This window comes from Trichosurus vulpecula, chromosome 1, assembly GCF_011100635.1.
Source record: "Trichosurus vulpecula isolate mTriVul1 chromosome 1, mTriVul1.pri, whole genome shotgun sequence".
NCBI lineage: Eukaryota > Metazoa > Chordata > Mammalia > Diprotodontia > Phalangeridae > Trichosurus > Trichosurus vulpecula.
The window spans coordinates 44,827,452-44,939,575 of NC_050573.1; the positions used below are offsets into that span (position 1 = coordinate 44,827,452).

General features: G+C 38.3%; 1 protein-coding gene across 1 annotated transcript; it reads left to right on the forward strand.

Moving 5' to 3' along the window:
- Nucleotides 1-38,137: 38,137 nt before the first annotated feature.
- On the forward strand, nucleotides 38,138-96,062 carry LOC118849781 (piwi-like protein 1). The gene is made up of 20 exons (XM_036758752.1): nucleotides 38,138-38,215; nucleotides 38,824-39,187; nucleotides 43,733-43,861; nucleotides 45,864-46,078; nucleotides 47,626-47,747; nucleotides 49,193-49,276; nucleotides 53,846-54,040; nucleotides 54,610-54,718; nucleotides 57,799-57,925; nucleotides 58,164-58,281; nucleotides 59,235-59,346; nucleotides 60,538-60,722; nucleotides 63,406-63,478; nucleotides 72,294-72,494; nucleotides 72,952-73,055; nucleotides 77,591-77,661; nucleotides 77,973-78,135; nucleotides 89,205-89,324; nucleotides 94,993-95,140; nucleotides 95,946-96,062. The coding sequence occupies exons 1-20, from the start codon at nucleotides 38,138-38,140 to the stop codon at nucleotides 96,060-96,062; spliced, it is 2,835 nt and encodes a 944-aa protein (XP_036614647.1).
- The last annotated feature ends 16,062 nt before the right edge of the window (nucleotides 96,063-112,124 follow it).

The following is a 112,124-nucleotide window of genomic DNA, read 5'->3' on the forward strand; positions in this document are numbered from 1 at the left end:
TTCCATACTCCAGATGGAACTTGTTGTCAGGATTTAGAAGACTAGAAGAGTGACAAAGAACAAAAGAATGAGAAGGAACACCTGGAGACCTTGTTGCAGTTGGAGGAAGATCTGTGGATTATCTGTAAATTGATGACATTCTCTAATTTTTCTTCTGGTAAGAACTGTGAGATACAGGAAAAGATTAGAAAATTGCCCAGCTAAATTTGGGGGCTTCATCATAAACTCATATATTTGGAGCTGGAAGGAATCTTGGAGATATCCAGTCCTGTCTCCATTTTGCAGGAGAGGAAACGGGCTCAGGGAAGTTACTTGACTAAAGTCAAAAACGTATTAAGTGGCAGAACTCTGGGATTTGAACCTTGTTTCTCTAACTTTAGGTCCTCTTTGCCCTACACTCAGCATATATATAAAATTCTCAAAGGTATTTGTAGAGGTGGGAAAATAAGCTTATGGGTTAGTTCATTAGATTTTTTCAAATGTCTTTTTTAGGTAATAAGATTATGTTTTCCAAAACTAGCATCTTCCCCTCCTTCATGTGAGTTGGATTTTTTTTAAATGCACACTTCTATCTTCTAAATTTTCTTCAGCCATAGCAAAGCATGAATATGGGCTATGAAGGCATAGAAGGTTTGTGTATACAAATATAACATATATACAGGTCTAGGATTACATCTGAAGGAAACTTATATGATTTGACAATTTTAGGGAATGAGGTCACAGTTATCTTGCGAATTAATTATAATTGCTTAGCAGATGTAGAAATGCTCCTCCCGCAGAGAGAGAAGCACCTTGAGATACATATAATTAGTGTCCCTTGATCAACCTAATCTGGCTGGAGCAGGGCTGCCCCCCTCTTCCCACTCTCTACCCCAATCAAATCCTGCCCCAAAGTACTGGGAATCAAGGTTCCAAGGAAATAAGCTTCAATACCTCTTTTCACAATGGGTGAAGAGTTAGGTAACCAAAATTAAGTGAAAGAGGGGACAGCTAGGTGGTGCAGTGAGTAGAGCACCGGTCCTGGAGTCAGGAGATCCTGAGTTCAAATCCAGCCTCAGACACTTGACACACTTGCTAGCTGTGTGACCCTGGGCAAGTCACTTAAACCCAATTGTCTTACCTTCCCCCCTCCCAAAAAAGAAAGAAAAAAAATTAAGTGAAAGAAGCATCCTTTCTAATGCCCTACATGGACTTGGCATTAATTTGAATTTAAGAAGCTATACAATTGTTTAGGGGTGATAACTTTATCCCCACTCTCTCTGAAGAGTAATAGAGTCCGAATCTAATAGAAATAGAGTGACCAGGTTGTCCCAACCTTGTGCTTAAGTTTGGGTGAGGCTTGGCAGCACATAGAAGCTAAGATACATATCTTGTCTAAGCAAGCCTAACAGTAGGTTTTGGGTCACCTCTTCTGTGTTCTTTCTGCAGTACAGCTGATCAAACATCAGTCCTAAAACTGATGTGCCCTGTCTTAGAGGCTTAAGTCTGTGAGATTGGAGATCTTAGGTCTCTTGGTCAGAGTTGCTGCATCTGAGAAGATACCACTGATGAGGGAAGAAAATCAAACTTTGACCTGACTGACAAGAAGAAATGCCTATGAAGCAGATAGTGAAGAGCCAACGTGAAGTGTTATAATGCCCATTAAGTAATCCCACAGACTTCCTTAGTCAGCAAGCATTAAATGCCTACCAAGTGCCAGGCACTTGACTAGCTGCTGAGGATACCAAGAAAGGCAAAATACAGGAAACAAAATGAAAAAGAACTATGTACAAACAAAACATGTAAAGGATAAATTGAAGATAATCAACAAAGGGAAGGCATTAACATTAAGGGGGTATAAGAAAGAGATTCTTATAGGAGGTGGGGTTTTAGCTGGGATTGAAGGAAGCCAGGAGGCAAAGGAAGGAGGGAATGCCAGGCATGAGGGACAACCGGTGAAAATGCCCTGAGTCAGGAATGGAGTATCTTGTGCAAGGGACATAAAGAAGGCTAGTGCCATAACATGGCAGGTGTGTAGGGATGAACGAGATATAAAAAATCTAAAGCTAAGAATATGAAGGGCTTTGAACAGCAGACGATTTTATATTTGATCCTGGAGGTGATAGGGAACCATTAGGGTTTAATGAATGGAGGAGTGACATGATCAAATTTGCACTGTAGGAAGATTATCTTGATAGCTAAGAGAAGAATAGACTAGAATGGGGACAGATTTGAGGAAGGGAGGTCAGCCAAGAAACTCTCATACTCCAGGTACAAGGTGATGAGGACCTGTACCAGGATGGTGGCAGTGTCAGAGGAGAGAAGATGTCATATACAAGAGATGTTATGAAGTTAAAACTGAAAGGATTTAATTAACAGTTTCAATGTGGAGAATCAGTCAGTGAGGAACTGAAGGAGACACCTAGGTGATTGGCAAGATGGTGTTGCCCTCAGAGGGCAGGTTTTGGAAAAAAATAATGCATTTGGAGACACATTGAATGTTATTAGATGTCTACAGGTCATATAGTTCCAAGATGTACAATAGGCAGTTAGGGATGTTAGTCTGGTGCTAGGAGAGAGATTAGGTTTGGATAACTAGATCTGAGAATCAATCACCAGCATTAAATCCATGAGAGCTGGTGAGATCACCAAGTGAAATCGTATAGACAAAGAAAAAAGACAGCTGGTAGTAAGTTGATGATGGCAGGGTAAGAAGAAGCAACTGAACAAAGTTCATCACTATCACCTCTCCATAATGATCTAGAAAATGCACTGGTTCAAATTCTGATCAGGATAGCTAAGAAAAAGTAACAGTTTGGGGAAACAGGTCTGTAGACACTGGAGACAGGATCTGTTCAGAAGCATCCATTGGGCAGGATCAGGGGAGCACTCCAGGGTTCAGGGAAAGACAGCAGGCCAAGACAGGGCAAAAAGGGATCCCGGGGAATCCCTGAATTAGCATTGGGTACAAGAACAGGTGTTATATGGTAGCTCTATTGCTTATTACCCAGTTTTGGGTCACAGATCTGGGGCAGAGAAGAGCGATCAGGAGTGCAGGCCTTAGTTGTATACTGAGCAAGGAACAAATTCAAGAAACCTAGCTGAGTGGCTTTGATCTCAGGAGCAGAGGGGTGACTCAGTTTATCCTTTAGACCAGCATCTAAGCCTGAAGTGGAATAACCAGTCCTAGACTGAAGAGAAGCCAGCAGTTCATTCATTCTGAACCTTTAGAACCTCTAGGTTGGCTAACAGTGATTAAATCCAGAAGCCTACTTAAACTCTCAGCCACGAGTCAGGAATTTGCAGAGCTCAGAGCAGGAGGGTAGTAAACAGCTCTTCCTGGATTATACCTATCTGGGAGTATTGAAAGCTTATACGCCTCAAAACTGAACTGTAAAAACTACAGAGTGATATAAAAGGACAGAAGCTCTGGCCAGACATTTCCGCAACTCCCAAGAAGTGTACGAAGCCTACTATTAATAAAGTCCAAGGTCAAGAAGTAGGCTGGAAGAATGAGCCAAAAAAAACCCCTACTCACTATCATGACAGGGAAGCCCGACACAAATACAGAAGAGAAGGCTTGAAAACATCGACAAGCAAAACCTCAAAAGAAAAATGCAGCTTGGAATAAGCCCAACAAGAATTCCTAAAAGAATCAGAGTTAAAAGCAAACAAAGATTTTAAGAACCAAATAAGAGCTTGGAAATATATGAAAAAAGAATTAACATCTGGGAAGAAGAGGTGCAAAACCTTATCAAAGAAAACAACTTCTTTAAAATTATAATTAGCCAAGTGAAAAGCTAATGACTCAATGAGACATCAAAAAATAATAAAATAAAGTCAAAAGTCTGGGGAAAAATAGAAAAAAAATGCAACACATCTTCTAGGAGAAAAAAAAACCTGAACTGGAAAATAGATTGCAGAGAGATAATTTAGGAACCATTAGACTATCTGAAAGCCATAAAGAAAAAAGAGCTTGGACAACATATTGCAAGAAATCATAAAAGAAAACCACCCAGTTTTTAGAACCAGAGGGCAAAGTAGAAACTTAAAAATCCACCAGTCATTTCCTGAAATTCCAAAACAAAAACTCCCAGAAATATTATCGTCAAAATTCAGAACTGAAAGGTCAAGGAAAGCAGCCAAAAAGAAAGAATTCAAATATCGAGGAGCCACAGTCAGAATCACACAAGATTTAGCAGCCACAAAGATAAAAAGAATGGAGAGTTGGGAATATTGTATTCTAGAAAGGAAAGCTCTAGATCACCTACTCTGCAAAACAATATAATCCCACAAGAGACAAAACAGACCTTCAAGGAAGTGGAGGACTTCAAGCACTCCTGATGAACAGATCAGAACTGAGTAGAAAATTTGATATACAACACAGGACTCAAGAGAAGCATAAAAAGGTAAACTTGAGAGAGAAATAATAAACTATTTGTAATCTTACACAGGGAGACAATAAAATGTAAGCCCTCAGAACTTTATCATCACCAGAGTCTTGGAGTCTACTTAAAGGGCCTGGGTGTGATTCCATTATGTGTGGATGATCTGAAAGGAAGAATAGAAGGGAAGAGAGAAAAAGGGAAGGGAGAGGAAGAATGGGGGAAATTATTTCACATAAATGGGGTATGCAAAGAGGAGTTTATATAATGGAGGGATTGAGGGGGGGGGAGCAGATGACACTTGATCTTCATTCTCAACAGAACTGGTTAAAGGAGTGATGAATAAACATACACAGAGGTGGGTATCAAAATACATCTTACCCAACAGGCAAATAGGAAGGTAAAGGGCTAAGGGGGGGAAGAGGGAAAGTAGATAAAATGAGGAAGTAGTTAGAAGCAAAATAGACTCTTATAGAGAAGACAAGGGAAAAAAAGAAAAGGAAAAGTGTAAAAATAGGTTGGAAAATAATACACAGTTAGCAATCATAACTGTGAATATGAATAAGATGAACTCACCCATAAAACCAAAGAGGACAGAATGGATGAGAAACTAGAATCCAACAATATGTTGTTTACAAGAAATACACTTGAAACAGGAAGATACACAGAGTTAAAATAAGGGACTAGAGCAGAATCTCTTATACTTCACTTTAAATAAAAAGGTTGGGATAGCAGTCATATCAGACAAAGAAAAGGCAAAAATTAAATCTAATCAAGAGAGGTACATTTGCTAAAAGGCACCACAAGTAATGAATGAATATCAACACTAAATATAAGTACTAAATGACAGAGCATCTAAATTCTTAAAGGACAAATTAAGCGAGTTATAGAAATAGTGGGGAACCTCAATTTACCCCTCTCAGGCCCAAATAAATCTAATGATAAAAATAAACAGTAAGTTAGGAAGATGAATAGAATTTTTTTTCTTTTTTTTAATTTAATATATTTAGTTTTCAGCATTGATTTTCACAAGAGTTTGAATTACAAATTTTCTCCCCATTTCTACCCTCCCCCACACTCCAAGATGGCATATATTCTGGTTGCCCTGTTCCCCAGTTAGCCCTCCCTTCTGTCACCCCACTCCCCTCCCATCCCCTTTTCCCTTCCTTTCTTGTAGGGCAAGATAAATTTCTATGCCCCATTGCCTGTGTATCTTATTTTCTAGTTGCATGCAAAAACTTTTTTTTTGTTTTTGAACATCTGTTTTTAAAACTTTGAGTTCTAAATTCTCTCCCCTCTTCCCTTCCCACCCACCCTCCCTAAGAAGTCAAGCAATTCAACATAGGCCACATGTGTATCATTACGTATAACCCTTCCACAATACTCATGTTGTGAAAGACTAACTATATTTTGCTCCTTCCTAACCTATCCACCTTTATTGAATTTTCTCCCTTGACCCTGTCCCCTTTCCAAAGTGTTTGTTTTTGATTACCTCCACCCCCATCTGCCCTCCCTTCTATCATCCCCCTTTTTTATCTTCTTCCTTCTTCTTTCCTGTGGGGTAAGATACCCAATTGAGTATGTATGGTATTCCCTTCTCAGGTCAAATCTGATGAGAGCAAGATTCACTCATTCCCCCCTCACCTGCCCTCTCCTCTCCTCCCACAGAACTGCTTCCTCTTGCCACCTTTATGCGGGATAATCCACCCCATTCTATCTTTCCCTATCTCCCTCTCTCAATATATTCCTCTCTCATCCCTTAATTTGATTTTATTTCTTTTAGATATCCTCCCTTCATCTTCAACTCACCGTGTGTCTGCGCTCTCTCTCTCTCTCTCTCTCTCTCTCTTTATATATATATATATGTGTGTGTGTGTGTGTATATATATATACATATATATATGTACACACACACACACACATACATATATACATACATACACATTCACTTATACATATATATATATATCCATATTCCCTTCAGCTACCCTAATACTGAGGTCTCATGTATCATACACATCATCTTTCCATGTAGGAATGTAAACAAAACAGTTCAACTTATTAAGTCCCTTATGATTTCTCTTTCTTGTTTACCTTTTCATGCTTCTCTTGATTCTTGTGTTTGAAAGTCAAATTTTCTATTCAGCTCTGGTCTTTTCACTGAGAAAGCTTGAAAGTCCTCTATTTTATTGAAAATCCGTATTTTGCCTTGGAACATGATACTCAGTTTTGCTGGGTAGGTGATTCTTGGTTTTAATCCTAGCTCCATTGACCTCCGGAGTATCATACTCCAAGCCCTTCAGTCCCTTAATGTAGAAGCTGCTAGATCCTGTATTACCCTGATTGTTTTTCCACAATACTCAAATTGTTTCTTTCTGACTGCTTGCAGTATTTTATCTTTGACCTGGCAGCTCTGGAATTTGGCGACAATATTCCTAGGAGTTTTCTTTTTGGGATCTTTTTGAGGAGGCAATCTGTGGATTCTTTCAATTTCTATTTTATCCTTTGGCTCCAGAATATTAGGGCAGTTGTCCTTGATAATTTCTATGATATCTAGGCTCTTTTTTTGATCATGGCTTTTAAATTATCTCTCCTGGATCTATTTTCCAGGTCAGTGGTTTTTCCAATGAGATATTTCATATTGTCTTCCATTTTTTCATTCCTTTGGTTCTGTTTTATAATATCCTGATTTCTCATAAAGTCATTAGCTTCTACTTGCTCCAATCTCATTTTGAAGGTAGTATTTTCTTCAGTGGTCTTTTGGACCTCCTTTTCCATCTGGCTAATTCTGCCTTTCAAGGCATTCTTCTCCTCATTGGCTTTTTGGAGCTCTTTTGCCATTTGAGTTAGTCTACTTTTTAAGGTGTTGTTTTCTTCAGTGTATTTTTCAGTATTTTTTTGGGTCTCCTTTAGCAAGTCATTGACTTGTTTTTCATGGTTTTCTCACACCCTTCTCATTTCTCTTCCCAATTTTTCCTCTACTTCTCTAACTTGCTTTTCCAAATCCTTTTTGAGCTCTTCCATGGCCTGGGACCAGTTCATGTTTTTCTTGGAGGCTTTTGGTGTAGGCTCTTGTACTTTGTTGACTTCTTTAGGCTGTATGTTTTGGTCTTCTTTGTCACCAAAGAAAGAATCCAAAGTCTGAGACTGAATCTGGGTGTGTTTTCGCTGCCTGGCCATATTCCCAACCAACTAACTTGACCCTTGAGTTTTTCAGCGGGGTATGACTGCTTATAGACTAAAGAGTTCTATGTTCCACATTTGGGGGGGATGCACCAGCTCTGCCACACCAGCACTCCTCCTTCCCCAAGAACCCCCAACCCGGACTGGGCTTAGATCTTCAGCAGGCTGTGCAGTCCTGCTCTGATCCGCCACTTAATTCCTCCCACCAGGTGAGCCTGGGGCCGGAAGCAACAGCAGCTGTGGTTGCCCCACCTCCGCTGCCCGGGGGCAGTGGCCGAACCCTCGAACTCCTTCCACTCCCACAGCTTTTCACACTAACCTTCTCTACTGTCTTTGGTGTTTGTGGGTTGAGAAGTCTAGTAGCTGCCACAGCTCACTGATTCAGGGCACTAGAGCCCGCTCTGCCCGGCTCCTGGTCTGGTTGGTTCGAGCCGCTCACAACGGGCTCTGCTCTGCTCTGCTCCCAGCTCTGTGTGGGACAGATCTCACCCAGAGACCATCCAGGCTGTCCTGGGTTGGAGCCCTGCTTCCCTATGCTTTTTGTGGGTTCTGCAGTTCTAGAATTGGTTCAGAGCCATTTTTTATAGGTTTTTGGAGGGACTCAGTAGGGAGTTCACGTTAGTCCCTGCTTTCCAGCTCCATCTTGCCAGGAGAAATAATTTTAAAATTATTGGACTACCTGAAAGCCATGATCAAAAAAAGAGTCTAGACATCATCTTTCAATAAATTATAAAGGAGAACTGCCTTGATATTCTAGAGTCAGAGGGTAAAATAGAAATTGAAAGAATTCACCGATCACCTCCTGAAAAAGATCCCAAAAAGAAAACTCCTAGGAATATTGTCACCAAACTCCAGAGTTCCCAAGTTAAGGAGAAATCATTGCAAGAAGACAGAAAGAAACAATTTGAGTATTGTGGAAACACAATCAGGATAACACAAGATCTAGCAGCTTCTACATTAAGGGACTGAAGGGCTTGGAATGTGATATTCTGGAGGTCAAAGGAGCTAGGATTAAAACCAAGAATCACTTACCTAGCAAAACTGAGTATAATGCTCTAAGGCGAAATATGGATTTTCAATAAGATAGAGGACTTTCAAGCTTTCTTGATGAAAAGACCAGAGCTGAATAGAAAATGTGATTTTCAAATACAAGAATCCAGAGAAGCATGAAAAGGTAAACAGGAAAGAGAAATCATAAGAGACTTACTAAAGTTGAACTGTTTTGTTTACATTCCTACATGTAAAGATAATGTTTCAAATTCATGAGACCTTTTTCAGTATTAGGGTAGTTGAAGAGAACATATATATATATATATATATATATATATATACACATATACATATATACATAAACAGAGGGCACAGGGTGAGTTGAATATGAAGGGATGATATCTAAAAAATTAAATTAAATTAAGGGGTGGGAAAGGAATATAAGGAGAGGCGGAGAAAGGGAGAGATAGAATGGAGTAAATTCTCTCACATAAAAGTGGCAAGAAAAAGCAGTTCTGTTGGAAGGCAAGAGGGGGCAGGTTAGGGGGAATGAGTGAATCTTGCTCTCATCAGATTTGAGTTGAGGAAGGAATAACATACACACTCAATTGGGTTTCTTACCCCACAGGAAAGTAGGGAAAAAGGGGATAAGGAAGGGGGAATGATAGAAGGGAAGGCAGATCGGGGGAAGAGGTAATCAAAAGCAAACACTTTTGAAAAAGGACAGGGTCAAGGGGGAACATTGGATAAAGGGGGACAGGATAGGATGGAAGGAAATATAATTAGTCTTTCACAGCATGATTATTGTGTCAGTGTTTTGCATATTGATACATGTGTGACCTATGTTGAATTGCTTGCCTGCTTAGGGAGGGTGGGTGGGGAGGGAAGAGGGGAAAGAATTTGGAACTCAAAGTTCTAAAAGCAGATGCTCAAAAGAAAGTTGTTTTTGCATGCAACTGGGAAATAAGATATACAGGCAATGGGATATAGAAATCTATCTTGCCCTACAAGAAAGTAAGGGGAAAGGGCATTGGGGGGGAGTGGGGTGACAGAAGGGAGGACTGCCTGGGGAACGGGGCAATCAGAATATATGACATCTTGGAGTGGCAGGGAGGGTAGAAATGGAGAGAAAAGTTGTAACTCAAAATCTTGTGGTAATCAATGTTGAAAACTAAAAATTTTAAATAATAAAATATGAAAAGAAGCAATCATTTCATTAATCATTACGACAACAATGAAACAATATAACATTTGTGGGACATGGTCAAAGCACTACTTAGTGGGAAAATATATCTTTAAATATTTACATTGACAGAAGACAGAAAGAGCAAATCAATGAACTGGGCATGAAACTAATGAAACTAAAAAAACCCTGGAAAACAAAAATTAAAAAAACCCAAATAAACATTAAAATAGAGATCTCAAAATCAAAGCTCCCCTAGCATTGAAGATAAGCTCTTTGTTTGAAGACCCAGTGATCAATAAATTCACCAACATGATGATGGTTTAAACGAGGAAACAAAATACTGGCCAGATACCTGAGGACTGAGCCTCTGGGAATCCTCCAAAGAAAGCAATTTAAAATATGCCACGAAGCCACAGCCAAGAAGTGGGAGGCCATTGCGTACAACCCACACATCATCTTCTACTAGGCCCTACACAACTGTCAGTCTGTCCTTGGCCTGGTCAGCATCCCAGGCTCTCTGACCGACAGACACTGGCAATTCTTGGCTGTGAAATGGATGAATATTTACAAAAATATAAATTACCCAGAATAAAAGAACAGGAAATAGAATACATAAATATCACAGAAAAAGAAAATGCCTACAAATATGCCTATACCTCCCCTATCTTGGGAAAAAAATCTTCAATGGATCCTTCTATCCTCACTAAATATCATCCTGTATCTCTTTTGCTCTTTACATATAAGCTAACCTCCTCGAAAAGGCCATCTCTAATAGGTGCCTCCACTTTCTCTTCTCTTACTTTCTTTTTAATCTTTTCCAACTGGGCTTCCAACCTTATTATTCCACCAAAACTGCTTTCTCCAAAGTTTCTAATGATCTCTTAGCTGTCAAATCCAGTGGTCTTTTATCAGTCCTCATTCTCCTTGTCTTCTCTGCACCCTTTGAAACTGCTGATCACTCTCTCCTCCATGATACTCTCTTCTCTCTAGGTTTTCAGGCAACCACATTTTCCTGGTCTTCCTCCTACCTGTCTGACTACTCCTCTGTCTCCTTTGCTGGATCCTCCCCCAAATCAGGCCCTCTAATCACAGATGTCCCTCAGGATTCTATCATAGGACGTATGCCCTCTCCCTCTATACTAACACTGGATTATTTCATCAACTTCCAAAGATCTGTTTAGCAGCTCTATGCTGATGACCCTCAAATCTATCTTTCCTACCCCAGTCTCTCTGCTGACCTCTAATCTCTCATCTCCAACTGTCTTTCAGACATCTAGAACTGGAAATCTTGTAGACATCTTTAACTCAATACATACAAAATAAAACTCATTATCTTTCTCCCTAAACCTCTCCAACTTATACAATAACAACAATACTATAAGAAGAACAACCTCTGAAAAAGTTAGGAACTCTGAATAATAATAATAATAATAGTTAATATTTATATAGCACCTACCATGTGCCAGGCACTGTACTAAGCACCTTGTAAATATTATTTCATTAGATCCTCACAACTCTTCAGGGTAGGTGCTGTTATTATCCTGATTCTATAATTGAGGAAATTAAAACAAATGGAGTGACTTGCCCAATGTCACACATCTATGAAGTATCTGAGGCTAGACTTGAATCCTTGTCTTCCTGATTACAGGCCCAGTGCTCTATCCACTGTACTATCTACCTACCTATTACCCAATGAACAATCACAGTTCCAAAAGATGAAACATGCTATCCATCTCCAGATAGAAATGATCACTCAGAGTGAAGATCAAAGCATATTTTCTTATACTTTCATATCGTGGGGGAGGGGGAACAGAAATGGCTAATGCAGTAATTTATTTTGCATGGCTACATATTTGTAACAGGTGTTAATTTTCTTGCCTTCTCAAAGGGTGGAAAAGGGGAAGAGGCTGAGAATTTGGAACTCAAAATTAAACAAAATGGAATAAAAATTATAGAAAGGAAAAGAAGTGAACCAGAGCAAAAAGAGCCTTGGGAAACAGCTCGATCAACATCTAGCAAAGAAGATTGAGAATGAGTGGTCAAATAGGAAGAACCAGGATACAGTAAGGACATGAAATCTTAAGAGATAATAGATTATTAATGAGAAGAGGGTGATCAACAACGTCCAAGACAGCAGAAGAGATCAAGAAAGATGAGAGTTGAGAGACAGATCCAAGATGGCAAGGAAAAGCCAGGAATTTGCCTGAGATCTCCCCAGTTTGCCTTGAAATAACATTAAATCAAGCCTCTGAATGAATCCTGGAGAGACAGAACCCACAAAAAGGAGTGAAACGGTTTTCTAGCCCAAAATAACTTAGGAGAATATCAGGAAAGGTCTTTCTCATTTGGGTAAAAGAGCAGCATAGCCCAGTGCAGGTGGTGTCTGGGCAAGCCAGCAGAAGGTTCTTAGCCACAGCACAGATCAGCAACCAAAGCCCCTCAATCCTGGCTTAGCAGGCCAGGAACACAGCAAGCCAGCTCTGAGGCCTCCGGCCACTGTGCAGCAGACAAACTGCCAGCCCTGGAACCCCATCATACAGGTGCAACTACACTGGGCCATCTTAGCACAGTGGACAAGCTGCCAGCCCCAGAAGCCCTGGTGCAGAAAGCCAGTGAAGAGGTCCCTGGCCCTGAGTACAAGAAGCTTAGGAGAGTGGCCCCTGTACCTCAGGAGCAAAGTTCAATTTTAAAAGTCATGAAATAAGCTGGAAAATTAGCAAAAAAAAATCAAAAAGAGCTCTGACTATAGAAAGCTACTATGGCAACAAGTAAGATCAAAACATAAACTCAGAAGGAGACAACAATGTCAAAATGCCAATATATGAAGCCTCAAATAGGAATATAATTGGTCTCAAGCTTAAAAGTTCTCTTGGAAGAGCTCAAAAAGGATTTTAAAAATCAAAGAGGAAGAAGAAAAATTGGGAAAAGAAATGACAGGTATGCAAGAGAATCATGAAAAAAAGAATCAGCAGCTTGGCAAAGGAAGCACAAAAACTGACCAAAGAAAACAAATCCATAAAAAGTAGAATTGGCCAAATGGAAAAAGAGGTACAAAAGCTAACTGGAGAAAGTAGTTCCTTAAAAATTAGAACTGGGCAAGTGGAAGCTAATGACTCTATGAGACATTAAGAATCAGTCAAATAAAATCAATAGAATGAAAAAAATAGAAGAAAATGTAAACTACCTCATTGGAAAAACTGACCTGGAAAACAGATCCAAGAGAGATAATTGTTAGAAGGGGTATAATTGAAGGGGTATACATAGATACCTGAAAGCCAAGAACCTGGACCAGCATCTTTTTAAGAGGTTATCAAGGAAAACTGCCCTGATATACTAGAAGAAGAGGATAAAATAGTCACTGAAAGAATCCACTTATTCCCTCCTGAAAGAGATCCCAAAATGAAAACTCCAAGAAATATTGTAGTCAAATTCCTGAACTATCAGATCAAGGAGAAAATATGCAAGCAGTCAGAAAGAAACAATTCAAATATCAAGAAGCCACAGTCAGGATTACACAGGACTCAGCAGCTTCTACATGAAAGGATTGGAGGGTTTGGAATATGATATTCCTGGAAGGCAAATGAGCTTGGATTACAATGATGAATCAGCAAAACTAAGTATCATCTTTCAGGGGAAAAGATGGGCATTCAATGAAACAGGGAACTTTCAATCATTCCTGATGAAAAAATCAGAGCTTAGCAGAAAATCTGATCTTCAAATACAAGACTCAAGAGAAGCATAAAGAGGTAAACAGGAAAGGAAAAATGCTATACAATAAGGTTAATCTATTTACATCCCTACAAGGGAAGATAATACTTGTAAACTGTTGAGAAATATATCTCTATTAAGGCAGTTAGAAGGGGTATACATAGATAAAGGGTGTGGGTATAAGCTGACTTTGATGTGATGATATAAAAAAATTGAGGGGAGAAAAAAAGAATTGTGCTGGGAGAAAAACAAAGGGGAGGCAGAATACAGTAAATTATACCATATGAAGAAGCACAAAGACCTACTACAGTATGTGGAAAGAAGGAAGGGGGGTGAGCATTATTTGAATCTTACTCTCATTGGATTTGGCTCAAAAAGGGAAGAACACACACTTAGGTGGGTATAGAAATCTATCTTACCCTATAGGGAAGTAGGAGGGAAAGGAGAAAAGAAAAGTGGGGGGTGGCAAGAAGGGAGGGCAGATTGAGGGAGGTAGGGGTCAAAAACAAAAAACTAGCAAGGAGAGACAGGATCAAAGGAAAGAGAGAGAAAAGTATAAACGAGGAAAACGGTATGGAGGTAAATACATAGTTAGTAATCATAACTGTAAATGTGAATAGGATGAACTCTCCCATAAAACAGAAGCAGATAGAACAGTGGATTAGAGTCTTACAATATGTTGTTTACAAGAAGCACATCTGAAGCAGAGACATACACACACAGAGTAAAGGTAAAAAGCTGGAGCAGAATATATTATGCTTCAGCTGAAATAAAAAAAAGAGCAGTGGTAGTGATCCTGATCTCAGATAAAGCGAAAGCAAAAATAGATCTAGTTAAACGAGACAAGGAAGGAAACTAAATTTTGCTACAAGGTACTATAGATAATGAAGTAATATCAATATTAAACATATATGCACCAAGTGGTATAGTATCCAAATTTCTAAAGGAGAAGTTAAATAAATTACAGGAATTTTTACATGTAATTGGGAAAAAAATAAAATATTACATTAGAAGAAAAAATAAATAAGTTACAGGAGTAAATAGACAGTAAAACTATACTAGTGGGGGACCTCAACCTCCCCCTCTCATAACTAGATAAATCTAACCACAAAATAAAAAAAAATCTCCAAGGTTAGATAGATTTACAAATGAATTCTACTATACATTTAAAGAACAATAAAATCTCAATACTATATAAACTATTTTTAAAAACAGGCAAAGAAGGAATTCTACCAAATTCCTTTTATGACACAAATCATACTGATAGGTAAACCGGGAAGAGCCAAAACAGAAAAAGACAATTATAGCCCAATTTCTCTAATGTATATTGACGCAAAAATTTTAAGTAAAATATTAGCAAAAAAGATTACAGCAATTTATCAACAGGATAATGCATTATGATCAGGTGAGATTTATAGCAGGAATGTAGGACTAGTTCAATATTGGGAAAACTCTCAGCATAATTGGCCATATCAATAACAAAATGAACAGAAATCATGATTATCTCAATAAATTCAGAAAAAGCTTCTGACAAAATGCAGCACCCATTCCTATTAAAAACACCCAAATGTATAGGAATAAATGGAGCTTTCCTTGAAATGTTAAGTAGTATCCATCTAAACCATCAGCAAGCATTATAGATAATGGGGATTAGCTAGATGCCTTCTCAATAAGATCAGGGGTGAAACAAGGATGCCTATCATCTCCACTGTTACTCAATATTGTAGTAGAAATGTTATCTTTAGCAGTAAGAGAAGAAAAATAAATTAAAGGAATTAGAATAGGCAAAGAAGAAACAAAACTATCACTCTCTGCAGATGATATGATGGTATACTTAGAGAATCCTAGAGAACCTACTAAAAACTACTTGAAAAAGGGAGGGGTGAAAGGATAAGGGAAGGATCTTGGGAGGGGGGCTAGGTTAAATAATAGGAGGGCAAGGTAGTGGATAGAAGTAGAGGAGTTAGGAGGGACAGGAAATAAGAGATATGCACAAACATAAAAACAAAGATTAGGAATAGAATTTGTTAGGAAAAATATGTTTATATATACATATATAGGTACTACACTCAATTGTAGCCTGGGTAGGGAGGAAGGTGGGGGGAAAACAAAGTAAAAAGTGCACAGTAGAGAACAAAAGAAAACTTACCAGGAAGCAAAGAAAAGAAGGACAGCTCTCAATACAACACGTAGTATTTATTACATGGGCTTTCTTGAGATGGAAATTTATTGCTATATATTTTGAATCCTCTCTTACGTTCTGCTATGCATGTGACATATTTTCTTCTTTTCTTATTTTATGTTTAAGTTTTAATATTTAAGTTTATAAATGTTTCTTTTTCTTATTGTGTATTTTAGTAATTAAGTCTAAAATTAAAAAAGATAAAATAAAAAAATAAAATTAACTGTAGACCATATAAAATATCTGGAAGTCTTACATGCCAAGACAAACCCAGGAAATATATGAACAAAATTACAAAACACTTTTCACACAAATAAAGTTAGATTGGAAAAATAACAATTTCTCATGGGTAGGCCAAGCTAATATAATAAAAATGATAATTCCACCTAAGTTAATTTACTTATTCAGTGCCATACCAATCAAACTACCAAAAAATTATTTTATAGAGCTAGAAAAAATAACAAAATTCATCTGGAAGAACAAAAGGTCAAGAATATCAAGTGAATTAATGAAAAAAATTCAACAGAAGGGAGCCTAGGCATACCAGAGCTAAAACTATTATAAAGCGGCAATCATCCAAGCTATTTGGTACTGGCCAAGAAATAAGAGTGGTGGATCAGTGGAACAGATTTAAGTACACGAGACACAGTAAATAACTACAGTAATCTACTGTTTGATAAGCCCAAAGACTTCAGCTTCTGGCATAAGAATGCACTATTTGAAAAAAACTGCTGGGAAAACTTGAAATTAGTATGGCAGAAACCAGGCATAGACCAGCACCTCATACCATATTCCAAGATAAGACCAAAATGGGTACATGATTTAGAGATAAAGGGTGATACCATACGCAAATTAGGAGAGCAGATCTATGGAGATCTATGTCAGATAGAGAGACATAGGGAGATATCCATAGAGAAGGGAAGAATTTATGACCAAATAAGAGACAGAGAGTGTTACAAAATGCAAAATGGGCAATTTTGATTAAATTAAATTGAAAAGTTTTTGCACAAACAAAGCCAATGCAACCAAGATTAGAAGGAAAGCAGAAAGCTGGGAAACAATTTTTACAGAAGGTGTTTCTGATAAAGTCCTCATTTATAAAATATATAAAGAATGGAGTCAAATTTACAAGAATGCAAGTCATTCCCTAATTGATAAATGGCAAAGATGTGAACAGGAAGTTTTCAGATGAAGAAATCAAAGCTATGTATAGTCATATGAAAAAAAATGCTCTAAATCACTATTAATTAGAGATATGCAAATTAAAACAACTCTCAGGTACCAACTCACACCCATCACATTAGCTAATAAAGGAAAATGACAAATTTTGGAGATGTGGAAAAAATGGAACACTAACACATTGTTGGTCAAGTTGTGAACTGATCCAACCATTCTAGAGTGATTTGGAACTATGTATACCCTTTGATCCAGCAATATCATTATTAAGTCTCTATCACAAAGAGATCATAAAAAAGGGAAAAGGACCAACATGTACAAAAATATTTATAGCAGCTCTTTTTGTGGTGGCAAAGAACTGGAAATTGAGGAGATGCCCATCAATTGAAGAATGGCTGAACAAGTTGTGGTATAAGAATGTAATAGAATACTATTGTGTTATAAGAAATGATGAGGAGGCAGATTTCAGAAAAACCTGGAAAGACTTACATGAACTGATGCTGAGTGAAGTGAGAAGAACCAGGAGAATACTGTACATAGTAACAGCAACATTGTGGGACAATCAATTTTGATAGATTTAGCTCTTCTCAACAACACAATGATCCAAGATAATTCCAAAAGACATATGATGAAAAATGTTATCTACATCCAGAGAAAGAACTATGGAGTCTGACTGCAGATTGAAGCAAACTATTTTCACCTTTTTTGTCTTGTTTTTGTGGTTTTTTCCTTTTGTTCTGTTTCTTCTTTCACAACATGAGTAATGTAGAAATATGTTTAACATGATTGCATATGTATAACCTATATCGGATTGCTTGCCAACTTAGGAATGGGGAAGGGGAGGGAGGGAGAAAAAATTGGAACTCAAAATCTTATAAAAATAAGTGTTGAAAACTATCTTTACATGTAATCAGAAAAAATAAAATATCAGAAATATTTTAAAAATTGGAAAATATTTACAATATTTACACAAAGAAAAAAGAAAGGTGAGAGTTGAGAAAAAGGCCATCTGATTTGGCAATGAAGAGACTACTAGTAACTTTGGAGAGAGTTTTCATTTGAATGATTAGGTCAGAAGCAAGACTGTTGAGAGTTCAGAAGAAAGTGAAAAAGAAAGGAAATAGAGGCATTGATTACATATGTACTTCTCTAGAAGGTGTCAACATTTCCCTGATTTCATGGTCCTCTTGGAAAATGAAGGACAAACACAACCTGTGAGGAGGCAGAGCTGCCCGAAAGGGGACCCAGCTAGTTGGGTAACTCAGCTCGTCCTCTCCCTCTTCTCTCCAAAGGAAGGCAAATTTTGAGTCCCACTTAAATTGGGGTTTACTGCCTAGATTCCTCTTTCCCTTTCCTTCCTTCTCTTTCTTTCTTCCTTTCTTTCCCTTCCTACCTCAGAACCTTAAATCCAGTTCATCCTGAACTGGATTGGACTACAATAGGTCCCTGCTCAAGCTCCACTTAATGGATGTAGTTTGAGCCCTCCTGACTTAGAGTGAATGTCAATGGTAACTGTTTCTCTTTGGAACAGCAACACTGAGAGTCTTCCCCACCCAGCTTGATTTTTTTTTCTTTTTTTCCTAATTAAAAGGGTCATCCCTTGACTCACTTCTTAAAGAGACCCATTCACTGAATGGGCTTTACCTCACTCTGAGTACATGAAAAGGCTTGAGCCTTTTTAAAAGGGCCAGGGTCTCCTATTGCATCCTGGGTCATCTCCAGTCATCCTGCTGAATATCAGGTCACTGGTTCCAGGTGGCTCTGGAGGAGAAAGTGACGCTGATGACCTTGCACAGCCTTCCCCTCACTCAAATCAAAGTCAACTGCAAGTCATGTCATCATTTCCCTGATGTCATGGTCCTCTTCAAAAATGAAGGACAAACATAACCTGTGAGTCACAAAAGGGAAGAGAGCTAACTAATGGGAATGAATGGATCAAGAGAGGGTTTTTTGAGAATGGGAGAGACATGGGCATGTTTGTGGTCAGTAGGGAAGCTGCCAGTAGACAGAAATTGAAGATTAGTGAGAGAGTAGGGATGGATAGAAAGGATAATCTGCTGGAGAATATGGGATGTGGTGGGATCACTTGTGCATGTATGCCAGTATTATACACAGGCTTCTCTTGGTAAAGAGAAGGATGATCTCTTCGTTTGAGAAAGAGGTAAAGCTATTTCATGTTTTAATGTTTAAATCTTGACCTCTCATAAGACTGAGTTATTACTTCTCTCTATCAGTTCTTACTTACTGTTTGTTTTAAGTTTCTTTCCATGCTCATGTGTGAAAGTTTGTTACACTTGGCACTGCTGTTGTGAGGGGGAAATAAGTCCCAAACCTGATTTTCACTATACAATGGGCATTTTTCTTCTCTCTGCCCTCAGGGAGACATGAAACAAACCTAAACTCCAAGTAATTTTTCCCTCAGGTGCTGTGGTTGGTGTGAAATGCACCAGAGTGTAAGAAAAGGAACACAACCTTTTTTCTAAGGGGTCAGCTTCTCCTAGGTTTAAATCCCACTAAAACCATGTACCTAGATCCAAATCGGACTTACTACTCCTTACGGAGGAGAGAGAATAAAGTATATTTATTTCTCACCTGGCTGCCCTACTTTGGGACTTCTCTGACTTCACCATGCCATGACCTCAAGTACTTTCCTCATTTGTCTCCCCCCTCCTTCCCTGCTTTTCAAGCCTTTCATCCGCTGTCCCTCCATTAGACTATAAGCTCCTTGAAGACAGGAACTGTTTCCCTGTTTTTCATATTTGTATCTTCATTGCTTATAACAGCTCCTGGCCCATAGTAGGTGCATAATACATATTTATTGAATAACTACCACCCTGCCCCTTGGCTTGGCACTTTCTAGTGTTAGATTAGTATATAAAGTATAGACAAAATAAAAACAAGGTTTTGTGGAGAAGGCACTAGCAGCTAGGGGGATCAAGAAAGGATTATTAGTAGGTGTTCCCTGATCTGACTTTTAAAGAACGGAATTTATGGAATTTTTTAATCTCTTTTTTCCTAGCTCATTTTTTTAATTAGATTTTTTATTTTTAGTTTACAACACTCAGTTCTACATATTCTTGAGTTTCAAATTCTCTTCCCTTCCCTTCCCTCCTCTCCTCCCAAGACAGCATGTAGTCTGATGTAGATTCTATATATACCTTCGCATTAAACTTATTTACACAATAGTCAAGTTGTAAAGAAGAATTATGACCAATGGAATGAACCATGAGAAAGAATAAACAAAACCAAAAAAGAAGAGAAAAAAAAGAGAGAGCAAATAGTTTGCCTCAATCTGCATTCAGACTCCATAGTTCTTTCTCTGGATATAGCTCGCTTTTTCCATCATGAGTCCTTTGGAGCTGTCTTTGAGCCTTGTATTGCTGAGAAGAGTCAAGTCTATCAAAGTCAGTCATCACAGAATTAATATGTCTGTGGTTGTGTACAATGTTCTCCTGGTTCTGCTCCTCTCACTCAGCATATCATGTACATCTTTCCAGGTTATTATGAAGTCCATAGCTTCCCCATTTCTTATAGCACAATAGTATTTCATTATATTTATGTACCACAACTTGTTCATCCATTCCCCAATTGATGGGCATCCCCTTGATTTCCAATTCTTTGCTACCACAAAAAGAGCTGCTATAAGTATCTTTGTACATACAGGTCTCTTTCCCACTTGTGTGATCTCTTTGGGATACAGCCCTAGGAGTGGCATTGCTGGGTCAAAGGGTACACACATTTTTATAGCCTTTTGGGCATAGTTCCAAATTGCTCTCCAGAATGGCTGGATCTGTTCACAACTTCACCAACAATGTATTAGTGTTCCAATTTTCCCATATCCTCTCCAGCATTTATCATTTTCCTGTTTTGTCATGTTAGCTAATCTGACAGGAGAGATGTGGTACTTAAGAGTTGTTCTGATTTGCATTTCTTTAATCAGCAGCGATTTAGAGAATTTTTTTTCATATGCTCATAGATATCTTTAATTTCTTCCTCTGAAAACTGCCTGTTCATATTCTTTGACCACTTCTTAATTAGGGAATGGCTTTTATTCCCATAAATTTGGTTCAGTTCCCTGTATATTTTAGATATGAGGCCATTATAAGAGACAACGGTTGTAAAGATTTTCTCCCAATTTTCTGCTTCCCTCCTAATCTTTGTTGCATTGGGTTTGCTTACACAAAAACTTTTCAATTTAACATAATCAACATTATCCATTTTGCATTTTGTAATGCTCTCTATCTCTTGCTGGGTCATGAATTCATCCCTTTCCCATAAATCTGATAGGTAAACTATTCCATGCTCTCCCAAATTGCTTATAGTATCAGCCTTTATTTCTAAATCATGAACCCATTTTGACTTTATTTTGGTGTACAGTGTAAGATATTGACCTATGTCCAGTTTCTGCCATGCCATTTTCCAATTTTCCCAGCAGTTTTTGTGAAATAGTGAATTCTTAGCCCAGAGGATGGATTTTTTGGGTTTATCGAAGAGTAGATTGCTATAGTCATTGACTACTGTGTCTTGTGTACCTAACCTACTCCACTGATCCACCACTCTGTTTCTTAGCCAGTACCAGGTAGTTTTGATGACTGCTGCTTTATAGTAGAGTTTGATATCTGGTATGGCTAGGCCAACTTCCCTAGCATTTCTTTTTATTAATTCCCTTGATATTCTGGACCTTTTGTTCTTCCAGATGAGTTTTGTTATTATTTTATCCAGCTCTGTAAAATAATTTTTGGTAGTTTGATTGGTATGGCACTGAATAAGTAAATTAATTTAGGTAAAATTGTCATTTTTAATATATTAGAATTTATAGAATTTAATAGGGAGAAATGATGAACAATTGGATTTCAGGCATAGGGGAAAGTGCAAAGTTACAAAGCTAGTGGATAAATTATTATGTGTTAGGAACAGTAAGAAAGCCAGTTTGGCTATATCACAGAGTGTGAAAAAAGGAATAATGTGTATATATAATAAGGTTGTTAAAGTAGGCTGAAGCAGGTTTGTGAAAGGTTTTGAATGCCAAATAGAGGTGTTCATACTTAATTACAGATATAATACTGGAATTTTTTTCCCCAGCAGAGAAGCAACATGGTCAGAACTGTGCTTTAGGAAAATTACTTTGGCAGCTGTGTAGAGGATGGATTGGAATAGGGAAAGGTTTGTGGTAGACATTAATTAGGAGACTATTAAATAGCTCAGGCAAGAGATGGTTATGGCCTGAACTTAGGTGACAGTAGCCCTGGTAGGGAAGAGAAGGTGATAGATTTAAGAGATGTTGTGGAACTAGACATGTACAATCACTTTGACAGGAGAGAGAAATAATAAAATTTGATGACTGTTTGGATATATGAGGTGAGGGAGAGTGAGGACTTTAGTTTGTAAACCTGGGTGATTGGAAAGATGGTGATACCCTTCATGGGAAGAGGGTACTTCAAAAGAGAGGTGGCTCTGGGGAACAGATAAGTTCTGGTCTGGACAGGATTTGAGGTAGTTATGGGGCATTCAGTCTGAAATGACCATTAAACAGTTGGTGATACAGGACCAGAGCTCAGGAGTGATGCTTACTGGAAATAGAGATCTGGGAGCTATCTGGAATTTTTTTGGCTTCTCTGGCTGCACTCATTTTTTATTTCTTTGATTTTACCATGCCTTCAAGTCAGGCACAACTGCATCCCCCATCCCATACACACTTTTGTGTGTCTTCCCTCATTAAATTGAGAGTAGGGACTATCCTTTCATTTCCGTATTTGTATCACTAGACCTAGCCAAGTGCCTGGTACATAGTATGTGCTTAGTAAATGCTATTGACTGTCTGCATAGATAGCTAAACCCATAAGAGCTGATGGGGTCACAGAAATTACTTCATGTTCTCATGTTTAAGCCTCAATCTTCCCAGGGAAGGGGTGAGAGCACCCCAGGACAGTGCCCTGGTATATATACCTACATTTACATGGTGGGAAATAGATAATGATTCACCAAAGAAGACTGTGAAAGAGCAGTCAGACAGATGGAAGGAGATAAATCCAAAAGACAGCGGTTTCATAAAAACCCAGAGACGAGAGAATATCCAGGAGAATAATCTTAGAGAGCTGCCTGGCAAAGTATGAAGTTGACTTGCCTGTGGTCACACATCCAGCCTGTGCCAGAGATGTAACTTAAATAAAGATCTTCTTGCTACAGTCATAATCTACTGCCTAAAACCAGAGGCAATATTATTATAGAATATGTGCATTATGAATATTCATCAGTGCTCTTATCAAAATCATCCCGTTCTCATGTAAATACCTTTAGCAATCACAAGAAGAAAAGCTATATTCACAGAAAGAAAAAGAGAACCAATGCTATGTATTCTACTCATACTCAATAAATGACCATCAATAATAATGGTTGAAGGTTTTTTTTGGTGGGGGCGGGGGAAGGATGGAATATTATACATAAAAGTTTATTTCTTACTTAATTGCTCCACCTGCTGGCAAGAGCATACAATATCTGTTTCTGGCAAAGGTGCTATTCTCTACAAGTTGTATAAACAAATTACAAATATTTTTCCTTACTAATTCAGTAATATCTGACCCATATGAAACTCACTCATCGGTTCAATAAATATTTACTGAGTGCTGCATTGTACTGAAAGATGAACAGCAAATATATGAACTCAAAAGACATTAATTTGAACCATTCAAAGACAAATGTTACTAAACAGACCTCTGTTTCATAATACATTATATAAATAAATGGTAACAGTACACATCATTCATATATCATTACAGAATTTATTAAGGTGTTCTCTTCACCACAACTTTGTGAAGATGGTCCCTAAAAGTCAAGGGGTCCCACTGGATACATGATTGAAGGACATTAAGAGTCAACTGACAAAAGAAGATACACAGACTACAATTACTTGAAAAAAATGTTCAATTGCATTAACAAAGAAATGGTATTAGGTAAGAACTTGACTAGGGTCAGGACCTTGTCAGTTCAGGTTCAATGCTGGGACAAAATGAGGCACTTGTAGGTCACTGAACAGTTAAAGAAGGAGGTTTACTTAAGCCTAACATTGAAAGGATATTTAACAAGGATACAGTGGCTCTTAGGTAGAAATGGTACATTCCCTTTCCCCATAAGGAAATGAGTCAGGAGAGGAGAGTGTGGTTACTTCAGCAGTTTCGGGGGGACCTCGGCAGACAACCTAATGTAGCTGTGTCCTTTGGTGATCAGAAAGCAATGTCAATATGGCCAGAGGCTACCTGGAAATGGTGTCAAGGGAGGCCTAGCCTGAGGCATCCCCAGGCCAAACAAATATGAGCATTGTTAGCTTTTAGGGAAAAACCAGACCAGGGTGGGGAACCTGTTGCCTCAAGGCCACATGTAGCCTCCTAGGGCCTTGGGTGTGGCCTTTTAACTGAGTCCAAGTTCTATAGAACAAATCTTTTATTAAGGAGTTTTGTTTAGTCTATTAGACTAAATCATAGTACAAGGGGGATGGTAGATATTGGGTATATTACAAATGCAAATTAAAACAATTTTGAGGTACCATTTGATATTCATCGAGCTCATAAAAACAACTATAAGTATCCTAACTCAATGCTGGCAGAATTGTGGAGAAAAGGGCATGGTGGTCATATATTAATGACAGAATCACAAATTAGCAGAACCTTTTTAGAAGGTACTCTGATAATACATAAGAGTTCTTGGGAACATACCCTAAGTGAACTATCATAAAGAATAAAAGATTATCCCTTCAAAAATACATATAGCAATGTAGAGGAAAACTAGGAACCATAATAACTTCACAGTATCTTGATGGACTGACAGGGTAGAAATCTCCCACTACCCGGAAGCCTAATAGTGGGGAAAAAAAGGAGAAATAAAATATAACCAACAACATAATGGATGGCCTCATCCACTGTTGTACACACTTTAACTGCTTATTTCCCTTGCATAAGAGACACCTGCAGTCTAATCTAAATGGTTGCCTCCACCCTGGAGTTTTGACTAAAAGCATTTCTTTCACAATTCTAAAAGTATTTGGTTACCTTGTGTCATGCCCTTGAACGGAGAATGTTTTCTCATTCTGATAACCACCATGCCAAGTGCATGGCAAATATCATCCTAGCAGCTCCTATTTTCTCCCTTGAATGATTCTGCCTTTCTCTACCTTTTCTTCCCCTGTGAAAGGTGTTATCTATCCTAAGTTTCTCCACAATGCTCATTGGTTATGTACTCTACAAGAGTCTGAAAAGTTATAAAAACTAAATCTGTACCCCAGGAAACTGACACTGCTATCCCTGGTTTTCTAAGCATGTTAATATATTTCTTTGTTTGAGGCCTCTTTCTCCCCCTCCTCATCTCGCATCATTTAGATGCCTTCTGCCACTATTACCCATCTCACTTGAAGAGGTAGCCCTTTCCCTTGCCAAGGCAAACCTCTCCATGTGCACAAGTGATCCCATTCCATCTCATCTTCTCCAACAGATTGTCCCCTGTCTCACTTCTCTTCAGTCTCTCACCCTCTACTGGCTACTTCCCTATTGCCTACAAACATGACCATGTTGCCTTTATCCTCAACAAAAAGCCTTGATTTGATCCATCTATCCCTACTAGTTATTGTCCTGTATCTCTACTCTTTTATGGCTAAACTCCTTGAGAAGACTTTTTACAACAGAGGCCTCCATTTTCTTTCCACTCACTCTCTTCTTCATTATCTACAGTTTGTCTTCCAATCTCAGCATTCAATCAAAACTCCCCTCCCTCCAAAGCTACTGTTTCAGCAATTCAGCTAGCAGCTGCTGTGGGGGTGAAAAACCAACAGCAACCAGCTCACAGAACACTGCAAGCCCAGGTTCTTTTGATCTGCTTTACTAACGAAAGCAACGTTAAGGGGTTAACAATCTTACTTTAATCCAACATACAAATACCATTCACTTAGTTCAGAGGGAAAAGCCAGCACCCTGAACTTCAGAGCAAATACAAACAAATTATAAACATCAACAGACAGACCAAATATAATTCATAGTAACCAACATCTGAATTCAGTCCGGAGCTCAACAAGGGCTGGACCAGAATCACGCAATACTCCTGCCATGGGTCAGAGCTTTGAAAAGGAGAAAGCCAACCTCTGGTTTTACATCTTTTTCAGGGTCAAGGGTGAGTCACACATGCGACTCACACACGTGACCTAAAATCGTCACAAAAATGTGACTTAAACCCACGTGGTCTAAAAGCCTCTGATGTCACAAACATGTTACTCAAACCCATGTAAACTACGCTTTCCCTTGAGGCAAGGAGGTCCTCAAGGACTCCTAATTTAATCAAGGAAATAAAGGCCAAACTCTTCAAGAGCACTTGGTTGAATTAAGTGCTAACAGCCCATTTTGATTGCCAATAGTTACTAGCCATCTCTTAATTGATAAATTGTATGACCTTTTCTAAAATCTCATCCTTGATTTCTTTGCACCTTTTGACTATCAATCGCTCTTTTCCTTGATATACTCATCTCTCTAGGTTTTTGTGACACTTCTCTCTTCCTGCCTCTCCACCTACCTATCTTAACTCTCAGTCTCCTTTGCTGGACCTTAATCTAAGTCACACCCATTAACTACGGGTGCTCCAGAGGGTTCTGTCATTTTCTCTTTTCCCTCTATACTATTTCACTTGGTGAGAACATCAGTTCCCATGGACTCAGTGATCATTTCTGTGCTGATTCTCAAATCTACTTTGTTGTTGTTCAGTCCTTTTTCAGTTGTGTCTTACTCTGTGACCCCCCATTTGGGGTTTCTTTGGCAAAGATACTGGAGTAGTTTGCCATTTCTGCACTGATTCTCAAATCTACTTTGAGCTCATTTTACACATGATGAAACTGATGCAAACAGGATTAATTGACTTGTCCAGGGTCACACAGTTAGTGTGTGTCTGAGGCCACATTTGAACTCAGGAAAATTAGTCTTCCAGGCCCACCACGCTATCCACTGCACTACCTAGTCCAGGATATTTTGTTTTGTTGTTCCTGTCCAGTTGTGTCCAACTCTTCATGATCGCATAGACAAGATCATGGGGTTTCCTTGGTAAAGATACTGGAGTGGTTTGCCATTTCCTTCTCTGGAATGTTCTCATTTGACAGATGAGGAACTGAGGCAAGTAGGGATTAAGTGACTTGCCCAGGGTCACACAACTAGTGTCAAAGGTGAAATTTGAACTCAGATCTTCTAGACTCCAGGCTGGAGCTCTGTACCTCATCTTACCATACCTTTGTGTTGGTTGTCTCTGTGCTCAGGATGTTCTCTTTCCTAACCTGATTGTGAGAATCCCTGAATTCTTTTTAAGATTAAGTTCAAGCCCTAACTACTATAGGAGGTTTTTCTTAGTATTCCCCAGCTGTTAATGCCTTTCTCCCTAAAGTTACCTTCCAGATAGTCTGTATTTGCTATGTATTGATTAATATACACATATATATGTATATATGGTCACACTAGAATTTTAAGTTCCTCAGAACCAGAACAATTTACACAATAACAACATTGTAAAGAAAAAGAACTGTGAAAGGCTTAAGAGCTGTGCTCAACCCAACGACCAAAAACAATTCTAGAGGACTGATGAAGTAACCTACGTACTGCTGACAGAGAGATGATAGACTCAAAGTACACAAATGAGTCAATTTTTTTTTGAGGGGGAAAGGCAGGGCAATTGGGGTTAAGTGACTTGCCCAAGGTCACACAGCTAGTAAATGTGTCAAGTGTCTGAGGCTGGATTTGAACTCAGGTCCTCCTGACTCAGGCTGTGTGCTCTACTCACGGCGCTATCTAACTGCTCCCTAATGAGTCATATTTTGGACATGATTTTTAGGCTGATAACAATTAGTTATAGAGTCCACTAAAAAGGCCCCCATAGTATTCTGGGTTTTGATGAAATCAGGCTAGTATCATATACAAACAGGTATCTGGAGGATCTTGTCATTCAAAGGGAATCACTCTTCCATTCATATTCCATGCAGGGCATCACTCATGATAGTAAACACCTTTAGCAAGCAATTCTCCATTTTGGATATTGTTTGATACTGATGATAAGATTACTGAACAAAGTCAAAGTTTTTCTGTCATTGTATCCATCAAAGACTCATAGTAATCTTATAAATAGGAGACACTGTTGAAAGAGGCTCTGTTAACCAACATTTTGATCTAAAGTCAAATAGTATTTTGTAATCAACAAAAAATAAATGTAACCTATGGGTCAGAAACACAGTTATAGGTTTTCATAGACCAAGCTAAGTTCTGTGTTCATATAGTGTCTGGTTTTGTTTGGCAGGTAGACTCCTAAATATTTTATAATGTCTACCATAACTTTAAATGGAATTTCTCTTTCTCTGTCTTGCTGTTGGGCTTTGTTAGTAATATTTAGAAATGCCAAATGATTTATGTGGAAATTTATTTTATATCCTGAAACTTTGCTAAAGTTGATTATTTCAAGTAACTTTTTACTTCCCTAGGATTTTCTAAGTATACTATCATATCATCTGCAAAGAGTGATAGCTTTGTTTCTTCTTTGCCAATTCTAATTTCTTTTTCTTCTCTTATTCCTAAAGAGAACATTTCTTTTTTTCAACAACAAAATTGTGTTTTATTTATTTAATTCGTTGCTTTTGTTGTTGTTGTTTGTCTTTCATTTTCTTTTCTTTTTTTTAAATTAAGATTTTTTATTTTCAGTTTACAACACTCAGTTCTGCATGTTTTTGAGTTCCAGATTTTCTTCCCCTCCACCCTACCCCCCCAAGATGGCATGGAATCTGATATATTTTCTACATATAGCTTCACATTAAACTTATTTACATGATAGTCAAGTTTTAAAGAAGAATTATGACCAATGGAATGAATCATGAGAAAGAAGAAACAAAACCAAAAAAAAAAGAGAGAGAAAAAAGGAGAGTAAATAGTTTGCCTCAATCTGAATTCACACTCCATAGTTCTTTTTCTGGATATGGATAGCTCTTTCTATCATGAGTCCTTTGGGGTTGTCTTTGAACCTTGTATTGCTGAGAAGAGCCAAATCTATCAAACTTAGTCATCACAGAATCAATATATCTGTGGTTGTGCACAATGTTCTGGTTCTGCTCCTCTCACTCAGCATCATATCATGTAGGTCTTTCCAGGTTATTATGAAGTCCATAAAAGATAACATTTCTAGTACAATATTGAACAGTGGTGATAATGGACATCTTTGTTTCACCCCTGATCTTACTGGGAATTCTAGCTTATCCCCATTACATATAATGCTTGCTGATGGTTTTACATAGATGCTACCCATCGTTTTAAGGAAGACTCCATTTATTCCTGTTCCCTAGCATTTTTAATAGGAATGGGTGTTGTTTTTGTCAAAAGCTTTTTTGCATATATTGAGATATAATCATATGATTTCTGTTAGTTTTGTTGTTGATATGGTCAATTATGCTGATAGTTTTTCTAATATTGAACTAGCCCTGCATTCCTGGTATAAATCCTACCTGGTCATAGTGTATTATCCTTGAGATAAGTTGATGTAATCTCTTTACTAATATTTTATTTAAAATTTTTGCATCTATATTCATTAGAGAATATAATATATAATTTTATTATATATTATATATAATTATATATTATACATAACATATCTATTATATAATTATATTATATAGTATATATAATTTAATTATATATTATATATAATATGTATTTGTTTCTGTTTCGACTCTTCCTGGTTTAGGTATCAGCATCATATTTATATCATAAAAAGAATTTGGTAGGACTCCTTCATTTTTAGGATAATATTGGGAAAATATTGATGAAAATATCCCAAATAGTTTATATAATATTGGAATTAATTGTTCTTTAAATGTTTGATAGAATTCACTTGTAAATCCATCTGGCACTGGAGATTTTTTCTTAGGGAATTACTGATGGCTTGTTCAATTTCTTTTTCTGAAATAGGGTTAAATATTTTATTTCCTCTTCTGTTAATCTGGAGAATTTATAGTATTGTAAATATTCATCCATTTCACTAAGATTTTCAAATTTATTGGCGTACAGTTGGGCAAAATAGCTACTAATTATTGTATAATTTTCTCTTCATTGGTGTTGAATTCACTCTTTTCATTTTTGATACTGGTAATCTGTTTTTCTTCTTTCTTTCTTTTTAAATCAAATTAACCAAAGATTTATCTATTTTATTAGGTTTTTTTCATAAACCAGCTCTTAGTTTTATTTATTAGCTCAACAATTCTCTTAATTTCAATTTTCTTAATCTCTACTTTGATTTTCAGAATTTCTAATGTGGTATTTAAATGGGGATTTTTAATTTGTTCTTTCTTTTTTTTAGCTTTTTTAGTTGCAGGCCCAATTCATTGATTTCCTCTTTCTCTTTTTTATTCATGTAAGATAAAGATATAAAATTTCCCCTACGAACTGCTTTGCCTGTATCCCACAAGTTTTGGTATGTGTTTCATTATTGCCATTCTCTTTGATAAAGTTATTGATCGTTTCTATGATTTGTTGTTTGACCCACTCATTCTTTATGATTAGATTATTTAGTTTCCAATTAATTCTTAGTCTTACTTTCCATGGCCCTTTAATACATGTAATTTTTATTGCATCATGATCTGAAAAGGATGCATTTAATATTTCTGCCTGTCTGCACTGGATTGTGAGGATGTTATGCCCTAATACATGGTCAATTTTTGTGTAGGTGTCATGTAGCACCACAAAAAAGGTATATTCCTTTCTATCTCCATTCAATTTTCTCCAGAGGTTGACCAAATCTAACTTTCCTAAGATTCTATTCACCTCCTTAATTTCTTTCTTATTTTGTGGTTAGATTTATCTAGTTTACAGAGGGGGAGGCTGAGGTCCCCCACTGGTATAGTTTTGCTGTCTGTTTATTTCTGTAACCCTCTTAACTTCTTGAAGAATTTGGATGCTATACTGCTCGGTATATGTTTAGTAATGATACTACTTGATTGTCTATGGTGCCTTTAGGAGGATGTAGTTTCTTTCCTTATCTCTTTCAATTAGATCTATTTTTGCTTTTGCTTTGTCTGAGAGAAATGCTACCCCTGCTTTTTTTTTTACTTCAGTTGAAACACAATATATTCTACACCAGCCTTTTACCTTTAAGACTCTGTGCGTATCCCTCTGTTTCAAATGTTTCTTGTGAACATACTGTAGGACCGTGGTTTTTAATCAAATCTGCTATCCACTTCTGTTTTATGGAAGAGTTCATCCCATTCACAGTTATGATTATTAACTGTGTATTTCCCTCCATACTGTTTTTCCTATTTATGCTTTTCTCTCCTTTCTCCCTTTCCCTCCTCACTAGAGTTTTGCTTTTGACCACTACCTCCATCACTTTGCCCTCCCTTCTATCAGCCCTCTCCTCTTCCTTTCCTCCTACTATTTTTTCCCTCCTTTCTATCCACCCCCTGCCTTACCCTTTCACCTCCCATTTCATATATGTTAAGTTAGAGTTCTGTACCTAAGTATGTTATTCCCTCTTTGAGCCAAATCCAATGAGGAGTAATGTTCAAACAATACTCATCTCCCTCTCTTCTTTCCCTCTACTGTAATAGGTCTTTGTGCCTCTTCATGTTTTGTCTCCTCCTTTCCTCTTCTCCCATCACAATCCCTTTTCACCACTTAGATTTTATCATCACATCAAAGTGAACTTATATTTACACCCTCTGTCTACGTATATCCCTTTTAAATGTCATCATAAAGATACAGTTAGGAGTTACAAGTATCATCTTCCCATGTTGGGATGTAAACAAGAACATTCCCCATTCTGGCTGCCCTCCTCTGAACATTCTCCAGCTTATCGATGTCTTTCTTAAACATGGTATCTAGAACCGAAATACAAGACTCCAAACAAATACTATACAGCAAACAATAATAAAAACCTCCCATCCCAGGGACCTGTTGGCCTCCTCTTAATGTGGTCCAAGAACACATTAGCCTTTTTTGGCTGTCACTTCACACTGCTAACTCATACTGAACTAGCATTACACTAAAATCCCCATCTTTTGCAGAACAATTATCAACCATCCTACCCCCATGCTACACTTGTGAAGTTGACTGCGTACCCAAGTGAAAGACATTTATTCCTAATTAATTTCATCTTATCAAATTTATATTGATGCTTTAGCCTGTCTCTGTAGTGTCCTCCAAGGCTCTGTCCTAGGTTCCTCTCCCTTTTTACTCTACGCTACTTCAATTACAGATCTCATCGACTATCATGGGTTTAATTATCATCCCTATGCACATTATTCCAAGATGAATATATCTAGCCTTAATTTCTCTGCTGAGGTAGTTATGAATCTCCAACTGCCTCTTGAACATCTCAACATAGCTAAAGCAGAACTCATTATCTTTCTCTCCCTCCCAAACCAACCTTCCTTCAGGATTTCCTTATTATCGTCAAGGATATCAGCACCCTCTGTCACCTAGGCCTCTTAAAGCCTCACTTTCACTCATCCCACAAAGACAATCTATTGCCAAATCTCCTCATTTCTACTTTCACAACATCTCTAGTATACCTTCCTTTTTCTCTACTCATATATCCCAAAACTCTGATTCAGGCCCTCATCACCTTTTACCTGGACTACTACAATAATAGCCTTCTTTTTTTTTTTGAGGGGGGAAGGCAGGGCAATTGGGGTTAAGTGACTTGCCCAAGGTCACACAACTAGTGTGTCAAGTGTCTGAGGCCGAATTTGAACTCAGGTCTTCCTGACTCTAGGGCCAGTGCTCTACTCACTGCACCACCTAGCTGCCCCCAATAATAGCCTTCTAACTGGTTTCCCTGCCTCAACTTTCTCTGCACTCCCATTCCTCCTCTACTCAGCCAAGGTGATTTTTCTAAAGTTTGGGTCTAGCCATGTCACATATTCCCAACTTCAACCTTGCTCAGCAAGCTCCAGCAGCTCCCAATTATTTCCAAATCAAATATATAGTCCTTTTTAGGCCTTTAAAGCTCTTTACAACCTGACCCCTTCCTAACCTTTCTAGTCTTTTAATACCTGACTCCCCTCTATACTCCTATGCTGGCTAACCTGCAGTTCCTCCACTTCATTTCCTGTCTCCCTGACTTTGCACTGGCTGTCTCCCAGGCCTGGAACATTCTGCCCCCTCACCTTAGCCTCTTACTTTACTTGGCTTCCTTTGAGACTCAGCTGAAATCCCACCTTCTGTAGGAAGCATTTCCTGGTCCTCCCAAGCTGTTAATAACTTCCCCTTTCCAATACTCACATTTACTCTGTATCTATCTTGTAGGTACCTAGTTGTGTACATGCTGTCTTCCCAGCAAGCTCCATGAGGACAGGGACTCCCTCTTCCCCCTCCCCACTTCCAACCTTTTTTTTGTACCCTTAGCCATTAGTGGCATATAGTAAGCACTTAAGAAATGCTTACTGACTGATTATCCCTCTCAGGATTGTGTCATCTGCAAATTTGATTAGCATACCATCTATGCCTTTATCCAAGTTAATGATAAAAATAGTAAACAGCACAGAGCCAAGCTCAAGTTTCTGGGACTCCTCCATGGGAGAGTTCCTGCCATGTTGATTCTGAACCAGTAGCAAGTACTTTGAATCCAGCCATACAACCAGTTGTTGATTCACTGGGTACAAAAATAAAATATCCCAGGGTCTATTCGACTTTCTTTTTTTAATTGTGGAACAAAGGATTTTACCTTATTAAAAAAAAATTAGTTAATACTCATTAGTTGGAGAAGTATCTAAGGGTACTACACTAAGTCCACCCTGTTTTATATGAAGTTAACCTCACATTAAAAGGGTTTTCTTCCTTGTTAAAGTGTATTTTCTGTTACCAGTCATCTGACAGGAAGTATTTTGGAGGAACTGACCACTAAAATCACACTAAGCCTACTCTGCTTGATCTGGAGATAACTATAGGACAGAGGTCTTTTCTTCCTTCAAGGGGCTTCTTCCTTGTTAAAAAGTAATTTCAGGGGGCAGCTAGGTGGCACAGTGCATAGAGCACTGGCCCTGGAATCAGGAGCACCTGATTTCAAATCCAGCCTTAGCCTTGACACTTAACTAGCTGTGTGACCCTGGGAAAGTCATTTTATCCCATTGCCTCACCAAAAAAAAAAGTAATTTCATGCATCACTCATCAGGTGGAATGAGAGAAGGGGATGTATTTTGGGGCTGATTACTTTCCATTTGGAAACATACATATATATGAATATATACATATATATACATATATACACACATATTAAATATGTATGTTCATTTATATATATATTTACATGTTGCCTCCTCCATTAGAATTTGAACTCTTTTAGGGCAGGGTCTGTGCTTTTGTCTTTTTTTTGTAACCCCACTCCCACACTCATAGGCTTTGGGAGTCTCACTACACATGAGGGCTTGCCACGCTTTGTATCTCCAGCACTCAGCACAGTGCCTGGAACACAGTAAGCTCTTAATAAATGCTTGAAGAATGAATGATTCACCCCTAGAATTGAACTAGGCCTACTTTGCTGGCTCTGAAGGTAACTGGAATAAAAGGTTTTTCTTCTGAACAAACAGGTTTCTTGTTAAAAAGGAATTTCAGGCATCACTCATTGCTGGGGAAGTACTTTTGGGGAATACATCCTGAGAAGTAAAGTAGGCCTATTTTGCTAGTTCTGAAGTTCACTGGACCAGCTTTTTCTTGTCAGAAAAAGAAATTCAATCACATTCATCAGGTGGGAAATAACTGGAGGGCACCAGTCTGGAAATCACAACAGGCCCAGTTTGTTGCGCCTGACACCAATCTTAAGGACAAAAGACTTCCTATTTGGACCCAAGTGCTGACTTTTTCCTACTTACAAAGGAAGCTCAATAACCATCCAGTTGCTGGGGAAGCACACTCATCACTGAAATGAACACTAGGTCTTCTCTGCTGTCCAGAATCACCCAGTGTTAGAGGTGGATTATTTAGATGAGAAGCAGGAAATTTTTAGTTTGAATCCTGCCTTAGATTCTTACTAGTTGTGTGACACAACTGTGTGTTTTCCCCTCTCTATTTCTCAGTTTCTTCATCTGTCAAATAAATAAGCACGTTTTTAAAACAAGAGGGTTAGAAGACCTCAAAGGTTCCTTTCCAGCTATAAATCTATGATCCTATGAGATCCAGTTCCTTGATTTTGGAGGAAAAAACAGAGAGCCAAGGAAGTATCAAAGACCCTTGCCGGATGTCACTAGAGTGGCAGAGCATAGGTTCCAACCCTGGTCCTCTGACCTTTATTCTTTTGCTTTTTCCTTTAATAACAATAGGGAGCATTTCTATAGTGATTCACAAACTTAAGAGACTTATCTCTTTAGATCCTCGCCAGAACCCTGTGGGGTGGGTGCTATTACAATTATTGCTGTTTTGTAGATTCTTACCAGTGAGTGACTCCAGAGCTGACTAAACCTGTAAGGAGGGTTGAGGGGAAGACAGAGGATGAGGAATGTGGGGAAAGTTGAAGAGGAGGAGAGCAGGGAGGGATGAAGAAGAGGAAAGGAAAAGGGAGAAGGCAAGGGAGGGGGTAAGGGGTTGGGGGAAGGGGAAGGAAAAAAGAAAGAGAGGAGGAAAAGGAAGGGGAAGTAAAAGAAGGGGGAAAGGAGGAGGGAGGAGAGGGGAAAGGAGGAGAGAGGAGAGAGGAAAGGGAGGGGAAGGGGAAAAGAAAGGGAGGGGAAGGGGAAAAGAAAGGGAGGGGAAGGGGAAAAGAAAGGGAGGGGAAGGGGAAAAGAAAGGGAGGGAAAGGAGAGAAGAGGGAGGGAAAGGAGAGAAGAGGGAGGGAAAGGAGAGAAGAGGGAGGGAAAGGAGAGAAGAGGAGGAGGAGGAGGAATGGAAGGGGAAGGGAAAGGAAGGGGGAAGGGAAAGGAAGGGGGAAGGGAAAGGAAGGGGGAAGGGAAAGGGAAGGGGGGAGGGGCAAGGAAGGGGGAAGGGAAAGGGAAGGGGGGAGGGGCAAGGAAGGGGGAAGGGAAAGGAAGGGGGAAGGGAAAGGGAAGGGGGGAGGGAAAGGAAGGGGGAAGGGAAAGGGAAGGGTGGAGGGAAAGGAAGGGGGAAGGGGCAAGGAAGGGGGAGGGGAGAGAGAAGAGTAGAAGAGAGGAAAGGAAGGGGGGCGAAGAAGAGGGAAAGAAGGTGGAGGGGAAGAGGAAGGAGAAGGAAGGGAAATGAAGGAGGAGGAAAGAGGGTGAGAAGAGGAGGGAAGGGAAAGAGAAGGGAAAGGAGAAGGAGCAGAGGAGGGAGGAGGGGAAAGGGAGGGGGGAGGGAGGTTCACACTTCCCCACTCCTCATTGTAAACCTGCCCAGCAGGCCTAGCCCCCACCCCTCATTTGCTTCCAGTTCTTCCAGTCACCTCGTTCGTTTTTCCAGGCCCATGGGACGAACTTTCAGTCAGGATTTACAGAGCCAAAACCTTCGCCTCTTAACACGGCCCGTCAGGTCAGGACGGGCCGGGCCGGCTTCGACCGGCTTCCTCAGACCCGCCACTTCCCGGGCCCGAGGAGCCCAGGCTCCCCTCAGGCTCGGGCTGGCTGCCCAGCTTCTCCACAGGCTTTGTCCTCTTTGAAGGAGAGCGCGGGAAGACCCGCCCAGGCAGCCAGCCAATCCCGGAACAGCAAGAGCGCTTGTGGGCGGGGCCTTCCGGGGCAGGGCTCACTAACACTACAAGTCGTTCCTGAGTAATGTCCATCCGCGCGGGGAAGAAAAAGAAATCCAAGGGCTAGACTCTCCTGTTCCGCCCAAATGGGGCAAGGTCCTGAAGAATGGTGACTAGATTGTGTGTGGGGGGTGTCGTGGAATTTTACAAAGGGAAGAAGAGGGGAGAATTACCCCGCGTGGGGGTCCTGGAGAGTAGGAGGTGGCGGAGTGATCGCAGTGATGGGAATCTCCAGCAGGTGCTATAATTAGAAGGGCTCTAAAGAGGCAGGAGAAGTAGCTTTTTTTGTCCGTCTTGGGTGGAGGTGGGAAGGGCGGCGTCTTGGAAGGAGGAGAAGGAGAAGAGAGTGATTTTGTAGAGGGATCTCTGCTTGTATCCCCCAAGGGTAACTGCCCTTTTTCTTTTCTATTTTAGGCCTGAAATACAACCCAAGGGAGTGATAGGCAGCACCCTTCCCCCCATTCAATGAAAGTGGTGGGCTCGGCATCCTCGGATAGGGCTGGCAGGAGAGTCTTCGCCTCCCTACTCTTCCGATTCCCCCCCCCCCGCCCTTGTAGATGGGGCTTCCCACCCTGGGAAACATCCCCCTAGCCCTGGAAGAGAATAATGAAGGGCGCTAGGATCCCCCACCCTGGAGAGCCCAGCACTTTGTCATAGAAGAGACTGATGGAAGACCTCCCCCTCACCCCCCGCCCAAATCTCCCAACATACACATACCATGGGGCTAATGAAGGATCCATTTATAGTTTTCATTTGCAGGATTCGTTTGTGTTACTGTCTATACCTTGTCTCATTTGAACCTTACAAATCTATAAGTACTATTGCCATTTTTATAGCCATTTTTACAGATGAAGAAACTGAGTCTTAGGTTAAGTAACATAACCTTGGTAAGTACACATCTTGTAGATTCAGACTGGGTTCTTCATGAGGACAGCACTCTCAAGGCCAGGCCTTACAACAACGTATTGAAACCCAAAGAGCTCAGGTTTAGAGGATAGAAGAGAAGAATCAAGACAAATTTGGTGCTTCTATTTGTGTGACTGATTGCAGGGAATAAAGTGCTAGATCAGAATTCAGAGGAATCAAATTAAAATCTAATGATCATGGGCAAGTTACTTAACCCTAAACCTTTCTGGGTGTTGGTTCCCTTATCTCTAAAATAAGTTTAAATTAGATGACTTATAAGATCCTTTTTAGATCTTATTATCTCTTCCTAAAACCCAGTGTTGATCAATTACAAATAATAGTAAGTCAAGTTTTCTAGCCTGAATTTTCTTTCAGGACTAAGAAGGGAAAAAAGCCATGACTATTTTTTATTCTTTGTGCCCCAGGTGTTCAAACTAACAGGAAAAAAGAATCCTTGTTCAAATTTCGAATTCTATGTTGATTTCTCTATAAGGTATTAATGTTATTAAACACAGAATTGAAATAAATCCATTCAAGATTCCAGTTGCAACCTTAAACCTAATTTGAAAAAAATTTTCTTCTTTATGGTAAGCTGCCTATGGTGATTGGGACACTTTGTCCCAAGTGAAAAGGACAAGTTGTGTTTGTTTGGTAAATACATGTTCTTCAAAAGTTTATTTTGAAAGTTTAATCAAAATAAGAGAAATTCAAGGAAGTATTAAGGAAAAGTGAAGTTTAATGTATTGCTCATTTGTAGAAAAAAAAATGAGTGGTCGAGCCAGGAAAAACAGAATGGCAAGAGGAAGGCCACCAAGGGAAGCCCAGAGTGGTGCATCTGTTGAGGTGAGTGTTCTCATTTTTGTAAATGTGGACATGTTGAGAACCATCCATCCATAGTCTTCGGCTGGGCATGTTTGGGAATTCAGTATCCTTTACATATTGAGCATAAATGGGATTAAGCTGTTGAATATTGTGGATGGGGCCTGTACCAATAATTGGCAATCCTGCTCTTCTTCCTCCAACTAGCAACCGTCTCCCCCAGCCTCTCCCCAAAGAATCCTAAAAGGCTATTGCAATTCTATATCTGCCCAATGACTCCTTTCCACGTTATTTAACTATGGTAACATGATGCATGTTTGCTTATTTCACTAGTTTCCAGACAGGAATTCCATGGGAGAATTCCAGTGGTAGCTCATAGTATTTTTCTCTTCTGAAAAATATTTAAATGGAGAACAACTGAACAAAAGTCGTTTGGTGTAGAAATAGTCTTAACTTGCCTTGTTTTAAAATTCTCATACTGTATCTTTCTGCTGTTCCTCCTATTCTGAGGTTAGTTTGTATTTGTTATTTTAAATATCATTTCTTGACTATACAATTGAGTCCTCTACTGGCATATGAGATTTAATGATACTTTTAATTGCTAAAAAGTAAATAAATAAAACAAACTGCAGGGTCAGCAACCTGGTAATGGGAGCTCTAGGTATGGACAACAGCACGGGCAGGGGCGGCAAGCACCAGAACCAGTTTCAGTTCCAGCTCTAGCAGTGGCTCAGGCACGAGATGGGACAGAAATATTGACTCAGCTGCCAGCAACAGCCAGGCAACTAACTTGGTCAGAAGTGTTGGTTCATCAATCAGGACGTGCTCGGGCAGCAGCACGAGCTCGGGCACCCTTGCCCATACCAATACCACCAGCTGTAACACCAGCTCAGGCACCAGCAGCACAAGCATCCACAGCAGGAAGTGAGCTTGTTAGTCATGAAGAACCAAGAGGGGCAGAAGGAGGAGCTGAAGAGGGAGCATCCACGTTTCCAGGTGATGTTGTGAAGATAGAATTAAAAAATTACTTATGAGATTTTTTGGTTTCTTTTTCTTTTCTCTCTTTTTAAACATTAATTTATTTTTAACATTAATTTAAAAAAATTTATGAGGTTCAAATTCTTTCCTTTCCTTTCCTCCCACCTCTCCCCTACCTATTAAGAAGGCAAGTAATATGTTATAAATTATACATGTGAAATCATGCAAAACATTTCCATATTAACCACTTTGCAGAAAAAGCAAGAAAAATAAAGTGAAAAAATTATACTTCATTCTGCTTTCAGAATCTATCACTTCTTTCTCTGGAAGTGGATAGCATCTTTCATTATAAGTCCTTCAGAAGAGTCTTGGATCATTGTATTGATCAGAATAGCTAAGTCATTCACCACTGATCATTGTGCAATATTGCTGTTATTGTGTAGAGTGTTCTCCTGGTTCTGCTTACTTCACTATGTATCAGTTTATGTCCTTCCAGGTTTTTCTGAAATCATCCTGCTTACCATTTCTTATAGTATAATAATGTTCCATTGTAATCATATACCACAGCTTGTTCACCCATTACCCAATTGATGGGCATCCCCTTAATTTCCAATTCTTTGCACCACAAAAAAAGCTGCCATAAATATTTTTTGTACATATAGGTCCTTTTGCCTTGATCTCTTTGGGATACAGACCTAGTAGTAGTACTGCATGCAGTGTTATTGTATGCACAGTTTTATAGCCCTTTGGGCATAGTTCCAAATCAATCTCCAAAATGGTTGTATCAATTCACAATTATACCAGTAATGTATTACAGTGTCCCAATTTTTGCACATCCTCTCCATCATTTGTCATTTTCCTTTTCTATCATATTAACCAATCTGATAAGTGTGAGAATTGTACCTCAGAGTTGTTTTAATTGGCATTTCTCTAATCAATAGTGATTTAGAGGATTTTTTCATGATTATAGATAACTTTGATTTCTTCATCTGAAAATTGCCTGTTCATGTCCTTTGACTGCTCAGTTGGGGAATGACTAATATTCTTATAAAGTTGATTCTCTTTATATATTTGAGAAATGAGGACTTTATCAGAGACACTTGTTGTAAATTGGTTTTCTGTTTTCCTTCTAATCTTGGTTACATTGATTTTTTGGGGAAAACTCTTAAATTTAATGTAATCAAAATTATCCATTTTACTTACTATAATCCTCCCTCTTGTTTGGTCATAAATTCTTCCCTTATCCATAGATTTTACAGGTAAAATTTTCCATGCTCCCCTAATATGCTTTTTATATCAACCTTTATGTCTAAATCATGTACCAATTTTGACTTTATCTTGGAATATGGTATGAGATGTTGGTCTATACGTAGTTTCTGCCAAACTGCTTTCTAGTTTTCACAGTGACTGTTTTCAAATAGGGAGTCCTTGTACCAAAAGCTCAGATCTTGGGGTTTATCCAGCACTACATTACTATGGTCATTTCCTATTATGTATTATATATCTAATCTCTTCCACCAATCCACCTTTGTGTTTCTTAGCCAGTACCAGATTGTTTTGATGATCACTCCTTGGTGCTAGAGTTCGAGGTCTGGCATGACTAGGCAACCTTTCTTTACATTTTCTTTCATTGATTTCCCTTGATAGCTTCGATTTTGTTCTTCTAGATGAATTTTTCATTATTTTTTCTAGCTGTACAAAATAACTTTTGGTAGTTTGGTTGGTATGGCACTGAATAAATAAATAATTTAGGTGGAATTGTCATTTTTATTATATTGGCTTGGCCTTCCCTTGAAAAATTTCTCTAGTTGTTTAGATCTGTTTTTATTTTTGTCAAAAATGTTTCGTAATTGTATTCATACACTTCCTGGGCTTGTCTTGGTAGGCAGACTCTCAAGTATTTTATATTGTCTACAGTTATTTTAAATGGAATTTCTCTTGCTACTGGGCTTTGTTGGTCGTATATAGCTAGCTTTTCTAGTGCAATATTGAATGTTTGTTTCCTTTTTGAAGAAGAAAACCCTATTGTCCATGCCCTATTACCAGATGATCTTCCTCTCTAGGTTTTTTTTTGTATATACTTACTATGTGCCAGGCTGTTTACTAGACTCGGGAATAGAAGCCCAAAGAATGAAACAATCCCTACTTGTAATGAGCTTATATTCTAATGGAGACAAGCGCATGTAAGCATATGTACAGCATAAATACCTACTCCCTAAGCTTACCCTTGTCTTGAAGGAACCAACCGATTTCCCAGGTTCAAAATCAAGGAATTTTCTTAGACTTCTTCACATGCATCAATTCCTGGCTCATCAAATTCACTGCCAAGTTCTATTGAATTTCAAATCTGTTTCATTTACTCTGTTCATGTAGCTTACCACCCTCCTTCAGACCTTTATGGTCTCTCATTTGAACTACAGCATCCAGCAGCCTCCTAGTTACTTTACCTGCTTCCATCCATTATTCTTTCCTAGTCTATCATCTACATAGTTGCTGAATTCATATTCTTGAAGCATGAGTCTGAGTCTATGTCACTCCCTTGTTCAAGAAACCTGTGGGTCTCTATTAATGCTAAGATGAAAAATACATATTCTCCTCTGCATTAAAAGCCTTTCACAGTCTGGTACTAGCCTAGGTCCCTTTCGTGTTACTTTCTATCATGTCCCCTACTTTATAGCCAAACTACCCTACTTCCTATTCCCCATCCATTCCATTCTGGACTTAAGAGTCTTCAAACAAGCTGTGTTCTCTTCAAGGTTTAGCTCAAGTTCTATGCCTTTTACAAAAGGCCTTTTTTATTTCCTCACACCCATACTAATTCATATATATTTTGTATTCACTTACCTGTGTACAAGTCATTTTCACCCAGCAGAATGAAAGTTCCTTTAAGGCAATAACTATTTCATTTGTCTTTTGACCCCAATACTTAGTACATTGCCTGTTGTACAGGCATTAGTGCAATATATGTTGAATTGGGGGAAAATTTGACTTGGAAAATATAGCATGATAACAAGTATAAGAGAAATCTAAGGTCATTTAAAATGGTGATTTTAAAATTGCCATTTCTAGGCTAAAACTTGGTTGGTTTCCTTTAAATCACTGCTTCTGAAGGTAGAACACCAGTGGAATCATGGATGGGAATGAGCTATACTTATTAAATCTATGCTAATTATGCCACCCAAATATATCTTCTTTCCTCTTATCTAGTATTAGAGTTTTCTTTTTTTTCCCTCAATTTTCTGCATTCCTTCTATTCTTAGCTATATAAATTTAAATTTAAAATAATAGAAATTATTCTTTTTACACTTCAACAATACTCTCGCCTTATAATACAGTTCAAGGTCTGATACTGCTGAATCTACGTCCTTTACATCTCTTTTTCCTGGTTTCTTTGAAGTTTCTGACCTTTCATTCTTCCAAATGAACTTTGATATTTTTTTTCTAACTCAGTAAAATAATTTTTTAGTGATTTAGTTGGGATGACATTGAATAAAGTTAGGTAAAATTGTCATTTGTAAAATTATATTGGCTTTACCTACCCATGAATAATAAATATTACTTCAGTTATTTAAATCTGAGTTCATTTGTATTAAAAGTATTTTATATTTATGTTCATATAGTTCCTGTGTCTATTTTGGCAGGTATATGCTCAAGCATTTTATACTGTCTAGTATTTTAAGTGATCTAAAACCATATTGAATAACATTGCTGACACATAATGTAGTTTCTCTATTTTTTACTTTCAATTAAATCTATTTTAACTTTAACTTTGTCTAAGGTCGTGATTACTATCGCTTAAAAGGGATTAAATCCTTTAAATCCTTAAAAAGGAGGCCAGAGATGGCTCAGTGGATAGAGTGCCAGCCCTGGAGTCAGGAAGACCTGAGTTCAAATTTGGCCCCAAATACTTGGTAGCTGTGTGACCCAGGCCAAGTGACTTAACCCTATTTGCCTCCGTTTCCTCATCTGTAAAATGAACTGCATGAGGAAATGGCAAACCACTCCAGTATCTCTAGCAAGAAAACCCCAAATGGGGTCATGGAGAGTTAGACATGACTGGAAAATGACTCAACAACAACAACTTTCCTGACTCCAGGCCCAGAACTTTATCCACTATGGCTGCACTAGGTATACAAACTACAGTGCTTGTAGTCAGTCTCAACTGTGGACTTCTTAACTCCTTCTGTCCCTTCTACTATCTCTCTCCTACTCGGCTTCATGAGTTACTGTGGCTAGAAAATTCTTCATCACGATCTCTATTAAATTTTGTCTCTCCCATTACAACATAAGCTCCTTCAGGACAAAGACTTTTCTTGCTTTTTATTTGTATCCTCAGCTATTAGCAGAGTGCCTAACACACAAAAGGCATATAATATAAATGTGGATTGGTTGATTTATTGATTACTTGCTTTCAATGCTTTCCCTTAATAACCCTAAGGGGTTGTTTCTTTTTATTCAGTTAAAATGAGAATGTATAGAAAGCTTAAAGTGCAAAAAGAACTCATGCTATTATGATTCAGGTTTACATCTTGGCAAATGTTTAACTTTGTTTTTCACAAACAGAAGAAGGTGAAATCTCAGACAAATTGAAGGAATTGTCGCAGAGGAAGAGACAATCTGGCCGACATAATTTCCATGACCTTGGTGTGAATACTCGGCAAAAACTACATCATTTCATAGAGTGCAAAAGAGGTATGTAAGTTTCTCAGTCTAGCGTTATCTCTCCTCTCTAGAGCTCAGTATCTGCCAAGGTAACAAGTACATCTTGAGAAGGAAAGGTTAGACTTGGTATGATGGCAGAATCCAGACCTCTTTCTCTCACTTAGTCTACTCTTTCTCTCCTTTCTAATTAAGTTTTATTAGAGGTAGTGTTGTCTAGTTGACAGAAAACTGACCTTGAAGCCAACATACTTGGGTTCAAGCCCCTGCCACATAATGTCTGTATGACCCTGAGCAAGACACTTAGCCTCTCAGGACCCTAGACAACTAACTGTAAGACTCTAAAGTGCTGGGAAGATTCCCTGCCTGGATGTGTTAAGAAGGGAGTTCTCCCACCTGGGAGTGGGGATCCCTATGTTAGTTAAGTCATAGGTCCAGCATCTAACCCTAATCAGGTTTGTTGTTTAGCATGAGAAAGTCCTGGAAGATTTGGGCCGTCTTTTGTCCTTCCCCACATTTGTCCTGTGTGAGACAACTCAAGTAATATCCAGAGACTTCTCAAGGTAGGAGCAAAAACGAGTCTTTATTTACCATCTCACCAGAAAGGGTTGTCTCCAAACCGATAAACAGTTGGTAGGGAGGGGCAGCACCCAGAGGGCAGAACCCAGCTATATACCCTAATGCAAACAACCCCCACCCACCACTGACCTTTTTACTCTCATTGGTGGAGTTCAGGATCACTTGGAAATCTACCCCAGGTACAAGGAAGAAGGAAGCACTTATTTAGCTAATGTCAACTCTTAAAAACACTTATCCTTATTTGGCAAGGCTCATGCTGAGGGGGGTCAGGCTGCTCTAAGTTTTGGATTCCTACAGGTCAGGTGATTTTTAGTAACTTGAAACTTAGGCCTAGCTGTCAATTTAGAAGCAGAAGGACACCTACACCTTCAATTCTGTGGAAACAAAACCTTTCCCCCCATCTCTTACAGTCCTATAGAATTTCCTTTGTTTCTTTTTAAACACGAAGCTCACATGACTCAAGCATTATGATTAACTCTGAAGGAATTTCCCTTTGTTCTGGATCCCAGCTGCACCAAATATCAGTCTTTAAATGGGTTGTTTCATTTTTAGAAACCTTTGCTCTAGAAAGGTTTTTCTTTTAGAGGGGTTTGATTTTTCAGGAGGATTAATTTGTAAGAGTGTGCTTCTGTTTTTTTGTTTGTTTTCATAAGATAAAGTAATATTTTCAATTGGTATTACTACTTTGAGGTTTTGATTTTGTTTTTGCTTTAGTGACTTGCTTTGATAGTGACCTTATCTTGACCAGAACCAGGGCACCACACCACTTTCCAGGTTCCCGAACTCACCTCCCACCCCCATTTTCTATCCCCCCACCTTTTGATCTTCCCCGATTAGAACATAAGCTTCTTGAGGCAAAGACTGTCTAGCTTGCTTGTGCCTCTATAATCAATCAGTGCTTAGCACAGTACCTGGAATGCTTTGTCATTCATTCATCCATTCATTCTTACACAGCTGTTCTCACACACTAAGCCATCAGGTAGGTCTGAGGGCTTCTCTATTGTCAGACTGTCAGCTGAGATGCTATCTGCTGCCCTTTTGTGGAAGACAACTACCTGTTTAGACAGTATATTAAAAATGTGTGCCAGGAGAGAATATGCCAGTGTGCTACTTCACAACTGATTCAGCCTAGCTCAGATCTTTGAAATATGTAGGTCATTGGGTAGTTCTTAGAAATCTTTTGAAGACCTGAGCTTTTCATAGGAGTCTTTTGCTATTACTGGATTAGACCTTTGATTAGGTTCGTTTACTAAAGGCTTACTTTTGTATCCACTCAAATGGCTTTTAAATTAATATCCCTAAGAGTCAGGTCTCTCTCTAAGAACTTTATTGTATTGTGCCATTTTAGCCTTGAGTCTTGGAAAAATGTCCAGTTAGATTACAGCATTAGAAATGATGGGGGAAAATAAGTAGGCTTGATGTCTCACAGGCTGTCAAATCTGGCTCCCTCTTTCAGGTACTTCAGGGACAGTAGTCCACTTGAAGACAAACCATTTTCGGCTGACATCCCTTCCCCAGTGGACACTGTACCAGTACCATGTTAACTTCAACCCACAGATGGATTCCAAAAGACTCCGTTCAATTTTACTTGACATGCACAAACAACTCCTAGGAAAATGTTATTCTTTTGATGGGACAATATTATTTTTGTGCCATACACTACAAAACAAGGTGAAATAATATTTTTGATTGGTGTTACAGCTTTAGGCTTTTAAAGAAAATGTGGTTCAGTCACTGCAGTTTCCAGTTGTGATAAAAGTTAAATATAATATGAAGTAATGGTATAGTCAGTTTTTAAGGTGGTCTCCAAAGATCTTATAGCTAGTAGATCTTTGATTAAAACTCAGGAATGCCTGTTGTTTTCTTTGTCACCGTTTTTTGGATCCTCTGTAACCTAACAGTGTGCTTGTCTCAATAAATGTTTGTCGATTAAATTCAAATACCTGATACTAGCACATGCAAATTTGAATAAAAAGTTCTTTGCAATAAAGGCATCACATTAGTCTAGGCTACAATTCCCCATCACTTCCCAAATTATTTGACTTGCACAACAGATCTCATTAAATACCTGCTATGGGCAAAGTCCTGTGATAGCAAGCCTAGTTGTAGCCTGTAATTTTACTTTGAAGAATTTTCCTGTGTATTTTGCTTTCAAAGATCTCACTTTAGGAGGATGGCCCATATTTGCCCTAATTAAGGTATAGTAGATAGCTTCAGTCCTGGAATTCAGAAGATTCATCTTCTTAAGTTCAAATCTGGACTCAGACACTTATTAGCTGTGTGACCCTGGTCACTTAACCCTCTTCGACCCAGTTTCCTCATCCAGAGAAGGAAATGGCAAACCACTCCAGTATCTTTGCCAAGAAAATCCCAAATGGGCTCACAGAGAGTCAGACGTGACTAAAAAGTGACTCAACAAAAGATAGTTTTTAGATGTGATACTTTTTTTTTCAGGAATGTCCATAGTAAAGATTTCTCTATTGTTTTCTAATACATATGTAATTTAAAAAAACCAGTCTGATTGAAAGTTTAAAAACCATCTGACTTTGGTTGGGATTCTGGTTCTGATACATCCTGGCTGTGTGACTATAACCTTATAGTACCCCAGGTTAACTCACCTCACTAACCTCTTAATGTCTCTAACACTAAGTTGAAGAGCAGGTGCTGATCTTGATGGGGAGAGGGAATTTCCTCCTCAGAGGGTTCCCTAAGTCAGTGAAACTTTAGATACAACCTCTTCTTCTCCCTCTTCACCACCCCCAAAGGTATGTTTAAAGGGCAGATTACAGTTACTGAAATTTGGGTTCCTTGTTCTGTCTTTGTTCTTTGCTATTATTCCTTATCCCCCAAATTCAAAGAAGTGTTTCTAAACCAGACATCCACCAGTTCTTTCATTAAACATTTGCTTGAGGAGAATTTTAGAAAGCTAAATGGTATAATTGGAATATTCTTTCTTTTTAAGTTTCTCTTGCTGGGCTTAGCTACCAAAGCAATCTGTTTTTAATGAAAATAACTTCCATTTAATAGACTATTAGGTTTGCCCCAGGGTTGACTCTAAAATGCTTGTCTTGTAAATTCAGGCTAATTGTGGGAAAAAGAGACTCATACTTCCGGGAGCATATCAGAAAGCAAACTGACTTCATAATTCTGCTTTGCTGCTTGTGTTGTCATTGTAGTTTGTCCATTTTGATCATCTTCGGCACACTTTTTTTTTTCAGGTTACTGAAGTGTTTAGTCAGACACACAGTGGAGAGAATGTGAGGATAACTATCACTTTAACCAATGAACTTCTACCTAATTCACCAACTTGCTTGCAGTTTTATAATATTCTTTTCAAAAGGTTTGTTTGACCCTTTTTGCTTCCTTGAACTCAGAAAGTTGTATGTTTAGGTGTGGTGAACATTAGTGAAACCAAGTGCATCCCCGTACCCCTTTGTGATTTTTGAAATCCAAACATATGGGGATGGTAAAATATTACATAGGCAGTTTATTCTCAATGCAGACTTCAACTCCCTCCTTCCCTCAATAACTTCATGGGAAGGAAGATCACTCTAGGAGAAGATGCTTGTGATAGATATATTTAATAGAGACAAACTATAATCATTCCGATTTCCTGCTCTATAGATCCTGAGTCTTATCAGCAGCTTTGTAGGGTCAACATTGAAAGTATTGGGTAGTTTTTTTTTCTCAATAAGTAATTTGAACTCAATTCAATAAGCATTATCTATTTCCTCTTGTGTGGGATGAAAGACCCTCACCAATTAAAAAGTTAATTTATAATAAGGAGCCATCTCAGGGTCGGAACAGAAATAAATTTTATTCAATTCTCAAGAATAGGGTGTCCTCTGCCAGAACAGATGCAGCAAGGGAGGCACTTTACAAGGAGCAAATCACCAATAATTATACCTAACACAAGAGAATTCCTGCCCACCTCTGACCCTTCTCGCCATTGGCTAGGAGGTGGGCTTATAATCTGAGCACAAAAGCTAGACAAAGAGCCGGGAAATTGAGGCACAGAAATTCCAATTCCCATTCCTTTAGTTAATGATTACAACTGAGGTGACATCTATAAATATTAAGAAGGCGAATAGGATAAGGGGAGGGGGAAAACCTCTCCATTCTTTTATAGTACTTTTACAGTAAAGGAAAGCAGGTCACAGTGACCCTATTCTTACTGAGTAAATCTTTAAACCAGAACCATAAGAAAGAACAAAAAGTTTCAGGGTAAACTTTCCCAGAGGCTGAGCCATCAGACTCTCATGGCCTCAGAATTTTTCCACTTCCCTATTTCCCTATTTCTTGATTTTTAAACATTTCTTAGTATAGATATAGATATATATTTATACATATCTTCCCTGTGAAGTCTTCATATTTTATTTACCTCACACACTGTACAGATGGCTGTATCACAACAACCCTGCAATCTAGGGGCTGTTGTTATCCCCATTTTAATAGTACCTACCTCCCAAGGTCGTTGTAAGGATCAAATGAGATGATATTTGTGAATCACTTTGCAGATATATAAATACTCTTATTGAAACTTCTTTTGAGAAGGGGATGTAGTAGATATCTCAAAAGCTAGCATTCCTATAACTCTGTAAGGTTTGCATAGAACTTTGCATATGATAATAACAATAATAATAGCTAGCATTTCTATAGCACTTTAAGGTTTACAAAGCACTTTACAAATATTGTCTAATTTTAATCAATCAGTCTCTTTTTCTTCTTGGGAATAAAGCAGAACAAACATAAATAATGACACTTTTGTGTTTTTTTAACTTTTAGACTTTTGAATATCATGAAGCTTGTACAAATTGGATGCAACTTTTATGACATTTACAATGGGGCAGAAGACATGAGAGATTTAGGGTTTGTATAATAAGAATGGACATTTATATAGCATTTAACACAATAGAACACTTCATATTTTCCAAGCAAAAAGGGAGCTTATAACCCTTCAAATTACAGTGGTGTGTTTTATAAGTGTTATAATTACTATTAGATTGAATGGTGCGATATCAATTGGGGTTAGATTGGGCTCTCAGTTTTCTAAAAGCATGTAATTATTATAGGAAACTTTGAATTCTTTTTTTCCTTTTAGGAGACAGTGTCTGGTGTCTGTTCATGGCAAAGTTAACTTTTAATCAAACTTTTTTTTATTACAAACGTTCCTGGAAAAAAAAGTCTGACACCTAAAAATGTCTTAGAAATATATATATAGTTGTATTAGTAAAAAATTGAGTCTTTTTCTTTCTTATTTTGAATTTATTGCTTTTAGCGTAAAAATTCATCAGTCATGGATCCTTCACTTCAACTTCTATTTGTCATACAGCTGAGAATTTATCTCTTTTATTATAATCAAAACAGATGTGGGAGTATGAGAATTGTGAATTAGAATATAATGGAATATTAATATTAGAATATTAACATATAATATAATATAGAAATAGAACATTATGTTTATTCAGAATTTATTATTGTATATGTTATAGATATTAATCTAATAAGCATTTTTTTCAACAAAGCGCCTTCCAAATTTCTGAACAATCTTTTGCTAAATAGTAAATTCCTTCCCTGCTTTGATCTTGGGTTTATTAAACACCTGATTTACTATAGGCCTTTGCTTCTGGCTTTATTTTATCTATTACATTGAGATACTTGCTTTTTTCATCTAATACTAGATGGCTTTAGTAATTATGGCTTTATGTTAATTATAAATTATATACTATATATAATGCTATAGTGAGATCTGGTGATATGAGTATATATTCCTCCCTTTTCCCCTAATTTCTCTTACCATTTTTGTCAGTTTCATCTTTCATGAGATTTTTCTTTGCTTCATCTACTCCTATGAAGTGTATCTTAATGGTATTTTAAAAGATATCTCAAATAGTCAATCAATAAATATTTACTAAGTACCTACTATGTTCCAGGGACTGGAACTAGAGGGGCAAAAAATAACCCCTGCCTTCAAGGAACTCACAATTTAATGGGAGAAACAGCAAGCAAACAAACATGTACAAACAAGCTATATATAGTAGAAACAGGAAGTAAACAACAGAGGGAAAGCACTAGAATTAAAGGGGGTTAGGAGAAGCTTCCTGTAGGTGTTGGAATTTAAAGGAAGCTAGGGAGAACAGTAGACAGAGAGATAAGGCTGGTGAGCATTCCAGGCATAGAGGATAGCCAATGAAAAAGCCAGGAGCCTAGAGATGGAATATCTTCATGTAGGAGGTCAATGTCACTGCACCAAGGAGTACTTGTAAGGGAGTAAGGTATAAGAAGACTGGAAAGGTTACGAGGGGGCCAGGTTATAAAGGGCTTTGAATGCCAAGCAAAGGATTTTGTATTTGATCCAGGAAGCAATAGGGAGCCTCTGGAGTTTATTGAATAGGGGGAGGACATTATCAGACCTACATATTAGGAAAATCACTTTGGTGGCTGAATGGAGGGTGGATTGGAATGTGGAGGAATTTGAGGCAGGTAGACCTACTGGCAGCTGTTGCAGTTATCTAAGCATGAGGTGATGAGGGTCTGTACTAGAGGGGTGGCAGTGTCAGAGGAGAGAATGTATTCAAGACATTTTGCAAAGATGAAATTGATAAACCTTGACAATAGTTTGGGTATCGGGGGTGATAGTGAGGAATCTAGGATGACTTCTAGGTTGTGAACCTTAGGAGCTGGAAAGATGTTTTCTTTTACAGCAACAGGGGAGGTAGGAGGAGGGGTGGATTTAAGGGAAAAGATAACGACTTTGGTTTTGGACATATTTACTTTAAGTTGACTACTGGATATCCATTTCAAGATGTCTGAAAGGCAGTTGGAGATGCAAGATTGTAGGTCAGCAGAAGAGATTAGGTCAGGATAGGTAGATTTGAGAATGGACAGCATAGAGAAGATAATTAAATCCATGGGAGTTGATGAGACTACCAAATGAAATAGTAATAAGAGGAGAGGGCTTAGGACATCTATAGTTAGAGGTTATGATCTAGATGAGGATCCAGCAAAGGAGACAGAGGAGTGGTTAAATAGGTAGGAGGAGAAACAGGAGAGAGTGGTGTCCTGAAAAGAGAGAGAAGAAAGTATCAAAGAAAAGAGACTGTTCAACAGTGTCTGCAGCTGCAGAGAGGTCAAGGAGGATGGGAACTGAGAACGGATTGGATTTGGCAATTAAGAAATCATTCCTAACTTAGGAGAGAGCAGTTTTGGTGGAAGGATAAGAAAGTGAGAAGAGAGAAAGTGGAGGTGCCTGATTATAGTATTACTACTTAACTATTTTGGGTTTAGTTGGCCCTTTACTTTGAATTGGTCAGGGATGCTGTGTGTGTGTGATAGTAGTAGTAGTGGAATGTTGTAAAGATGGGGAAAGTAGACATATGGGATAATAGATATTTTCTTGGCCTCCATTTTTTGGGGGGTAATAAGGTCTGAGACTTTTTATTCAAGCTTTTTTGATATCTCCTTTCCTTCAAAGACTTTGAGAATTGATCTCTTAATGCCCTCAGAATTATTCTGTCTGGCACCATCAGCTTCATTTTCTTCTTCTGGCTTAGAAAACAAAGGTAGGAACAGCATCATCTCTTTCCTTGTTCCATATATTGGGATCTGAGAGAGATGATTATTTCCCTCTTATATTGGTAATTAATTTTTGAGTCAGGACCAAGGTTTTTCTCCTTTTCTACTTTCTCATCCAGAAATCAACCAGTATGGCTAAGCTTTCTCAAAGACTTATCCAGGAAAAGAAATTCTAGATTGAGGCTAATCGGTGGATTTCTGCTTGTTATGTTTACTCATACAGGTCTGGGAAAATGTTGATTCTCCCTTTTGTCAGACAGTGATATGGAAATTGAAAAGTGGCTTTGACCTAGACTTGAGTGAACCAAGTCATGTACCTTAAGTTCCTTATTGTGAATACAGCCCACCCCTCATTGTAATATTCATTCTCCCAGAGTTGATTGCCATCCTCAGAAACATCTGCCCTTCCAAGGAAGGGCATATAAACTGTGAGCCCACCTCCATGAGGGGTCTTTGGCATTCGAGTGCCACTAACTTCTTTTATTAATAACATTGTAGCCTTTTAATAAAGTGATTAAATTACCAAGAAATTATGTCTCTTGAACATTTTAAACCTCACATATCTGTGATACTGAGCTGAAATGTGATTTTTCTACTTTCTTCAACTCTCTATCATTGTTGAAAGGAGTTCATTAAAAATAGAGCTCCATTTCTCTTCTGTCTCTTTTACTTCAGTCAGTTTTGTCCTAAAATGCCCTTGGGATGACTTTGCTCAGCTGTTTTATCAAGCGACACTGCTTATTGTGTTCCACCATTCGCTTCTGTAAATCTTACAAATGACTTTATACCCTAAATCATGATCGCCCTTGGCTGTTATCACTCTCCTCTTGGCAAGTGGATGAAGTGTTTGTCTATGCTCTTTTGATTTCTGCCTTGTGACAATTGATTTACATTGGTTAAACATCATTAGGTCTGTGTCTATGCTTTTTAAATCATTTTTGATTTTCTTTCAGATTGAGCAGATTATTTAAATATGTTATTGAGTTGCCTTAATTTTTACATCTTTCATTTTTATTCTAGTTTGGTGTTGACTTTTCTTTCTTCTAACAAATCACTTTTCTAACTATATGTGGAAACAGTTGATTTGAAAATAATTTCCATATCAGTAAGCAGCCAGTGCCTGTCTTTTAAAATGTAATCATTTTAATTTGGGGAGCAGTAATAGTCTTCCCCTTGCTCAGTGCCTTCCAGTGTTCCTCAAAGAAAGTATTCATAATATAAGGGCATGAGTCCTCTGCCACTTGTTTCTTAATGCTGTTATATTTTCCTGTGGTTCCAATGTCACTTCTGCTTTCTTTTGCATTGAAGTCACTGAATATTAAAGCGTTATGTCTATAATTTTTTTAATGTAGCCAATGTGTGGATTTATTTTGACTGTGTTTTTGTTACAAGGCAGAGATTTTCAAAAGTTTTGGTGGTAGAATTGAAGAGAGAAGGGAACTAATGTTAACCATACCAAAAAAGAAGAGAAGGAGGAAAGAAAGAAATCCTTGCAGTCTGTTGCTCAGGACAGCCTTTCCATCATGGTTGAGCCTAACAATTTTTACACCTCTGGTAGAGCCTTCCAGAATCCAGGCTCAATGTCAATAAAGCATCAGAGTTGGACTTTTAGAGCTGATTCTGTTAAAATTCCTTTATAGCTGTCTTCATATGAGTCATATGTTAGATGCTCAGGTTTTTGATGCATTTTATCATTAATAGCATCTCCCCCACCAATTTCTTGTTTTTCTTAGTGATAGAGAAATGTTAATCTTTGTGGGTTTATCTTTTGTACTTTTACCAGGGCTACTATATCCCTAGTGGTAGGGTTACTATTTGCTAAAGCCACTGATTATAGAAGACAATTTTTATTTGGTCTGACAGGTTGAATATTTGTCCAGGTTTCATTACCTCTATCCTTCAGTATGAGAATGACATTATGCTGTGCACTGATGTGAGTCATAAAGTCGTCCGAAAGGATACCATCTTAGACCTCATAAATGACTTTCAGAAATCTCCAAGACCCACATCCCAAGAAGAAATTTTGAAAGAAATACGAGGGCAAATTGTTTATACCAAGTAGGTCTTTCTGCCTTGCTTTTCCATTTTTTAAATAAGCAAATATTTCATCTAATGTAACTTTGTGCTCTCATGTGCTAAGCCTGGGTAAAATGTAGCAGAGATTCTCAGGGTAGGAGAAGATATAGCAAGAGAGGAGGGAAGAAATGATGGTTGTCCCTTTTCTCCTCCTCATAATTGTGCAACCTTATGTAAAGACTGCTTGTATGTGAATCACCCCCTGCAAGGGAAGATGGCCCCATTGGGGGAGGATCATGTATTTCTCCTAGCCCTGTGTTTGTTAATTGACAAATAGCATCTATACTATATCTAGGACACAGCTCTTCCAGAATCTTCTGCTCCATTACTAGTTCTGTTAAATGTATGTATTTACAGCTCATTTTGGAATTGTATAGTTATTAGTTTTAGAAACTGAACATTAATCACTCATCATCCTCAGACCTCTGAACCTAGAGAAAAGACTGTTGGAAGAACCAGTCAGCTGCTACTTTTTTTTCCAAATACTATTTCATGTAGAGAAGTTCCAAGCATTAAACTGTCATAAATCTCCAAATGTATTCCTTCCACAGACACAACAATAGAACATACAGAGTTGATGACATTGACTGGGAACAGAATCCAAGAAGCACTATTAAAAAAGATGGCTCTGATATCAGCTTCTTAGACTACTATAGACAGGTAGAAAATTGACTTTCAAGATTTTATTCTCTATTCCAAAATATTTCAATTGTAGCAGAATTTCAAAATGCCTTCAAAAGAAATAGTTTTTTAATTAGTTACAAATTACCTATAGATAAATGATGCTTTAGAAGTCAATTTTATAAATATGAATTTGTAGGTGAGTGACTATCATTTTTGATGCATTATATTCAATTGTTTTTGTTTATAGTACTGTGCATATAGTTCTAACATTATTATCTTAAGATGAATTCTGAGAGATAATATAAAGTAGTGTTTAAAGAGCTAGCCTTGAAATCAGGAAGACACATTTAAGTCTCATCTTTGACACATTGGCTGTATGATCCTAAACAAATCACTCAGCTGCTCGATGTACCAGGCAATTCTGCAACCAAGTTGAAGGTGGTCGAAGCAGTTTCCTCCCCTGGGAATTTGTGTACCGATGAAATCAAAGGTCTGGTCCCTTCTACTATCCTTTAGGTGAATTATACAGATTTCAACACGTAGATGACAAGCATTAGAATATGACAAATAGCTAAAGAGTTTTCTGCCATGCATATCAATATTAAGTAAATTTTTCTTGTGGTGGCTTAAGAGGTAATAATGAAACATTTGTGCCTAAGTAAAGTAGTACCACTGAACGCTCTCCTTTTTGGGATGCCTAGAAACATAGTGAAAAAAGCACCAACTTTTAAGTCAAAGGATCTCAATTCAAATCCTGTGTGAGATTCCTTCCCATATGGGTCCCTTGGCCTCCCCATGCCTCAGTTTCCTTATTTATAAAACAAAGGGGTTGAATTAGATGGCCTCCGAAGTTTCTTTCAGATCAAAATATATGATCCTATAATCATTCTAGAATTGGCAGGGGGGGGGGGAGTGTAAAGAAGAATAAAGAAAGCAAGCATGGGAAGGGAATGGGCATTTATTAAGTGCCATGCACTATGTAAGCACTTTCCAAATATTATCCATCTCATTTGCTCCTCACAACAACCCCTGGGAGTGCTATTATTATCTCCCTTTTACAGTTGAGTAAACTGAGTCATACCCAAGTTAAGTAACTTGTCCAGGGTCACATAGCTAGTAAGTGCGTGAGGTAGCATTGAATTCAGTCCTTTCTGACTCCAGGTCCAGCACTTCTGCACTGTACCACTTAACTGCCTCTAGGGGTTCCTAACCTTGAGTCCATGGATGGATTTCAGCAGGTCTGTAGATTTACATGGGGGGAAAATATCTTTGTTTCACTAACCTCTAACTGAAATCTAGCACTTCTTTCAGTTGTGAATTATTAAAAACAAATGAACAAAAAACCTAACATCACCAAAATTATCCTGAGGAATCTATAGGCTTCACCAGAAAGGGGTCCAGGACACACAGCAGGTTAAGAACTCCTGATCTAGAAAGTCTCTTAGGAATGGGTTTTCAAGAGTTACTGGTGAGAGATTTGAGAGGGGGCCATAGAGGGCATTCCTGAGATGGTGCATTTCGGAAAGATATCAAAGCAGATGCCATGCCAGTTCAGATCAAGCGACTGGTAAATAGTAGTTGAAATGAAATGTATGGGATAGGCTGGGTTGTAGGAGGAGGTAGTTCAGTGGTAGCCTAGGATAATCTGGTGGATGGATCTCTAATAGGAGGAAGACATTTTACCTTGTAAGTGCTCTATAACATGTTGTAGTTCAGAATTATGGGGTATCTTTTGGGAAGTTGGAATGCTCTAACTTTTCTCTATTACATATGTTTGACCTAGGTTTTAGGTAGGTGATATTTACTCTATTAAGAAAAGGTCCATTAATTCCTATACTTTCTAGTGTTGTTTTTTTTCTTAAATAGAGGCTAGCATTGGATTTTGTCAAATCCCTTTTCAGCATGTTTTCAGGTTCTTTTAAAAATATTTATATTATATTTATTTAACATTATTATATTTACAATCTTTCTTGTGTTGAACAAACCCTTCATTCCTGGGATAAATCAAACTTGGTCATAGTGTATAAACTTTATAATATGTTTTTGTAGTGTATTTACTAAATTTTATTTAAAATTTTTGCATCATAGTTCCTTAAGGATATTGCTCAGTAGTGGTTTTTTTTCATATTTGTATCATAGAGATTTGAAGGGCTTCTTCATTTCCTATTATTGCTATATATTATTTATATAATATTAAAATGATTATTCTTCGAATATTTAATAGAATTCACATATAGATCCATTTGGTTCTGGAGGTCTTTTTTTTCTTTTGGGAGTTCTTTTATGGCTTTTTAAATTTCTTTTTCTGATACTGGTTTATTTAAGGTCTATTTGTTTTGTTAATATTAGCATTTTATATTTTTATAAACATTCATCCATTTCCTTTAAGCCGTCAGTTCTGTTATCATGTAATTGGTCAAAAATAATTTCTGATAATGTGTTTTGTTTCATCTTCAGTTTGTTGTGTATTTTCCCACCATCTAACACATTGCCTGGCACATAGTAGGAACTTAATAAATACTTGCTGATTGACCGATATGATTGGTTTGGAGACTTCTTACATAAATAATAAAGTTGTTAGCATAACCTATATTAGTAACAAACAATTACCGAGTATTCCAAAATGTCCTTGCCTTCTTACTAACCAGCACGATACCTTTAAGCAAGTCTACCTTTCTGGGCCTGAATTTACCCATTTATAAAATGGGAGTTTCAACTAGGTGACCTTTGAAGCTCCTTCTAGCTTTAAACCTGTGATTCATTTGGCAATGAGAGTTCTAGGGGTGGGAAGAGATCACCAGAGGACCTACAATCCATAATATCATTCACAGGCATTCTTAAATTTATCCTGATCAGTACAGCTTCTGATTTCTTAATAGTAACAGCTAGCATTTATATAGCACTTTAAGATTCTCCCAACAACCCTGAGAGTTACACATTGTTAATAGTCTCATTTTACAGAGGAGGAAAGTGTGGCTGCCCAGCATCCTACAGTGAGACAGTATCTGGGGTAGGTTTGTGCTCGGGTGCTCAGATAAGGCAGGACCATTTACTCTGTCCACTGTTGGAAGAAGTGACTGTTAACGATGGCAACCTTTCTTTATTTTCTTATACAGCAATATAGGATAAAAATCACAGACTTGGAACAGCCAGTCTTGGTCAGTCTGCCCAAGAGGAAGAAGGGACCTGATAGAAGACCCACAAACCCTGCCCTGCTCATGCCTGAGCTCTGTAACCTCACAGGTACTGTGTGATTTTCTTCTCTTTGGAGGGAAGACAGAATTACTTATCCATTTCTTTCTTGCCCATCAATTCCACTTCTCTCCTTCATTTAACACCTCCTCCTTCAAGTGCTCTGGACTTTGTTTGAGACCTCCTCTTTGAACCCCTGCCCAGCTCTCCAAGAGAGAAATGCTCCTGCATCCCAATGCTCACAGCAAACTTAGTAAGCCTTCTTAGATTCTGTGTCTTTAACCCAAAGGTCTCACACGCTCAATGCGAAGGAATGATAGGATCACTAAGAACATATCTAAATGTACAAGGTTGTCACCTGAAAGACGGCACAGTGAACTCCAAAAACTCATCGACAATATTCACAGGTGACTTTCTTTATTCTAGGGGGTCACCTTTTTGTGTCATTAGCACCTTTTTGTAGTCTATTTTTAAATGCATAAAATAAAATACAAGATTAAGGAAGCCAATTATATTGAAATACAGTTCTTAAAATGCTAAGAAAAAAAGTTCTCATACCCCAGCTTAAGAACCCCCGCAAGTATAAGAGGTGAGTGATTTATGTTATCAGATTTTCATTCTCATCTTTGGTAGCAAATGTTCAGAGTTGATGAGCTCATTCCAGTCCCTACTTTCCTTCAAAGTTTAACTCAGTTATCACTTCTTATATGAGACTGTTTCTGATTGAAATGACTTTTTATGTCTGTGTGTATATGTATATCTGAGTATGTGTATATGCGTTTTATATATACACATACGTATGCACATACATACATAAATAGTAGATGTGTACATATCATCTCTCCCAAGAGACTATAAGCAATACAAAAATCAGGAATTGTTTCTCCAGTGCCTCCCACGTAGCAGGCCCAAATAAATACTTAGTAACCAAATCAGGACAACATCAGCTCCATAGATCTATAGATAGCTGTAGATATAGATATCAGCCAATTGAAAGCTAAACTTAGAGTCCTCTTCTTACCTTTCTAGTTTTGTACCAGACAGCTGTAATAGGAGAGATAAGCAAAATGAATTGGGACAACTCTAACACTTTCTCAGCTCTCTTTGTCATTCAGTCGCTGGAGATAGCCTCCAAAAGCAGAGTAAGACAGGAAAATAGAGAGCTGCCTTGCGCTACCTTCGTGTATCTTGGGGTGACCACAACTTTGTCAGAGCTTAAAGTGGCTTTTCAGAATCTCAACCCTGAGAGGTACCACTTAAGCCTTTTGGTTAGGGGATGTTTGTCTTGATTCTTGAATATCACATCACTGTTTTATTTATCAATGTCGCAATATCTTGTCTTCATGTCTTAACTTGACAGAAATGCTGATGTCCAGAGAGAGCTTCAGGAATGGGGTTTAAACTTTGAAAAACAATCATTATCTCTCACTGGAAGAGTTTTGCCAGTACAGATTCTCAATGAAGATAGTGAAGTAAGTTTCTTAGATTGAGTTGGCGGGGTTTTTTCTTAATCATCAGTTCAGTTTGGTCCAAAGCAAACTTGTACAAACCAAAGTAAACCTACTTGTACAAGAATGAGAAGAGCAAAAGTTTTACCTTGTTCTTTTACTGGGCTTTCTGCTGTATTTGCACATGAATGAAAAAAGTAAACTGACATCATCAAAAGTATAGTTTTTTTTTTTTTTTACAGTGCTTAAAGATTTGCAAAACACTTTACAAATATTATCTCTTGTGATCCTCACAATATCCCCTAGAGGTAGGTGCTATTATGATCTCCACTTTATGGATGAGGAAATTAAGACTGACAGGTTAAGTGAATTGCCCAGGGTCACACAGCTAGGAAGCAAGTGCCTGAGGTCAGATTTGAACTCTGGTCTTCTGACAACAAACCCAGCACACTTAACTGCCAGGCCACCTAGCTGCTTCATCAAAAATAAGAAACCATTAGTTTTACACATTCCTCTTTAGAAGCAGAAGTTAACTTTGTAGACAATAATAGCGTATCTGTTTAGGGCCTGCGAGGAGAGTGTCTCTCCCACCTCTGCACAGCTGCCAAAGGGATCTTCTTAAAGCATGAGTCTGACCATGGCGCTTCCTACTCTAAAAAGGTCCAGCGGCTCCCCTCTTTGCTCTAGAACGAAGGGCTCCTCTGTCAGACATTTAAAGCCCTTAACAGCCTGGTTCTGGCCTGTCTTTCCAGGCTTATTACATATCACCCCCCCCCCCGCTTCATGCCCAGGGCATTCTAGCCAAATGGTGTCCTTATTGTTTATAACTCCATTTCTCATCTTCAGGCTTTCTATCTCCACTGCCTAGAAGGTTCTCCCACTTCCTCTCCATCTCTTAGAATTCTTAGCTCCCTTCAAAACCAAGCCCAAGTGCCACCTCCTACAGGAAGCCTTTCTTGCTTTCTGTTGTTACCCCCCCCCCCAACCTCTGTATGTTCTGTATTGGCTTGTCTGGCACATTTATTGGGCAGCTAGGTGGTGTCATAGTGCACAGGGCACTGTGCCTGGAGTCAGGAAGATGCATCTTCATGAGTTCATATCTGACCTCAGTATTGGATTGTCTGGCACATAAATGCATGTTGACTTATTGGAATTTAAGTAGTTGTAAAGTACAGTTAACTTTTATAATATGTCTTCTAACTCTTTCTCACCTAGGCTATGTCTATCCAGTGTACAGATTGGTCAAAAGAAATAAAAAGAGGACAGTTAAGTTATCCTAAGCCATTGGTTAATTGGCTATTTGCCTTTAATCATGAAAATTCAAGACTAGCACAAATCCTATGGGAGAAACTAAATTTAACTACACGTACCCTAGGTATAAATTTGAGTTCCCCCAAATGGTAAGTACAGTTAAATTTTTCCTATGGTCTAGAACTTAAATGCTGGTAGTTGACAAGTTATGCATTTGGGGGAAGTTTTTTTTTTTTGCAAATGCTTTGAGTCAGAATATAGGGTTAAATAATCCAGTAGAGATTGTTCAGCAGTACTTAAAATATGCCTTCTTTGACTGGCTATCAGGGGGACTCTTACTATTTGAGGAAAATAGAGATATCACCTGCTCCCTAGGTCCTCTCAAAAGCCCTCAGTCCACAAGGTTTGATCCTGGCTCCTTACCCCCAAAAGATCAGTTTCTCTCTTTTGGTTATGGCTTCAATTTCAGGGGCTCATTTCTCCCAAATGTGGGTAATAGGATTTCTCAACTCTCACAAAGGCATTCAGTGTACAGTAAGTGTATCAGGTTTATGGGCATCACAACTTTTATTTCTCCTACCACAGAAAATTCAAAAGACACACAAATAACTCATAGGAGCCCATGAACAAATACAAAACCATTGTCCTGAGATAGTCCGTTAGACTCCCCCACACAATCACCCCTGAAAGGTCAAAATACTTTGAGGACTACTGAACAGGCACTCTCCATTGATTTTGGACTAGCACTGTCTGAGAAGCTCACACCAATAGCCGGGAAAGGTTGGCAAGAAGATATGTTAAAAGACATGAGAGTGGAGTGGCATGGTTTATTAAGAAGATGCTCATGGGCAGCAATCCAGGAACTGGGGAAGAAGTAGTGTGAAGAGCATGGGGGTGATGATCAGCAGGGATAGAAAGAGAAACATCATCATCTGAACATAGTATATATTACAGTCCCCTTAGACCAAAGGAGGAACCAAATGAAAGAATCTGGAAACATCTGACCAGAATGACAATGAACAAGTAATGGAGGACATTTCTTCAGTCATCTGATGGACCTATCATTTTTCCAAAGAAATCACGGCAAATAATTTCTTAATTTACCAAAATGGTAATTCCATATTTCAAAAATAGGAGGAACACACTTGGGGAAATATGTTCTGTATCTGATTCTCTCCAGTGTGGAAGAACTGGTTTCTGGGCAAAAATGATGAGAACCTTGGAGAGAAGGTAGGCTGGCATTAGTTGATTGCAAGCTGAATATGGGCCAGTAGTCTGATACCTCTCTGACTTGAGATATGGAGGACAGAGCAAAAAACTCACACACACACACACATATATATATACATACATACATACATACATACATACATACATACACAGATCTCTTTACCCTGAGTCCATTTCTCTTTATCAGGCCCTAAGGCTGACAGGCTCATCCTGAATGAAGCTCCACCCTGGTAGTCAACTCAAATCTTGACCTCCAGGTTTATTTAACCTCCTTGACTAGATTTTTACCAATGTGACAGTGTATATGAGCCAGTGCCCCAAGAAAATGCCACTCATGGTGGTCACATGCACACATCCAAAAACTAAAACCAAGTTTTTTAAAAGCAGAAATACAGGGAATTTCAGTTCTTGGACTTTAGGGAGAAACTTCTATTAACTGACTTTGATAAGGATGCACATATATGTAGCACTCAAAAATGGATAAGGTACCTTTTTCACAATATCCCTGATTGGTAAGCAAGGCAAATATCCCCATTTTATAGGAAAGAAAATTATAACTTCAGTGACTTGGCAAGGGTCATACTACTACTGCCAGAAGTGGGAGTCAGTAGATCTGGACTGAAGTTCAGGCCCTAAGGTGACCAGTCCTGACATTACACTGGCTGCTTCCAACAGGCAGGGGAACATGCTCTACAAGCAGATGGGGGGAAAAATTGGGATGATACTTTCATTTGGCAAAAGCCCTTAAACTTTGATCCTGAGAATTAAAAGAAAACGCCAAATGTAAAATCTATAGGTTAGTGGTTTATAGGCAATCTCTTAGTAAATATCCAGATTCTGATTAAATAGAAGTATTGAGAAAAAGATCCAGTTTTCAGTTAACTGTAATGCCTGTTACTACATAAATTTGGGTAGGTTAGTGCCTTTCAGTAGATCAAACTTTGTTGCTTTTGGCTAAAGGCTAATAATAAAAAGACTATTGCCTAGATCAGTGGTGTCAAAATTAATATTGACTTAGAAATCCACAAATTAACACTATCTAGGTTGCATTATATTTTTATTTATATTGTTGAACATTTCCCAATCAGATTTTAATCTAGTTGAGAGAGCACTGGAGTGCTGGGTGGCCAGGAGTATGCCACCTCTGCCGTAGTAGATAGGAGGAACATTTTATTTATTAAGAATGATGGAGAAACAATTCCTTCTGTTAGAATAAAAATATAAAGTGACACATAAATGTAAATATACGTGATAAAAATCTGTGAGTTGTGTGCTGATGTTGAAGGAAAAAGATTTGAAAGAAAAAAATTCTGAATATATAGTATTAGACATTTTTGTAGACAAACCTGGTAAGAGATTGGAAGGTTTTTTCTCCCTCTTTTCTGTTGACATTTTAAACAAATATTTTTAGCCACTTTGGATCCCTTTTTATTACTATTTGAATTTGTATACCTAATACCTTTTTATTGCCTTCTTTTATTTGGATTTAATGTGCTGAGTTCATTACTATATGAAATCTTTCTAAGCTTTTGTGAATTATGTAGCTTGAACTGGCTACTGATTTCTGAATATAACGAAAGAGTGTATTTACTCCCTTCCTAGGTGTCCAGTACAAGGTAAAATTGAAGAGTATCTTAAAGTCTTGAATGACAATGTTACATCACAGACTCAGATTGTAAGTAACCAGTTGTTCACTTCTGAAATAGCAAATATTTGGTTTTTTTATTTCCAGCTGGCTATGGAGCAGTTTCCACTCAGCTGCCCTCCTTTGGCTCCATACTCAGACTTAAGAATGACCCACTGGGGATGCAAAAGCAAAAATGGCCATGCCCTAGCTGAGTCTATGTTCTCTGGTGGGTGTGTTGGTGGAGCTAGGAGGAGAAGGCTGTACCGCAATCACATACATGAAAGTTGAGGGAAAGGGATATAACAACTGGAGGAATGAGGGAAGACTTTGTAAAGAAAACATCACCAGGGCTGACGTTTGAAGGATGGTGCTGGATTCTCGGAGAACATTCCAGGAAGGGGGGATGGCTTGGGTGAATACAGAAAAACAGGAGATAGAATGTCAAGTTTGGACAAGACCTTCTAATCCGGTATCCTTTTACCTCCCCATCCTTATCACATCTTCAGGGATTGTCCAGAACATACCATGTAACTTTCATGCCCTTTGCATATACTATTGAATCTCTACCTGTCCTGGGTTCAGCTAAAGTGCTAGCTTTTCTCTGATGTTTCTCCTCCACTCTCAGTCTGTAAGGATCTTAATTCCCACCAAGCATCTTGCTTGGTCTCTCTGTCTTTAGCCATAGCTTGAAATAATGCCTCATATATGAATTCTTTATAATCCTCCCAATAGATCGAATCTGTGTGGACAGAAGGCTTATCTTATTAAAACTTTGTGTCTCTCCTGGTGTCCAGCATGAGGCTAGGTACTTTGTGGAGGTTTGTTATATGTAATTGAATTCCATAGGGCCAAATTAGGATCAGGAGGCCAGGCAGGCCAAATTTTTGAAAAAATTTATTCAACTGTGGAATTGGCTGGCTCATAGTAACAGTACTAGTTGATGTTGATGCTTCCCTTGGGCATTAAAAAATATATATTTATTTTATTTCCTCTAACCACCTTGCAAGGTAAATTCAACAGGTATTATACCCAATATATGCTTCATAATTGGAAACAATATTTTTAAAAAGCAAGAAAGAGGGAGAGAATTGGAGCTCAGAGAAGTCAGGTGGCTTGAGCACAGTCACTTGGCTAGTAAGTGCCAGAGGTGAGATTTGAGTACAGGTCTCACCTGATTCTAAGTCTAGCATATTTTTGGACCATACCACATTGCTCCTTATTTAACCATAAGCTTCTATTTGCTACAGGTGTTGAGGCAGCACTATGAAAACCATCTGTCAGTGATTTTGCAGATTGACTCAAAGCTTTGTATAGGAAATCGGAATAGATAAACTCCTCGTATCTCTTCCACATATAAGATTCTAATCTTGCTATGATATGGTATTTAAGACTTTCCATTTTCTGCCCCATACTGATCCATCCTTATAGGTTATTGTTCTAGAGTAGGACCTCAATACCATGTAAGCTGCTATTTGAACTGCTCCCCTAACTCAGGGTTGAGGTTTGCCTTTGTTTTTTTACCTTTGTTCCTGCTATTTTGAGGGGGAGAGTTTGTAGATCTATATATACCTGTACCCTTTCCTAATCATATGCATTCTTTCTGACTCAATTAAAGAGTTCCTCTTTGCTGAAATGAGAGCTAGAATTTATAATGCTTTCTAAAGTCTGTAAAACACAAATACCTTATTTTTTCCTCACAACAGCCCAAGGAGGTGGGTGCCAGGGAGGTTCTCCCTATTTTATAGTTATGGAAACTTAGGCCTAGAAAGGGTAAGTGAATTGCCTAAGGTCATGCAGCTAGTAAGGGACTGAGGCCATGTTTGCACCTGGGTCTTCCTGACTCCAGGTCTAGGGCTCTATCCACTGTGCCACCTCATTGCCTTACAACTTTATTGAATCTCCAGCGGTGGTTGGCTATCTGCTTTTATTTTAAAATCCTGTTAAGGCAGTCTATAAACTCTAAGGGTTCCCTTCCAAGAATCAAGAAAGGGATTGTGTCAGGAGAATTTCTGGCTATGATAAAAAAAGGACACTGCCACAGCCTCTATTTTGAGTTTCCAGACATTGTTCCTAAAAGATCAAAGGTCACAAAACCTGCAGAATCAAAACTGGAAAAGAAGTCACACCTCCTGTTTTGCCCAGCTGAAAGGTATCCTTATCTTCCCCTTTTGGTTACTTGTTTCCAAACATGTATAACATTCTCCTCTCTTCTTGCTTTCTGTAAAATTCTGTATACTATATTTATTCTATAGATTATGTCCATACCATATATAGGGTTCAGGTAAAGATAGAAAGCTCAAATAATTATGTGAAAACGGAAACTCCAAATTTCAAATTTTCATATGAGTTAGCTTAGTTTGATGTTTTCCCTACAGCTCTGATGTTTCTAAGGTTAATTCCATAAGGTTTGATCTGAGTTTCCTGGAAAAGCCTAAAAAAGGCCAATGTGATTAGGTTTGGTAAGACCCTACTAAATTATAATCTTATCGCTAGCAAATTTAAGCAACATTACCTAAGAAAACTCTCCAAGCGGCCTAAAACTTAGAAAATTGATCTACTGAAAGAAACCCCTCGCACATCTGGCTTAGAAACAAGGTCCATTCCAACACTGTTAACTAACATCCCAACTAAAGACACTAGGAATACATGTCTCAGAGAGTGGGCCAAACTAGACAATTTGTGGACAGTGGTCAAGGATGGATGCCTTTGATAGAGAATTTCCAAGGGAAAATGCTTCTCAGAAGCAGATAACTTCATGAAGTTGATGACCAAACCTAGGATGGCAGGATAAGAAATATGTTTTTTAAATGGACATTAACTGAGTGTCGCATATATGTTTAACCAAACCACTAATATTACTCAGTATCTAAATTGCATTGTGGTGTTAGAGAAGGGTCTAGATGAGATTAAACATGAAAGGATGTTTAACTAGGATATTTGGGGTTTGTTGCCAAGAACAGTCTGGATCAAGGCAATTTCGAAAACCCTGTATATTTTTTTTACTATTTCATTATTTTATTATTCGATAATTTTATAACTTTATCACTTTATTATTTTAATATTCAAGTATTTTAAAAAAATTTTTTTATCTTACTATTTTACCTACCTAAAGGCCTGTGGAAACAAGCTAGTAATGAAGCAGCAGGTACAGCTAGATGAAGTGTTATAGTCACAAATGTGCACAAAGGTGGCCCACGCCATAGGGTCATCTTCTCACTGCACTGAAGCAGCAGTGGGATTTGGCAGCCCCCTTGGGTGTCTGAGTATCCTTTTTTAAGTTAATTATTTTACTTTATTTTTTTAGTTTACAACAGTACCACAAGTTTTTGAGTTCCAAATTTTCACCTCCCCTGTCCTCCCCCTACCCCACCCCAAGACGGCGTGTGATCTGATATAGGTCCTACATATGCCTTCACATTAAACTTATTTTCCCAATAATCAAGTTGTAAAGAAGAATTATAACCAATGAAATGAACCATGAGAAAGATGAAACAAAACCAAAAACCAAATCAAATCAATTTTTTTTTAAAAAAAAAGAGAGATCAAATAGTTTGCTTCATTCTGCATTCAGACTCCATAATTCTTTCTCTGGATGTGGATAGCCTTTTCCATCATGAGTCTTTTGGAGCTATCTTAGAACCTTCCATTGTTGAGAAGAGCCAAGTCTATCAAAGTTAGTCATCACAGAATCAATATGTCTGTGGTTGTGTACAATGTTCTCCTGGTTCTGCTCCCTTCACTCAACATCAGATCATATAAGTTTCTCCAGGTTCTTATGAAGTCCATCTGCTCCTCGTTTCTTATAGCACAATAGTATTTCATTACACTCATATACCACAATTTGTTTAGCCATTACCCAGTTGTTGGGCATCCCCTCGATTTCCAATTCTTTGCCACCACAAAAAGCTGCTATAAATATTTTTGTACATACAGATCCTTTTCCCCCTCTTATGATCCCTTTGAATATAGCCCTAGGAGTGGTATTGCTGGGTCAAAGGGTATGCACATTTTTATAGACCTTTGGGCATAGTTCCAAATTGCTCTTCAGAATGGCTGGATCTGTTCGCAACTTCACCAACAATGTATTAGTGTTCCAACTTTCCCATATCCTCTCCAGCATTTATCATTTTCCTGTTTTGTCACGTTAGATAATCTGACAGGAGAGATGTGGTACTTAAGAGTTGTTTTGATTTGCATTTCTTTAATCAGTAGCATTTTTTTCATATGCTCATAGATATCTTTAATTTCTTTCTCTGAAAACTGCCTGTTCATATCCTTTGACCTTTTATCAACTGGGCAATGACTTGTATTCTTATAAATTTGACTCAGTTCCCTGCATATTTTAGAGATGAGGCCTTTGTCAGAGACACTGGTTGTAAAAATTCTTTCCCAGTTTTCTGCTTCCCTCCTAATCTTGGTTGTATTGGCTTTTTTGGTACAAAAACTTTTCAATTTAATGTAATCGAAATTATCCATTTTGCAGTGCTCTCTGTCTCTTGTTTAGTCATACATTCTGCCCTTCTCTATAAGTCTGACAGGTATTCCCTTCTCTCCCAAATCGCCTATTATAGTATCAGCCTTTATATCTAAATCGTGAACCCATTTTGACTTTATTTTGGTATATGGAGTAAGATATTGGTCTATGCCCAATTTCTGCCCTACTATTTTCTAATTTTCTCAGCAGTTTTTGTGAAATAATGAGCTCTTATCTCAGAAGCTGGACTCTTTGGGTTTATCAAAGAGTAGATTGCTATATTCATTAACTGCTGTGTCTTGTGTACCTAACCTATTCCACTGGTCTACCACTCTGTTTCTTAGCCAGTACCAAGTAGTTTTGATGATTTCTGCTTTATAATACAGCTTAATATCTGGTATGGCTAGGCCTCCTTCCCTAGCATTTCTTTTCATTAATTAAACTCTGTTTTATAATACAATAATTATTGTATTAATTTTTCTTTGTTGTGGTAATTAGTGCTTCCCAATACTTGTATCTGCCTGTGGAAATGCCTGCTAGATAACTTATACAAAAGTATCTTGAGAAAAAAATAGTATATACAAGAATGTGGTTGGATCTCGTATGATCTTTAACCAAAGTGGGGACTGTAGCAGGAGAATTTTTAGCTCAGGCCTCTTGCTGCCACTGTGGTAAGAACACATTGCTCAGTCTCTATTTTGAGCTTCCAGACATTGTTCTTGAAAACTTGAAGGTCACACCTGTGCAATCAAGGCAGGGAAAGAAGCCTATTTTGATTAGCTGAAAGGTGTTCTTATCTTCCCCTTTCTGTCACTCATTTCTAGACATATATAACTTTCTTTTCCCCTCCTGCTTTCTGTAAAATTCTGTTTCTCTCCATTGCTTACATATCCACATTCTATATAGAATTCTATGTAGATTGCTAAAGCTGATGCCCTGGGCTCTCTGACTTTTTTTTTTTTTAACACAGATGAGCCTGTGCTCTGAGTATAATAAAATGCTGTAGATAATGATCTCTGCTTTGTTAATTTGGTGATTGACAGTAGTACTTAATGAACCCTTGGGTAATTTTTATCTCAGGATGATTCTAGGGGAACAGAAAGGACTCTTAGGTTATTAAATAAGATCCCAACAAGACTTCCTCCTGTAATGTGAGAGGTTATGTGGTATAATGGAGACAGGGCTGAATTCAAAGTCAAAAGATGTGGCTTTGAGTCCTTATTCTGCCACTCTCTCTGTGATCTTGGCCAAGTCATAAAGTCTTTCTGGGCCTTACTTCCTCATCTGTAAAATATGAGGGCTGGACTAGATGATCTTTACGGTTTCTGCTAGCTCTATGTTGATTGTATGATCCATGACAAGTAGGACAAAATAGTCTCTGGTCAAATATTGGCTATAGTAGGGAATCCCTTATCTCTAGAGGCAGCCCTTTCTACTTTCAGAGAAACCTCATGGTTTGAAGGTTTTTCTCTTAATACATCTAGGATCTCTACTTTTGTCAATACTAGTATCAATACAGCCTTTAACTGTCTTAACCTCTCTGTTCTTTAGTAGATGGTCTTTGAGAATTGCTTGGTCAAAATTCCATTGCCCTGTAGCCAAACTGGTGATGAGCCTCTCTGAATTTATGTAGCCTGGTCTTTAGCTTATAGATATCATCCATTGTAAGTCCCCTCTCAGGACTTACATCTCAGGACATGTCAGTGCTGTATAGTATTTGTCTTTAAAAAATCCAAGGCCACTTCCATTGAGCTGGAAAATGCCTTTCCAATTTCTACTTCTTGTGCCTAGTTCTGTGGTCTTGAGCCTGGCAAAACAAGTTAAGCCCTTTTTCTGTGTGACAATCCTTCAGATATTTGAAGGCATCACAGTGTTACAGAGTAACATTGGAGTCAAGAGACAATTTGTATCCTGAATTTCGAGAATGAAATTAAAGAAAAGTAGGAGTTGCCTAAAGAGATTGAGAATACACAGGATACTTATTATTGTAGATTTTTAAAAAGATATGCAAAGAAGATGGAAGCAAAGGCAAGTAATAGAAGTTGAAGACAAAATATGGTTTGGTCCTGTAAGAATGTGAGAAGTGTTGAGGTAGAAGTGATGGAGACTTGGAGGTTGGGGGGATGACCTTCACTTCTAGATTTTGTGATAGAAGAAAGGAAAGCTGGATATAGAGTCTGACATGTACATTAGACTTTAAGAAAACAGATTTCGGAAGGTTCAGAAGGAGAGGTAGGCTCTCATGGCCTAAAATTCACTTGAGGGATAGATAGATAGATGCTCAAGAATGAAATTCTGAAAACACAAAGGGAAACAATTTCATTCAGAAGGAAAAGGGGGAACTGGTGGAAGAGACCTATTTGGATGCACAGGGAACTCTCTGGTGAAATGAGACAGAAGATGGAAGAAAAGCCAGGAAACAATAGATGCCTATAGAGCATGCAACAGTCCTTTAGAGATTGGGTCAGGAATACTCAAGATTAGAATGAACTAAGGATATGGAGGGAAACTAAGGTCAACAAAAAATTGCAGGGTCGGGGGAGGGTACGTTTTTAGGCATCCTGGGGAAAATAAGCAAAGAAAGATGAGAACTTCTTCATAGGGTAGATGGGAGTATAGCCCAGGTGTCAGCTGATAACTGATATCTGGTAGAAGGCAAAACTGTGCAGTTATTATTTTACTTCAGTTTTCAAAATTCAAGTGACCAAAAAGGAGTTGGTACCCAAGATAATTAAGGAGATGATAGTAAATGGGAGGTAATCTCAAAAGAATGGAACTAGCAGTCAAGGAGTTTGAGAAGAGTAGAAGGTCAACATGAGTGAAATACAATATGGCAGCCGAAAAAGCTAACATCATTTTGAACTATTTTAACTGAGATATAGCTTCCAGGAACAAACTTTCCTTTACCCATACCATCCCCTCAAACTATTGTCTTATAGTACTTAGGCAGTGCAGTAGATAGAGCACTAAATCTGGAATCAGAAAGACCTAAGTTCAAATCTAGCCTTAGACATTTGACCTTGGTAAGTCACTTAACTTCCGTCTTAGCCAGTTAATAAATATTTATTGAGCACCTATATGCCAGATGCCATGCTAAGTGCTAGAGGCGGGGAAGTGTTGAATTGCCTCAGGAATAATAATAGCACCTACCTCAATGGATTGTCTTGAGGATAAAACAAGGTAATATTTTTAAAGTCCTTTGCAAGTCCTAAAGTCCTCTGTAAATGTTATTGTCCTTATTACTATCCATATTCCTTCCCTTTTACAGCCAAGCCCACAATTCCACTTTCCCTCTCACAGACTTCTCCCCTTTCAGTGGGGATTGTGGGCTGTGACTCAATTGGAATTGCTGTCACCAAGGTTACCAGTGATTTCTTGATTGCCCAATCCACTGTCCTTTTTCCAATCCTCATCCTTCTTGTCTTCTTTGTGGCATTTGACACATTCCTGGAATGTCTTTTGCCCCTCAGTTTTTCTAATACTTCTTTCTCCTGCTTTTCTTGCTACTTGGCTGACCACTCTTGGTTCTTCTTTGCTAGATGGTTTTCCATGTCCTACCTCCTAATCATAGATGTCCTCCAAGGTTCTATCCTGAGTCCTCTTCTCTTTCCATATTCTTTTGTCTTGTATTGATTTTAAGTCTTTCATATATAATTACAGGTACATGTTGGCCTTCCCAATAAGCTCCTTAAAGAAAGGGCTCATTTTGTTTTTGTCTTTTTATTGCCAGGACCTAGCACAGTACCTAACACATCGAAGGCACCAAATTCAAGTAGGCTTGTTGAATCATCATCTTCCATGAATGAGATTATCTCCATGCAGATTACTTTCAGAGCTATATAGCCAGCTCTCACCTCTTTCCTGAGCCACAGTTGTTAGACATTTCCAAATGGATATCCCAGACACCTCAAACTCAAGTCTAAAATAACTCATTTTCTTGCCCTCTAAACCTCTTCTTCCTCTAATCTTCACTATTTCTCTGGAGGATGCCATTATCCTTCTTATCAATTCTATTCCACCTCTATTCATTGCATTCCATTTCTGCCTCCTAGCCTTTGCACAAGCCATCCTTTGTGCCTGCATTAGATTCTTTTCTTATTTCTACCTCTTAAATTCTTTAACTCCCTTTGTAGTTCAACTTCTTGTCCTGGAAGACTTCTCTTATTTTCCTAGTCATTGATATGTTTCCTCTAGCCAGATTACATCGTATTCACATATCTATCCCAATTCGGTGTTCTTCTGGTAGAACATATGCCCCTCAAAAGCAGGTGATAGTCTTCATTTCACCTTCCTGCCTCTCTCCAGTACATTGCACAATGCCTTGTATACAGTAAGAACTAAATACATGCTTGTTGAATGAATGACTCTTTGTGATCTTTTGTTTTCAAGGCTCTTTGTCTGCTGCCCAATAATAAAAAAGACAAGTATGATGCTATTAAAAAATACCTATGTACTGTCTGCCCAGTTCCAAGTCAGTGCATAGTAGCTGAAACTTTAAAAAAGCCCCACATTCTCCTGGCAGTTGTTACTAGGCTGGCCTTGCAAATGAATTGCAAGATTGGAGGACATCTCTGGAAGGTTTCTGTCCCTGTAAGTTGTATTTTTTGGAATGTTGCTTTTTCATAAATGTCATTTTGTAAATATTTACAAATTGGTGTTTTTGGTTATAGTTTAGGCATATTTAGAAATTTTAATACTACTGAGCCATAGTATTGATGGAATTTAGGAATTTTCTTCTGGAAGCCTAGAAATTCAGATAGAAGTGAATGCCCTACCTACACAAGCCAACTGAGTAGGTGGTCTTCCTGTCAAGCATTAGTATAGTGCATGACTACCAGGTAACATGGTAGGCAACTCTACTCTCATTTGTGCTCTGTGATATAAATGTGCTCACGTGATAATCGAGAAAACCTTTCTTAAGACAGATGTCTTAAGAGTCATGGGTCATTCAAGATTTACATCAATAGATTTGTAAGAAAATTTCTTGATTTTTTTCCATGTATTTTTTTCCTTGTGGTTTTGAGTATATACCTTTTTTCCGTTTAAGCTCACAGATACTATGTTCATTGGTATTGATTGTTTTCATGACATCACATCGGGACATCAATCAGTCGCAGGATTTGTTGCTAGCCTGGATACATCATTGACTAGGTGAGTAGGACTTGGTAGGTATAAAATGAATTTTACACAGCTTTTTAGTTTGAGTTCTACTGGGGCAAAGACGAAGGGGATTCTAGAGACTTGAATGTCAAGAAGGCAAGATTAGAGAGATTTTTTTTTTCTGTAACCTAGATCTCTTTCCTTATTTCACTTGACCCCTAGCTTTCATTGAAAGTATCTTCATTGACATTCCCATCGTACCCATTTACAGAGGGGAGATGTCCACAAGTGTTACCCGTTGTGTTTATTTTTAAACTTTTTGAGGTATTGATCAGCTATACTGACTTTTTTCTTAAAAAATACTGTTTGTAGAATGCGATGGCTCTCTGTGAAGGGATCGGGGGGTGTTACTAGGAAAACTGTGATATTAAAAAACCCAAAAGAATCTGAATAAAAACTCCCATTGATATTGTCAGATATGGTGAAAATGAGGAATATGAACTTTGGGGCTGGGGAGGATTCGTTTTTATTTGTTTTTCTTCTTTGGATCCAGACCTATGGATTTCATAGGTTTGAGGAACTCCCCATGTGGAAGCTCTCTTCACTACTGAATATCAACTGCCTGTCAGAAATTTAGTCTTGGAGAGTTTCCTTCAGAGGGAGAGGGAGTGGGGATGGAGAGAAGGGGACTGACAGATTAAAAGTGTAAACACTTCCAGGCTAGTTCCACTAAAATAGCAAGCAGTAATCTCTGGGACTAGCTGGGTTGGGAGTTGCCTCAGCCCCAGTCACAGGAATTTTCTCATCCTGGACAGTGTGGGGAGTCAGTTGTCTGAGGAGGGGAAGATTGAGGGAACCTCTTCTGATAAGGGATGCCAGGCCCAGGTGTGTTGCCAAGATGCAGCCCTGGACAAGAAGGAACCAGCACATGCCCAGTGAGTGCAGAAGCAGCGGGGGTAGGAACACCACTGGCTCTGGGGGCCAGAGAAGAGAACTGAAGAAAAATCTAAGGCCAGAGGCACTATCCCTCATATCCCAGGACAAGAGGTGATTACAATAATCAGCTGTTACAAATAAAAAAAATGAGCAGGCAAAAGAGAAAGAATCCAACTACAGAAAGTTACAATGGGAATAGAAAAGACTGGGTTTCATCTTCAGAAGAGGATACTGAAGCAAAAAAAGTCTTTCAAAAGACTGATGAGAGTAATGTCAAATGGTCACCTGCCCAAAAAGAATTCATAGAAGAACTTAAAAAGACTTTAAAAATCAAATGAGAGAGATTGAGGGAAAACTTAAAAAAAGAACAATCAAAGAAAAACAAGATTATGAAAAGAAAATCAACCACCTGGAAAAGGAGATCCAGAATCTTAAGGAAGGGAATGACTCTTTGAAAATTAGAATTAGGTAAGGGGAAGCCAGTAAAGCTATAAGAGACCAAGAAATGATAAAATATAAAGAATAAAAAATAGGAGAGAATGTAAAAGATCTCATAAGAAAACAGCTGATCTGGAGAACAGATCAAGAAGAGAAAAAAAGAATAATCAGACTACCAGAAAAAGAATTTTGACACAGTAATAAAAGAAATAATTAAGAAAATTGTCCTGAAGTGTTAGAATAAGAGGGGAAAGTAGAAACAGAAAAAAATCTACCAATCACTACCTGAAAGAAATCCTATGAGGAAAACCTACGGGAATATCATAGTAAAATTCTGAAACCCCCACCTCAAGGAGAAAATATTACAAGCAACAAGAAAAAACAAATATGGTGGAGCCATGATTAGAATCACACAAGACCTAGCAGTGGTGACACTAAAAGACCACAGGTCTTGGAACAGTATATATCGAAGAGCAAAAGAACTGAGGTTGTGGCCGAAAATATACCCAGCAAAGTTAAGCATAATCTTGAACAAAAAAAAATAGACATTCAATGAATTGCAAGACTTTCAGGATTTTGTTACAAAAAATACTTGAAATCAGTAGAAAATTTGAAATGCAAGATCCAAGAGAAATAAGATACACATCTAATTACAAGGGACATAATAAGGTGAGACTGTTTACTTTTTATATGAGGAAATGTAAAATGTAAGATTGTGATTAGTAATTGGGTAGCAGGAAAGAAAGATTGGGGTAGACCTGAGTATCATGTGATTCTTAAAAAGTAAAACCATTTTGGAAAAGGTAAAAAAAAACTGTAATTATCTAATACAAATGAGGCACAAGAAGAAGAACCAACACAGAGGAATTAGATGGGGAAGGCTGGTAGTTCTGGAATGTTACTTTCATTGGGAATGGGTTAAAGAGGGAATCATGCCTATATATCTAGAGGGGTATAAAAGTCTTCTAAATCAGAAAGAAATAAAAGGTTAAGGGGATAGGGAGTGGGGAGAGGATAAGGGAGGGATTTTTAGAGGGAACCCTAGTCACATCAGATTTGAATTAAAGAGAGAACAATATATACATTTAGAAGGAAATAAAAGTCTTCTAAATTTATAAAGAAATAAGAGGGTGGGGGAAAAGGATGGGGAGAGTATAGAAGGGTGTCTAGATTAAGAAGAATGAGATAAAGAGGAAACAACATATATATGGAAGGCTATAAAAGTCTTCTAAGTTCAGATAGAAACAAGGGGCAAGGGGGAGGTGAGAGAATAAGGGAGGGATCTTTGGAAGGGATAAATTAAGCAACAGGAGAGCAAGGTAATGGGTAGACATAAAATAAAGGGTTTAGGAGGATTAGGAAATAAGAGATACACACAAACAAAGTAAAGATTAGGAGTAGAATTTATTAGGGAAAAAAGCAGGAGTAGTGATCATGATCTCAGACAAAGTTGAAGCTAAAATAGATTTAATCAAAAGAGAAAAATAGGGAAACTATACTACTTGTCAGCCGTATTAATCAATATTATTTTAGACTATTTAAAATAACCAGACAGTACAAGGTTGGAATATTGTTGTGGTGTAGAAAATGATGAGTTGGTGGACTTAGAAAAATATGGAACAACTTGGACTTATGAAGGAAGATGCTATCCATCCTCAGAGAAACCAAGAACGAACAAGTATAGTATGGTCTTACATAGATGCATGTGAATGTATATGTCTACATAGGAATATGATTATAGCTATCTAAGTATATATAGATATCTGTGTATATATGTTTGTGTGTGTAGGTATATATATATGTATGTATGTATGTTTATATGTGTGTATATGTGTGTGTGTTTACCTATATCTATATCCACACACATCTGTGCTTCATTGTAGCCTTTTCTGAGGACAGGGGAGGAAGGAAGGTAAAAGGAACAAAGTAAAAAGTGCATAGCAGAGAACAAAAGAAAACTTACAAGGAAGCAAAGAAAGGATGGACAGCTCTGAACACAGTGTGTAGTACTTATTATATAGGTTTTCTTGAAATGGAAATTTTTTGCTGTATATTTTGAATCCTCTCATATTCTGCTGTGCAGATGGCAATATTTTTTTCTTTTGTGTTTAAATTGTAGTATTTATTTAATGTTACTTTTTCTTATTGTGTATTTAAGTTTAAAATAAATTAATTAAAAAGAAAAATGTGGATAGATGTGGGTTTTTTTCTCAAGCTGGATGTTGCTTGTGTTCAGTGGTAATTGTAGACTTCACTCATTCTAGATAAGTTAGAGCTTTTTCAAAAGCAGATCATTATGGCTTTTTCTAATTAACTTGAACATCCATCTAAAAAGTGTCTCACAAAATGTTCCACATTTATTACTTGGATGCCTCCTTATAAGAATGAAATAACCTGCACCAACACAGCCTAAGTTTCTGACAAGTACTCCCTTGTTGTAAAGGCTTTGATTGTGTGTGTGATTTTGGGAGGGCACTGGATACAACAATTCATGAAACCCTCTGTTAAGGCAAATAGGGGAAGGGGGAGATATTGTGATATGTATAAGTGGGAAGTATATCCATATGAGTGAAGTCAGACTCTTTGAATATGAAGGAAGATAGTCTCATGTAGGTAGAATTATAGGAGGAGAAGAAATAATATCTATATGAGGGCAGCTAGGTGATACTGTAGATAGAGTGCTGGACCCAAACAGGAAGACCTGAGTTGGAATCCTGTCTCAGACTTTTACTAATTATGTGACCTTGGGCAAGTCACTTATCCTCTGCGAGCCTCAGTTTCCTTATCTGTAAAATAGGAGTACTATTAACACTTCCTTCACAAGATGATTACACAGACCAAATGAGATAATGTAGTGTTAGACTTCCTGACTCCAAGCCCCATGCTCTATCCATTGCCCCACCTAGCTGCCTCAGAGGAAATGGGCATAGAGCAATATAGATGTTGGGACATAAAGACCCATTTTCTAGCCCACTGTCCACTCTCCTTTGAACTTCTCCAATGAGATGGGAACCTCAAATACAATCTTGTCTTCTAGAAACAGTTATTCTAAGCTACCTTAAAGCCCCATATAAATAAATGCTACTTATAATTACCATCATTACATTATAATGTAGAATATTATATAATATTGTTGCATTATAATCATTATAGTTATTATTATATTGTAGAAAAATCAAGTTTGTGTAAATTTGACTCTTTTCCCTCAACAGGTGGTATTCTTGCTGCCTCTTTCAAAAAACAGGGCAGGAGTTTCTAGATGGCCTCAAGGTTTGCTTAGAAAGTAAGTTTCTCAGTACTTAATTACCAATATCTCAAGAAAGGTTAGTTTATTTGCTTTTTCCCCCTCCCTTAATAGTATTTTATTTTTTCCAATTACGTGTAAAGATGATTTTCAGCGTTCATTTTTATAAGATTTTGGGCCCCATATTTTTTCCCTCCCTTCTTGTCTCCCCAAGATAGCAAGCAGTGAAAGGTTCGTTTGAACTGAGCAACGTTACAAACAACAACATCAACAAATGTTGCCTCACAATTGGAATCAAGAATGTTTTTTTCAGGTTATAGTTCATCTTAATTTTCTCGGTATCTTTTCAGGTGCATTAAAGGCCTGGAAGAAAAACAATAAACAATGCCCATTACCTAAGTTTATATTTGTGTATCGGGATGGTGTAGGAGATGGTCAGCTTCAAACTATGGTGGATTATGAAGTACCTCAGATATTGGGATACCTAAATTCTCTTCCTAATTATTCTTACAAGTAAGCACATGTAAATTGTAAAGTGATTATTGAAACAAACTATTACCACTAATCTTTTAAGGTAGTCTATATCAGAGGTTCTTAACCTGGGTTCTGCAGGCCCCCCAAGGGGGTAGATTTAAGGGGGATGGGAAAGATTGTATCTTTAATATAATTGACTTCCTTTGTAATCCTACATGTTTTATGCATTTAAAAATTATTCTTGTCCATCCATTGACTTCACCAGACTGCTCAAAGGGCCCATAACACCCCCACATGGTTAAGAACCCCTGAATGACATGGAAAGGAATCTTGTCTAGCATGGGCAGTAGGGCTTGTGATGGTAGGGATATAATACTTCAGTATTCCAATGAATTAATTATCTCATCGGTGTGATTATTCCCTCTAACATTAAAGACAATCCATTCATACCTGCCCATCCTATTCAATTCTCATCCACGTCTTCCTCAGGAGATCACATCACATGTGCTGGGAACCTTCTTTGTATCCTCTTGACATTGCATGAGTGCCATTCAAGCATGTGTAATCCCAGCTGTCTCCAGCTGACCCAGCCATCTTATTTCCCTAATATCCTTTATAATACTTGTCTTTAATTCTATGTTTATAATATGTTGCGGCTTAATCATGCTGGTACTTGCCTCTTCATTGCCTTTTGGGGGAACTGCAACTTCATTCTTCAGAGACTATAGTGTTCAATGCCTTGCAGCCATCCATGTAACATCACCAGAAGAATGCCAGTTTGAATGGGTTTTTGGTTCATACAGAAGCTTGGGGTCCTGAAAAGAACCAAGCCCAAAGTTAAACCACTCTCTTTCTTCCTCCTGTATCATTCTGGACTCAGCTCAACATCCATTTACAATATCTGACCTAGATGTGTGTGTGTGTGTGTGTGTGTGTGTGTGTGTATGTAGATCCCACCTGCACAACTTGTGGCCCGTGGCACACCACAGGATTTCGTCTACTTACAAAGGATGTTTTCCTCTACATTTTTCGCAGGTCCCCTGAAATCCTTTAGTGTGCTACAAGCAGCCCAAGGACCATAAGCGGTAACCTGCAGCTTGTGCAGGCCTGGGATAGATAGATAGATAGATAGATAGATAGATAGATAAATGGATAGGGAGATGGATAGGTGGATGGATGGAAGGATAGATGGATAGATAGATGGATGGATAGGGAGATGGATGGGTGGATGGATAGATAGATAAATAGATGGATGGATGGAGAGATGGATAGGGAGATGGATAGGTGGATGGATGGATAGATAGATGGATGGATAGGGAGATAGATGGATAGCGGGATGGATGGATGGATAGATGGATAGATAGGTGGATAGATGGATAGGGAGATGGATAGGTGGATGGATGGATAGATAGATAGCTGCACAAACTTGTTCATCTATCTATTGAACTTCACATTATAGTATGGACAATAGTCTTTCTTTATCCAGTTCTCCCCTCTGTATAGATAGTTAGAATTGCCACATAAAACTAGAGGGAATTTTTTTTTAAAGTTTGGCAAGAGACCCAACTAAGCAAAATCATCCCAAGGACAATTAAGAATGAAACTGGAAAAGGGACAATAGAAAAAATGGAAAAATTCTGGCATCATATTTATAAAACCTTCTTTTCGCCATCAAGGACCATAGAGCCACTGCATTTGAATTCTTAACATTACTGCCCTACACGTGCTTCCAGAGGAACTGGAATTGGCACTGAGAAAAACCAAGCTAGGAAAAGCAACTGGATTAGACCAAGGACATAGAGAGGTCTGTGCTCTGGTCCTCACAGTGTTGGGGCACTGGGGAGCCAGGTCTCCAGACACCTGAAAGATAGGCAGTGGGACACAAAGACGAGACAGGATAAAGGAACAGAAAGACTCACCCTTCCTCATTTTGTCCTCTTACCCCATAAAGCAAAAATCTAAACACAAGAGGACTGCTGGATTCATTTTACTCCCAGAGTTGTTTTCTGCTTTTTTCCCCCTATGTAGGGAAACTGAAGCTTGTCTCCCCTTTTTATAGCCTAGGGCAGGGATGGAGAACCTGTAGTCATAGGGCAAATGTGGCCTTCTAGATCCTTGGGTGTGGCCTTTTGACTGAGCCCAAATTTTACAGAACAAATCCTTTTACTAAGGAGCTCTGTTCCATGAAGTTTGGATTTAGCCAAAGGGCCTCACTTGAGGACCTAGAGGGCCCCATGTGTTCCCCACCCTTGTAAGTGAGCTCTAGTATTCAGTTAGAGAAAACTTTTCCCAGTGTGTGCAATTTTTTATTTATATTTCTGCTGCTGATTGAGGGTAAGCTCTTCTCAAGAGAGAAGAGTGTCTGAGAAAAAGAAATGGGATTCAGATTTCAGGACAATAACTTAAAATATAGGAATGATGAGATGCATTTCACACAAGTTAGCACAATATAGAAAGAAGTATGGCAATAGAAAGGATGTGGCTTGCATTTGCCCCATGGATCACTGAGAGTGGGGCTGCTCCCTTGGGTTCAAAAGTACCCTGTGGGTCTATACCCTGAAAATATAGCTCATGAACTCTCAGCAGTAAGCTTATAAGTCCTAGACAATGAGCTCAAAGCAAACAACACAGTAAGAGCAGTAGCTACAAAATGTCTCCTTTAATTTGGGGCAGGTTCTTAGAGCAGACATACAGAGCATCAATGAGAAGCATGGGCCCAAACCGAGAGGACTCTAGTGGTGAGGCCCATGTGTAAGTAGGGGGCCTATGTGGCCGAGGCAGCTCACATCTCTGGTGCCCTTTGGTCCCTTCTCCTCCAATGGTGTCCTCACCCTTCTCCCTCTGGAGCAGTGTCACTGTTGGACTTTCTGGCTCTGTTCTTCTCCATAGCTCAGCTCTTGACTAGGTTTAGTTCTCTCTTGAATCTACAGAGAGAAGGAGCTCCACACTAAAACTCTAGTGGAAGAAGGAGAGAGAGGAACCCCCTAACCCTTCTTCACCTGATTAGAGGCACAGGGGTTGTACCACAAATCTGCTGCCTGCTTTGACTGCGCTGGCAGACTTAGCTTTTTAAAGGCCACCAGAGAAATAGACAGTGTCTGGCCAGCCAATGATCAGCAGCCCTTCAGTATGCCTTCACAGTGCATACATGGAAGATTGGGAATAGACTCACCTTTGTACTTTTTTTAAACATATTAACTCATTGCTGTGTCTGTTATTTGCTCATTACTTTTCGTGATTCTATCAAATAGCTCGTGAGGGAGGAGAACCAAATTTTTCCCACTTCAAACAAACATAAGGAGTCCTATTTATATGTAAATATGTGAAGAATGGATAATGAAAAAAATTAACTCCATATCTGGACGGAAAGAGACAAACACAGCTTCCTAGGTATGCCACTGAATGCCATTGGCAGGATGGATTTTGTGCTTTCAATATGGCTGTATGCTATATGTTTTTGTTTGTTTAAAAAAACAGACTAAGAAGCAGGTTAGGATTACAAATTTAGATATACTCAGTCAACAAGCTTTTATTACTATATTAGGTGGTGGGAGTACAAAGACAAAAAATAAAATAGAATGTAAGCTCTTTGAGGGCAGGGATTATTAGTGGAGGCAGCTATGCACTCTGCGTGTGTGTGCATATGTGTGTGTGTTGTGTGTGTGTGTGTGTACGTACCTGTGAGGAAATTAGAAACAAGAAAGAAGGCAGCATTGTCGAGAGTATTCTTGCTAAGGATCAATAGGAGAAACACAAGCAGCATCATAGGAGAAAATTTCAGACTACCCAACCAAGAGGAGATAGATGAGAGATTTCGAAAGTAGGTGACAAGCTGGCTATGGAATCGTGATATGGTAGTGATGAGGGACCAGAGGCCTCAGTTATTCTGGCATCGGAAGGAAGCCCAGTTTCTGCCAAAAGCAAAGCAGTTGATAAATTATTTTTTCCCATAATGGCTAATTTTATTCTTCAAATTTTTCCCACTTTCTAATTAATAGGATCATGATTTTTAGAGCAGGAGGGGACCTTTAGAAGTAATCTGGTCTGTCTCTCTCACTTTACATATGAGAAAACTGTGGATCAGAGAGGCAGGAAGTACCAAAGTCATGTTAAAACTACACCCAGCTTTCTTTTTTCCTTGAATACATCAGTAATAAATTGAATCAGTTATGTGATAGATGTGGGAACTACTCCAATACCGTCAATGCTTCCTCATTTTTTATAATTTGTATCTGTTTACCATAAAGTATCCATAGCGGCACTATGTGGCACACCAAAGCCTTTCTTTCTGGCTTTTCACATTCTTTGGGCACCGGGTGCCTTTAGTCTGTTATCCTTTGTTCTTGTTTCATAATTAGTTCATATCCTCTTCCAATTATACATTTCCTGGTTCATCTGTTTTTATGCCACGATTCACACAAGTAACCCCAGGCATGCCTTAATTTTGAAAGCACAGATTTTAAAGGATTCCAAAAGCAGAATAGATGGGATCTTACGGCCAGATCTTTGACAGGGAAAGTTGGCCGAAGACAGATAGGAGGCCCTCAGGAATGAAACTATGAACACACAGGCTCTTTTGATGAAGAAGAGTGTGAGAAGTGACCTAAAGGGACCAAATTTTGAGAGTAATCAGCTAAATTTGATGTTTCCAAAAAATGTTAAAGATAGAAACAAGGGCAAGTAACTGAGGCTCTATACCAAAAAATACCAAGGTTGTTTAAGGCTGTGGTCAAAAGTTCTAAGACAAGGATATTCAAGAAAAGAAAAGACCAATATTTGGGGCAGATGAGATAATAAGCAAATACTTTTTCTTCCATTTTTTTCTAATGAGGAAAATGATCTTCAGGCTAGAAAGGACAGGACAAAAAATAGAGAGAAATTAAAACCCAAGAAGTGAAGAAATAGTATAAAAATACCTAACAGTCCTCAGTGAATTCAGGTCACCAGACCTCGATGGACTACATCCCAGAATACTTCAAGAACCAGCTGATATGATTACTTAGCCATTATTGTTCAACTTTAGGGGGAGAAATGCACAGGATGAGAGGTGGTCAAATGTGCCATTTTTAAAAAAGGGAAGCAAGTGATACTAAATTCTATACTGATGATCTTGACTTCATCTCTTGGAAAAATTCTGAAGTGAATTGAAAGGATGGCTTATGAACATCTAGAAAAGGAAGTTATGGTCACACAGAACCAGCATAGATTCATAAAACAAAAGCAAAACAAAAAACCAGGTCATGTCCCTTTTAAGAAGGCGTACTAGGTTGGCAGAGTAAGAGAGTGCCATATATGTTGTATAACTAAATGTCAGCAAAGCATTGTGTACTGTCATCATAAGCAAGATGGAAGGATGTGGACTAAGCAGTAAAACATGTAGGTGTCTCAAGTTGATTAAATGATTCAAGAGTAATCATTACCAAATTAACAAGGAAGGAAGTATGTAGTAGAATGCTAGGAGTTTATCTTAGGACCTCTAGTGTTCAACATTTTTGTAACTTTCTGCCAGCTTTCTTCCCTGATCCAGCCTGAAAATCATTCTACTTAGGGGGGAGAACAATGAAAATGAGAATTTTGCCCCCTTTCTTGGTTTATTACCCAGTCACCCTCTCCTGCAAACAGTGTCTGTGTCTCTTCTCTGATATCACTCTTGCCTCTGAGATTTGATATAGTACAGCAGGAGTCTTGAATTTGGTTCAGAGGAACTAGGTTTCAAAGCCTAGCTCTGTTGCCTATTAAATGTGTGACCTTAGATCAGACCCTTAACCACTTAAGGTTATAGTTTCTCTATCTAGAAAGTGAGGGGCTTAAATGAGACAGTTGCTACGAATTGGGAGGGACCTCAGTGGCTGCCTAACTAACTCCTATTTGTACCACATAGTCATCTAGTCTTTGCTTAAAGATCTCTGCTGAGGTGGAAACCGCCATCTCCTAAGGCAGCTTGCTGCCTTTCGGGAAGTTCCAATTGTTTAGAATTTCTTCCTGACTTCAAGCCCAAATTTGCCCCCTTTATAACCTCAATCTGTTTCTTTTTTCAATTCTGCCATCTGGGGTCAAGGTGAGTAAGTCCAGCTCTTCGTCTGCATGATAGCCCTTCAAATACTTGAAGAAAACTATCATCTCATACCCTTCACCACTCCTATCCTCACCTCACCCCAATATACAAATTCCTATTTCCTTCAGCTGATCCTCAAATATCATAAACTTACGGCCCTTCAATATACTGATTGATAGCCTTGGGTACTCTCCAGTTTACTAATGTTCTTCTTAAACATGTGCCAAAGACTAAATATAATACTCCAGATATGGGATGAGCAGAGTTTAATAGACAGTGGGACCTCTTCATTTCTGGATGCTGTAGCTCTCAGTGGCATGTTAAATCATGTTAGCTTGGCTGACACATGCTGTTGGCTCATTCTCAGTCTGTGAGCCTAAAAATTGGATTATGGCATTGATATTTTGTTTATCAAGTTTACAGATGGCACAGGAGAAAGAGCTAATACATTAGATGAATCATGATCCAAAAAGGTTTTCTTAAACTAGAGTCTGCTAGGCCACTGAATCAACTTAATAAGGAGACTTTAAATTTTAAATCCTCTTTGAGTGTTTCATTGTGGAATATTAGTTACCTTGAAAATTCAAAGATTATGCCAAGAGATAGAGTAAACTCTGGCAAAGTCTACCATTCTACAGAGGTTTCAGTATGATCCCAGCAGTCTGTTTTCTGAGACTCAACCTAAATATGGAGAAACTCAGCACCAATATATGAGCCTCTCAATGATGTATTCTTTGGCTCTTGCCCATGAAACAGAACTTTAAAAATGATCCTTTGGTATTGTGCAGATCCCTTCTCCTTCTACAGTGATGGAAACGGCTGAATAAAGGAGGCAGAGAGTGCTAAGAATCACAATTTAGACTGGGAATATTGACTTGGATACTAAACCCTTTTCTGAGAAATTGATAAAATTGATAAAAAGATTTTTCCCATTAGTTTTTCTTCTTATCCTAGATGCATTAGTGCAGAAGCTTTGTAGTTTCACAGAATCAAAATTATCTAGTTTCTCTTTTGCAATTGCCTCTATCCCTTGTTTAGTTAAGAATACATCTCTTACCAATAGCTGTGGGAAGCATATGATATATAATCTGCTTCCCTTTAATTTTTGGGGGTATGACCTTTAACATTCAGGTCACATAACCATTTTGGATATTTTGTGGAATATGGCATAAGATATTGGTCAAGACTAATTTCTGCCAGACTACCTTATAGGTTTTTTATCAGTTTTTATCAAATAAGGAGTTTTTCCTAAGTGATTTATGTTTAATGAACACTGGGTTATTGAGTTCCATTGTTTCTGATTCCTCCTTGTCTATCTGTCTATCTATTGATGTACTTTTCTATTTTTTAAATAAATGGTTTTGATGACTACTGCTTTATAATATAGTTTCAGATCTGACAGTGCTAGTCCCCCTTCATCTCTACCTTTTTATCATTATTTGTTTTGATTTCCTAGATTTCTGTTTCTCTAAATGAATTTTGTTATTTTTTGAGTTATGTAAAGTAACCCTTTAGTGATCACTAGGTGGCACAGTGGATAGAGGACAAGGCCTGGAGTCAGAAAACCTGAGTTCAGATGTGTCCTCAGACACTTACTAGCTGTGTGTCCCTGGACAAGTCACTTAACCCTGTTTACCTCAGTTTACTCATCTGCAAAATGAGCTAGAGAAGGAAATGGCAAGCCATTCCAGAATCTTTGCTGGTAAAACCCTGCATGGGGTCATGAAGAATCAGATATGACTGGAACAACTAAACAACAACAAAAAGCAACACTTTGATAATTTGGTATAACGTTGCAGCTGTAAACCAACTTTATATTGACTTTGTTTTATTATATTGGCAGGGCCCAGCCATGAGCAATGAATATTTCTCCAACTATTTTAGTTACTCTTTATTTTCTTTAGGGAATGCTTTGCTATTAATTGTCTCGGTATCTTCAGTGCTTTCCTTGGATTTTCTATGTAAACCATCATGCTATCACCAAAGAGGAATAGTTTTATCTCCTCTTTGCCTATCTTTATGTCTTTAAGTTCTTTCTCTTATTGTATTGCTGTACTCAGCATGGCTAGAACTGTATCAAATAATAGTGGGGAAAGCAGGCATCTTTATTTTATTCCTAGGAAAGCAAGTTGATTGGTTTAATTTTTTTCCAGTTTCCCTTCCCAGAGAGTCATGTAACAGATAGTGGTTTTTAAAGACAAGAAAGGAAGAAAAGAAAGAAAAAGAGGGGAAAAATCAGTATAACCTGATCAGTATATCAGAGAAGTCTGAAAATGTGTATAATGTACAACACTTGTGGTCCTCTGACCTCTGCAAAGGGGTGGAGTGGGATTGATTTTTAAACCAAAGATGCGTTCCCTTATTCAGAGAGGTTAGGTAGGGGTTTTGTATGTCTTTTTTTAAATAAAGCATGTAATCATTTCAGAATGATTCAGCTCTCTCTAAAATGTTCAATTTGAGTGGCATTTGAATGGCAGTCTTAGGGTCCAGAACAGGGAATGTAATGATACTGCACCACAGTATGCACTAGAATATTCTGTTCTAGGTCCTCTAGAAGATTGGCAAGACTAGAACATAGCACCAGGGAGGAGGAATAGTTTAGTAAAGAGACTTGAGCTCATGCCTTACAATGATTAATTGAAAGGATTGAGAATTAGTAAGAAAAAAGGAAGAATTAAAGGAGGACAGATTAGCTGTCTTCAAGTATTTGAAGGGCAATTAAGTTGAAGATTTTTTTGCTTGGTCCTAGAAATGGAACCAGAAAGTTGCAGATTTGAATGCAAATTTAACCTTCATCTCAGGAAAACAAAAACAAATACATCCAACCTTTCCAATAGAGCTATCCAGAAGTAAAACGAGTTGCTTCACTGTTCTTGTATTCCCCTTCACTGGATGTTTTCAAGCAGAGGCTGCATCACCAGAATAACGGAAAAGTCTGGGAAGGGCCCCAGAGAAGTCTTCTAGGCCAATCTGTAGACAAAAACTTCCCACCAATATCCCCAATAAATGCTCATCCCACCAGCCATTTAATGAAGTTTTCCTGACCTTGAACTTAAAATTTACCTCTTTGCAGTTTCTAGCCATTACCCTTGGTTCTGCCCTCTGGAGCCAAACAGACCAAATCTATTATTTTCTCCATGCAGCTGCCTTTGAAACACTTGAATATAACCATCCCATCCCCACCCTGTCAGAGATTTTAGAGAAGAGACTCTTTTCCAGAAGCAGGTTGTACTAACTGACTTGTCAGAACCCTGAGTACTCTGAGAGTGTGGTATTTAAATCTTGGATGAATGTTACATGGCCTTGTATCATAATGTCATGGAAGTCAGTCAGTAAACATTTATTAAGTGCCTACTATGTGTCAAGCACTAGGGATGTACTGCTGTATATGCTAAGTGATACAAAAAAGGCAAAAAGACAGTCCCTGCTCTCAAGTAGCTTATAGTCTACTGAGGAAGAGAACATGCAAACAGTGATCTCCAAACAATATGGCAACAAGATAAGTTGGAGGAAATCCACAGAGAGAGAACTGCAGTAGGAGCCTCTCTTTGCCACAGTTTCATATCCCAACACATTAATTCTTAGTTTAGTAGTTTGATGTTGGTTCTGATAGGATTAGGTCCCTTATTCCCCTCCCCCAACTTTATGTAGGCTGAATTAGAGCATTTCAGAGCTAGAAGGAATTTCAGAGGCCATTTAATCTATATCTCATCTAGATATCTCTCTTTCTTATATCTTTCCCCAGTGCCTGAGACTTTTCCACCCTAGAACATCTCTCCTGCATGCTAGCTCCCTTCTCCTATTGGTGAGTTCTCCCTGGGGGCCTCCATTTTATGTATAGGCCCAGCCAAGCTGGCCACGCTTCGTTCAGTTCCTGGCTGTGCTGCTGACTCCTCTGGACTTTGCCACCATGCCCCTGATTATCAACTCTCCTTCCCCATTTTCAACACCCTTATGTATATGTTGTCTTCCCCCATTAGAATATAAGCTCTTTGAGGTCAGAGACTGTCTTTTTATTTTTTTTTTATCCTCAGCACTTAGCAATATTAAATAAATGTTTATTAGCTGCCTGCAAATGCCTGACAAATTATTCCTTCTACAAAATAACTGATATGTAGTCATTTAGTTGCCCTTTGAAGATATGAGGGGACAACGCACTACCTCACATAACAGTCCATTCTGCTTTGGGTAGCTACAATTAGGAAATTTTCCTTTATATCAGAGTGAGATCACATTTTTCCATTAAAAAATTTTTGTTTTTTACCTGTTTAAAGATGTCAAGGTAGCAGTATTTTTTTTAATTAATCTATTCCTCTACTACTTTCTCCTCTACCACCCCAATTACAATCTGTTTCTTTGCAACTTCTAACCATTATTTTTGAGGCCAAGAAGAAGCAGCCTGATCCCCTTCCTGCAATATTGCTTTTCAGTTACTTAAAGGGGAAGGGAAAATATTATAACTTAGTTTTCTTTTCTACAATCTAAACAAGCTTAGTTCCTTCAACCAATTTTCATATGGCCTGAGCCCCAGTCACCTCCTTATCCTGGTTGACCTCTTCTTGTCTATCCTTGGGTTTCCTAATGTCCTGCCTAATACATGGCACCCAGACTTAAATACAGTATTTCAAATGTTCATCTTGGGTAGAAAACAGTGAGAGTATGACCTCCCTTGGCCTGGGCGGTATTCCTCAGTATAGGCAAGGATTATATTAGTATTTTTAACTATCAAATCCTAGTGACCCTGCTGAGTTTTCAGTGTACTAAAGCTGCAACATGATTTGCTTGCTTTTACAGGACTGATTTTGTAGTAACCCCCTCACCTATTCTGTCTTCAGCTTGATCCTTTTGAATCTAAATGTTTACTAAGGCAAAATATTTCCTATCATTGGGGGGTGGGAGTGGGGAGTGAGGTCTTACATTATTTTTTTCTTTTAAATGAAGCATGTGAGACTTTCCAAATGGCTCAACTCCCTTGAAATTATAGACGCTTTGAAGATATGACTTCAAGGACATGTAAATGAAATGTACCATCTCTTATCTTTTTAACCCTGAGACTTGTAATCATCGTGGTGAAGAAACGAGTGAATGCCAGATTTTTTGTAGAGAAAAATGGACACCTTGTAAATCCAAATGCTGGGACAGTCATTGATATGGAGGTTACCAGACCAGAATGGTAAGTTCAATTAAAAATTGGAGGAGCAAAGATTGGGGATCCAGTAAAGTGGGGGGAGTCATTTTCACGCCTGATTTCTGTAACTCCATTTGAATGCTGCTTCTGCCACTTAGTGTTTAATACATTTGTAAAATTCAGACTTATCTGATTTCTATAGTTGGGGTATGTGAAGCTCTTAAGCTCTTTTCCACTGCTCAGCACAGTGTCTGGTATAGTAGGCCCAATGCTAGTTGACCAACTGACTGACCCTGACTAATTTGTTCTTTCAGACCTAATGAGATCCAATTTATGGTGCTTTTAAAGAAATTCTTAAGTGTTATATCCTTTTCTCATCTAGTTATTATTCATGGACTTAGTGGATATGAGCATAATCTGAGCCATCTAAGAAGTTGTCATTTTCAGTCTTTTCAATTTTATTTTCTCTGGCTATTTTTTTTAAAAGACTCCTTGCTGTAATCCAGGATTTGTCATTCAGTCCTTCAGTCGTGTCTGACACTTTGTGATCCTATGGACCATAGCATACCAGGCCCTTCTATCCACTGTCTCTTGAAATCTGTCCAAGTTCATGTTCATTGTTTTCGTATTACTATCTATCATCTCATTCTCTGCCAACTTGACTTCTCCTTTTGCCTTCAGTCTTTCTTAACATCGAGGTCTTTTCCATTAAGTCCCATCTTCTTATTATGTGACCAAGTATTTAAGCTTCAGCTTCAATATTTGACCTTCCTGTGAGTAGCCTGAGCTAATTGTTTTAAGTACTGACTAATTTGATCTCCTTGCTGTCCAAAGGACTCTCAGAAGTCTTCATCAACACAATTCCAAAGTGTCAGTTCTTCAGGGCTCAGCTTTCCTTATAGTCTAGCTTCAGGATGGTGACAGGGAAATAAAAGTGAAGATTTAGGAAGAAATGTCCTTTATAGATTTAAGACTTTACATCCTTTTCTGATATGGTCCTTGCAAGAGCTTTCCGTGACTAGTTTAGCTAAGTCAGCAGGCTGCTTTAGGAAGAATTGGGCTGAAGAATGGTGAGCACCAAATAACACCCCCCCCACACACACACACATAAGATGAAATTGGTTATGTGTTAATAGATAGGAAATGGCTTGGGTTTTTTGTTTGTTTGCTTATTTTGTGGGGTATTTTTTTTAGGTTGAGATTCTCCTTTTTGTTCAGGCTAGAAATTCAGTGGTCACTCATGGGCTTGATCTCAATACTGCTTGGCATGGAAGCTTTAACCGGTTCCATTTTTCCATTCTTAGCTGGTTCACACATCCTTACTTAAGCAACCTGGTAACCCTCTGCCTTCAGGGGCTCATGGTATTGTTGCCAGACTTAGTGTGGACACTCTACCTGAGCAAAAGCAAATCCATCAGCCTCCTCATTGGAGGGACTTCATGTACACACTACTACCCTTAGTTAGGAAATGATTTGTTACTGTTATGGAAGTCATTCCTGAATGGGTAATTAGTCCACTGGCTTGTTAGAGCAAAGGTCAAAAGTGATATAAAACTAGAAGAATAAAAATGAGAAATACAGGGTGTACAAGTGAAACAGCTCCAACTTGACCTATTTAAATAAGTTACTGATAACAAAAAAGGGGAAATGGATGGAGGAAAAGATACTTATACTGATCATAACAACTTTATACAAAAGTATAACCTATGGAAATCAATTGTCATAAGGAAGCCAAAGTTACCTAAAAACCTCCAGAATTAGTAAATACCTGATCTCCTTGCCAAGGAAAAAGATATGCCCATGAAAGGCAGGAGCAGCTTAGAAGACAGCTTTGTTTATAAAAGCTCATAGAAAAGGATAGTGAAAATGATGAACGTTATTTCCTCAGATTGAAAAGCAGGAGAAGGGGAAGACATAACTATGCAAAATAAGCAGCGAAGGATCATTAAAAATACTGGATTCCTCTCAATTATCCATCTGTAGCACTTGGCCAAGGCAACCCTATTGGGGCTCACTGTCAAGCTGCATTTTTGCACAAATACACACACACATTTGTCTCTCGTTATTGTAGAATTCACCAAGGAGACTGCACTGTTTGCAGTACTCTTGGCAACACTAATTCTACCAATTGTGGTGGCACATTCCTATAATCCCTGATACCAGAGAGGCTGGAGCTAGTGGATCTCTTGAGCTTGTAAGTTCTGGGCTTCAGCAAGCTAAGTCCTACATCACCGTGGTGAGCCTCTTGCAGTGGGGGATCACCTAAAGAGGGACAAATCAACCCAGATTGAAAATGGGGCCGGTCAAAGCTTCTGTGCCAATAAGAAGTGGGATTGAGCTATGAGTAGTCACTGCCCTTCCCACCTGAACAAGATAGGGAAACTCAGTCTTAAAAATAAATATGTGAATAGAGACAGATAGAAATTTAAAATATACATATGTATATATACACATATAGAAACGCTAGTTCATGTGCAGCCCAGGAGAATCTGTAGAGTCTTACATAGAACCTCTTTATTACAATCTTTGTTTAGAAAATAGAACTTCATCTGTGACATTTGTCAACATTTACAGCAAGCGTTTCCTCCTAAGCTCAGCACCTTGCCTTGATGTCTGTAATCAAAAGATTTTTTGGAGTTTGTCAGTGTGACTTGATTTTGGTGAATCATTTTGTCTGAGCAAAGACTTCAGGCTACGTTTTTTCTTTCTCTCTGAGGCAGGCGTTTTCTTCAAATCAATACATAAATAGTAGGATCTTCTTTTTCTGTCAATAATGTGACTGTAAAGACAGGCCGTGCAGCAGAAAATTGCCTGTGGAAGCCTGCCTGCTTTCTCCTTGTGCTTTTCTTCAGTGTTGTCTACTTGGATGCATCATAGATCAGTCTCATAATTTTCTTTAGAGTTGATGAAGGCATATGAGTCAAGAGTTGGTAATGTCTCTGGTAAAAACAATGCCTGTGGGCTTTTCTATACCTTTGGAGGTTTCACTTCTTTGACAGATTTTTAGAGTTCTGCCACCACAATCCTTTTGAACTAATTCCCTAGAGTTCTCTGTAGGCGTGGACAGGGCCAGATGTGGTGGTACATGCCTATACTCCCTTCTACTGGGATGCTGAGGCTGGTAGATTGATTGAGCATAAGGAGTTCTGAGTTAACACTGTTTGGAATGAAAATGGTGAGCAAGTGGAAGGAAGAGGATACATCAGGTTGCCCAAGGAGGGGTGAAACAGTTTAGATAAAAAAACAGAGCAGGTCAAAATTCCTGTGTCAATCAGTAGTGGCTACAGATGGTGTATTGACAATCAAAATGAGCTCTTAGCACTTAGTTCAACCAAGTGCCCTTGAAGAGTTTGGCCTTTATTTCCTTGATTAAATTAGGAGTCCTTGATGACCTCCTTGCCTCAAGGGAAAGCCTAGTTTACATGGGTTTGAGTGACATGTTTGTGATATCAGAGGCTTTTAGACCACGTGGGTTTAAGTTGCCTCTTTGTGACTATTTAAGTCACGTGGATGAGTTGCATGTGTGACTCACCCTTGACCCTGAAAAAGATATAAAACCAGAGATTGGCTTTCTCTTTTTTGGAGCTCTGACCCACAGCAGGAGTATTGCATGACTCTGGGCCAGCCCTTGTTATGAGTTCCCCGGGCTGCACTTAGATGTTGGTAACTATGAATTGTATTCAGCCTGTCTGTTGATGTTTGTCATTTGTTTGTATTTGCTCTGAAGTTCAGGGTGCTGGCTTTTTTCCCCTGAATGATATTTGTATGTTGGATTGAAGTAAGATTGTTAACGCCTTAACTTTGCTTTCCTTAGTAAAGTAGATCAAAGGAACCTGAGCTTTTGCAGTGTTCTGTGAACTGGCTGTTGTTGGTTTTACACCCCCACAGCAGCTGCTAGCCAGATTGTTGAAACAGATGGGTCCTATCTTACTCCAGGTTTTCAGCCTGGGTGAGATGAGGAGATCCAGTCTTACAATCAGTGTGTGTGTGTGCATGTGTGTGTGCGCATGTGTATATTATATATGTTGTTGCCCTGAAGCCAACTAATTACTACCCATCTCTTGTTGGGTTGTCACTTTTGGTTAACAATGTATACGTATATGTATATGTATACACATATACATTGTGTGTGTATTATATGCGTTTATATGTATATTAAATATGTTATGTATATATACAATATAACATATACACATGTACACACATACATATATGGTTGTCTGTTCCCTCTTAAGTACATTTTTCTCACATGGGATATTAGATGAATTAAAAGGGGTAGCATTCAAATGTGGTATTTCCATTATTACTGCCTATGAGAATAGATCCCACAAAACACTGGCAGAACTATTTCATTTTATCCATCCATCAGTTTCATCTACAAATGCTCTCAAAATAACCTGGTTCACCTGGATTTTATGTCAGTATCTTAAAAGGCTTTTTTCCCCTAAAGTGATTTTCACTGTTTTGTGAGGTTAACAACTTTTCATGTGATGGTAAAGGTTTAACAATCAGCTCTCTGTAAAAAAAAAAGAATCATGAATATATGTATGTACATAAGTTTATTTTACTGATATAAATGATATGTAGCACAATTTACAAATAATAATGAAATGTGTAATATTCTTTATTGTAAATTCTATATAGCCAATAGCTTCTCACAGAATTCTTTTGCTGGTTTTTGCCAAACTCTTTTATCCACAGACAATCTATGGTTGTAATTCAGCCATAATTTGACAAATCACATTGCCTTTCAATCCACCGACTTTTTCCCAATAAATATATTGTCGTTAAATCTTACATGTGATCTGCTGTTACATGATTTCTTACCTCATACAAATTATGTTTATTAAAATGACATCTCTTTCAGCTTCAGCACTAGTGTTGACAGTAATGCTCTCTTTTTAGTTTTCTGTTGAATTTTGGTAACTAAAACATTGATTCTACATCATTATTTTAAAAATCCCCCAAATCCTTCAAAACAATTTTATATTTTGAAATTTCACTTAGATGATACAATTTTTTTCCCATTGGCTATCCATGGTGAAGTTAGTTCTTCATAAGGCTAAGTAGATGGTTGTAATAAATAAGAATAATTAAAAATTCTTTCATTGATGAAAGATAAATTCATATGTTGAAGTATATTTTCTAATATCATATTCCTAGGAATAAGATCACTAAATGGAAAGTCTTTAAACTTATCTAACAATCAAATCTTCAACTTGAGATTCATACTTTCCAGTACCAACCTTTAAATTTTCCAAAGGTTTCATAGTCCTCTCCTCTCCTCCCCTCTCCTCCCTTATGAGTCTCCTTTTGTGTTCTCTTCCTTTATTGGATTGCAAGCTCCTTGAGGGCCGGGACTGGCTTTTTTTTTTCTTCCATCCTTATATAATCCGCATTTAGCACAATGCCTGGCACATATTAGGAACCTAATAAATGTTTCTTGACTGACTGAATATCTGACTGTTTTCCTGAAGAGCATTGTAAGCAGTGAATGAGGTTTGAAGTCTAAAGAGCAAAACAATTCTTTTGGCAGCAATTTTGACATCTTTTATTGTCTGTAAGCCTCTATCATCTACTAACTCATGCTTCTTGAAATGTTGTAAAATGGTTGTTCGTAGTCTCAAATTAAAAGCTTTCACTATATATTAATGAGCGCTGTTGACTCCTCAGTTTTCTAATAGATGGGCATTTTTGTGTCTTGTAATTACAGGTATGACTTCTTTATCATAAGCCAGTCTGTAAAGGCGGGTAGTGTGACACCGACACATTATAATGTGATCTTTGATAATACTGACCTGAACCCTGACCAAATACAGTGCTTAACTTACAAGCTTTGCTACATATATTATAACTGGACTGTAAGTATTTTTCTCTTCTGCAGAGATTCTCAACCTAGGATCCACAGATCTTTAAGGGGTCCGTGGATAAAATTTTTGTGGAGAGGTACATGAATGTGGATGGGGAAAAAGTACTTTTTTATTTTCACTAAACTTTGGTTTCCTTTGTAGTTGCATATCCTTAATCTTATGCATTCAAAAACCTTATTCTAAGAAGGCATCCATAGACTTCTTCAGACTGTCAAAGAGGTCTGGGATACAAAAATGGTTAAGAACTCTTGCTATACCAGGTTCTAATTTATATGTAGCTCTAATTTATGAAGAAAGCTTGGCGGGTGGAATGCTGTCAACAAGTCAGTCAAGCAGTTATTAGGAGCTTTCTCTGTACTAGGTGCCATCCTAAGCAGTGAGGGTGCAAAAAAGACAGAGGCTCCCATTCTAATGGGAAAAGATGTAAATAAATCTATACTTACTGGATATAAGCAGTGGTTGGTCAGTAATCTCCTAGGGAAGACTGTAGCTTGGAATCATGAAGACTTGGGATCAAATGTCCTGTCATACTAGCTGTGTGACCTGGGCTCAGTCTATACCCAAAGATTTATCTCCCAAGGGTTACTGGATAGCAAGTTGCTCTTGGTGGAAAGATTTACTGATGTTGACCAGATTAAATTAGGAAAGTGGTTTTTCAAAGTGGGAACCAACATTGTAGATGCTTAATAAATGCTTACTGACTGACTCATTTCTCAGTAAGCTTTTACTTAACATTGAAAGGGCTTCAAATATGGTCAGCAAACTAAGTGTTGAATTGTTTCCTCTTCCACCAAAGGGTGTCATTCGAGTTCCAGCTCCATGCCAATATGCCCACAAACTGGCTCTCCTGGTCGGCCAAAGTATTCACAGACATCCCAGTAAAAATCTGTCAGATCGTCTTTACTACCTTTGAATACCAGACCCTCCAGACTTCGTTCACAGATAAGAGATTTTCAGAAGAACCTTGGAATCACCTTTTTCATAGCCATTACAATAGCTTTCTACATGGAATGCAGAATAGGAAGGGACTTGAGGGAGAACTGGGTTTTCTTTACACTTATTGGTAAATACTATTTGAAGAGACACTGGCTCATGTGAGAATCCCTCTGGGACAGAGTAATAGAACTACAAAGAAGAATCACCCCCAAGTAAGGGAAGCAGCCAGTATGGAAAATGAGACCCACAGAGTTTGGCAGACAGGAAAATAGTTTTGTTGTAGTGATATAATAATGGGTCATATCTAAGATTGTGATGTAGAGTCAAGGTATGAAATTCTTTTAGTTATATTTTGCTTTTAAACAATGTAGCATTAGCATAGGGGATATTCTTAATTTGTTTACTTAAAAGTTTTACATTGCATGTTTTATTTAAAAACACATGTGTTATTGCTTCCCAACTCAGACGACAGGATACTCCATTTAGGACCTTAATGTATCTTGGTCTTTGTTGATATTTCTCCCTGAGTCCTGTGGGTTTTTTTGTCTTTTAACCTAAGGAGTAGATTTATAAACATTGTTTTCGGAAAATTAGGGATCATTTCCCATCTAATCTGCACCAAAGCATCCAGTTTTTTTTTCCAGGAAAAGATAGAGAACCCATAGTTTTCTTGTTTGTTAATTTTCGTAAAAGTAACAACAATAATAATACAAAATATCAGTCTTAAATTTGAACACAGCACTGTGTTCAGTGTCATGGTGGGGGGGGGTGGTACATATTCTTTTTCCTGTGCTGCCTTCCTTCTCATCCCCTATTCCTTCCTTTGCTTTTGAACTGACTTGCTAGCTGCAAAGAAAGAGGCTGATCAATACATCCGTGTCAAGTCATGGGACATAGGATTGAATCAACTAGAGAGAGGATGTGAACACGTACAAGTTTACTTTTCCAGTTCTGATGCAAGAAGCATCAAGTGCTTCTTCTGATCATTGATCTTTCCACACTCCCCCTACAGTATGGAACAGTCAGACCCACTGCAGTGATCAATACAAATTGCTTAAGAGTGTCTAAGTCGTTAAGATGCATAAAAGAGCTTTCTCATTGCAAAAAGAATGTTGAGACAATACGTGAATATGCCTGTCTTTAACCAGAGGTTAGTGAGTTTTGCGGATTAGGTAATGGGCTTCCATGGATTAATTTTTTTAAAAGATTAAAATTTCAGTATTTTGATTTATTTAGACTGGTACGCTTAAATAATAACAAATTAACACTCGAAAGGCACAGTGGTCTTACTTCTTGAGGAATTGCTGTATACAAAAAACCCCCAAATACTACTTTCCTGTAAATATGTTAAAGTCAAGATAGATAAGGGTTGCAGTTGTATTTGAGATTAAGCTGATACTATAGTTAAATAAAGTTATGCATGTTACTACTGTTTTTCATTTTGTTGTCATTACAGTAGTAATCTATTTTCCAAACTGGTTCATGAAAACTATTTAAACATATAAGGTCAGTCTCAGTAGGCCTCTTTGGCAGCATACATTTTCCTTTGTCAGTTTCTTATCATTTTGGAATTTCACCCCATCTGCCTTCACTTACCGAAAAAGAAATTAACATTTACCAGAGACACCACAGAGAAAATTTGTTTATGTGTAAAGAGCAGTAAGTGTGTGTGGCGGGTGGGGGGGTAAGAATAGACATTTCTAGCTTCTCCTCCCTGTACTGTTCTCCAAGGAGAGTTTGGGGCCAGAAGCTGGCTACTCTGTTCTCCTTAGAGAGAGGGGGTCCAAGGCTAGAATTCTATCTATCTGGAGGGCATTCTGGGAAGATGGCAGAGTAAGTCAGCAACTTCCAGAAATAGAAAGTCACCACTACATGAACGTAGAACAGCAAAAATAAAAGAATAAAGCACTGTCCTCCTAAGATAAGTTGAGAGGACATCAGAAAAGACAGGGCCTCCAGGGGCTGAGGTTTGGTTTGAGTGAAGTGTAGATACCTCCAGTCTGACTCTACTGAATCAACAAACAGTAGGCCCTGAGGGGAGCTCCCTTGGGAAGTGAACTAGGCCTCAAAAAATTTCACCCCGACTTTCTCCTCACTCATGGCCTTAAGAAATTTCACCTCACAGCTTTAAGAACTTTTATCTCAAACTTTCAGCTAAGGAACAGCAGACAGCTGAAGATTGAAGCCCCCCCCCCCCCCCAACACACACACACACGCGCGCGCACGCACTCTGTTTCTGGAAGTCAGGCCTATTGCTGCTGACTGGAGGTAATCCCGGGCTATGGCTGTGGGTGAGGAGGAGTGAGCACAAGCCAGGTGAATGCAGTATTGCAGGGAGAAAGAACTTTTTGGGACAGTGTGGCTGGGACCCTAATTGTGACTTAAGGGAGGAGAGGAGTCCCTGAAGTGAGCCCCCAGACAGAATTCAGAAAATAACAGGAAGGAGGACCTGTGGCCAACATTACCCACAACTCAGGATTAAAACCTGATTATAATTATAAGCTGCTAAAAATAAGATAAAACAAAATAAAGTAAAATAAAAATGAGTAAGCAAAGGAAAAAGAACCTGACCACAGATATCTACTTTACTATAAAAGAAGATTTAAGTTCATAATCAGAGGAAGATAGTAAGGTAAAAAAAAAAGCCACTCCTATCCCAAAGAGTAACTTCAAAGGTCACAAGCCCAAAAAGAGTACTTGGAAGAACTTAAGAAGGAATTAAAAAATCAAATAAGGGAGATTGAGGAAAACTAGGAAAATAAAAGAAATCCAAGCAAATTATGAAAAGAAAGTTAACCAATTGGAAAAAGAGGTCCAAAATCTTAAGGAAGAAAATAACTAGTTAAAAACTAAAGTTGGGCAAGAGGAATGTTATAAGATGATATTATAAGATACCATGAAATAATAAAATTAGAAAAATAGAAGAGAGTCTGAAACATCTTGTTAGAAAAACAACTCATCTGGAGAACAGATCGAGGAGAGACAATATAAGAATTGTTGGACTACCTGAAAGTTATGATCAAAAAAGAATCTGGATACACTCTTATAAGAAATTATTAAGGAAAATTGCCCTGAAGTTCTAGAACAAGAGGGTAAAGTAGAAATGGAAAAAAAAATCTACCATTCACCACCCAAAAGAGATCCCAGGAGAAAAATGTACCTCAATGTCATAGCCAACTTTCATACTGCCAGGTTAAGGAGAAAATATTGCAAGCAGCAAGGAAAAAAAAAACCAATTTAAATACTGCAGAAATACATTCAGGATTTCGCAAGACCTAGCAGCTTGTACACTAAAAGACCCTAGGTCTTGGAATTATATTTCAAAGAGCAAAAGAGCTGGGGATGGCATCCGTGACTAATTTACCCAGCAAAGTTGATCCTGAATGAAAAAAGTGGACTTTTGAGGAACTGAAGGACTTACGGGTATTTGTAACAAAAGACCAGAACTCAAAGGAAAATTTGATATAAAATACACTAAATATAAGGAAAACATTAAATACTAATTATAAGGCACTCATTAAGGTCAAAATCTTTACTTATTATATATACATACATATATATGCATATATGTTATCAGTATTCTTAAAACTCATTATTACTAAGGTAGTTTGAAAGAAAGGATGGGGCTGAGTTGGGTATGATGGGATGATTCTACAAAAAATTGAATATGAAAAGGTAAAAGGGAGCAATTATAAAAATGGGGTGTAAAAAGAGGAACAGAGGAAGCAGGTGGGGTTTGTGTGGAGGGCTGGTTATGTTGGAACCCTTCAACCCTCATGAGGGTTGAAGAGGAAACGATGTGTACTTCTAGAAGAGTGTAGAAGTCTTCTGAACATGTAAAGAGGTGAGAAAACTGGGGGACAGGGTAGAGGAGGGACTTTTAGTGGGGGTGTAGATGGATATTGGGAGTGGGGGAGGGGATGGGGCATTCTTGGAGGGATGGGTGAAATGAGGGGTGGGAGAGGGTGGGGGAAGAAGATAAGGTAACAGGGATAGGGTAAAAAGAGGCTGAGAAAGAAAATAATAAAAATAAGATGGAGATGGAATAAGAAATTCACGAATAGTAATTATAACTGAATGTGAATGAAATGTTTATAGCAGCTCTCTTTGTGGTGACAAAGAACTGGAAACTGCAGCTATCCCCATCAATTGCGGAATGACTGAACAAGTTGTGGTGTGTAGTTGTGATGGAATACTACTGTGCTATAAGAAATGATGAGCTCAATGATCTTAGAATGGCATGGAAAGACTTGCCTGATGTGGTGAAGGGTGAAATGAGCAGAACCAAGACAACATTGTATACAGTAACAGTTAACAGTAATATTGTTTTAAGAATGAATTTGAGCGACTAAGCCATTTTGACTATTATAATGCACAAATTAAAGATAAAGGACATAAGAAGAAAGATGCTATCTGCATCCAGAGAAAGAACCAATAAATAGAAGTATAGAATAATTTTGCATATGTAGCTATTTGTGTCTAGTGGTAGCCATTTCTAGGGTAGGGGTGGGGGAGGAGGAGGGAAGAAAAAGAAGGGGAAAAAAGAAATTTACAGGATTAAATTTGTTGTATGTTTGGAGAGAATAGCAAGTTGTACATGGTAGATTTGTAGTTTCGTGTGCAATCATCCTTTTTTATTGTACTGTGTTATGAAAATGCTTATTTTGTCCCATGAATTGAAAATAAAATGAATTTTAAAAATTATTATATCTGCTCCTTTAAATATAATTAATTTTGGGATTCAAGCTAAACTCCTCATGACTATTTCTTAATGGGGAAAGGAGACCCCAAGTTTTACATCCAAAGCTTGACTCCCTTTCCATAAAATAACATTTCCACAATGAATATATAAATATATACATATATATATAATATGTACACACACACATACAGACATATACACATAATAGCAAAGAAACCCATTTATCCAACTTGAGAGAAAAACACAAATCCAAGATTACAAAAATCTTGGGCAAGAAACTGAAGATGAGGGGCAGCTAGGTGGCACAGAGTGGAGCACCGGTCCTGGAGTCAGAAGGACCTGAGTTCAAATCTGGCCTCAGACACTTGACACATTTACTAGCTGTGTGGCCTTCGGCAAGTCACTTAACCCCAATTGCCCTGCCTTCCCACCACAAAAAAAAGAAATTGAAGATGAAAGGGATATGTGTGATGTTTTAATCATTTGCCTAGTGAAGATAAAGTTTGAAGAAGTGAACAGCTGGATGAGATGACAAAATGGGATTTGGATTTCTGCATCACAGATTAAAATATAGAAATAACAATTTTCTGTCCAGGCATGGAGTTCACCTACGAAACCATGGTAAGAATAAATTTTTCCGCATACAATGTACTGGCCCCTGTCCTAGAGATACAAAGACAACAGTGGGACAGTCTTTGTTCTCAAGGAACTCACAGTCTAGTTGGGGGCAGGGGAAACAATATGTACATTGTAGATAGATCAAAAATAAATATAAGGTCCTTTTAAAGGTGCGGAGTAGCTGCTGGGAAAATCATGAAAGGTACATATAAGGTAGCCCTTGGGCTGAGCATTGAAGGAAATGAGGATTCTAAGAGGCAGATTGTGAGCTGTTTGAGGGCAAGGACTGTGTGCTTAGCCAGTTTGGCTGGACTGGAATGTATATGAAGCGAAGCAATGTATGATAGATAAGCCTAGAAAGATGGGTTTTGGCCAGGTCATGAAAAGCTTTACATGTCAAACAAGGAGTTTATATTTGACTCTTGAATCAATAGTTTGTTGCTAGAGTTTGTTGAGTAAGGAAGTAATATGATTAGATCTGTAGGGATAGGCTAAGCAAGGAAAATTACTTTGGTGGCCATGTAGAAGACAGATTGGTGTGGGGAGAGACTTGAGGCCAGAAGACCAATTCAGAGGCTATTCGTGTTATCTAATGTCAACTGAGGCCTTGCTGTAGTAAATCAATCCTTTTAACTTCCTCCCCTGAAACTCCCACAATGATTCTCTACTCCCCTTCCACAGACACTATTCCAAACTTTCTCTTCATCCCTTAAACCTCCTGTCCACTCTGTTTCACTAATCCTTACACCTAGAGACCATTCACCAGGAGCTCCATGTTATCCCCTTCTCTCTAGCCCTTGACATTGTCTCCCATTCTGTCCTCCTTTATATTGGTCTCTGATGAAGATGTGGTCCTCCTTACCAAGTCCAACCAACCCTCTACATGTGCCCTTGATCCCATTCCTTGAGTTTATTAGACAGGTGCGAGTAAGATCACATTCCAGACAAGATAGAACTAGGGAGGTTTCTGGGACGAGGCAACATTTGAGTTGGGCTTCAAAGGATAGTCCCCAATTGCAAACAATTGAGCCCCAAAATGTAGGACAGGGACAAACCTTTCAAAACATGTAGCATGGATTGCTTTAGGGAGTCAGAACCAAAATGGCTAAGAGTTCTTTCCATACCTGATGCAAACTATTACATTCATCCCTGGCCCAACCTTCTGGTTAGCACCTGAGGCCAGTCAGGAAGTCCACTCTCCCTTTCCCAAGCCTTTCTAGTTATGAAAGAACTTTGGAAGATTATCTACAGCCATATGAGCCTTATTACACACCACTCCCTTTTATGCATTCCATGTTCTAGCCAGACTGGCCTATTTGCCTACAGAACTTGTCTTCCATCTCCTTCCTCCATACCTTAACCCAGGTTGTCCTTCATGTCTAGAATGCATCCTCACCTCACCTCTACCTCTTAGAACTCCTGGTTGCCTTCAAATCTCTTCCTCTCTATCTCCTATTAGAAGCTTTGTCCTCCAAGTTACTAGTATTGTAAGTAAATATCTATTTACATGTAATCCCCAGTAGAATATAAATCCCTGGAGGGCAGGGAATGTTTTCTTTTTATTTCCAAGTGCCCAACAGTGTCTTGCTTGATTTGCTCAATGCTTACTGTATTTCATTTAATTAGAGATATATGATCATTTTCTTGGAACTAAAAGAATTCTTCCTTTTCTGAGTGAAGAATTCCCCTCCACACATCCCCCATCCCCCAATCTAGGCTGTCCTAAACAATCATCCTCTATGACCTAATGCTGGGCTTACCCTTCATCCCCACTATATAAAGACCTTAGGGGAAGGCACTTCCTAGTAGCATAAATTGAACTAGGTGAGCTAAGACCAAATCTCTTCTTGGATGTTTTCAGATGGAGCAACAAATTGCTTCTGTTCAACCACCCAGACCTTAACTGACATCCTGGTAGTTGGGTACCAGATCACTCCACAATGCAAAGAGAGGCACCTGTTCAGGTTTCTGGTCACAATTGCCTTTAATCGGAGCTTATTTAAGGCAGAGTGATTGGGGCTTTGACTCAGCTGGGTTGCCAAAATTAAGACGACACTGGTAGCTCTTCAAAAACATAGAAACTGCTGACTTTCACACCCCATTATCAAGAAATTACAAGGGAAAAAAAGATGCTCCCAGCTGGCAGGTCCATGGCTATGGCCCAAGGGAGCTCTTCTTTGATCCCCTGCTGCTCTCTCTTCCCTGATCCTCTGGGTAGTTTTGTTTCTGTGTCACTTGTCCTGGGAAACATAAATTGCTAATTATGCATGCATTTATGGGTCTTTAGCTGGATCTCTTACAATGACTATGCATTGATTGAGTGCACATTTCAGAAATCCTTGCAGCATTAATATTTTTTTTTGTGTTATGGACCCCATTCATTGGTAGTCTGATGAAGCCTACAGACTGATTCTCCAAGGACAATGTTTTTAAACACATAAAATAAAATCCATAGGATTACGAAAGAAATTAATTATATTTGAAACACAGTTATGCCTAGACATACTCAGAGTTCCCGTTTCGACTTGAAGGAAGAGCATTCCCCTTCCTTTATTGTATGTATTTATGTACACAACTTAATTATACAACATTAATGAGCAAGCCCCCAACAAATACAAAGAAATGTATCAACAACAGTCTATAAAATATCAAATATTTTATTTACATAAATATTTTACATGAACTGTACACATGCACACACCCACACAATGTTTAACCACAAGTTTAGGCCAGTAGTTGTCTTGAATTTCATACATCTAGCACACACAAATAATCGCTTTTTTTACAATAATTTACAGTCGAGTTCTTTGAAGACACAATGGGGGGAAGCTTTGATCATTTATAAACCTTTCATAAATTACAAAAGAAAGGCAGTCTGAAAAGTATGTATAAACAGTAAAAACAATTTTCAAGGGGACAAGAGTTACAAAAGAGTTACTGCCAAATAGATTGGCCAGCAACTGGTAAGACCGCTTTTGTTCAGCAGATGCCAATACTGAAAAATGGGCATGGAAGCAGGTGGGGCTCAGAATTCTAGGATGCCTTCCTTGTGCCTTTTGTGCCTGGTGTAGTGTTTTTGACACACATGCACACATGACACCTCACTGACAAGCCCATTTCCGTGTATTTCACACTGACATCAATAAAATGAAAAATGATTGAACCAAAACTTGCACAGCTACGGAAGAACACGGAAGGGGCAAAAATGCTTGCTTTGCAATAGGTTGAAGGACTCAGACATTACATGGAGGAAAGTAGCCCAAAGTAGGTTTTATAGAGTGTTTTGCTAGGGCATGACAACTTTATAATAAGTGTATGTGGAGTTCTTTTTTTCCCCAATCTGTGAACTCAGGCCAATGTCTAAAACAAAATCAAAATGGAATAACTTCTCTTTTTCCTTTTCTTTTTTTTCCCAAATTACAGACATTAAATGGAACCAGTAATAGGTTATTTGATTTCAAACTCGTGTTTCAATGAGAATGAAGACATTTGAATGTAGAACACATACAAAGTATACACTGTATATTTACTAGACAGTACAAATCACTGTGCATTTTATAAGGCAGAACATCAAGGCTGAATAAACTAGGAATTTCAAGACCATAGTTAAGTGACATTTACGCATCATGAGGCAAGCATTTGGAAAAAGAGAAACTTGAAAGTCATCCCTTTAAGGGCAGGTAACAAATGCAGAAAGATGAGATATTGTAGGTGGGGAGTGGGCTACCCCAGTAGCTGTTCATCCACCTGTTGATTAATGGTTCCCCCCTCCCCCACAAATCATACTTTGGAAATCAGAGCAGATTGGCAACAATGAGTTGGAAAGAAAAACAGGCCCACTTTACTCTTGCAGTCAAAGTAGACCATAGTGCAAAATTGCATTTTTCCCCTACTGGTGTCAGAAAGGAAGGGGAAAAAAGGAGATGGTTTTAGAAAGTCCTTTAGTGAGTCATGAAAGCCCTAGTTTGGGATGAAAGGAAATTACATAGGCCAGGTGTTATAAGTCGTCCAGAAGTACATGATCACTTCACTGCACCCAGTTTTCTCAGAAGTTTCTTCCCTTTGGAAAGCAGACCCTTTTTCTTTTTCGAGGCCCTTTCCCTGCCTCTCCCAGGACTACCAGAACCCATAGATGACGGAGGTGACCCAGAATGGAGATGGACTGTGGGGGATGGTGCTCTCCTTGACGTACCTGTATTCTCAGGAGGAACCTATTAGGTATATTGTGACAGTTTATTGAATGTTTGAAAGCCAACAACATCAATTCAGTGGGGGTAACATCTTAAGGTCCCATTTCCCACCAAAAGGGGGCCAAGAGGCTCACGTCTTCTATCAGTGGTTTAAAATATACCAAAGGCAAATTACACATAAGCAATCACCTCCCAAAGTACAGCGGCCACCAAGCGTTAAGACACATGCTTTGGGGACCTAATGGTTCTGAACAATTGCCACATTTCGTTTTGCAAAATAATGGCAAAAGAAAAAGAAAATTTCAACAAATGATAATTTGAGTTTTTTGAATTAACATAGCAATTAGCCCAGGATAAGTACAATGGGCTAAGTACCAGCAACTGAATCTTGGGAGCAAAAGTTTCCCGAAGGCATCCCTATTGTATTCAAACAAAACAAAACAAAATAAAAACACTATTGATGATGTAAAATTCTGATGTCCTTGAATTCATTTTGCACAATTTCCTGTGCTATATGTATATATTGGAGAGGAGATGGCACATTGGTTAAAAAGAAAAAAAAAACTAAAATGAACCTTAATTGCAATCAAAGAAAGCTTAAAGGCCCTTATTGTTTTGAGAGTGTGCTTTGTTTATTTCAAAGTGAAGATGAATTTTTCTCAGTGCTTAGGACTTGAGAGTGTTTCAGTATATTTTAAATATTATATAACACCAGTCCTTGAACCTCATCGATAGAATTCTTTTATTCTGATCTGCACAGTTAGATGCATGTTTTAATGTACATAATAGAATTCACTTTCCCCACAGCCCTTACTATTTCAGTCCAGACCTTATTCTAATACGAAATGTTCCTTGTTCGACAGGAAAGAAAATTTAACCAAGGGTCTTCAAGCTTCCTTGGATTTAAAATCAAGGCCTAATTCTAATGGAAAACAATTTAGTAAAGCATCCCAAGTACACCTGAAGATACCATGTATTTAGCCTAATGCATTCATCCACTGAGCTGCATCATCCATGACAGTTTAACATTGCATTGGTAAACCAAACACTATTCAGTGTCTCCCAGAGGTTGGTTGGTTTGTTTCTTTGTTTTTTTAATGTCTGTTATGGGCTATATATCATCATATTTTTGTAGTACAGAAGTGGAACTGCCTAAGAAAACATTTCTAGGTAGTTCAAGCCAGGATTTGAGGTTGCTAATGTTATGAGATTACTCCAGGCCAACTTAATTAAACTATTCACATGAATTAATCTTTCTTATGAATTTTTTTGGAGGGGTGGATAAAAGTCTTTACAAGTAATAGACTGTGCTTTTTTTCCCAGGGATTGGCTAACAATGCAATCTGCAGCTTTTGCTTTTTAGAATCCTTAGACATTGGAACACTTTTCTACATAAACAGAAATGCTTTCTTCATTAAGAAATATGTTCCCAATGTTGACCTTTTCATGAATTTGTTATAGTATAGTAGTGAGGAATGGACACAAGAGAATTTGTTTTATGACAAATTCAGTTAAGCTTTATAACTGAGAAAAAGCAACATCCTCAGATTTTTGGGCCAATGATTTTTTGAGACATATTTCTTTTTCTGAATCCCACAGTTAAGTCTTAAGACTACTGCATTAGTTTTTGCAAGGTAGCTTAAATTGGTATCTTTATTGGTATCTTCAGTTGCTCACTTACGTGAAGGCTACATTGCCTTATTAAGGTGTGAAATGAACACTCTTCTTCTGTTTCCAAGCAGATGAGCAAAGAAATAAAAATATATATAAAATATATAATATAGAAAACTTGAAGTGATGAAACAAATAAAGATGAAACACTCAACACGAATGTAATCTCAGATAAAAAGAAGGATTGGAAATAGTACACTAATATTAATGTTAGAGAGGGATTGATAAACCTTAATGATGGAAGGCAAGCAAATAGCAACCATTGCTCACCAAATCAATTTAGGTTTTCTCCATAAAGAAGAGCTATTATTCTTTTGTATTTTATTATACTTTCTGTTTTATGGTCTGTGTAAGACATGGGAAGCTCTTTTATGAATAAACGTTGACCAAATTAGAATTAAAATGGAACTGCTTGGTAAAGCAAATAAAATATAGCTTAAAATTTTAGATTCAGTAAGGAACCAACACCGAGCAACTAGCAGAAGAACACATTGCAATGTTTCAGGTGGTCCATTTCCCCCACTCCACCCCCAACCCCCAAGTGTAAAATGTCCATGTGTAAAAAAAGCATGAGACAACATATTATGAAAGACTGGAACATATATTAAAAATATGTAATACAGCTGCTTACCCTTTTAGCCTTGGTACGCATTGGGACATCTTGAGAATAACGGGATGGTGTATCCGAAAGGTAGACTTCGACGTCATCAGGCACTTCTTCCAGAAAGTTTGAAGGAACCAGGCCCTTTTGTCCATTGAGCTCTCCCTATGATATAGAAAAAGTGTGTATATGGGAAGAGAGAGAAGTCATTAATTATTGTCTTCTAAGATTAAGCTTTTTATTTCCTCTTAATTTTTAAAGTCTTGTTCATCCAAGTGGCAACATTATTATCAATAGTATTGTTATTATTTGATCCAAGCCTGTGATTTCATCACTGTAGGGAAATGCTGGTGAAAAAACTCCTACCACAGCAGACAGTCAACTTGTTTTAACTTATACTTTAAAAAAAAACCACAACTTATTTACATTATTTTTTGTTTGTTTATTGTTTTCTTCAGCTTATACTCAAGAGGTACGTGGGGGGACTGAGGAACATGGTCTTGGTCACACAGCCATGCATCAGAGGTGAGAATTAAACCCAGGTTTTTTGCACTCTGAGACCAGCTCCTTCTACACTATACTATGCTCACTTATTATAATTATATTTTTGCTACTGTTGTTCAGTCATTTCAGTTGTGTCTGACTCCTCATGACCCCACTGGGGGGTTTTCTTGGCCAAGATACTGGAGGGGTTTGCCATTTCCTTCACCAGCTCATTTTATAGACGAGAAAACTAAGGCAAACAGGATCAAATGATTTGCCCAGGGTCACACAGCTAGGAAGTGTCTGAGGCCAAATTTGAACTCATTAAGGTGAATCTTCCTGCCCTCAGGCCTGGCACTGGCACTCCATCTACTGCACCACCATGATTTTTATATATATATATATATATATACACATATATACACACACACACATATGTATGTATGTATGTATATATATACATATGTATGTATGTATATGTATATATGTATATAATATAATATGATATAATATATATATATTTTTAAAAAGCTCAATTTGAATGTTTGACTATTTTACAATATTGGGTTAATTAAACAATAATCCCCAATACCTTAGAGCTAGTATTTTAGACTTGAAAGCGTGAATGAAAGGACATGAAGCCATTGGGAGTTTCTGGCCAACTAACCCCACCATAGATGAAAAAGGCCAATTCCAGAAACATTTCAATGTACTGCCACTCAAGTGCCGCTTAATAATGATGACTTAAAGTGACCATGGGCAAATCACTTAACCTCTCTGGTCCTCAGTTTCCTCATCCGGAAAAAAGAGGGGGTTGATGGACTCAATGATATGTAATGCTCCTTTCTGTGAATGCCTGTACCTCTCTGACATCTAGATAAGTTTATTTTGACAGCCCATGTGCATTAGAAGTGAAGTGGAACCAAATCCCACAAGAATGCGAGCAGTAAGATTAATGAGTTTTATGTGATGTCTATAAATCTCTTTAATGAATAAGTATGATTCTAAGAAGCTTATAGATTACTTGACTCCTTCAAGGATCCGAGAGTGTGATTTTGTTGGCGTGGGGCCAACTCGTATTGACGTGTGTCAAAACCTCTTTGTGCCGGATGAGACAGTCATAGGAGATACTGAGGCCACAGTAGTATCTATCCCCTGGTAGCCAACCTTCAGGTCAAGAGCCTCTACAAGTTTATCCAGGACAGTCCTGAGATGACAGGCTACTCCCGGGCCATGCTGGAAATCTTTTCTGCTTGGTGGATGTGATGGACCTCCAGTGACAATAGCTGTCAAGAGTCAATGTCGCTTGCGTGAGGGAATCGGGGTTGACTTTAATGGAGGATACCATCTATTTTATAATATATAACATTCTAATAAAAGTATCTCTCCCTTGCGTGGAATTGGTCAGAACGTGAGCTCTGCGAGGTCACAGACTGTCTCTGCTTCTTTATTTGTATCCCCAGTCCTGAACACAGTGTTTGGTGCCCAGGAAACGCCCAGGGTGAGCATCTAGGTGGTACAGTGGATAGAGTGCTAGACCTGGAATCAGGAAGACCTGACTTCAAATCCTGCTTCATACATTTACTAGCTGTGTGACCCTGGCCAAGTCATTTAACCTCAACCTGCCTCAGTCTCCTTACAGGCAAAATGTAGACAATAATAGCACCTACCTCCCAAGGCTACAGTTAGGAAAAAATGAAATAGTTTTTGTAAAGCACTCTATGTTGTTGTTATTGTTAAGTTGTTTCAGTTGTATCTAACTCTCCATGACCCCGTTAGGGTTTTCTTGACAAAGACACTGGAGTGGTTTGCCATGTACTTCTCCGGCTCATTTTACACATGAAGAAACTGAAACAAACAGGGTTAAATGACTTGCCCAGGTTCACCCAGCTAGTAAGTATCTGAGGCCACATTTGAACTCAGGTCTTTCTTCTCTGTGCCCATCCTTGAAGCTGTTCTAACCTGGTAGTACCTACTAGAGCTTCTGCCCCTTTTGGCATAACTTTTGAGCACCTAAATTAATTCCTTTAATCTGTGCTTGGAAAGAATTGGATTTTGCCCATGGCAGTCTCTTTTGGGATATAGACCTAATAGTGGCATTGCTAGGCCAAAGGGTAGGCATGGTTTTATAGCCCTTTGGGCATAGTTCCAAATTGCTCTACAGAATGGCTGAATCAGTTCACAACTCCACCAACAGTGCATTAATGTCTCATTTTCCCCACATCCCCTCTAACATTTGTCATTTATCTTTTCTGTCCTATTAGCCAATCTAATATGTATGATGCTTATGGCAATCAAAGCTTTTGTTAACAAGTAAGGTTGGGAGGGAATGTGCTTATTGTCACCATGGACTAGAAGCATATTTATACTGCACCACCATCCCTTGGGTTCTTCCCAAGACCTAAAAAAAGAAATTCTATGTAGGAACAAAGATCTAACGATACTTGTTGTTTGGTTTTGTTTTCTCAAACCACAGTATGCTATGATGAGGCTTTATAAGAGGAGTTATTGCTTGCTATTATCAGATTAGGGTTATTGATTATTAGTCTTATACTTTGAATGATTTTGTACCTACATCAACAGAGGCAGTTTCCTTATCTGGGAGATTCCCATATCAATGAAATCACAGGTTGAGTCCCTCTTCCAATTGACTTGACTGTATTTACAAGGTTGTTTTTTCCAGATCCTCTAGTTGCCTGTAAGCTCCCTGAGGGCAGGGCCTGTTTTCATTTTTGTCTTTTATCTCTGGTATCTAGTCTGGCACAGTGCTGACATATTTTGTGGTTGTTCTCATATCAGAACTGTGATTTTCTTGGTATAAGAAACTCCCTCCATCATGAAGATTGGCACCTTCTCTACAACATGGAGTCTGAACAAGTGGCCCGAGGGCCGTTGGGAGGCTATGACTTGCCTAGGGTCACACAGGCCAGAGGCCAGACTTGAATCCAGGTCTTCTTGGCTCTGAGGCTGGCTATTTACCCACTGTACTACATTGCCTTTCAGCTAGCACACTGCAAATGCTTAATAAGTGTTTTCAGAATTAAATTAAAATAGAAGATAAATATATACACATGTATAAAATAATAGAGAGATGTTTCAGTTCTGTAATGGATATTTTTTACATTTAATTTTAATTTTATTTTTCCCAATTACATGGAAACAAAAAATTTTAATATTCATTTGAAAATTTTGAGTTCCAAATTCTCTCCCTTCCTCCTTCCCTTCCCTCCTCCCCCATGAGAAGGGAAGCAATCTGATATAGATTATACATATGCCATCATGCAAAATCATTTCCATATTAGCCATGTTACAAAAGAACCAAAGAATGGATATATTATCATAACGAAATAGGAATTATCTCTTTTTCACTTTCCTCTTCCTCTCTCTCTTTCTCTCCCTTTTCTTCCCTCTCTCCCCTGCCCCCTGTCTCCTCTTCTTTCTCTCAGTTCTCTCTCTCCCTCCTATCCCCCATTCTCTGTCTCTGTCTCTCTCTTTTTCTCCCTCTCTCCCCCTCCCTCCATGCTCCCTCTGTCCTTTTCTTTCTTTCAGTTCTCTCCTTTCTCCTTCTATCTCTCTCCCTCCCTCTTCTCCCCCTTCTTTGTCTCTTTCTGTTTCTGTCTTTCTCTTTTTTCTTTCTCTCCCTCCCCTCTCTCTCCCTGCCCCCAAGTTGGCACCTTCTCTGCATCTTAGAAAGTTTCCTAGAGCACAGAGAATTTTAGTGACTTGTATACGATCACACAGACAATATGTGTCAGAAACAGACTTGAAACCGGG

Coding starts and splice junctions, on each gene's coding strand:
- LOC118849781 (XM_036758752.1), top strand. CDS start 38,138: ATGAGTGGTCGAGCCAGGAAAAACAGAATGGCAAGAGGAAGGCCACCA. Junction 49,277..53,845: donor GAAGACATGAGAGATTTAGG/GTTTGTATAATA, acceptor TTGGTCTGACAG/GTTGAATATTTGTCCAGGTT. Junction 59,347..60,537: donor TTCTCAATGAAGATAGTGAA/GTAAGTTTCTTA, acceptor TTTCTCACCTAG/GCTATGTCTATCCAGTGTAC.